Source organism: Vipera berus (assembly GCF_964194415.1).
Source record: "Vipera berus genome assembly, chromosome: 3".
Taxonomy (NCBI): Eukaryota; Metazoa; Chordata; class Lepidosauria; order Squamata; family Viperidae; genus Vipera; species Vipera berus.
In genome coordinates, this window is record NC_138204.1 from 116,589,911 (window position 1) to 116,734,089 (window position 144,179).

The following is a 144,179-nucleotide window of genomic DNA, read 5'->3' on the forward strand; positions in this document are numbered from 1 at the left end:
CAAAAGAAAGGGAAGATCATATTAATGATGCCAATAACTGCAGGCACAAAAATGGCAGGCGTTAGGAGAATGACTAAGCTGGCCCCATGGTTCAGGGACCCATGGAATGAGGGGAATGTGGGGAGAGCCTCCCCTCTCCCACCTAGGTTTGGTTTGTACCTACAGTAGTATTTTTTTTTTAAAAAAGGCCCTGAATACAGAATTCTTCCACAGGGGGTATGAATTATTAGAACAGTTCCATATTTTTCATAATTTTATAGCCTGAGACCTCTCCCATTCATGGAAATAGAAAATAGAGTTCTCCACTCAGGAACCCCAATCCCCTGGCTCTGCTTTGCTCTGTAGAATCCCATTACCAATTGTCCTTCCGTGGGGAGCATCCAATTTGGTCTCCCTTCATAATTTATCACAACTACAGCCTTTCTGCTTTCCACCCATCTTTTCCAAGAAAATTACCTCTGTGGGTCTAACTGTAATTAGCCGCCTAGCTTTTAACCATTAAAAAGGGTTGCTAATTACTACCATTGAATTATTAATTTAACAATGCAGATATTTACATGCAAGTCTTGGGGATCCTGAAAGAAGTGGGCATTTTACCTTCAGTTCCTATTAAAAGTTAACACAGCAGAATATTAAATGGCTTCAAAAAAGAATCTCGTAAAAGACCCATCAGTGTTGTGTAAAATCCAGATCTAAAAGATATATTGACACTGATTTCATTTGAGCACTGTCAGCTTCAGTTGCCTGGGGTGTGTGTGTGTGTGTGTGTGTAATAATGCTGAAAGAAAAGGCACAGCACTTCTGCCCTGAAAGGAAACTTGTCACAGACAGGAAAGAAAATATATTTTTACCTATGTGGTCTGGAGCAGTGGTCAGCCTGTGTAGCCAGTGAGTAAGGCAGAAGCAGTAATTTATGCAGAGAAACCTGGAAAGCTTTTTTTAAACTAGAGTTTTTTTTTTATTTCTTTAATTAGAATATACAATTCTGTCTATTGTGATACTGATTTAAAAAGTAGAGCATGATGGCCTAATTCTTCTTTCAGGATACTGAGTGTGAAGCAGTTCACTTCTGTTGCTAGGTAGGCACAGCAGAGGGGGAAAAATCTGTCCATTTCCAGTCTTTATTCCATTTCCATAGTTCTTTTCTTTCTTTTTTTTACCATAAAATCTACATTTAAAAAAAATCACTTGAAAACACTTCAGTAAGAATGAAAATGCTATGGCTCTGTGGTGCATTTGAATTCAACCTGTAAACCATGTTTTGAAGCGTGAAGGAACATGAATGTACTGCCAGAATATAACACCTTGAAGCAGCCTCATGTTTTCTTAATATCATGCTGCAGCTGCTTTAAAGTGCTACAGTCCGGTGCTGCATTCATACACCTGCACGTTCTGAATCACTGTAGTTTTTGTAAATCCTTGTTTTCCCTAAACAGTAAATTTAAAGTGTTAGGAACAGTACTGCAATTTGTGGAGTAAGCAGCATTTAGTGATATTGACATATAAGGTTGTATGTCATCATAATTTTCAAATTTTGTATTGCCAGAGAACTTTCCTGGGGCACTTATGGTTGTGTTATAAGTTTACTTGGAACATTATCCAGCTCATATGAGTAACACAAAATGATCATACATCCTATATATGTAAATAAATATAATTAATATTTCCTTGTGATAACATATTGTGCGGTAAATATTATGGAGAAACCAATGTAATATCTCATATCTATAGAATCTTGTAGATGATATTTGGAAACTCCCAAAATTAATGTAATCAATCGGATTCAAACTGACACAAGTGTGACTTTGAAACTTTTATTAATTTAGATTGGTACAATTAAAATATAGATTGGATTTAATGTATTTCCAGCTTTGCTTCAGCTTTTATATTCAATCATTTTTGGAGGAGTGTATTGTATTATTGAGAGGCAGTTTGGTGTAGTGGTTATAAGACATCACGCTAGAAAGCCAGAGACTATTAATTTTATCCTGCCTTAGGCACAAAGCTAGCTGGGTGACCTTGGGCCAGTCACACATTCTCAGCCATAGGAAAGAGGCAATGGCAAACCATTTCTGAGAAAACTTGCCAAAAGAAAACTGCAGGTAGCCTCTGAGATTCAGACATGATTGAATGGAAGTAAAAAAGGCCATATGATGCATTAAAAACATGAGTAGAAAAATGGAGCATCTGATCCTGATACCCTGATAAAAAAAGTATTTATACACAAGGTTTCCAACTCACACAATAAGGGCAGTTACAATGGAATTATCAGTAAACATAATTTATTCTCACTTTACAATGCAGAACTAAAATATTATATGATAAGTTTAAAGGTGGACGTAAGTATACTTAGATTTCAGAAAGGCATTTGACACAGTAGACCATAATCTACTGCTTGGTAAGCTAAAAAAAAGGTGGAATAGACAACATCACTACCAGATGGATTTGTAGCTGGCTGACAAACTGTACTCAACAAGTAGTCCTCAATGGTGCTACATCCACATGGAGAGAAGTAAGCAGTGGGGTACCACCAGGCTCTGTCTTAGGCCCAGTCCTCTTCAATATCTTCATTAATTACTTAGATGAGGGAATAGAAAGGGAACTCATCAGATTTGCAGATGACATTAAGCTGGCAGGAATAGCCAACATTCCAAAAGACAAGCTCAGAATTCAAAAAGATCTTGACAAACTTGAACAATGGGCCCTATCCAACCACATGAGTTTTAATGTGAAGAAAAGCAAAGTTTTACATTTAGGTAGGAAAAATCAAAGATATAAGGACAGATTAGCTAATACAATCCTGGGCTGTATAAACAAAGGCATAGAATCAAGATCACACAAAATATTAGTACCGCTTTATAAAACCCTGCTGAGACCATACCTGGAATAGTGCAACCAATTTTGGTCACCATACTACAAAAAAGATGTTGAAACCTTGGAAAAAGTTCAGAGAAGAGCAACTAAGATGATCCAAGGCCTGAAGACTAAAACATATGAAGAAGGGCTGCAGGACTTGGGTTTGCCTAGTCTAAAGAAAAGAAGAAATAGAGGAGACATGATAGCAGTATTCCAGTATTTGAGAGGCTGCCACAAAGAAGAGGGGGGTCAAATTATTATCCAAAGCACCAGAGGCCAGGACAAGAAATAATGGTTGGAAACTGAATAAAGAGAGAAGCAACCTGGAATTAAGAAGAAAGTTCCTAACAGTGAGGACAATTAAACAGTGGAACGGCTTGCCTTCAGAAATCATGGGTGCTCCATTACTGGAGATTTTTAAGAAGAGACTAGACAGTCACTTGTCTGAGATGGTATAGGTTCTCCTGCTTGAGCAGGGGGCTGGACTAAAAGACTCCCAAAGTCACTTCCTATTCTATTCTATTCTATTCTATTCTATTCTATTCTATTCTATTCTATTCTGTTCTGTTCTGTTCTGTTCTGTTCTGTTCTGTTCTGTTCTGTTCTGTTCTGTTCTGTTCTAATCAGTTTTGAAAATTGCTTGTTAACTGCTTTTCAGCTATTAGAAATATTTGGATCAACAAGTCTGAAAACACTGGGTGAGTTTCTTTCAATTCTTAGTGAAGGAATTTTAAGGATTAAAAAATTAATACAGCAAAAGGGTGATTACAATTTTGATTCTAGAATGTTACAAACTGAGATTATAAGACATAAATTTGATAATAATAATACAAATGGACTAAGGGTCCAGATGGATTTGAAATAAAATGTTGGAATTAATTATAAGAATCCTTCCAATGGAAAAATGCTTTTGTTTTGAATTCTTTTCCCCCTCTAAATGATAGGATTCAATGCTAAATGTTGAACACTAGAAGGAACTAGAAGAAACTAAGAATTAAAGAAGAACCATTTAATTTGATCTTACAAAATTGAACAAAATATTTCAAAATTGGACATATTAAAAAAATATTTTTGAACAGTGGACCAAGAAGTTAATTTTAAGAGCATCTGTCTTGATAGACAGACTTTTTTAAAAAAATGATATGGACAAGGAACAAGTTTTTTTTTTGAGTAAGACTGAGACTGATCTGAAAGTGGATTTAAAAATCATAGAATTATATGGAAAAGGATACTACACTGAACATAGAAAAGAAGCCAGGTGATATCTTAACAACCAGGGCTTTTTTTGTCATAGAACGCTCAGAACGGAGTTCCGGCACCTTTTTTGGATGGAACCTTGTAGGGTAGGCAAGACGGGTTGTATGACATGTGTGAGTTCTGGCACCTTTTTCTTTTACAAAAAAAGCACTGTTAACAACTAATAAAAAAGGTAAATTTTCCCCCACACATGCGTGCTAGTCGTTTCCAACTCTAGGGGCCGGTGCTCATCTCCGTTTCAAAGCCGAAGAACCAGTGCTTGTCCGAGGACATCTCCGTGGTCATGTGGCTGGCATGACTAGATGCCAAAGGTGCACGGAACGCTGCTACCTTCGCACCGTAGTGGTCCCTATTTTTCTACTTGCATTTTTACGTGCTTTCGAACTGCTAGGTTGGCAGAAGCTGGAACGAGTAACAGGCGCTCACTCTGTTATGCGGCACTAATAGGAATATGCAAAAAAACAAACCTAAAATGTGACCTGGATAATATTCCTATATTGGATTTACAAAAGAGGCTTGTTAAATCTTTGAAGAATTTGGGAAGAATGGACAAAGAAGAAATGAAAAGAAATGTGAGTTCTAGGACCTTATTTAAAAGGATTAAAGATTAAGATTTTTAGAAATAAAAGGAAGAAATATAAAGTTGCTTTATTTAATCAGGGTTAAAATAGATATGTTATCTTTGTTAAGCCTTAATGGACTGATCATGACTGAAATGGTGATTTCCTTTCTTTTTATTTATTCTTACTTTTTCTTTCTTTCCTATTTCTTTCCTATTGTCTTTTTTATAACTTCTATTTTTATCTGTATTCTTTTATTTTTAGTTTGTATTAGTTTTTTATTGTCATAAGTGTAATTTTTAATAAAATTACTTTGAGAAAACTGCAGGGATTGTTCCAGGTAGTCTCCAGGAGTCAACATTGACTTGAAGGTGTAATACATAGAATTTATTACGTGGATCCAGTAAGAGGGCTACAAACCTGAGGCTGTCATAATTTTGCTTTTATAAATCTGGGAGTGCAGTTCTACATGTGATTGTTAAAGAATAAATTTTAATAATTCAGTGGGATATTTCAACCTCTCACCAAATTAATAGCAAACAAAATTCCAGCAAGATAAATTCCAATAGTAAAGTCATGTACAGTCTTCCTTATATTCAATCTTTCTTCTTATTTTTTGTTTCATATGATATTCTCCAACATGTGATTTTTATCCAGGGCTGCCTTGATTTCCTAGAGAAAGTCAGACAACCATTGTCACTCAGGCTCAATGCTCCTAGCAACCACAGCTGAATTCCAAAGAACCAGGCTTCCAAATCAGCAAATATACTTCTGTATTTAGGTGCAATACCAGCCAAACTATAAATGTCAGTTGGAGGCAACCAAGAGGTTTCTGCATCTGTTGCTTTGTCGTCTCTGAACTTTCCTCCTCTAAGCATTCAGTACTAAGCTTCCATCTTATTATGAATTAGTTCTGACTGCTTCCCTAACTCTCATCCATTGAGTCTGCTCAAGCTGTAACAAAAGTTGTAAAAATCAAAGCAGAAAAAAAATCTTTTTAAAAAAATGGGATATAATTCTTATATAGATTCTTTGTTAGCAAGCCAAAAAATTTACACAAATATGAGCTGCCACTGCTGTGGCTACTGTCTGTAAATGGCCTTGGGCTAGGCTGAAACAGGAAATAAGATTTGTCCCGTGTTTGGGACTAAGCAAGTGTATTCTGAATGCTTAACAAACATTTAACATATATATACAGTGTTTCAGCCTAACCCAAGGCCATCAACAGGCTGTAGTCACACAGTGACAGCTCATATTTGTGTAAATCAGCCCAGGTTCGAATTTCAGAAGGGTGTGGCTGACTGATGAGAACAAATAAGTTTGAAATGGCTATATCAGTCTCCCTTTAATTCTTTGTTAGCAATCCAAAAAATTTACACACACACACACACACACACAGACACACACTCCTCCTGCTGGAATAAGAGGAATGGGAAGTTATAAATGGATTTCTTTGTGTATGTGTGTAACAAGGATTGTTCATTGCTGATTTCTTGATTTAGTGCTTACACACTAAAATTCAACATAAGCATATCAGACTTCTGAATTTGAAGTGCGTAGGAAGCTAGGAATTATTCAGAATAATTGCATGGGGAATAAAAAACATTTTGTATAATCTCAAAGATACATATCAGAATACATTATAATACAGTACTAATATATGTACTGTTTTTTTGTTTCCTAGATTTGTATCTTGGCTTTTCTCCAGAAGTGGAGGTGACATATACAACCACCTTTTTCCAATTTTCCCCACAAATTTCACCTTATGGGGTAGATTGGACTGAGTCACTCAAAAACTCACCCACAATTGAACCTGCCTGCTAAGTAACATATCAGCTCAGGCCAGAGGTGGGGAAAAAATCTCCTTTATGGAGTATGCATAATCTTGAAAAACAAAAATAATTAGCTTAAAAAAACTGATCGGGGCCTCACAGTTTTGACTGACTTGATTTTATGTCACTTTTACGCACGCACTTTAACTGTTGCATATTAAAACCTTAATGTTAACTTTAATTAAACATTTTAATTGTTGTGTATATGTGAGCGCCAGTTTGATTTAGTGGTTAAGGCACCAGGCTTGAAACTAGGAGATCATGAGTTCTAATCCTGCCTTAGTCCTGAAAGCTGTCTGGGTGATTTGGGACCAGTCACACTTTCTCCGCCCACAATGTCAGACTTGCATGACAAGTGGGTCAGTTAATTCATGTCACAACCAAATGGGTCAATGCTCATTTGATCTGAAAAAAAAAGCAGATCCTGCTGTTGTAGGGAAATGATAAGGAAAAAATAATAATTGTTTAAATGTTTTAAAATATGTTGGTTTAGTCTCATAGATAAACAGATAGATAAATAAAAAGGTTTGATAATTTGTTTGTTTGCTTAATACATTTTTATGACTGCCCAACACAAAACAACTCTGAACAGGCTAAAATTAACAAACAAATGGAACCAAGTTTTCAGATCCTTTTCAAAAACCAACCTGGTCAAGGCCAAGCATATATCCAAAGAGATAATGTGGGGAGGAGGAGGGGAAGGTAGTGATGTGTGCAAACATCTAGGAAATGTTGATCTTAACCTTTCCCCAAATTGTTCAAAGAATGCGATTGAGGTTTATCCATCCTTAAGCGCTTGTCATTAGAATTATCTGAGAATGGGTGATTTTTCCCACCTGAATTTTAGGGTGCTAACTGCTCTCTCTTCAGTGTTCCATGCCATTTTGCTCTCACTAAAGCAGTCCTACAGATCTAGCAGTCTTCCATGACAGCATCAGGCATCACCAACAGCTGTTCGTTAGGTGTCCCTAGTCTCAGCGTCAGCTCCCAGCCTTTATGGTTCAAACCGCCCTGGCCTCAAACTAAGAATGTGCAGGGGGCATGGAGTGCGGGAGGGAGAAGGGAAGCTGGCTAACTCCATTCCCCAAAAGCTGTAGTTGCAATCTTAGCCTGGCATTAGATTGGCACCTTTTTTCAGAGCTTACAGCCCCCTCTTTCTCCCTCTTTCTTTCCCAACTCATCACCACCCCAAGCTTCCCTCACTCTCTCTTTCCTTTCCCAGGCTGGGTTTAATTTGACACCTTGAGCCTCGGTAACGAGGTGAGGAGCAGAACAGCCACAGTGGATTTCATTAGGCTCAGCACTGCAGGCCCCACTCTCTGTGCGTTAATGACATCGGAGGATAGGGAAACGAGACAGCCACTGCGCCAGATGAAATAAACATGAGGGCTGTCAGCAGTGACAGCTGAAGCAAAGGGGACAAAAATAAGTCAGGTAGAGACCTTTCCCATTCTACACAATGCAAAGCGACACCTTGCAAAGGACTTTTGCTGCAATTCTCTTTTCTTGGGAGAAAAGGGGTGGGGCAATGGGCAGAGGAGATGAAGGAAAGGAAAGGCTATTAAATTAGCAGCATTTTACCATACAAATTACATTTATCAGTTTAAATGTCAGCAGGAACCAGGCCCCGTCTCCTCCCTTAGGGAAATACTACGAAGGAACAAGAATTCTTTTGCAAATCATTGAGAACTTTCTTCCAGAGTTAACTTCACAAATCCAGAACTGTGATCCATCCTGTTAAATAGTGGGTTCTTGGGTGCAGGAATGACGACGCGAGGCTGAGTATAGGATAACTCATACTTTTATTTCTTGCTGGAACTGTACTGAAGCAAGGGCTGCAACCAGCCGCAATATATAGTCTAGCTCCTAGGCGGCAGCCAATAGGTTTGAGCCTACCATTGCCGCCTGGGGCTAGCCAATTGCAGGACAGAAGACAGTTAGTCTGGGTTGCTGGAGAGCCATTAGCTGCTCCAGCAACCCACGTGGTGTAACACAAGAGCCCAGTACATAACACATCCAATGACAGGAAAGAGCAAAAAAAACATGTTTCCTTCTCCCCAGGCCAGTCACAGTGAAAGAATTGCAAAAGAAAAAGGTAACAGCAAGGAAGATGAAGGGATGATCCACTTGCTCCACTGGACTCTTCTTTGAAGGAAAGAAATCTGGACTCAGGCCTTTTGCGGAGAGGCTATGTGTAACTGTGGGTAGGGGAGGGGGATAAAGGCATGCTGGTGAAGAAACTCTCCATCTACATACCTCAAAGCCATTGTTCTCATTTTAACAACTTCTCAGGCACAGTGATATAATCAGCCCAAAGACAGAAAGAACTAAACTACAGCATACAGATGAACAAGGTGGATAACCTTCTAATTCTGTGTGCCTTTTTAATTTAGTCTGAGTTTAATTAGCATTCCTTTTTATGTAGCACTGTCTCTTTTGACTGGCAATGGTACTTCAAAATCTTGAATTTTCCCCAGGCCTGCTAAATTGCTGTTTTCAGTTGAAGATGTCAAGAATTAAAGCTATGATTTTTTTTTATGTATACAAAAAAAAAGGAAGTGGGGGAGGAGAGAGAGAGAGAGAAAAAAACAATCCACACATTCAACTACTGAGTATTTAAGGGCCATGTTTATTTATTTGCTTAAAGTATTGTAAGCCGCCCACAACCTGAATGGCTCAAGAAAGCGAACAAGCAGTGGAGGAGGCTCTGGACAACAGCAAAGCTCTGTTCCTGAAGTAGCCTTTTAGGTATTGTTTAAATAGATCTATCTCTGAGAAAACAAAACCACAATCACGACAGCTGGAAAGTGGGATTCCTCTTCCCTATCTAAAAGTAACCCATTTGGGAATCCAGATTTTGATAGGAAGACTGCGGTCTTAAGTGAAGCCATTATATAATTTGAGCAGAATTCTTTAACCCACAACTCCTCCATGTTTCAAACTATTCCTGATCCAAGAAAAGTAGGAAATGTATTATGCCTCCCAGGGAGTACAGTTTTAATTGGGGGCTTTTCTTAGATAAGCAACCTAAGTTTTGAGAATGTATACATCAGGCTGCTTTAAGCAATCCTATCAAATGAAAGTGTTTTTAAGCAATCTGCCATAAGCCAGCCTAATCATTACTAGAAGCATGGTACCTAAAAACAGCAAGGGCATTTTTAACAAGTCAGACATACTGTCATGGCAGAATTCAGAGACCTTCCAAGTGTTTTTTCCTCAGAAAATCATTGTTGCAAATTGAAAGGAAGGAGGAGAAGCTGTGCTGATACTATCTTCCCATCAGGATTGGCCCAAATAGGATTGCTAAACCATGGTCTAGAACAGAGCAGACAGAAATATATCAACTACTTAGAGCAGACCTAGTCAATCTGAAAGACAAATACTATCTGCCTGACCAAGAGGAACTACATTTTTTTTTCTTTTTCCAGATGAGGATATGTAACTATGGACTAAGGACAGAAAAGGGCGAGTTTTGTGAAGCAGAAACTGTCCTGCCGGAATTACAGAATGATTCTGGGGTATGAACTGGTGCTAGAGAGGAAAGGGGAAAGATACCTGGGCAGATATTTTCAAGTGCAGTGATAATATGCATAGTTAAAATGAGAGGAATTCTTTTTTGCTATGTAGTGTGAAAAGCTACAGAGCAAAGATTATGAAACCTGATGGTGTGGTAACCTGGTTAGAACTAGGGCCTGTTTTATGTTGCAAAAATAAATGCAGGTCTCATCAGCAAAATGCTCAGTTTGGCCATGAAGCAAGGGAAGAGTTTCATAATCCCAACAGAGACTGGAGCTCCAAGCCATTGTTATCTGAGAAAAATCTATGAGTTTGTCTGTGGAGGCATAGTGGTTAGAATGCAACATTTCAGGCTTAGTCTGTTGACTGCCAACAGTTCAATTCTCACTGGCTCAAGATTGACTGAAGCCTTCCAACCTTCGGAGGTCAGTAAAATGAGGTCCCAGATTGTTGGGGGCCCTATGCTGACTCTGTAAACCACCTAGAGAGGGCTATAAAGCACTGTGAAGTGATCTATTGCTATTGCTATTTTCACATAGCTTTGATTTTTTTTACGATTTCAACAAAAAGTGCCAAAGCAACTTCTTTGTGTATGCGAAGGTAAATTAAAAATTATCTTTGGAAGTTCCAAATTTCAGTATGCTACTGAAATATGCAAGCATGCATACAGAAGAAAAGTAGCAGAGATGAGTGAATGCTGACTACCAATGTATAAACACTATTTCTTGCTGGACACTAAGCAATCTGGGAGATCCACAACAGCATCCTATTCATTAGTTTCAGCAAGGAAGAGTTGAAAACTTAAATGCAAGCTATATAAAACTCTCAAGTTATCTTTGCTCAATCCCGTTTAGTTTTTTAAAAATCTACACATACCTCCAGTTTTTCACCTTATTTTTCATATGTGAAACATGGATAGATATATGTGAAAGAATCAAATGAAATGTGTAAAAATGCAGTAACCATTCAAAACAATTAATTAAGAACCTAGTCAAATCCACTAAAAGGAATTTTATTATAGAGTTTAATCTGCCCAGCTTAGACTCCAGAATAAGGGGGTAGATTTATGGATGACTTTAATAACATTTTCCAATGGTTATTTTTCACACAGTAGTTTATTTTGTAAATATTAAGATGCATTGGAACTTATTGTTAGATCTGAGGATCCCAATTCAGGGAGAAAACTTTTTTTCCTCTGATATCTCCTGTCCTAGCTTCTTGTTAGTCTGGTTCAGATCTGAAAACAAACATTGGAACACACTCTGATTTCCAAGGAAAATTGGGATAACTCTTAGCAGCATCCTATTATAGGATATAGAGAATGGTGGCAATAGCTCACAGAACAAAGCTATTGTCCTGTCTCTGGGTCTCATCGTCATATTTCAACTATAGCATGATGAAGTTGGTGGGTGGGTCATCCTTGGGGAAAACACTATTTCATCAAAGTTAAATTGTCACTGCAGATACAACTTCCTCACATTTGCTAATAACCAGTACATATGTGCAACTTGACAGGCTAAAGGGTTCATATCAAAAGGAACAAGATCTTTGACTGTTAACTGTTTCCTGCACATTGCTTGGCACCTTTTTGGCATGCAGGCAATGAAGAAAGAGGCATGCATACATGATATAAAAAAGATATTTATTGCTTTTTTGTCAGCTGTGCTACTGGGAAATATATGGGGCTTCCATTAACATGGCTACAGTCAAAACACAGTTCTAGTACCAGCTATCCCATTGTCCAGCCCTTGTTGACCCCAGTAGCATTCAGAGTCTGTTGTAGAATGGCTTGGACCCGTGGGCTTTATAAAGTCTGTTCGCTTTAGGGCTCCGCTGCCGTGTGCAAAAAAAAAAGGTTCAATCAATCAATTTCAACTTCTCGCGGGGAAAAAAAAGTTCTTGCAAAGTTGGAATTGATTGATTGAACTTTTTAGTCCCACCCAGTCTGCCGTTACCTCTGCAGCCACACCCACCCAATTGGCCACACCCACCCAAAGGGCTACGCCCACCCGGCACCTGATGATGCATAAGTGGGTTTTGGGTTGCAGTTTGGGCACTCGGTCTCTAAAAGGTTCGCCATCACTGGCTTGGACTGTCGAGTCAGGAGAAAACTCCCTGCGTAGTCTGTTTTTCATTAATGTTTCTCCACAGTTTTTCCGGCTGGATTATGATCTAGAAAATATTTCAGGGCTAAAGCATGCTTAAATATGACATAGTGATGCTAAACAGATGAGACCTCAGAATACTGGGTCTACTGTTTTCTTCTGATTTTTTTCCTTGTTCTAGGTGAGGATTGCTAATTATTCAGCTAATACTCCACTTCAAAAGAAGAGAGCATTGAGAGGTTATCAAAAATGCTGATTTTGTCTCTTTGCTCACATACTCCACCATCCACAGAGATAATAGCTTCAGAGTGAGTGTGGAAGCTTTGTATCAGGCACAGAACAGAGAATAAATCTAGTATATCTAATTTTATTTATAATTGTCTATGCTGCACAAGGATTAGGAAACAATTGCTCACAATCTGTCCCTCCTGCTCCTCCATTACTTTTTTCTTGCAGGATCTTCTTTTTTTATATTTAATCATCAGGGGTAAAACATCACTGATATGCAGCTTAACAGCCAACTGACCCTGGCAACTACTGACCCAAGGAAAAGGTTGCTTATTGAATCCTGTTGGGACGTGTGCTACCAATGGCGTCATTCAGTCCTCAACCCTGAGAAAACCAAATAAGAAAGGAAGGAGAGAGGGAGACAGAGAAACTTGCATCTCTGAGGCAAGAAAAAATATTTATCAGGAGCAGTTTTCTTATACCTATTGTTCTTCACTGGGGCTTTTAATAATTTCTGGATTTGTATTTCCGATAGCAGTATGTCAGACCACAGTCACTTCAGAGCAAAGGACAAAATACATTCCGTATCCTAGCTCTGATAAACTGCATCCAGAGAAGACAGAAAAAACCCTACAGTCCAAGAGATACAGACGTTTTCTTCCAGGGCATGATTTTATTTCTACTACTTCCCTTTTCTCCAATTTCTAGTACATTTGCAGCAGTAGAATCTTCCCTTGTTCCTACATGCCCTCTCCAGAAACATAATAAAAAGCTAGTGATAAACAAAATGCTTCTTCTATATTCTTTTTTCATAAAAGTTTTATTATTATTTTTTTAAAAAAATTATAGCCTTTAGTGCTTAGTAAACAACATGTTGTCTGAGTTCAAATATTTAACATTAACATTTTCAATATAAATCTGTTCAGTACTACACAATCCAGTATTTTTCCCCTGATCTTCTTTTCTTCTCCATATTTTTTTCCATTTTCCCTTCATTACATCATTACAATTTTTGGTACTGTTAATGTATACAAAGTTAGATATAAGTATCTTCATCATATTTTACTAATAACATACAAATAATAATATCAATTCATAAGTCAATAATGCCACTTCATTAATCAGTATCCTGTTTCTTGTACTCTTATTAAAGTTTGATTCTCCCATCAGTATTTGAAATATCTATCAATTACAGTATGATTTCAATATTAATTACACTTATATAGCTGAAAGCTTTATTCAAATCAATCCTCTTCTTGTCTTTATATTTCCCATATCAAAAAAGGGAAAAAATGCTATCTTAATTCTAAATCATATCTTTCAGTATAAAAGTATATCTAAAAGTCTTCTATTATTTTAATCTTATTCAAAAAAGTATTTTAAACATATAACGGCCCCTCTAGAAGGTCAAGTCTCCTGTTTTTTTAAATCTGACTCTCACTTTCTTTCTTTACCAAGTCACTTTCCAAGCTAGGGCAATTAGATTGCCCAGGAATTTTCTTTCTATTTTTGTGAAAATTGCTTGGCATGAGGAAAACAATTTGGGTAGGGTATTTTTTTTGGTGGTGGTGGTGGGGAGAATTCTTCCCATTTATATTCCTTAAACAATTCCCAGTTCCTTTTTCCTCCCATTTCTCTTTTCATTTCCTGTCACTCAAGTTGTGACATTTCCCTTAACAACTCTATATTCCCTTTTTAAAAATCTTTTTCTTTGTCATCAGATATATTTTGCAGACCTAAGGGGTAAAAGATCTTTTGCATTTTCATTGTTATAGCTAAGTCTTGAAGTTTTTTTTTTTAATCTCTTCCATCTCTAAATCCATTTCCTCTATTTTGTCTTCTGATTTCTGGATTATTTTCATACTTTGTGGTTGTTATCTGAGAGCTTTCTAATTGTAGATTTAATTTGGAGATTTGCTCATTTATATTGTCTAAATTGTTTTTAGTCTCATTATGATTTCTTTTTATATCCTGTTTGCATTCAACAATTCTTTGGTGGATTAGCTGTAGCATAGAATATATTTCTTTCTGGAAGGAAGATGTTTTTTCTTGAGACATCATTCCTGGAGATTGGTTTTCTGGTCTTTATATGTATCCTTTATAATCCAATATATTCCAAAACATAGATTCACTTCTGAAGGCAATATTTTATAATAATCCCTTGTCTCAAGTATCCCCAAAATTGTCAATCAGGCAAGGTTGTAATCCACAATATTCAGTGTTCAGAATGTTCAACCTCTCTGAAAACAGCTCAAAGGTCTCTCCCAGCCAGGCATATTCCAAGGTCAATTTTTTCTTTCTCTCCCACTAGCTCTTGAAGTTAAAAGTCCAAGCTCAGTAGGTATTTATAATCCAAGAAGGTCAGGATGGTAAGTATGCCAAAATATTTTCCTTTTTTGCCAGCTGTTCTCCCAGGGTAGGAATCACGAAGCAAATTATAGTGCTATACACAAATCCACCACTAGATGTCATTCAAAGTCCATTTTCCACTCTTAAAACAAAGGATTGATTTTTTAAAAATATTTCACCTCAGTGGTTTTTTTCCTTTTTTCAAAGAGAACATCTTAACAATTATCTCAGTTCTCAAATTTATCAAAATTGTAGCTTTATGTTTTGGTTGTAAAATAGTACAGAAAGAACCAATATGCTTACCCAGTTCCAGACATGCTGTTTACGATGTATTAAGTAGTGCTTTTTTCCTCTTTGGTTGTCAGCAGCTAATGGCCAGCCACAGGAATGTAGCCAGTCTTTCCCCTGCTGGTTTGGAGGGCTTTCCTTGGATTGAATGGAAAGACCACTGTCTTTCCATGATCAACTAAGCACCCCTCTTCATCATCATCTCTTTGGGGCAATTTTAGGCCCTTTTTAGGGCCCTCAGCAGGACGAAATCAGGCACAGAAGGCAGAGCCCTGCCTTCCTATGTCCCATCCCACCACGACACAAACCAGGAGAAGAGGGCATGGCCCCTGTGCTTCTTCTATATTCTTTACAATAGCATTTTTGTCATATATATTGACATCCATGTCCATATGCATTCCTAGCTTGGTAGTAGCAAAAAATACAGAAAGCATCAATTGGAAAAGTCTAATACAGGGGTCCCCAACCCCCGGTCCATGGACCAGTACCAGGCCACGGCATGCCAGCAACCGGTCCGTACAAATAATCAAAGTCTCATCCATGGGATGCAGGCAGTACACAAACCCATGCACTCTCCAGTCTGCGAAAAAACTTTTCTGCATGGAAACGGTCCCTAGTGCCCAAAAGGTTGGGGACCTCTGATCTAATACATACACAAAGTCAGAAACTACACTGTCACATTTTGGAAGAAGCATGTCAAAAACTATTTTTTTAGTTTAACCACAATTCTTTTGTTAACAATATTGTTGAATGCTTGGCTGACCTCTGTGGTTAGAAGCACATGCTACCACCTAAGGTATGTTAATCAAGAAAGATAGTTTGAACACATCATTAGTATTACTATTAGACAAACTGTCCTTTTGATGGATTTGGAAGCTACAGCTAGTGCAGAATATAGCACCTAGGTCACTGACTGAGGTGCCATTCTGCAGACATGTTAAACTATGTTACAAGGTATGCTCTGGCTGCTAGCATGCTACCAAGTTGGATTTAAGATGCTAGGATTAATGCAGTATACAAAGCTGAGGTGTGCTGAGGTGTTTCTGTGGTTGAATTTCACTCCATTCCATTGAGAATAAGTGTAAAGCCACTTTTTTAATATGTTAAAATTCATGCATGCTTTTTCCCTACTATGTCCTTATTTTTCACATTGCATCCCCTAATAAATCAATCTAAAATCAAGAACTCCAAACTTAAAAATATAATTGAAATCTGCATTCCGTTCTGATAACTGCATTATCAGGTAACTTTAAACTTTATTTAAAAATGAGATTAAAAGAACAGATTAAGTCTTGATTCAACCTATTAAATAATAAAGAACAGTAAAGGATCTACTATATTATGAATAACTGGCATTAGAAACCTATTCTGGTATACAGCAATTCTAATAACTTCTTTAATTCAGTAGAAAACTTTCATGGCACCTTATGATCTGCTGATTCCATTTCTCCAGCCAACTTCAAATTATGCAAATTGTACCACTTTAAAAAAATTGAAATCATCTTTTGGTGGCCATAAACCCGCTAGGCTTGCCTTTTTCTGCAATGGGCACAAACCATTCATACATTTTACTAGCTATATTCATATTTGCATTCACTGGCACTTTCTTCTGCCTGATTCTCTTCTAAACATCACACTCCAGATCTTATATCACATATGAGACTTTAAGTGATGCTGCTGTTCCATTTTTACATTCATTCTTACAGCTTCCCCATTTTTTTAACAATAATTGTATGAATTGCAGATTTGTTTCCAATTGGCAAGCAAGAAATAGAACAACTTGTCCAGCTCTTTGGGGCGTTTTTTTCCCCTTCCAAGATCATCACAATAATCAATACTTTTCACAGATCTCTTCCTTTCTAAAAAAATACTTGAGGGCCATCTTGATTTCAAGGGGGACTAGGCCACACAATTCTGAAAAGAAAAAACAACCTTGGATTTGGGGACTGCACAAGGCCAACTAATATAAGAAAATGTCCTATGGATGCCCAGTTTTATATAAAGTCAATTTATGTATGCTGAGGGTTATTGTATAAGTTCTTGAAGTATGAATAAGTTCACAAGACAAACAAATGTGTTCGCCATTCTTCCATTTAGGATCTACTTAAAAGCATATGGCAAACTCACAATATTCTCAAAGAAAGTCTGTCCTTTCAGACAATTTTCAAAAAGCTTAAAATGTTTCCTTTAAAAGCCATAGTCTTCCATTAGCAACACAAAATACAATGTTTAGTCTCTAAGCACATTCAGAAGCAGATGTCATATATACATACCATTGTGACCTAAGCAGATGGCTGAGCAGATTCAGCTCCTATTCATCCAGCTGCACCCTTTTTTGTTTGTGTAACTGCCCTTACTGGCTTCCTTTGATAAGATCAGACAAGTAATTCTTTTACTGTATTCTACAACTCCAATTCTAGTTTGTGGTCCATAGAAATTAGTTTTCAATTATGAGAACTTGAAACATATCATGATAAAGTAAACGTTCTCAGGGGACTGAGAATATTTCTGGTGTGGCTACCAGATTCTAATATTCTAAAATTGATTAAGTGGTTAATATTTTTCATTTTATTTGTATTTCAAAAAAAGCACTTACAACTCTTTTAGTCGCTGCCATCCTCTTTCAGCCACTAACAAAAAATTAAGACAGTTAATTTATCAGAGGGACTGCAGTCTCTACTAAATCAGATTTTCCCACTCTTACATTTTCTAATATCTATGCTTAAAACAAAACTCATCTCCCTACTACCAATTCATGTGGTAAGATCAGTTAATACACAAAACATACATTCTGTGTCATGGAATCCAACTTGTACTAAGGATGCCTTTGTAATCACTAGATCTGGATTAAAGTGATTTGATTGAGCCAATTTGGCCCTGAACAATAAAATAACAACAACAATAATAATAATAAAAAAAAAGATCTAGTTCTTAAAGGGAGAGGATTCAATAAATCTTTCCCTTAATCTTGCAGAATAAGTAGTGCATTTCTTGAGGAACCCAATTTGGCACACAGGGATGTTAACATACCCACAGATACTTCCCTTGACATCTGCTACCATCGAGTGTTTTTCCCCCCATTAAGTATCTGTTTATACTGTATATTTAAAATGGGAAGGTGGCATGCCTGCACAGCAAAGGTACAGTTTCCTGCATCATTTTTATTTCCAAAAACACTACAACTCCACCATAAAACTTCTTAGAAAATTGCAGCTCAGGGATTTCACGCTATGTCCAGCTCCCCAGAAACCTTCCTGGATTGAGAAGCCCCTTCTTATGGCCATGTCACCTTGGTCACCTCACAGCTAGACTACTGTAATGAGTTCTACACAAGATGCCCTTAAAAACTTTTGGAGGTACAGCTGGTACAGAATGCAATTGCACAAGTAGTGGTGTATATACCTATGCAACATCCCTGCTCCATGAGCAGCTCTGGATAAAAGTGGGCTTTCAAATACAATTTAAGATGCCAGTTGTCACCTTGAAAGGGCTATGTAGCACAGGACCTAGTTATTTGAAGGACTGCTTGCCTCTCCTGAATCATCTTTCCCCAAATACCTTCCCAAAGTAGCAACTATTTCTCCCTGTTTAGAATTCTTGATAGATGAGTGGGGAGGGGACAAAAGGAGCCTTATTTTTGTTGTTGTTAGCTGCGGAAGTCGTGTCCGACCCATCGCGACCCTATGGACAACATTCCTCCAGGCCTTCCTGTCCTCAGCCTTATTTTAGCCCGGCCTTTAATAGCATTTACAGGAAATACAATGTTTTCTCAAAATCATTTTATTCACTCTTCTACAATTACTAGTGATTCCTTTTTTGCTGTTAAGATAAAATCCTTGTTATTGTTTTACAAAATGCTGGTTATGGTAAGCAGTTTTAGATTTATATACTACCTTGAGCAAATCCTAACCAGGCATTACATGACAATTTAGAAACAACTTCACAGTCTTGTGAAAAACAATCGGTTTCTACCAAACCTTAACTTCAACAAGGAAATGTTTTGAAAAGTACTTTGATAACTTTTTTTAAAATTATACAACCGTTTTCTAGAAAATATGCTTAAATCAGCTTTCAATTTTAGTCAAATATATGACAATAAAAAGAACAAAAGTACAATGAAGAAAAGTCTCAAAAAATTACAGATAAGAGACTAAATGGCAGCAAAAGCATAGAGATAATTAAGAATGGTGTACAGGTCTGCTGGAAGTGATTGATTGATTGATTGATTGATTGATTGTGCAGAGCTAAGAAATGGTGGGTCTAACCTGATCTCCCTAACAAAGCTGGTGTAACTCTTGGGTGAAAAATATCTGTCACAATGCTTTCCCCTTCATTGTACTTCAGACAGAGGCAGCTAAAGCCGGGCCTTATAAGGGAAGGATGCACTTCTTGAAATATGCTGCAATTTATGTAGTAACAACCAGTTGGTCAATTGACACCAGTAATTTAATCACAAACTACTGCTATTCATGAGTAAATTTAAAAAAAAATGTAAGGGCACCTACAATAAACTAATAAAGATATTAGAAACTGCCAGAATGATCTAAGTCTTACCCTCTGGTGTACATTTTAAAAATGTCTATGGTTTCCTTTCTTTGTTTCTTTTTGTTTATCCATTCGTGTATCAGAGCTGTGCAGACCAGGTCCTGTTTAGATCATCAGGAGCTATCCACTCAGCAGCAGACCAAATTATTCATTTATTTATTAAATTTATATGCCTTTCTATATTTTTAAAACATATTATTTTAAGTATTCTAATTCTAACTTTAAAAACAAGCCTACCTATATACCTAAAAAGCAAGACCGATGGAAACATTCTTAGGAGAAAACAGCAACCAAGAGCAAAACCCCCTACTATCTTCCCTAGCCCACTCCAGGGAAGCCCTTCTGGAGCTGAACAATCGCTTTCATAGCCTCACAAAAGAGCATTCATTCGTCAACAGTTTCTAAAAAAGAGGCACAACCCATTTCTTCCTGCGACAGGACGAAAAGTATTCCAGACGACCCTAGGTGATAGGAGATTCAGTTCTTAGGGGAACAGAAACTATAGTCTGCAGACCAGTCAGTCAATCTAGGGAGGTATATAGTCTCCCTGGAGCAAAAATCAAAGATGTAACTTACAAAAATAATCAACCCCATGGATTACTACCCTTTTCTTTCTCCTACATGTGGGGACCAATGACACAACAATGAATCTGTAAACAATAACAAGAGATTACAAACAGCTAGGGAAGAAAGTTAAAGAATTAGGCCCAGAAGTGGTGTTTTTAGCTATACTTCCAACAAAAGGTCAACATCCAATGAGGGAGCAAAGGATTTGAGAAATGAACCACTGTCTTAAAAACTGGTGTCATCAACAGAACTTCGGCTTCCTAGACCTAGGTCTGCATTACATAGATGAAGGGCTACTGGCAAGGGATGGACTGCACCTCACAAGAACTGGAAAGAATATATTCAGAAAACAACTGACTCATCTTATCAAAATGGCTTTAAACAAAAAATGAGGGGGGAGGGGGGCCAAACTCCACGATCTGTAGAACCTAATTCCAAGCAAAAAACACTAGATAACCAATAATATACAGAGGAAGGGAGTAAAGAGAAAAAAAAGAAATAAAAAAGAAAAACACAATGAAATAGAGTGTGATGGAAAGGATGGAAATCCCAGTTATAAAGTAGAAGATACAAGAAACATACCCAAGACCAATAAAGAACTCAGATGCCTATATACTAATGCTCAAAGTTGAGGGAACAAACAGGGTGAACTTGAGTATTAGTACATGAAGGCAGATATGATATAGTCCCCATTACTGAAACCTGGTGGGATGAAACTTATGACTAGAATGTACTGATGGAAAGATACAAAATATTCAAAAGGAACACATCTAACAAAAGAGGATGTGGAATTACATTATAAACAATCACTACATCTCTACAGAAATACACAAAACTAAGGATGAAAACCTCCTAGAATCCATATGGGTCAATATAAAGGTAAAAAAAAAAATGACATTGCCATAGGCATATACTACAAGCCACCCAACCAAGCAAAAGAAATAGATGAACTCTTTGCTAATCAATTAACAAAAGCATGTGGGAAACATACCACGGTAGTAATGGGAGACTTTAACTACCCTGATATCAACTGGGAGACAAACTCTGCAGCAAGTGGAAGATCAAACAGATTCCTAACCAACTTAACTAACAACTTTGTCATCCAAAAGGTAGATGAGGGAACTAGAAGAAAAGCTATACTGGACCTAATTCTTACTAATACAGAAAAAGTGATAGAAGGAGTTGAAATTGCTGGAATCTTGGGTGAGAGTGACCACGTCATACTGGAATTCAATACAATGCAAACACAAGCAATAGAATATAATCCAACCAGTCACTTCAACTTTAAAAAAGCTGATTTTGAAAGAGCCTAAGCAAAATTTCATGGATAAAAATCCTAAAGGGGAAAACAACTCAGGTAGCATGGGAAATAATGAAAAATATAATCATAAAAGCCCAATCCAACACAATACCACTAAAAAAGAAAAACAAGACATCCAAGAAGAAACCAGCATGGTTGCAGAAAGATCTCTCTGATAAACTGAAAGACAAAAAGAATAAGTACAAAAAATGGAAAGAGGGACACATAACTAAGACAGAATATCAGCAGATAGCCCAAATCTGCAAAGATAAAGTCAGAAAAGCAAAGGCTCAGAATGAACAAAGACTTGCAACAAAAGTCAAAGATAATAAAAGAAGTTTCTTTCAACATACAAATAACAACAACAACAAAAAAGGCAGGGAAACAGTCAGTCACCCAAAGAGACAACTTGGAATTAAGGAGAAACTTCTTAACAGTGAGGACAATTAACCAGTAGAACAGCTTGCCTTCAGACATTGTGGGTGCTTCATCACTTGAGGTTTTTAAGAAGTGACTGGACAGTCACTTGCCTGAAATGATATAGGGTCTCTCCTGCTTGAGCAGGGGGCTGGACTAGAAGAACTCCAAGGTCCCTTACAGCTCTATTCTGATTGACTGAGTCTGGAGGAAGGCTGTACTGAGCAGGAGAATAAGGAACTAAAAATATTGAACAGTTGGCTCACAATTTTTTCCAATTATAAATTATGGCAAGTACAGAAGGCTGAACCAATCAACCCAGTTTTTTTTTTTAAAAAACTACATTGTATTGAATGGGCTATCAGTCTACTGTAAATCAATAAATATGGTGAAAACCTTTACCTTGAACTTCCACCCTAAGCTTCTCTTGTACAAGAGCCTTTGAAAATAATTTGGCTGTAAAAAGAGGCTGTTGAGCATCTCCCAGTTAGTTACAGCATTAGGTTCGGCAGCCCAAGGAAGAATCTAAGGCACGGTGCCTCCTGCTTAGCACAAAAGCCAACTTTTCAAGAGGAGGCTTGATGCAGTCCAAACCCTCCTATATAAGAGCTCTTCTCTTCAACATATAAGGATCTCTATATATCTATCCATATAAGGATCTATATATCTATATAAAGATCTCACCCTGCAAGCAGGGGATGAAAGAGAGGGAGAGAGCGGGAGAAAGCAAGTCTATTTGAAAGCAGCACATTCTAACCAAACCTAATGAGTTAATGCAGAAATCTTCCCATTGAGGCTGTCTATTGGAGACACTAGTCTCCCCTGAATCAAGAACTGCTATGTTGTAATATAATAGATGTAAATTAAAACAGAAAATCTATCATGCCTCTAATGTTGTCTGATAGCTGAGAGTCTGGATCCGTAAAAGGAGAGGCACAGCAAGAAAGGGTGATATATGGCAAGGCTGGATAGAGGGTGAAAAGCGTGGCGAGACAAGCGGGAGAATGCTGCAGCCTGCTCTCGCTCCTCAGACCCAAGGGCAAGAGAGGAATAAATGTTGATTAGTGTTGATTTTGTCCGACACGTGCTTGCCGAGTGACAGTTGGACTAAGCAGCTCTGATAGAGAACCATTAATCTTGGTCTGGTTTAAGTAGAGTATATTAATTTGTGTCATTTTTACTAAGTCGTACTGAGAAAGGCTCTTACTGCTTTGCATTTGACTGCTTTGGTGGTTCAGCCTCCTTTCTCTCTCCCCCACTTCACCCTTCCTTTTCTCTCCCCCCAAAACAGATCCTGCATTGAAGGCAGCAGCAGTAACACCATATTCAAATGACACAGCAGGAGACCAAGAGACCTAGAGCTCCTCACTTGGATTAAGAAAATAAACTCCCAGGGTGTTGGCATAGCAACAGCATTTCAGATGAACTGCTATATAGGCAATGATTAATAAATTAACATTTTTATCCTGTTTTTTTTTCTTCTTCCTCCTCCTCCTCTCCATGGAATCATAGAAAGCATTTGTTCACAACAGGGCAGGGAAGAACGGGAAGTTAGAGAAACGGGTGATGTTAGACCTACCTGGTAGGGCTTCAATTTCACACTGCTGAAAAAACATATCTAGCAAAATTCCACTCTGCAACTCTTTTGTTGAATTTTAACTGGTGCATACTGTTGGTTACCAAGATTGCTTGCTGCAGGAATCAAAGGCTCTCTCCCACTAAAGTATTCTAAAAACTAATGGTACAATACGTCTGCTTTTTACCATCAGCCAAATCTAGGATAGATGTAAAATATGATGGTGCTAGGGGTAGGAACCCAGGAGAATTGCCAGTTATTTCTAAGTCCTATTTTGAGTATGATAATGTATATAACATGTAGCATGTAGTCTAGATCACAGCCTCATATTTGTTAACTTAGTAGTTAGTGCAAGTAAAAAAATAGTCTCTGAACTTTTTGGCCTTGCAAACCTTAACTGTATCCTTATTTAAGCAGCTTCTTTAAAAAGAAACCCAAAACAGATAGTATTATAAAATAAAGAACATAACAGAGTGCTTTTTCACTTTTGGAAAACACTACCAAAGTAGACATTACCAGGAATTCTCTAATAATGCAGAAAAGCGCAAATTTATAAATAATTTAATCTTTGGAAATAAATAAAACAATGACTATAACTATAAAGAAAGAAATCTTGTATCCTAACAAAACAAGAGGCATAGCTACGAATTCACAAGTATTAGTTGGAGAGGGGGGGGGGAAATGATGACTAGAGTGGACAGGTGAAAACCAAAAAATTAGCCTTTCATAGCTTAATTTATAAAGGATATGGGAAATGTGTTCTATGAGATTTAAAACACCATTTCTGCACTATACAATATGTAGCAGCAATACATGAATCTTTTTTCACATTGAGGGATTTGCACAGCCATATTTAAGAGGGAAAAGAAAACAGAATTTCATTTTTTCTTGAAGACTGCCTTAACTATCCAAACATACTCACAGCAGCCCATAACCTTCCAGATCTTCAAGAATGCCTCCATATAGTTTCCTATAATAATCCGACTATGAGCAACCAAAGTGTGAATGATTGTAGCCAAATCTCATCAATTGTAGAACAGTCCCAACCAATGAACTAAAACATTTTTCAACAGTGCTTCTCGCCGCTCCTGCCACCTAGAGCAGGGCTTTCCAACCTTTTCACAGATTGTACCGTTTTTAGGACATGACAATATTTGAGTACCACCAGTGCTTAGCAAGGTGTCAAAGGATAAGGGGGTAAAACTAATTACATTTGTTTAAAGGGATTTAAACTTTGGACTCATTGCTAGCCTTTGTGAAACAGACTAAAATATCCCAATAACCAAAGCACACAAACCAAGCCTCTGAATTACCAAATGCTGTAAAAACTGTATAAAAATCCTTATGGTAATCCATTCAAGCTGCCAGTTGACCAGGAACCCACTGGCTTCTGAAATAAACCCACCTCCTTTCTGACATGCTCGTCTCCCAGCTTTTCATTTCATAAGTGCTGATTGCATTCTCCTGTCTGGAGAAAACGAACCAGGGGACCCTTTCTTCCAGCAACAGCTGCTTCTTCTTCCCTGTCTCTTTTTCCTCCCTGCTTGCTGAGCTCTTCTTCCACAGCTTCTTCTCCATCCCCTTCCCTTTCCATGTTGTCTTTTTTTCCCCTTTCTCCCCAAACCACCTCCTTTTATATCCTCTCCTCTCCCCCCGTTTTTTCTCCAGTTCACCTCCAGTTCCATGCTGCTTCTAGAAATGCCAATTAGTTGGAGCCAATCAGCTGGAGCCCTGCTGGTGCTCCTGGGGCTTCTGCCAAGCCCCAACAGTCCTGTAGCTCCAGCTGCCTCTCCCTCAGTCTGCAGCTCCAGCTGCCTCTCCCTCACTTCTCTAGGATGGTTGCGTACAACCTGCCACATGCCAAAGTACCACAGGTGGTATGTATACCACCGGTTGAAAAGCACTGACCTAGAGATCCAGAGATAGCTATTGGTCAATGATCACTTTGCAGATTGAAGAAATGCTTTTTCAGAATGAATACAACTCACCTAGACAATCTGAACTCTGGGTTCATTTCATTTCCTATCAACCAACATTGTCTCCTCTTACTGGGGTTTAACTTTGATTTCTTTTTCCATCATCCAGCCCATTATAAATGTAGGCAGTACTGAAGGGAATCAAATACTTCCTGGGACATAGATGGTAAGGAGAAGTGGATGCTTCCAGAATATTGGCAGCACTTCTTTACAAAGCCCAGAATACTTTACAGAGGTTTTATGCAAATATTGAAAAGGAGAGGGGGGAAGATGGAGACTTATTGGTTAACATAGACCAGCAGAGAAATATTCTCCTTTTTTTAATACTTTCTCACGAAATAGCGCAATCACTACAAAACAGTATTCTTGGGGGTTGTTCTATCAGGACGTTATTGAGAATGCCATATTCATAAGTATTAGAAACTGTCACCTTCAGACCACTGCTTCCCATGAGTCCATTTCCAAATGTAGACCATACCCAAACAAGATCAAAGTAGACTCATTACCATATCCTGAACAAAAACCAGAATAATCTTATGAAATCATCAATATGTTCTAGAGAAGTGCAAAGTTTTCCCCAGGAACCAATGGGACTCGCAACCTTCCCTAAACTACTCAGCAAGCCTCAGTCAACCTAAAGAGAATTTGAGATTTAAAAAGCAATATTGGACTAATATACTGTACTGACCTTTCATTATGTTATGTCAGAGACAGAAATGTGAAGCCCTCCAATAAGGAAGAGCCTAATCTGGGATAGAGATAATCTATAGAAGCATGAATGAAAATTGGATGACAGAAATTTTAGACGTGGATTTCATCTACAGAAAACCTTGAGCCATTTAGAACATTTAATATTTAATATTGACATTTAATATTTTTACATTATTTAAATATTCAATTTACTTTGCTTCATGCAAATGCTGGTGACATCCTATTAGAGATCTTGATTATTATGAGCTTCACGAAACATCAAGATTTGTCAGTACCTATTGTAATATTGATAGAAATTAACGTTCTGAGAATTTTTCTCACTTTGTGTATCTCTTGTAAGGTACATTTCATATGTCATTTGTCTTTTAAATAGTGAAAGACTGAATTAATACTTAATTCCTTTTTTTCTACATCAGCCGACTCCAGCCATGTGCTCACCAGATGTGGTTGGGTTTACAAGTCTCAGGATTTCCAGCCAATTATAGCTACTATGCATCTGGGCTCTACTGATCACAGAAGGTTGAATTCCTTGGTAATTCTCAAATGGATCAAGAAGGAAAATCAATGCCAAAATACAGATGTTGTAGGATCCCTACTCTTTTAAAAGCATGGTTGGTCACTAGAATATAAAAAAGATGCTAAGACTCTGGAAAGAGTACAGATAACAGCAACAAAGATGATTAGCAGGCTGGAGGCTAAAACACATGAAGATCAGTTGCAGTCTAGTGAAAAGAAGGACTGGGATGACAACCTGTAGTAGTACAGATAGTCTGCAACTTACAACCACAATTGAGTCCAAAATTTATGTTGTTAAGTGAAGCATTTATTAAGTGAGCTTTGCCCCATTTTATGACTTTTCTTGTCACAGTTGTTAACTGAATCACCGGTTAGTAACCCAGTTGCTAAGTAAATTTGGCTTCCCTATTGACTTTGCTTATGAGAAAGTTGCAAAAGGGGACAGCAATAGCAATAGCACTTAGGCTTATATACCGCTTCATAGTGCTTTACTAAGCAGTTTACAAAGTCAGCATATTGCTCCCAACAATCTGGGTTATCAGATTTACCAACCTCAGAAGGATGAAAAGCTCTGTCGAACTTAAGCCAATCAGGATCAACTGCTGGCAGTTGGCAGAATTAGCCTGCAATGCTGCATTCTAACCATTGCACCACCATGACTTTAGGTGACCTTGGGACAAAGCAAAGATCATAAATATGAACCAGCTGCCAAGCATTTGAATTTTGATCACATGATCATGGGGTTGCTGCAAAGGTCATAACTGTGAAAAATGGTCATAAGTCATATTTTTCAGTGCTGTTGTAACTTTGAATGGTCACTAAAAGAACTGTTGTAAGTTGAGGACTACCTGTATGACAATATTTGAGAGGCTACCACAAAGGAGAGGGGAACAACCCATTTTCCAAAGCACCAGAAGGCAGGACAAGAAGCAATCAATGGAAACTAAGCAAGGAGAGATCCAACCTTGTAATGACTTCCCCGGACACTTCCCCAGATACTTCTCCAGATGTCTGGATAATGATTTAAAGGCTAAACAACTTATGTAATAATGTAATGTAATATAAGGTAGATTATGCAATAATAGGAATGACTCAGCAGGTGTCTGTATTCCTTTAAGAGCCTGAGTATAAAAGGGAAGACTTTTGCTGCTGTGTTCTCTCTCATCTGTTTCCTGCTATAATTGCTGTGTGTTGGAGTTTGCAGAATCACCACATGTACGTATCTTGTTCCTGGTGATATTTGTAGATAGTGTAATATAAACCACCATTTAATACAGACCACTGTTTACTGTATTTACTCCTGGGTTATCCCAGAGCAATAAGACTGTGCATGCTCTGACATGTCAGCTTCAAGGAGGATGAACCAGTTCTGGGCACATCAGGAGGGGAGTTGGACAGTGGCTCCAAGCAGCGGTCTGAGAGTGATTTGGCTGAAGCACAGATATAGCAGGACAGCCTTGAGGCTTCAGATGGGGAAAGCATAAAGCTGCAGCCAGTCAACGATGAGGAAGAGGAACTGTCTTCTGCCCCTGATCCAAGAACAGGTAGGCCAGAAAAAAGGTAGGAGCAGCAAAAGTCAGTAAGATTACCCATGAGAAGGCAGCTTTGCCCCTCTTGATGGGCTGTACCAGAAGCTGTCTATTTAGGACAGCAGACAGATAGAGAGGATGCTGGGAACAATGTGTTTGTTTCCTTGCTGTGTGTTCTTGCCTTGAACTTCGGTTTGTGTCTCTTCAGCTATTGCCTTTGCCTTGCCTTGCCTTTGCCTGTGGACTGGCCTTTGTCTTGGAACTTGCCTTTCCCTTGGAAACTTGCTTTTGCCTGGTGGACTGGAGTTGCCTTTGCTTTGAGGACTAGTGTTGGTTTCATTTGAGTAACCTGTGGAATTCCTTGGGGTTGAGCTAATGCCAGCACAGGGAACTGTTGGGGAATACCAGTTCAGACTCGGAAGCCTGAATAAAGACTCCTTATACCATGGGTGTCAAACTCGATTGTGTCATGTGATGTATTGTGATGTATTGCACTGTTTTTTGCCTTTGTGGAGCTGGGATGGGCATGGTCTGTGCACGATGCACCTGGCCTGCGGGCCACCAGTTTGACACCCCTGCCTTACACTCTGTGTGTGTGTGTAAGAGAGAGAGAGAGAGAGAGAGAGAGAGAGAGAGAGAGAGAGAGAGAGAGAGAGAGAGAGAGAGAGAGAGAGAGAGAGAGAAGAAAGAAAGAAAGAAAGAAAGAAAGAAAGAAAGAAAGAAAGAAAGAAAGAAAGAAAGAAAGAAGGCAGCACAAACCTAAAACTAAGGAGAAATTTCCTAACAGTGAGAACAACTAACCAGAGGAACAGCTTGCCTTCAGAAGTTGTGGGTGCTCCATCACTGGAGGCTTTTACGAAGAAACTGGAAAGCCACTTGTCCTGAAGGGTATAGGGTCTCCAGCTTGAACAGAGGGTTGTATTAGAAGACCTCCAAGGTCACTTCCAAGTCTGTTATTCTGGTATATAAAATTAAAAAGTATATTTATTCCAATAATACAAATGTATTGATTCACTTTGCTTTCAAATGATTCAGTTTGAAACAAAAATAGAAACATCAGTTGTTGAAGTATAATTAATGTAGTAGCTCTTCATTTTTGTCTATGAAGTAGAAAAAAGTAAAATATTACAGCTGAAAATTGGAGAACCTGTCATAGTTGTAGTAAACAAAGAACAATGTGTTTTGGGCTATACAATGTTTAACAGAATTATTGCAGAATGCAATAATTAAAAAAACATGGGGAAAAATTGGAGCAACATCTAAATACATATTTTGCCACATGGGAATAAAGCCTAATCAATCTTACTTTCAGAATCTGGATTATTCAAAATAGTTTACTGGCAAGTTCTATTTTTATCCTTTATCATATTTATGAACTTCAAAAACTTGCCTTATTCATCTTTGCACATTCTTATTTATTTTCTGATTCAGTGTATTTCTTCCATATCTTAGCATGTGGAATTTAAAATGAAAACATTAGAAATAGTTCATCAAACATTTTTCTGTTTTTTCATATTTTTTTCCTTGATTTTCATAGTTCCAACTGCCATTTTTATCTTCTGCCAATATCCATAAGGTGTAGTGAGGCCAAGAGGCATTCTTGGAAATAAAAATTGTGCTAGAAACTAACATTTTCTATCATGCCTGCTTCCCATTTAATTTAATTTATTTTTTAAAAATTCCTTTTAAAAAGTAGATTTTGGAGAAAGATTGGCCATCGCCAAACCCAATGTCAGGAGATACATTTGAGTGCACAGACACTGCACTGAGGATTCAAACGCTATAAAGTTGGTAGCAATAGTAATAAAGGCTTAGCAATTATGAAGGCGCATGCCAAGCCCCTTCAGAGTGTAAGATATGATAAAATAAACATCCTGTACTGATCTGTCTGCCCCCCTTTTCCAAGCACCTCCCTCACTCTCCAGATGCTTTTTTCTCCTTGAAAAATTGGGGCCTTTCTCTATTTTAGGAAACACTGGTGACTTTATAACTTCAACAACCCTTATTTATTTGCATCTCGGTAGAGCAAAAACAAAGACTGTTTTGTTTGATATGCTCAGATATCCAAGACTGAAAAGTCAAGAATGAATGTGGACATCAGAAGTGAACAATAAAAAAATAATCTTTATTGTGACATAAATAAGCAGTAATATAGTATTTACAAAAACTCAAGCAGCTTAAGCAAATGTTGATTATCCATCAAGCTGCATTTCTGCACAAATAATTTCCATTACTTAATGCCATCTCAATAATATGCCTATAGAAATGGATTGCAGCTGAACAGAACACAAGGAAAGCACTAAAAGAAGCACTAAAGGAAATGCAGAGAAATGAGAAAGGAATTAAGAACATAAAATACAAATGGTGATAGAGGCTCAAACGATGGAGGAGGTACAGAAGCAGAGGAAAACAACCAGGAAGAAAGTGGGGATTGGCAATCATTCAACCATTTACCTCAGCTTTACAGTTATTCTTTAATTAGAGCTAGCCAACGTTCCTTAGAGGCAGAAAGATAACTTTATATCCATTGACTTATTATTTCAAATTCTAAGAAGCAATAAATAGAACCTAATATGCTCAAACTAGAATGCGCCCCTTTAAACTTGTAAGTTTCTTACTGGGAATCACATATATATCTCAGTACAGCAAGGCATTAAAACTACCTATTAATAATATTTCAATATCCTACCACTAATGAGATTGCTAATTAGTTAATAATACTAATAAGATAGTATAAAGCCAATATTTAGTAAATAGTTTTAGTAAGAAAAGATCAAAATGTTTCTGGGAACTTTAATGCAATGCAAAGGAAAATCGATAGAAAAAATTGTACAATCTTTTCAGCAGCCTGAATTTTAAAATTGTCAATTGATCTGTCTTTTTACCTAGCTAGTATTCCACATTGTAATCTACATTTTCTTTTAAAAAAACAACCCCACTCATATAAAAAAAAAGTATACGGGATTACGGTATTTCATTTTATTTTATTTTTAAAATTATTTTCCTGCTAAAATAATAAAACAGAAAAAAATTAGGATAACAATAATATGGAACAAAAGAATAACTACGGTAATACAAATTTTTTTTTAAAAAAAAAGTATAGAGAAAACTTTCTAGTAACATCCTTTCCATCCTTCTACGTAGCCACAGTATAAATTTTTATGCTTTTCACTGAACATTAATGATTGTTGTTGGTTTCTCCCTATGTCCAAGAAATTGTATTCCAAATGTGTAAATCTGCCTTGCTATGTGATATGTTGTTCATCAGGGAGTCGCTCCTATTTAAGCATGGTTACACTTCTATTCCCCTTCATGGATTACTGCCTTGTCGTGGCGAAGGGGCTTGCGTAATTCAATGAAGCTATGAGCTATGCCGTGCAGGGCCACCCAAGACGGACAGGTCATAGCAGAGAGTTCTGACAAAACGTGATCCACTGGAGAAGGAAATGGCAACCCACTCCAGTATCTTTGCCATGAAAACCCTATGGACAATACCAAAAGGCAAAACGATATGACGCTGGAAGATGAGCCCCTCAGGTCGGAAGGCGTCCAATATGCTACTGGGGAAGAGCAGAGGGCTAGTACTAGTAGCGCCAGAAAGAATGAAGCGACTGGGCCAAAGCCGAAAGGACGCTCAGCTGTGGATGTGTCTGGTGGTGAAAGGAAAGTCCAATGCTGTAAAGATTTTTTCTCCATAGGAACCTGGAATGTAAGATCCATGAATCAAGGAAAGCTGGACGTGGTCAAACAAGAGATGACAAGACTGAACATTGACATCTTAGGTATCAGCGAACTAAAATGGACAGGAATGGGTGAATTTAATTCAGATGACCATCAGGTATACTACTGTGGGCAAGAATCCTTCAGAAGAAATGGAGTAGCCTTCATAGTCAATAAAAGAGTAGGAAAAGCAATACTGGGATACAATCCTCAAAATGACAGAATGATCTCAGTTCGAACCCAAGGCAAACCATTCAATATCACAGTAGTCCAAGTCTATGCCCCAACCACCAGTGCTGAAGAGGATGAAATTGACCAGTTCTATGAAGCACTACAGCACCTTATAGAACTAACACCAAAAAATGATGTTCTTATCATCATGGGGGATTGGAATGCTAAAGTAGGAAGCCAAAAGATAACTGGAATAACAGGCAAGTTTGGCCTTGGAGTGCAAAATGAAGCAGGGCACAGGCTGATAGAATTCTGTCAAGAGAATGCGATGGTCATAGCAAACACTCTTTTCCAACAACCCAAGAGACGGCTCTACACATGGACATCACCAGATGGTCAACACAGAAATCAGATTGACTATATGCTCTGCAGCCAAAGATGGAGAAGCTCTATACAGTCAGTAAAAACAAGACCAGGAGCTGACTGTGGCTCAGACCATGAGCTTCTCCTTGCAAAGTTTAGGCTTAAACTGAAGAAAGTAGGGAAAAGCACTAGGCCACTCAGGTATGAATTAAATCATATCCCTGTTGAATATACAGTAGAGGTGACAAATAGATTTAAGGAATTAGATCTGATAGACAGAGTGCCTGAAGAACTATGGACAGAGGTTCGCGACATTGTACAAGAGGTAGCAACCAAAACCGTCCCAAAGAAAAATAAATGCAAGAAAGCAAAATGGCTGTCTGAGGAAGCTTTGCAAATAGCTGAGGAAAGGAGGGAAGCGAAAGGCAAGGGAGAAAAAGAAAGATACGCCCAATTGAATGCAGAATTCCAGAGAATAGCTAGAAGAGATAAGAATGCCTTCTTAAATGAACAGTGCAAAGAAATAGAAGAAAACAATAGAATAGGGAGGACCAGAGATCTTTTCAAGAAAATTGGAGAAATGAAGGGCACGTTTAATGCAAAAATGGGCATGATAAAGGACCAAAATGGCAGGGACCTAACAGAGGCAGAAGAGATTAAGAAGAGGTGGCAAAATTACACAGAAGAACTATACAAGAATGAGCTTAACGTCCCTGATAATCACAATGAGGTGGTCACTGACCTCGAGCCAGACATCCTAGAATGTGAAGTGAAGTGGGCCTTAGAAAAACTGAGCAACAACAAAGCTAGTGGAAGTGACAGTATTCCAGCTGAGCTATTCAAAATCTTAAAAGACAATGCAGTAAAAGTGCTACACTCAATTTGCCAGCAAATTTGGAAAACTCAACAGTGGCCACAGGATTGGAAAAGATCAGTTTACATTCCAATTCCAAAGAAAGGCAGTGCCAAAGAATGTTCAAACTATCGCACCATTGCACTCATTTCTCATGCTAGTAAAGTCATGCTTAAAATCCTACAAGCTAGACTTCAGCAGTATGTGGATCGAGAACTACCAGAAGTACAGGCAGGATTTCGAAGAGGCAGAGGAACTAGAGATCAAATTGCCAATATACGCTGGATCATGGAGAAAGCTAGGGAGTTCCAGAAAAACATCTACTTCTGCTTCATTGACTATGCTAAAGCCTTTGATTGTGTGGATCACAACAAACTGTGGCAAGTTCTTAAAGAGATGGGAGTACCAGACCATCTTATTTGTCTCTTGAGAAACCTATATGCGGGTCAAGAAGCAACAGTGAGAACTGGACACGGAACCACTGATTGGTTCAAAATTGGGAAAGGAGTCCGGCAAGGCTGTATACTGTCGCCCTGCCTATTTAACTTATATGCAGAGCACATCATGAGAAAGGCAGGGCTAGATGAATCAAAAGTTGGAATTAAGATTGCCGGAAGAAATATCAACAACCTAAGATACGCAGATGATACCACTCTAATGGCAGAAAGTGAAGAAGAACTAAAGAGCCTCTTGTTGCAGGTGAAGAAGGAGAGTGCAAAACTTGGGTTGAAACTTAACATTAAGAAAACCAAGATCATGGCATCTGGCCCTCTCAATTCCTGGCAAATAGATGGGGAAGAAATGGAGGTAGTGACAGATTTTATTTTCCTGGGCTCCAAGATCACTGCAGACGGGGACTGTAGCCAAGAAATTAAAAGACGCTTGCTCCTGGGGAGGAAAGCCATGGCAAATCTAGACAGCACACTAAAAAGCAGAGACATCACCCTGTCAACAAAAGTGCGTATAGTCAAGGCTATGGTCTTCCCAGTTGCAATGTATGGCAGTGAAAGTTGGACCATAAGAAAGGCTGAGCGCCAAAGAATTGAGGCCTTTGAACTGTGGTGCTGGAGAAGACTCCTGCGAGTCCCTTGGACTGCAAGGCGATCAAACCGGTCAGTCCTAGAGGAGATCAATCCTGACTGCTCTTTAGAAGGCCAGATTCTGAAGCTAAAACTCAAGTACTTTGGCCACCTAATGAGAAGGAAGGACTCACTGGAGAAGAGCCTAATGCTGGGAAAGATCGAGGGCAATAGAAGAAGGGGACGACAGAGAATGAGGTGGCTGGATGGAGTCACTGAAGCAGTAGGCGCGAGCTTAAATGGACTCCAGAAGATGGTAGAGGACAGGAAGGCCTGGAGGAATGTTGTCCATAGGGTCGCGATGGGTCGGACACGACTTCGCAGCTAACAACAACAACACACTTCTATTATGGACATACACTGTCAGTTTTGCTATTGCAGTATATTCTCTACTTTGGGTCTCCTGGTCTGAAACTGTTAGCATAGTTTCTTTTTTCAGAAATTGTGTCACATTTGTTACTGCTGCTTTTAGTGTAAACAGGGAATGCCACACAAATGTGGCATTTGTGCAGGGGCCATGGTAATCTTCTCTGTATCCTTCCAATTTTAATATACCTGCTGTCAAAGCAACATTTTATCTTCCCTTATGATAACATTAGGTGAATAGGTGAGGCTGAAAAACAGTGGGTAATTCAAGACCACGTTGTAAGCTTTATGACTGAGCAGGATGTGAATCCCACTCTCCCCAGTCCAGCAGTCTCTCCACCACATTGTTCTGCTCTTTCAGGTTCGGTTGTCAGAAGCAGAGAAGCAAAGTCAGGAACTTGCCTCTAACTTGGAACAAGAGTTCTGCTTAATTTCTTGCACTGATTAGAGAAATATCACTTTGCCCTCAGAAATACCCTCTTTGACCGCCCAGCAATTTGCCAATCACAGAAAAGCTTACCAGCCCAACTTGAAGCTGAAGCTACTCTGCTTCGACCAGTGGTTGTCTAATTTTGTTTTAAAAGTAGTAAAGAAAGAGGAAGACTTCCAGATCATGTTCGCTTTCAGAACCAACAAATGGAACACTGACTTCCCAAAATCCAGATGCTGACAAGCACTTTTCCAGGTTTTTTTTTAAAAAAAAATCTGTTTATTTCTAGGTAAAGGTAAAGAATTCCTCTCTCGAGGTGTGTCCGACTCTAGGGGATGGTGCCAAATTCCGTTTCTTAGCCAAAGGAGCCAGCGTTATCTGAAGACATTTCCATGTCACATGGCCAGCATGACTATAAACCAAGGTGCACAGAATGCTCTTACCTTCCCACCAAAGTGGTACTTATTTATCTACTCACATTTGCATGCTTTCAAACTGCTAGGTGGACATAAGCTGGGGCAAGTAATTGAAGCTCACCCTGTTGCGCAGCGCTCGAAAGTATTCCACAGTAGAAAAATGTCTTGCCCCCAATACTAATATTTTGTAAAATATTCCAGCTGATATCCACATCTTTAATATAAATTATTAAAAGGAATTAATTTCACATCTTTAAATGTTTGTGAATCTTCTCTTACTTTGACTAAACTAGTAGTTAGTACTTTAGTTGACAAAACTAGTGCCTAAACTAGTAGACCAGCAAAATGCTGTGCACGTAGTATACTTAGACTTCAGTAAGGCATTTGATAAAGTAGACCAAAACCTACTCCTTGGTAAGCAAGAAAAAGGTGGAAGAGACAACATCACCACCAGATGGATCCGTAACTGGCTGGCAAACCATACTCAATGAGTAGTCCTCAGTGGCACTACATCCACATGGAGAGAAATAAGCAGTGGGGTACCACAAGGCTCCATCTTAGGCCCAGTACTCTTCAATATCTTCATCAATGTCTTAGATGAGGGAATAGAAGGGGAACTCATCAAATTTTCAGATGACACTAAACTGGCAGGAATAGCCAACACCCCAGAAGACAAGCTCAGGATCCAAAAAGATCTTGACAAATTTGAACAATGGGCCCTATCCAACAAAATGAGTTTCAATGTGGAGAAAAGCAAAATCTTACATTCAGGCAGGAAAAAAATCAAAGGTACAAGTACACATTAGGCAAGACCTGGCTTAAAACAGTAACTGTGAGATGGACCTTGGAGTCCTAGTGGACAATCACTTGACTATGAGCCAGCAATGTGCAGCAGCTGCCAAAAGAGCTAATACAATCCTGGGTTGTATAAACAGAGACATAGAATCAAGGCATAGAATCAAGTCTTCTCCGAAGACTCAGGGCGGCTTACAAGCTTAGCAGTAGCCTTCATTCTATGTATATGCCTGTTTGTTAGGGCTTTCACACACACCCCCAAGCGGCATTATTACAAAGTCAGCTTATTGCCCCCAACAATCTGGGTCCTCATTTTACCTACCTTGGAAGGATGGAAGGCTGAGTCAACCTTGAGCCTGGTGGGATGCGAACCTGCACTAATTGCAGGAGGCATTAGCCCACTGCTCCACCAAGGCTTTAGAAGAACTTCAGAGAAGAGCAACTAAAGATGATCCTGCTGCAGGACTTGGGTTTGGCTAATCTAAAGAAAAGAAGAAATCGGGGAGACATGATAGCAGTATTCCAGTATTTGAGAAGCTGCCACAAAGAAGAGGGGGTCACGTTATTCTCCAAAGCACCAGAGGGCAGGACAAGAAACAATGGTTGGAAACTGATCAGAGGGAGAAGCAACCTGGAATTAAGGAGAAACTTCCTGACAATGAGGACAATTAACCAGTCTCCAGAAATTGTGGGGGCTCCATCACTGGAGATTTTCAAGAAGAGGCTAGACAGTCACTTGTCTGAGATGGTATAGGTTCTCCTGCTTGAGCAGGGGGCTGGACTAGAAGACCTCTGAGGTCCCTTCCAGCTCTGTTCTATTCTATTCTATTCTATTCTATTCTATTCTATTCTATTCTATTCTATTCTATTCTATTCTATTCTATTCTATTCTATTCTATTCTATTCTATTCTATTCTATTCTATTCTATTCTAAATTATATCAACCACATTTCTGTTGTACAATTCTATTTTTTTTGTTTCATTCTGTTGTGTACTGCTGCTACCTTGCATGTAGGGGTCTATTATTTTCAAACAGCTGCATTTTCAAATCAAGATTTAAAAGTGACATTAGAAATTGGGTAAGATCTATAATATACAGATACAAAAGAAATATTATGGTAATTATAATTTTGGAGAAAGTACACTGAGCAACTAAGTAAATTTAAGTAAATTTTCTCTTCTATTTCCCACACCCATTCACAAATCTGGAATAAGAATGCTATAAACAGATATTAAATCTTTCCATCACAAGATTTAAGATGTCCAATTAATTTTTTTTTCTCCAACAGGCAGCCAAATGTGGATGCAGAAGATTAAAAGCTAAGTGGTTTAATTAATATTAAATTTATTTGCTACTTTACTACTGAAAGCATCGTAAAATTGAAAACCCAGTTATTTTTATGATCATCATGCTCTGCTTTGATCTTTGATCCATGGAATAAAATTACACAGTGTAAAGGTTCTTCTGCTTTACTGTACTTGTTTAATACTGGGGTCGGGTTGTGGAAATATTTTGATATTAAAGTGTGGCACTGTCCAGATTTTCTGGAATGTCACTTCAAGAAGGTACAACGATAGCCACCAGTTATGATACTTGTTGTGATGTCTTTTCAGAACACAGTTGTCTCTTTTTCAAGAAGTTCTTTAATTTGTTAATTTACCAGATAAGCTCCAGCTCCCGCATACTTTTCCTTCAAGTTTTCCTCACATTATATATGTGAGAAGTCCATGTCAGTTTTGCTGATTCTGGTCCATATTGGACATATCTGACACTTCAATATCATGCTGGTATGATGTCAGAAAACACCGTTGCAAGCAATACATCTACAGCACCGGTTATTTTTTCTGTTTGAACACACACACAGTTAAGCAACCAAACCCTAATGGGTTTTTTTTTTCAAACATCAGGAAAATATTCTTTGTTTCAACACACTCAGTTTTACAACAGCAAAAATAAAGTGTGGGGAAAGGGAGGAAGGCAAATACAGCTTGCAAAGAAAAAAAAGGAAAGAACAGATTAAAGATATTTCTTACAAAACATGGGAATTCAAGGAGTTGCAGTCCTAAAAACTTTTAGCAGTGCTAAAACCTACACTGATCGATATTGTATATAAATTTAATACCATTTTTTAAAATTTCCAAATCCCACTTAAATGCTGAAAGCACATATTAATGTTCTTGATTTCCTGAATTCAGGGTTTCTTTCATTGCTTTCACCAGTTACTAGCGATGGCAAAGGTGGTAGCCCTAGTCAGATAATCCAGATGTAGGAAACTTTAGTAGGAATTGCAGTAATAAAAATATTCATAAACAAACTATTCCAGTAGCTGTTATTTTTTTTAAGACCATACATTGGAGCTAAATGGATCTTCATCAAAGATATCAATGATTAAAGCAATCAAAGAAGTATCGCATCTTGTGGGGGAGGAAATTCAGTCTTAGCATCATGTGAAATTCCTGTTCCTTGACCCACCTAGAAATATGAGTGGGTGTCCAAAATGTAGGAATTAAACACAAAAAAGGACACAAGATGAGGATGTGGAAAACTCACGGCAACTCTCCTATTCCCAAACATGCTTCTCTGCTGACATTGGCTTGAAGCCTTGCTCCCTTCTTTCCCAATGGTTAGAGTAAAAGACCTAACCTGAATAACTGGCTATCTGGGTATCACCAGGAAGCTCTGCAGGAGGTGTCAAGAATGGCTGGAGCTTCCTTGTGGCCCATGCATACCATATAGCAGTCTGGATTATACCTAAAACTATTAGGTATGTATGTGGAAAAAGGAAAGTGCATATTATCATTTATGTGAAAGGGAATTCTACTCAAATAAAATGTTCTAGTTGCAGTCAAATGTGTTCAGACTGCATGCATGTATACACACAGCACAGATCTCTCTCTCCTACCATCTCTGTCCAAACAGTTTCTGTTAATCCATTTTCAACAATGTTTATCTGAGGCCATATCCAACCAGATTTGTTAAGCCCCCTCCTAACAACTTGTTGTCACAGTCCATTACCAAATTGCATATAGTTATATATTCCACTAATTAGGCTTCTAAAATATCATTAACATGTCTCTTGATCATTAGCATAACGTATGAGGCATCCTCGTTAGGCACGACTCAAGTTTGTTAACGTGATAATGAAAAGGCACAGGGCTGGCATTATGGGAACTGAGCTGATAGGAGGCTAGGAACATCAAAAGCAATGAAGCTAAACAAAAATACGTGTGTGTGTGTGTGTGTGTGGGCGCGCACGTGCGTGTGTGTATGTGTGTGAATGAAAAATAGAATTCAGCATCTTTGAATTAGGGCCGTGTTCCAGTCTGAAGAAGCAGAAGTTAAGGGGAAATGCATAGGTATGTGCACTGGAGCACAGCTGTGGTTTTATAGAACTCAATCAATCAGCTCTTCCAGAATAAGGACCATTGAAATGGATGAAACTATACATTTCCTGCATAGTCCCTATGTGGGGGGTGGAGGGGGGACAACAAAACCTATAATCAACAAACAAAATATTTCTAGATGTAGGTGGAAAATAACAGAAAAGGGGGGGAAACTATTGTTTTACCTCAGCCTTCAGGAAATCATAAAATCACAGAGATTTTAAGAGCCCCTAGAGTCCCTATTGGGGTGTCAACAGTACCTCTTTTGTTGTCCAGCAGCCTTCCTCCCTCCCCTCCCCTTTTGGTTTATCATTGGCCAGTCCATCCAGTCAAGCCCCTCCCCATGGCAGACACACACACACACACACACACACACAGAATGTAGTTTAAGTCTTCTGCTCAATATAGTATAAACGGTGCTGAAGAGGAGTAACTGTAGCTGTTGTAGAAGTGAGAAGAATTAAATGAACATGCATGGGACATTTTTTTAAAAAAAAAAAAAAGAAAACCAGAGCCAAAGGGCCAGACTTGTACATAACAAGGAATCACAAACTCTCCTCTCTCACTTCCCAGGAATTTTTAAATGTATTATTTTCTCTTTACAAAACAGACAAGGGAAAAGAAACTTATGGCAAAGGGAATGGAGGATTTCACACAGGGACGCAGTTTAAGCCATAGTGTTTTCATTTAATTAGCTGTCAGATGGCATACGGTAAAGGCAGCAGTTAATCAAAAGAGGCATATCAGGTGCAAGGTGGTTTCATATTTCACCTAGGACACTCTCAAAGTCTACAGGGAGAAACAACAGTTTACCTTTATATTTGAATCTATATAAATTAGTACAGGGGTGTCAAACTGCCGACCTGTGGGCCGGATGCGTCACGTGGAAGCCACGCCCACCCCATTGCCGGCAATGGCAAAACAGTCAAAATACATCGTGCAATGTCACATGACGTCGCAAGTTTGACATGTCTGAATTAGTTCATTAATTTATTTAATCATCTATAGCAGTTGTAACCCACAGAATCAACCACAAACTTCAAGAAGAGTTGCCTTCTCTCCGCCATAGTGAGATGTAACTAAATGTAGATTTGGTCACATGAACATTATTATTTTTTTCCTTCTTCCCAACCCCAAAGAATGTTGGAAAGCAATTGTGAAAAGGGGCTTGGGGACTCAGGTTCTGCATATGGCAGAGGAAAGAAGAAAACGGGTTCAAACACAGAGATAAAAAATTGGTCAAATCCATCTGAAGGCTATTGGTCATCACTTCTGATCACATCTTCAGGCCATCAGTACAAAAAAGACACTGAGACTATGGAAAGTATGCAGAGAAGAGCAACAAGGATGATAGATGATACACGGTCTGGAAGTTAAATTGTATGATGAACAGTTGAAGGACCTAGGTATGTTGAATCCAATCTAAGAGAAGACTAGGGATGATAGGATAACTGTCTTCCAGTACTTGAGGGCCTGTCACAGAGAAGAGGGATCAGCCTATTTTCCAAAGCACCAGAAGACAGGACAAGAAACAATGGGTGGAAGTTTGTTAAAGAGAGGTCCAATTTGGAACTAAGGAAAGATTTCCTGACATAACAATTAATCAATAAAATAGCTTACCTCTCAGAGTTGTGGGCCCTCCATCACTGGAGGTTTTCAAAGATAGACCAAACAACCATTAGAATTGGGATGGTATAAAGCTCTGCCTTAAGCACTAGAAGATCTCCGAGGACTAGAAGATCTCCGAGGTCCTTTCCAGCTGTATGATTCTATGTTCTATACCAGACATGTCAAACACAAGGCCCAGGGGCTGGATCCAGCCCGCAAAGTGGTTTCATGTGACCCGCGAAGCCATCCTGGAAACAGTGAGGGAACGGCCCCCACTGCCTTGGCCCTGGCCCAGAGACCCTCCTTCTGCCAGAGACTCTCAGATCTGTCCCACTCCTGCCCGGGCCCTCATAGGCACCCTTGATGCGAACGATGTAGAGCTGGCCATGCCCACCCAGCAGGCCATACACACTCTAGCCACGCCCACCCAGTAGGCCACGCCCACCCTGGCCATACCCACCCGGCCCCCTGAGGGCAACCGCAATGCTGATGCGGCCCTCAATGAAATTGAGTTTGACACCCCTGTTCTATACTATGAAAAAACAACAACAACAGAACAATTCCTTCTGGACCTCCCCTATGGAGCATGTAGTTAGGAAAGGACTCCTCCATTCTAGTCTTTCTTCTTTTTTCCAGTCATGTGAATTCCAGAAGCCAAAATCTTCATGCTTCTTCTAATATGTTTTAAATAATCTTGCCCAAGATCATTAAAGAATTTGAAGGCTTCCACACTATTTGTCTTACCTTGAATAACCGTAATAAAAACATTGTTCTAATTTGGCCTTTGAATGTTTTCTAACAGTCAACATAGCTAATTTGCCTATCCTGCAGATGTTTATTTAAACTATGGTAGGGAACCTCTAATCTGTATAACTAATGTTGCCGGGGAAGAGATTTGGAAAGAAGAAGCACACATTTAAGAAAAAGATGAAAAACAAGACTGAAGAGTCAATCAAATGGATTTTTAGTGTTGTTCTATGTTGATGTAATCCTTTTTTTTAAAAAAAACTGAATCCTTTCTATGTCAAGCAGATTAAAATGAGGCATAACTCATAATTTATTATAAATGCCTTTTCTGTGAAGTAGCAAACAAGCACACTTTCAGAGAGCAAGTATAACAGGAGGGGTTGGCCTAAAGGCATATGATATATTACCAAGTCCCAAGAAAGAATTTGAGCAAGGCAATATGGATGATTTTGGTGGGATTCTAACCTGAGGCTGGCTTATTTTATGGAAGCTAAAATAAAAGCCACAAGGAGCAAGGGAGGGAGAAATTAACGGACAATCAGCAAGGGAACAGTGTATTGCCTCCGAGATTATTAAACTATTAAAAGCTCTCACTCGTTCATTCTGTCTCGTCCAAATAGGCTTTCCATAGGCAACAGTTGCGATGGCTGATTAACAAACATAGGATATAAAATACATTTCCCCAATTGTACACTGCAGAGACAATATTTCTAGTTCAGGCTATGGTGTGAAAGCCCCAAAACCAAATGTTGTGGAGTACCAGCAGCCAGGTTAAGTTAGGGTGGGTTATAATCATGGTACCTGCCATTCCAAAAGTTTGTCCTCCCATTCCCCGCCATCCCACAAAGTGTTTGAGGATTGCCTACCTTTGTGAAGAAGGACTTCATTTCAGTGTTGAAAACATACAAATCACAGTGACCCGGTGACTGTACCCTCCATGACGCCAAAGCACAACAGCAGGAGGGGGAGTGTAACATAAAACCATCAAAACACCAGGAACAGAGAAGAAAGGGAACCATAAAGCTATTCAGCCTAATCCCCAGTGCTGGCTCTAGAAGCCCTCCCCCAATTAATTCATACCTTATTCTTTCCTGAAATAAATGGTCCCAACTTTGGAGTCTTCTATAACACAAAATATAATCTTTCTGCAAAATTTCAGCAAGTTCAATGTTGACCGAAGATAACACAGTTTAAAAAAATGCAACTGGTAGGGTTAAGTTCTGGGGACGCATCATTTGTTTTTTAGAAGCCAGATTTTTCTTCTTGATGAGCAATCGTTTTAATGTTATATAGGTTTTACAGAAATAACTTGTACTCCACTTTTTCTTTTAATCAGTTCTGACTTTCCAAAAACCTGGGAAGGAGAATATGAACAATGTATGGTATGTATGATAAATAATTTGAATTTCCAGAATAGCTGGTATATGAATGTTTCCAGTATTTTTCTGCAACTGATCCTAATAGGAATGTGCAAGCCAATAACTACTAACAACATAAAGAGTTAACAAAAAAAGAAAGACACAGAAAAAAACAAAATCCTATTTTCGAGTTTTGTAAAGACTGAAGATAGGAGAATGGAAATACCTGTATTTTGGAAAGACTGCAGCAAAATAAAGCAGAGAAACTGAGTTTTGGCAATACAAGAGAAAGAGAAGGAAATACCTCCAAATTTATTGCTAGAGAAGTTTCAAATTAAAAACAAAGAGACACAATTCCAGCAGCAATAGGCAGACTGTAGCTCTGAACCTAACAACATACTTTGTTTTTTTCATTCAAATGATCTTGTTTTTATTCAAATAAAAACCAGACCAGTGTTGCACTAAAACAATTCAGGGGCTTTATCTCTGGATACTATTCTGATGAATCCAGGAACATCCATGTTGTCAAGTAACCTCAGAAGAAACAGTTCTATCATGAAGACTGTAATCAGAAAAAAATCAGCATCACCAATAGTATGCCACAGGGTAATTTATGAATCTAAGTTGAATTCTCATTCTATTTAGACTACTATAGCATCTGCAATCCTAAACGAAAGTAGCCAGGTCTTAATAGATCTCCTGACAAGAATCCTGCTAAATAGAGATGCAACAGCTTGAATGTAAAGCTTTCCACCTAAAAATCAAGCAATCTTAATCATATGGGACTACTACCCATATTTTAAATCTGCAATGTTATTTAAACTGGCCACACATCCCAAGATTGTTAGGAAATCATTATTTTCAAATAAGAAAATGGGCTTTGACTAAAGGTGACTTTTAACTGAAGCTTAGATTTACCACTTAGAGTTATGGATTTCAATTCACACAATACTCAAAGCTCTGATTTGTTCATTGCACTAAGATAAACTGGCCTGGTTTTCCCACAATAAAGTAAGTTGTAAAATGCCTACTCAGCAGTTTGAGTGCACTTTAGATTTTAACTTCCAGAATTCCTTGGCCAGCACATTGTTCAGAATGATGGAAGTTGAAGTCTACACACTGAGAGCACTAAGCCTGGAAAAAACTGCCACTGGTCAATATTTACATGGCTAGATCACTTCATGCAATATGCTAAACCCAAATCCATAGAAAAACAATACAACATGTGAATCCTATTATATTGGAACATATTGAATGTACTATATCTCATGATAAAAATCAGGTCTCCTCCTCCACCTAGCCTTGAAATCTATAGCGAGAGAAAGATTAAATGAACTAGACAACTCCTTTATGCTTGTTCTGCAAAAGTTGGAGAATACTAGTTAGCTGTTACCCAGCCCAGAAGATTATAACATGGTGGGAAAAGTGCAACATTTGGAGCGCATCTTATTACAACTGCCATGTTAACACAAAGGACAAGAAAGTAGGAAATGTTTAGGCAATCAGCTCTAACTAATATTTGCAACTAAACATCAGAAAGTGACATTACATCAAAAGAAAACAAATCTGCCAAAGATGCAAGAGAATTAAAACCTACCCCACACAATAGGGATTAGCCTCTCCTATCACATGAATAAAATGTTATCCATAATGTATTTTGTGTGAGTTTGCAATATGATCCTCCATAAGGGAAGGATAGGTATGAAATCTTTTCCCAACAAAACCTGGATGCAAAGTTTAGGACTCTGGAAAACAGCACCACCTAGTTGTGGCACATTAATTTGCTATCATTCTGTGAAGGTATTGATTTAACGGCTAACCAGTTTATGTAATTTAAGATCTAATGTAATGATGAGAATGACTCAGCAGGGTTTGTGTCTCTTTAAGAGCATTGTATAAAGGGAAGGCTCTGCTGATGTATTCTCTCTCTTCTGTTTCCTGCTGCAATTGTGGTTAGTTGGATCCTGTTGTATTAGCATGTGTATGTATATTGTTCCTGGTATATGATATTGTAGATAGTGTAAGATAAACCACCATTTAATACAAACCACTGTTTACTGTGTTTACTCCTGGATTATCTCAGCGCAATACGACTGTGCATGCTCTGACAGGTATGGACCCAGAGAGAGGAGAAACCCAGTGAGAGTTTGGCCCAGAGCCACAGAAATTAAGGCTTGTGGTTTGTAGTGGTTTGTGGTGGTAGCAGGCAACATGGACTCAGTCAGCGTAATGGGAGGAGGTTTCGTAGTATCTTGTCTGAATGCGATAAACTACTGGTGTCTGAAAATGGAGATGTACAGTACCTGAAAGGGAGGAGTTGTGGATGATAGTTACTGATCCACCTGCAGCCCTGTATGATGAGGATTGGAGAAAGAATGAGAAAGCATTGCCCAGCATAATCCTGAGTTTAGAAGACAACCAGCTGATACATGTGCAGGGTCTCCCAGAGTGCTGGGAAGCCTTGCACAGTGTGTACGTGAGAGAGACTGCAAACAGCAAAGTAATGCTGACAAGAAAGCTATATAAGGCCCAACTGAAACCGGGAGAGAGCATGTCTACATATTTGCAGTCCATGAGACATTCCTAGAATTAGAGGAAAGAGGGATGACTTTTACTGAGTCACATAAGGTGTATGTGGTGCTCAGTTCATTGGATACTTCATGGGATGTCCTAGTGACCAATTAGAATCCATGAAGGAGAAGGACTTAACCATGAGTTATACCATAACATCCATAGATGCCAGCAGGGCAGCCAAGAATGTTTGCATGGTGAAATACTGCTTCAAGTGTGGTTCTACAGAGCATCTCCAGAGACACTGCCCTGAGAGGAGAAACAGAGGAGCAGCGAGACAAGGTTGTTGAGCTACACAACCAACATTTTCCCTGGCAGCAACTTTAATGGAGAAAAACACTTGGTTGTTAGACAATGGGGTGAGTCAGCATATTACAAATGACCCACAAATGTTTTCAAACTTAAGACCAGCTAAGCAAACTTTTGTTAGTTTGGCTAATGGACAACAGCCTGCTGTTAAAGGGAAAAGTAAAGTTTATGTAACTGGTATTGGAGAAACATTGGACAATGTATTATATGTACCAGAGTTAGACCATAATTTACTCAGTATTTCGAACTTGGATGATATGGGGTATAAAATATGGTCAATACACCATGGGATGATTTGTGCACAAGGTGTTAAGCTGGATAATTTATACGTGTTAGGGAAGCAACAGGATGTTTGTGCACAAAAACTTACAAATACTCCCACACATGATAATTGCATGCATCTATTACACAGGAGGTTAGGTCATGCAACTTTTAGAGTGCTGCAAAGGATTTCAGACCTAGCTGAGGGACTTAACATTAAGCAATGCAACACATATTTTGATTGCGCTATTTGTAAGGAGTCAAAGTCCAGAGTGTATCCTGTATGTAAGAAAAGCTCAAGGCAAACAAACAGAGTTTTGCAGTTAGTGCACGCTGATTTAATTGGTCCTATGGTGTCCTCTCTAGGAGGAGTTAGGTATGTACTAGTCTTAGTAGATGACTACACCAGATATGGGTTTTGCTATTTATTAAAGAGCAAAACAGAAGTTCTACAACAGTTCAGGCAATGGGCGAACTTGTACAGTGTAGAGTGAAGATATGGCCATAATGTATGCCAGCTGCAAACAGACAGGGGACAGAGTTCATGTCTGACAATTTCCAAAAGTGGCTGAGAAACCTAGGCATAAGGAATAGACGTACGAATCCGTACTCGCCAGCAGAAAATGGGAGTTGCTGAAAGGAGGAATGGTGTATTGCAAACCATGAAAGACTCACTGCTGGCAAATGCAGGAATGAGTAAAACATACTGAGAGGGAGCCATGAAAATAGCTAACTATTTAGTAAACAGGGTATGGAGTGTTGCTATAAATGAAATGCCATATTACCTATTAAATGGAAGGAAACCTTCATTGGCTCACCTAAGGATATTTGGCAGTTATGCCTGGGTGCATATTCCCAGAAGTACCAGAAGGAAAGGACATAAAAAGGCCAGGAAACTTAGGTTTGTTGGATATGAGCCAGGTTCCAAAAAATATAGATTCACAGATGGAACAAAGAAGGTTGTGATTTCAAGGCCTGCTAGTTTTGCAGAACAAAACAATTGGGACAGGGTGCATGTTAACACTGAGGTGTTCATGCCAACATGTAGTGTTAGTTCTCAGGAATAAGAGGCTACATAAAGGCCAATGAAGAAAAAACAGGATAGCAGGTCAGAAATAGTAGGAATAGCAAGTGGGGTCAGAGCATATAGTCTAAGGTATAACCCCATAATTACCAGGATATGATGTCATTGCCTAAAGTAGAACAGGATAAATGGAAGGAGGCAATGGATAGAGAAATGGAATCTATGAATGTGCATCAGGTGTTTACCCTTATGAGATTACCAGACGGACAAAAGGCTATGGGATGTAAATGGGTATATAAAACGAAGCTGTGCCAATATTTCAGGACAATGTTGCATGTATAAAGATGGCAATGGGAGAACGTATCAGAAGCAGAAGCAAACATGTAGACTTAAAATATTGTAACATCAGGGAGGCTGTGAAGGATAATCTGGTAAAGTTACAACATTATTCCACTGACATCAATATAGCCAATATGTTGACTAAGCCTTTAAATGTAGGCAAGCATCAAGAGTATATAAAAGCATTTGGGTTAACAGCTTTAAATGGGAGGAGTGTCAAGGTATTGATTTAACAGCTAACCAGCTTATGTAATGTAAGATGTAAGATGTAGTGTAACGATGAGAATGACTCAGCAGGGTTTGTGTCTCTTTAAGAGCATTTGTATAAAGGGAAGGATCTGTTGATGTGTTCTCTCTCTTCTGTTTCCTGCTATAATTGTTTTTTTATCCTGCTGTATTAGCATGTGTATGTATATTGTTCCTGGTGTATAATATTGTCGATAGTGTAAGATAAACCAACATTTAATACAAACTATGGTTTAAAGTGTTTACTCCTGGATTATCTGAGAGAAATAAGACTGTGCACACTCTGACACAATCTAATAGATTGCTATCCTAACTGACAGGAGGAGGATTTAAATTACAGTGTTGGAGAGGGTATGTCCCAAGTTGACCTTCCCTTTCCCAAAGCTTTTTCTACCAAAATGGATGTTTTAACCTGACTCTAAAATGAATGCTGAGGGGAAAAACATTTCAAAATATCTATGTGGATGTCTATACACTGTATATATGCAGGAGAATACATGTATGCAGAAAAAATATTCAGCTAGCATCTTCTTCTCATCTAGATAATAGATTAAAATAGTATCCTTGGAGATTCTTGGAGAACCACAGCCTACTTCTTGGTTAGATAGAACAATGTGGGATAGACTGTACCATCATCAGGTGGATTCACAGTTGGCTGATCAACCGCACTCTGTGTGTAGTCCTCAATAGAACTACATCTACATGGAAGGAAGCACTGCAAGTTTCTGTCTTGGGCCCAGTGCTGTTCAACATCTTCTTAAATGACCTAGGTGAGAGGATATAAGGGGAACTCATCAAACTTGCAGATGACACCAATCTGGGGATATTGCTAATGACAGGCTCAAACACAGGCTAGAAGATAGATTCGAGATTCAGAAGGATCTCGACAGATTAGAGCACTGCTCTATCCAACAAAATGCAATTCGGTGGTGAGAAAAGTATGGTCCTGTACATAGGCAAGAAAAACCAAATGTACAGGTATAGAATAGGTGGTACCTGGTACAACAGTGGTAGCTGTGAGAGGGATCTAGGTATCCTAGTGGACCATCACTTAAGTATGAACCACCAGTGTCCTGCAGTAGCCAAAAAAGCCAATGCAGTCCTAGTGTCGGGTCCCCAAATCTTTATTGTCTCCCTTTCATATATACTTTTGTGCTTTGCTTTGAGGCCTGCCATTCTGCTGGGGGGAGGGGGTATATTGGTTTTGGCTTGAGATAACTTTTGCTTTCTGCTTTTCTTCTCCCACCTCTATCCACTTGAGAAAGGAATGTTTCTCCCTTATCTGGGAGATGGTTAGAGAGAAACAAAAGCTGGAGAAGACTTTGAGATGCATGCCAATTGTGCCACTAACCTGACATTGTGCCACCTGTGGATTGGCTGGATTTCAAATGGACATTATGACATTGGTGGGAGGAGGAATATTGCTGGTTTAACTATACCATTTGAGCGGGATTTTCCCCAGATCTCGCCTTGACTTCCCTACTGTCACTGACCCCTAATAAAAGTTTCCTTTTGAGACAATGCCTGTTTCAAGAGTTCTGCTTTCTTGGGTGGTTATCTGAGGAGGGTCCTTACATAAGGCAAGATCTGCACAGTACTCAACCCAAAGAAGCTTCTGCCCTTCTGGGGGACTCACAACTGATTTCTATGGAGGAGTTCCAGGAAGAGAAATAGGCCAGAGATCTCCTCTGTCTGAAAGCAAATGAAAGCCTCTCCAGGGACCTGGAAGAAGGCAGACCTTCTGGTGAAGAAGATCAGGCCAGATGTTCACTCAGGGTTGGTAAGAAAGAAGGATGGAAGGAAAAAGCCCCCAAAGTCACTCCTACCCAAGGCAGAGGAAAGAAAAAAGTAAAGAAGAAAAATCCAGAACTTGCCCCTCCCAGTAAAGGAGAAGAAAAAGAGGAATTGAAATTGGGGACGATGGAAGCTGTGATGGAATATGTGAAAAAAGCCCTCAACTAATTTAAGGTGCAACTGAAAGAAAGTCCTGAATTGGAGGAAGAGAAAGAAGGTGAATCGGAGAGAGAGGAATTGGAGGTGCGAGAGATGGCAGCAGCTGGAGCCCAGGAGGCAGACCTCGGCGAGGCCATCCATCTCAAGGAACCAGAGGCAGATCACCCCAACCCACCAAGGGGAAACCAATTCCAATTGGAGTGAAGTTTGATGGAGACCCAAAGTGACTGGGGTATTTCCTGGCACAAGTGTTCACCTACATGCCAATCTATGGAGAACACTGTCTACTGATGTTGAGAATGTCCTGCTCCTGGAAGGTGGAGCAGCTGACAGGATGGTGACCCTGTACAATTGCCACACACCCGAATTGCAGAATTTCAACCGATTTATGGCTGCCCTCCAGAGGCGTTTTGCAGACTGATTGGCAGACAAGAAAGCTTGGGAACGCATAAAAACAGTGAAGCAGGGAAGGAGACCAGTGGCTGAATATACTGAAAATTCAGAGAGCATCACCTGGTAAGCTGTTTCTAAGATGGGCTCAATGAAAAGCTATAATGCCTACGTAGCCCGTGGAGCCCTGGGATGGCTGTACGACTGGTGCCTGCTAGCCAAGGAAGTGGAAATTGATCGACGCAAGCACCTACACTGCCAGGTGAGACCAAGCTTCAAACTGCAGTCCAAGAAGCGAGGAGAAACCGTACAAGGTTCACCTACCCCAGCTCACAGCACCGCCTGCTTTGAATGTGGTAAAGAGGGACATTGAGCCGTGGATTGCTGCAGCAAGACACCTGCCAAGGGAGGGGATCATCTACCAGCTGGGAGACCTCACCGCACCCCAGGGAGACTGTGATGAGGTCCAAGGAAGTCGTAGAGCTCCCCTGGAATCACAACTGAGAGGGTTGAGGTCCGACTCCATGCTATGACGGCTCAGAAAGGGCAGAAGACAACTATGAGGACAACCCACTGGTGAGTGGGCCAATTGACCTAATAACAGTGCCCCTAGAACTTTCTATACCTGGCGCTGGGAAGATGAGCCACCTTGCTGGACTCAGGGTGTACCCGATGTATGATTAGCCCAGAAGTAGTGGGGAAAATGGGAATACCCCTCAGAAGGTTAAAAACCCAAATCACTTTCTGCCAATTGGATGAATTGGTTGCAGGGGGGGGGTGTACCCGCCAGCTTTGCCACCAGACCGTTATGCATTGACCTGGGGGACCACACAGAGACTAGCTTTTATTGTGGAACCAGGGATGGAGTGGCCATTAGTTTTGGCTCTGGCATGATTAAAGAAGTAGAACCGCATGATCAACTGGAGGGAAGGAAGTTAAAATCCCCATAGGGAAAAACGGCAGGAGATGTGGATTACATCGTGATTTTGCTTCTGCCCTCAGTGAGTCAGACTTGAAAGCCCTCCCAATGGAATACCAAGATTTGGCTGATGCCTTCAGCGAGCAGAGGGCAGATGAACTCCCCCCTCACCAACCCACAGACTGTGCTATTGAGATCATCCCAGGGGTGAAACTGCTAAAGCCAAAAATGTACTCTATGACTACCAGGGAATTAAACGAACTGGGAAAGTTAATCAAAAAGAAACTGGAGCAGGGTTTTATAGAGCCAGCTAGACCCTGGGTAGCCACCCTTGTATTATTCAGAGAAAAGAAAGATGGCTCTCTTCATCGGCGCGTGGATTATAGAAGTCTCAACGCTGTGTGCATGGAGAATATTTATCCACTACCTTTAATGAAAGACATGTTAGCGCACATATCAAAAGGGAATTTTTTTTCCAAACTAAACTTGAGAGAAGCTTGTTACTGCATACAAATAAAGAAAGGGGATGAACGGAAAACTGCTTTCAATTGCCCACTTGGTTGCTTCCAATTCAAAGTTCTACCATTTGAGCTGCAAGGAGCTCCTGCAATATTCATGCAGCTGATTAACGAAGTCCTACATGATCACGTGTATAAAGGGGTTTTGGTTTACCTGGATGATATCCTTATTTACACCGAAACCAAAGATGAACAAATCAAACTGGTTAGAGCAGTACTAAAAAAGCTGCGCTCTGCCAAACTGTCAAAATGTGAATTCCACAAAGATTGTATTGATTACTTGGGTTATCATATATATCCAACGAGGGGATAGAGATGGACCCAGAAAAAGTGAGAGGAGTCCTGGACTGGGCTCCTCCTAGAACCAGGAAACAGCTCCAAACTTTCCTAGGATTTGCAAACTTTTACAGACAATTCACCCCATCATTTGCACAGATTGCCCTCCCAATCACAAACTTGTTAAACACCCAGGGGAGGATAAACCAAAGCCTAGTCAACTGTTAAAATGGACAGGAGAGTGTCAAGTGACTTTTGAAAAACTTAAGAGACTTTTCTCTATGGAGCCAGTTCTGAAATATTCGGACCCAGAACACCCATTCATAATTCAAGTGGACGCTAGTGATGTGGCTGTGGGAGAAGTTTTATTGCAGAGAAATAAGGACGGATAATTACAACCTTCTGATTACACCTCTAGGAAATTATCAAAGACTGAGAAGAGGTGGGCAGCTTGAGAGAAGGAGGCCTATGTTGTATGATGGGGTCTCCTCACTTGGATGCATTTCCTGGAAGGGAGTAAAATACCGTTTCACGTATGGACTGATCATAAGAATCTTGAAGCCATGAAAACCCCCAGGAAGCTCTCCCCTAAACAGGCAAGATGGTCCCTGTTTGATTTCATTTTGATTTCACTAGCCACTACCTCCCTGGGGAAAAGAATTTTTTAGCTGATGCATTATCCAGGTTACCACAATATAACAGTAAGAAGGCAGAAGTGACTAAACCATTTTTGCATCCTTGTTAATTAGCAGCCCCAATAACTTCCAGAGCCCAGTCGAAGCCTGTGGTTCCTGTTGGAAAGACTTTGTTGCAGGACTTTAAAACTGCTTTATAAACTGATGAGTCGTTTCAAAACCACAATAACCTATGTGTGTTAAAAGATGGATTAGCATGGATTGGAGAAAAACTTTATGTCCCAGCAGCTTTAAAACTTAAAGTAATGCAAACAGGGCATGATTCAAAACTGCTGGACATTTTGGGTTTGTAAAAATCCTACATCTCATTAAAAGGCAATTTTGGTGGCCTGCATTGAAAAAGGATATAGAAAGCTATGTATCCAGCTGCCCCACATGTACAGTGGCCAAATGGAGGCAAGGGAAATCCCCAGGACTGCTACAACCAGTAGCCAGTCCATCAGCACCCTGGAGAGAGACCTCTATGGATTTTATTGTGGAGTTGCCTGAAAGTGTTGGGAACACTGTAATTTTGGTCATAACTAATTTGTTCTCTAGGCAAGTTCATTTCATTTCATGCCCCAAGATCCCCACTGCAAAAAATTTAGCTAACCTCTTTCAGACAGATATACTTTCAGACAGAGAGGTCCAATTCACCTCTGAGTTTTGGAAAGCTTTTCTAGATCTGATGGGTTCTAGTCAAGGGTTATCATCTTTGCATCATCCTCAAATGAATGGGGGGGGGAGAGAGAGAGACAGACTGAACTCAGTTCTAGAACAATACCTGAGATCTTTCATCATTTATCAGCAAGACAATTGGTCTGACCAATTGGTTACCATTTGCTGAGTGGCTTATAATAACACGATGCATTCCAGCACAGGTTTTACTTCATTTCAAGTAGCTAGTGATCAAACATTTGTAGCCATGCCTGAACTTCCCATCAAGGAGCCAGAAATCCCCTCCTTGCAAGAATGGATTAAATAGTTACAAAATACCTGGCCAGTAGTTAGGAAAGCTCTGGATGAAGCCAGAGAAGCCTATAAGACTCAGGCTGATAAATGGAGGGTGGGGCAAAAACTTTATAAAGTTGGAGACTGAGTATACCTCTCCATGAAGTATTTGCAGTCTTTACAATCATCTACGAAATTAGACCCTAAATTTGTAGGACCTTTCCCTATCAAATGCATCGTCAATCCTGTGATGGTTGAACTGGACTTGCCAAAGAACCTACTTAAAATCCACTGTTTTCCACTGCAGTTTACTCAAACCAGAGGTAACTTCTAACCTTAGACCTCCTGCGCCTCAGGCACCCACACCTATCATGGTTGAGGGTGAACAACATTTTGCGATTAAGGACATTTTGGACTCTCAAATTCACCATGGGGGTGATACAATACTTAGTAGCTTGGAAGAATCTCCCTTCTACCCAGAATGAGTGGGTGTACAAGAAACATGTTAGAGCCCTTAAACTTCTAAGATGTTTCCATTCTCAATATCCTGATAAGCCTAATTAATATGCCCGTATTGTTTGTTCCCCTCCCTGTTGTCTTTTAGGTAGATTTCCCATTCTTTTAGGGGGGGATATGTCAGGTCCCCAAATCCTTATTTTCTCCCTTTCATATATACTTTTGTGCTTTGCTCTGGGGCCTGCCATTCTGCTGGGGTGGGGAAGGGGAGATATTTGCTTTCATTTGGGATAACTTTCACTTTCTGCTTTTCTTCTCCCATCTCTATCCACTTCAGAAAGGAATGTTTCTCCCTTATCAGGGAGACAGTTGAAGAGAAACAAAAGCTGGAGAAGACCTTGAGATGTGCACCAACTGTGCCAGTTACCCGCACATTGTGCCACCTGTGGATTGGCTGGATTTCAAATGGACATTATGACATTGGTGGGAGGAGGAATATTGCTGGTTTAACTATACCGTTTGAACGGATTTTCCCCAGATCTTGCCTTGACTTCCCTACTGTCACTGACCCTAATAAATGTTTCCTTTTGAGATAATGCCTATTTCAAGAGTTCTGCTATTTTTGGGTGGTTAGCTGAGGTGGGTCCTTACACCTAGGCTGCATCAACAGAGGAATGGCATCAAGATCACAAGTGATAGTACTGCTCTATACTGCACTAGTGAGGTCACACTTGGAAAATTGTGTCCAATTTTGGTCATTATGATATAAAAAAAGATGCTGAGGCCCTAGAATGAGTGCAGAGAAGAGCAACTAAGATAATAAGAGGTCCGAAGGCTTAACTGTACAATGAATAGTTAAGGGAACAAGGAATGTCTAGCCTAACAAAGAGAAGGATTAAGAGTAACCTGACAACTGTCTACTAGTACTTTAGGGCCAGTCATAGGGAGGAGACAGTCAACTTATTTTCCAAAGCCCCTGAGGGTAGGACAAAAAGCAATGGGTAGAAGCTTGTAAAAGACAAAATCTGGAACTAAGGAGAAATTTCCTGACAGTGAGAAAAATTAATCAATGGAACAGCTTGTCTCCTGGAGTTCTGGGTGCTCCATCATTGGATGTCTTCAAGAAAAGATTGAATAGCTATTTGTCCATGATGAAATAAGATCTCTTGCCTTGGGCAGGGGGTGTGTGTGTGTTTGGATTAGAAGTCCTCCAAGATCGTTCTAGGCCTGTGATTCTATGAGATTTACAGCCACTGCAAATTAGATCTGTGGATCTTGTGTTTTTCCTTGTAACATTATCTGAACTTGTTTGTATGACAGCGCTTCCTAATTTGATCTCTTCAAATCATTTTGGGTGCATAACTCCCACAATTCCTAGTCCGAAGGATGCCATGCTGAGGCAAGCTGTTTCCATGAAAAAGATTCCCATGAAGAAACAGACAGCAAGACCTCCATATATTCTGTGTACTATATTTTCTAAAACAAGAAAGATCAAACATATGTCAAATCTCCTTGGTAATTGTGGAGCTGAACCCATTTTATTATTAAGTCCATGTGGTGGAAAAATGTAACCATCTGTTCAGGCATGTAACTGGGTTCAACTGCAGCCACCTTTGGAAAGAAGCTACGTACGACACTGTAAAAATTATCAAAGGGGCCACCTGAAAACTTCAGTGGGAATTTACTAGACCAAAATAGGGAGACTGACATTAGCTAAGATCTCAGCCACATTCTTGCAGAAGTGCCATCACTGAAAGTAACATCTGAGACTGTCTCACCTTATTCTCCCCAACAATAATGGCATTCTCCAAGTTTGGCATTGTTAGTTAATAGAGTTGGTACCAGCCTGAATAAGATGCAGCCAATGGTATAGGCCTGATTAGTCAACACAGCCAAGAGTGTCTTATAGTGGTGCAACTGGAGCAACAGTCCAAATGACCTGCATCCCCACCTCCAAAATGGATGGGACCACATGCTTTGATCTTCCTTCTATGGTAGGATAAGGGCTTGGGATTTTTTAAACTGTACATTAATCCAACTTTAGGGATTACAATAATGCTTTCATGTGTTTCTTTCCTCGAAAATGATTTTGGAGGCTATCTGAAGCATGGAATTGGGTTACTTAGTCAGTAAAGCTATTCTATTTGAAAGACTAGTCACTAATAATTCCTGTATGTGTTGTGCATATACAAGAGGGAGTTAGTAAAACAAGAGCTGAACACAAGTGAGGTAGCCAAGCACTGCATCTTGAAAAATGAGACTGCCTGCTTTTGTTTGTGTTGCTAGGAGTAAAACCATGTGCTTGCTTTTAAACTCGGTGTTGATTGGAAGGAAGGTTTTATTAGAAGTATTCATCTTATTTTGCATTGATCATAACCCCTGATGCAGAGTTCTCTAATTTTTCAGCTCTTTTTCCTTAATCTGGTTCTGAAGTATTGTCTGCAGATTGCAGGTAGCAAAGGAAGACAGACAAGGTTTCCCAATAACCCAGAGAAAGAAACCTGACACTCTTCAAATGTTGATAAACTACAACTCCCAGCTTACTTCATGACTGTTGGTGTGGGCCTCATTACTGCAATTACATTCCTTCTCTTATTTAGAAATAATTATAGCCTTTTAGGATTTCAGAAACATGCAACATAAATGACTGCCATGCCAGAACATGTTCTGCGTTAAAAAAAAATCTGAAATTATTATAATGACTCCTTGTATTTCATTATAGTGTTTATTTTGTTACTAAAAATGAGATGGAGCAGGTTAATAACCGAATAAATCCTTAACTATGCAGGGTAAGAGAAAATCAATGTCCCAAAGGTGCTATTTCAAAAGGCAACTGGACCTTCTTGTTTTTGCTGGAAGATGTTTAGCTCCTCATCCAAGAAGCTGAAGTGAACTGAAGAAGCTTCTTGGATGAGAAATGAAATGTCTTCAAGCAAAAACAAAGGAAGTCCAATTGCCTTTTGAAAAAGCATCTTTGGGACCACCATAACCTGGATGACTGAGAATCTCCACAGACATAAAATCAATATATTGTTACTACTTTGCACAACCAATATTATAGATTTAATATTTTCAGAGGATTAAGAATCAGAAAAAAAGAAATAGGATTAAATCAAAGTTGGACAGACTGCCCTAGAAGAATCACAAAAGAAAACACTTGAGAAGATGAAGCAGTCAATTCCTGAATCTAAAGAAACCTTTGGTTTCTAATCTTTTTCATAAAGTGTTAAGTAGCCATACTAATTCATTTAAAAATAAGACATTCCATCCTTACCCTTAGGGAGGACAACTGAAATTTTTAACTACTGGACTTTCAACATACAGAAAATACATGGACCAAATAAACACCTCTCACAAGTACAGTTGCAAACAAGCTTTCAGAACTTAAGATGCTGAGCCCTCCTTTGGAGGAGAGCCCGCAGTGCACTAAATCAGGGGTAGGCAACCTTGGCTCTTTTATGACTCGTGGACTTCAACTCCCAGAATTCCTAAGCCAGCATAGTTCCAAAGCTATGCTCCAAAGGACTAAGACAAGCTGAAGTTCTACTATGCCTGCAATCCCATCCAAGCTGTCATGGGACAGTTTGAGAATTCTGCAGAGGACAGCAGATGAAAGTGAATGATGGTGAAGCACAGAATGGTCTGGTCTGCAGCTTTCAGTAGCTTGTTTAAAGATACAAACAATGGAACAGCCTTCAGGCATAATTCATCCCCAGCTTAAGTTTTGCTTTCTAGAAAATGGGAGTTTCTTAATTTGTGAAACCCTTCCCACTGGCAGGAGGAGCCAAATTGAAGTGATAAAGACACATGCAATATCATGCTTGCTTAAGTTTAATCAGCTAGAGCTTAGACTAATTCTAGTTCATTGTAAAATGTGAACACCCTCACTATCGTGGGGCAAGGACCTGGCATTCCTAGTGCATAAACCAGTACTGATGATAAAACAAAAATACAGCATTCCTACTAATCAAGGTTGTAAATACTATTCTAAACAAGAACAGCCCAGCTCATTGTTCATTGCTTCTCTTCAGCACATTTCAGAATCACAACAAAATGCAGTAAAGGTAGGTTTTTAGTGCTACTGATGAGGCACATCCCCCACCCCATAATTCACTGCAAGACAACACTGAACACTATGTCTTAATTCTAAAGGAAGGGCAGTGCATACGCTAAATTTACTTCAGCAGGTGGGACATATTGTCATGTTTGTATGAAAAATAAAGCATGAAAAGGTAGATTTCTTCAAGGTGAAAAGGAAAATCTAGCCAGAACGCTGGAAAGTATACAATTAGACTAAAATTAAAATTAAGTGAACTGAGATTGTCACTTCTGTTTATGTCTTTAGAACTTTTTTATCTGCTTTATGAATTCAGGGACATTAATATGCATGCCTATTATTCATGTTTCATTTACTGTAACATGCTCTATGAGCTATGTATATCAACTTCTTCACCTGCTGCCTCACCACTAAACCATTTGAAGATTTACTCTAATCAGTAAATAATAGACTAATAATAATGACAGAAAGAAAAAGCACAAATGCCCATAGCAAACTATCCATTAATTACAGTAATTGAATTACTAATAATAATTTTTATGAGGTGTTTGGAATATTTTTAACAAAGTATATGAGTTTACATGATCATGGAATGTGTTTATTTAGTACATTAGCGACCATCTATTTTGCATCAATATTGGATTCACCAGTAGCAAAAGGAGAAGTAGTCCTGATTTCAGGCATCTCTTCATATTGCTTCCTCTAAACATGAGAGTACTGTAGACTTAGTTCTGGGTCCAAAACAAGCAAGCAGAAACTTAACACCTTCAAAGGCCAAACTCCAACTGGCTTCTTTTACCAGAGCAGCCAAACCTATACATGCCATCCTGGGAACTCATAATGGTTCCACTCACAGAACTTCATTAACTTTTTATACACTCAGCTACTCATTTATAATCATTAGTAGACAAGAGGCGACAATTACTTGAGCACTGAGCAAAAGAGGAACCGTTTACAGGAGAAGGGCGAGAGCACAGCCCTCACCTAAGGACCCACAATGGCACCTTCATTATCTATTGAAACATTTCTTTAAGAGGTTTGGAAATGTGGGTTTGATGCCCATGGAAGAGGTGGTTATGAATTGATATTATATGGAGAAAAATATTTGGTGAGCACTAATTGGTGGCCTTGGTGGAGCAGGGGGCTAATGCCTCCTTAAGTAACACCAGCTGCCTGCAATTAGTGCAGGTTCGCATCCCACCAGGCTCAAGGTTGACTCAGCCTTCCATCCTTCCGAGGTAGGTAAAATGAGGACCCAGATTGTTGGGGGCAATTAAGCTGACTTTGTAATAATGCCGCTTGGGGTGTGTGTGAAAGCCCTAATAAGCAGGCATATACATAGAATGAAGGCTACTGCTAAGCTTGTAAGCCGCCCTGAGTCTTCGGAGAAGGGCGGGATATAAATGGAATTAAAATAAAAAAAAATAAAAATAAATAATTAATTCCAGGCAAGCAGCATGGTTAAAAAGTACCACTGAGTCCAAAAACTGGGCATTGTACTCAGGTATCGCTTTTAGGAGCAGATTTTATTTTTTTAATCATATTTGGCGATTCATTCCGCATCTAACTAACACTTAAAAAAGTGAAACAAAGCCGTTAATGAAAATATATCAGTGAAGATATTCATTCCTTCAAGATCTTTTAAAGAAGGAAAAGACAGATACCCAGAGAGATATGGGGAGAGAGCTGCCAAGTAAATTAAGTATTGTTATTATTTTGCTACTTAGTATTGCATATACAATTCTATGGAAAAAGTATTCATCACCTTTTGTATTTTCCGAATTTTTGCTCTTTGCCACAATATTATTTGAGGCGTAACAAATAATAAAATGTTATACTTGTTTTTTCATTTACTTCCTAAGCAAAGTAATCTAATAAGTAGTATGCCAGTGTGAAAAATAATACCATTAATTCAGTAACATTTTCTACTGTGAGCTATATGTTTCAGGTCCTGTCGCAACTATGTCTTAATTCTAAAGGAAGGGCAGTGCATACGCTAAACTTTTTAATGGAACTTGGCCATCCCAAAGCGCTGAATGTATTCTCCTTTATCTGTTCCCTTGTTCAGTAGACTTACGTGAATGGTTGGCATCATTGTCTTGCTGTACTACACCTGTTCTTTAGTGGACAGTTAGCCTAATTTTCCCATGTAGAATGCTTAGCTACAAGAAAGAATCCATGCTGTCCTTTCAATGACAGCAAGTCATCCTGAGTAGTTTATCATCTCCAAAGCATGACACCACCACTTCCATGTTTGGATGGCATAAGATTCTTATTGCAGGACCCCATGTTTGATTTCTCCTAGATGTATCAACAGCATTAGGGCAGCTAAAATTTCATTTTCAGATCATAGGGCAATCCCCCAGAATTCCTTATTCCATTTCTTCCCTTCACATTTTAAAACAAAACTTCCCAAACACTACTATAATGACAAAGAAATACTGTAGCTGAGAAAAGCTGCCACTGTAATGCTTCAGATCCATTTATTTTTCTTCAATGGCTTTACACTATTATACATTTAAAGGTTTCTTATTTTTGTTCAGATTTGAAAAAGGGACCACTTTCAAAATGTGGCACCTGCCAATCAATCAGTGATGTGTATAGCTATAGAAACATGCAAAGCTTTTGGATTTTGGAGATCCTGTAGTTGGAATCAAATACAGCAGATTAAAATTTTTGCATATAATTACATATATATATATATATATATATATATATATATATATATATATATATATATATATATATATCCGGCATGACTAGACGCCAAAGGCGCACGGAACGCTGTTACCTTCCCACCGTAGTGGTCCCTATTTTTCTACTTGCATTTTTACATGCTTTCGAACTGCTAGGTTGGCAGAAGCTGGGACTAGTAACAGGCGCTCACTCTGCTACGCGGAACTTGGGATTCGACCCGCCAAACTGCCAACCTTCTGATCGACAAGCTCAGCATCCTAACCCACTGAGCCACCATGTGTGTGTATGTGTGTATGTGTGTGTGTGTGTGTGTGTGTGTGTGTGTGTATTTCATAATTATGACATGCATATTCTGTCATGGTTCAGACAGATGAATCCCTTCAAAAGCACTTCGAGGCATTGTTTTCCTTAAAGAATTTTTTATTCCAGAAACAAAGTATCAGCACTACATAGTAGAAGCCGAAAACTGAATTCCCCTCCCCTGGCACAAAGTAGCAAGGCACAATTCCCTCCTCCAATTAACAATCATAAATCATATTCCCCAATTAACTTGAAGCACCGGCTTTCTCCCCAGCTCTCCAGCCCGCCAAATCTCTATCAGCTCTGGACCTAATAACCTTGGGTTCCCACAGCTGAATTATTATTGTTATAACTAGTTGGACTCTCATCCACATCCCCCCTCCCAGCATCAACTAACTCTAAAAGCGACAGAGGAAAAATGGCTGCATTTCTACCTGTTGTCAAAGCAAGAACATCCGATGTTAGCAACATTGACATATTCACAATTTTCATAAAACAAACCCAGAAATGTCTTGATACACTTAGAACAAAAATAATTGTTTCTAATTTTTACAATCAACAATTGATATTTGTACAGGTACTCCTTGACATACAACCACAATTAGGATCAGAATTTCCATTGCTAATCACTGTGGTTGTTAAGAGAATCCAGCTACCCCCCCCCTCCCGCCTGACTTGGGTTGTCAGAAGCCACCTGGGAAAGTCGCAAATAGCGATTATGTGACCCTGGGACTCTGCAACCATCATAAATACACACTGGTTGCCAAGCATCTGAATTTTGATCACATGACTGTGGGGATGCTGGGACAGTCAGAAATGCAAGGGCTAGCCACAGGTCACTTTTTTCAGTGCCCTTATGACTCTGCATAGTCGCTAAACGAATGGTTGTAAGTCGAAGACTACCTGTAGTTATTTCATCCCCAATATTAACAAGAAAATACTGATTTTTCCTAAAGTCTAAACATTTTTATATATTGGGTCCATCCATATTTAACTGTTCGTTGCTAAGTATGTAAGCTTGAAGATTATACATTTTCTTTTCCCCTTTTTTTCCTATTTCCGCAAAGGCCAAAGAATTAATAATAGTTACAGTTATTAATAGTAACCTAATAATAATAGATTTTACAGTTAAACACCAACAATTACAAACTAAAAGAAACATGCATTTTAAAGCAGTCAAAGAATGATAAGTAAAATAGACATAAAATGTAAATCAGCCTAAGGGAAAACAAATTATCAAGAATGGTAGATAATTAAGCATCTAAAAGCAATGTCAACTGCATCAAATTTAGCAGCCCTACTAGAGATACTGGGGATCTATCAGATAAGACAAATCAAATAATCTCCCTTTCTGATCTTGCGTGGCTTGGTGTTAAGAAAACCATTATTAGTTCATTTTTCACATAAACGGAACATCACAACAAGAGATGGGAGACTGATTCTACTTCCTGTAACAGGTATGGACAAAATCATTCTTGCAGACAAACTTTGGCAACTCTTCCTTCTAACAGGGAAATGGCAAAACATATTAGATTAAGATAAAGGTTCTCCTACAGGGTAGGCAAAAGATGTCCACTAAGTACTGACTCAAAAAGAACTGCCTCCCAAACCAGTCAACTCCATATAAACACAAGAGATTAAGATCAGACTTCTGATTCACAACAGATAGAGGATCTAGGCTTGATTATTAGTTTATATTATTCAGGCATAATTAAAGGTGAATCGTATAATATCCTTTTTTGCACTCAGTGAAAATAAGGAGTGAAGGAATAAACATGAACATTCATGTTTACATGTGGCTAGCCATATACATAAGCCAAACTAATAGTCCGCCATTATGTCGCTACGCTGGTAGTGTATGCATTTCAAGAACAACATATTTTCAGAATAGGCCATCCTTTGCCACAATTGAAAACTATACCATGTAAAACATAAAAACAAAGATACACAAGAATCACCAACTTGCTTATCAGCATAACCTTACCACTATGTCAGCTGAACACTTCATGAAGAGTGAAGACAGGCGTAACGTAAAATGAGAGCTCCTACCGAATCCCTCTGCTACAACGTAAGCCCAGCTTCTTTCCAGCTTCACAATCGAAATGATTGGCAAGCATATAAGCCATACTGAATTTTAATTCAACGAAGGCATTTACTCCTTGCTTTGGTCTCTATTTATTTTATTTTGCTAAATTTTGCATTAAATGTCAATATTCATTAAATTAACTGTTAGCTTATCTATTCATTTTTCATTTACCTAATGTCTAGTGAAAAAAACTTTATAAAATCAAAACTGCTTTAGGAACGTGGAAAAAGTTCCTTCAGCCTATAAGCAACAGATACTTCAAATTTTAGAATAGAATAGAACAGAACAGAACAGAATAGAATAGAAGATGGAAGGGATCTTGGAGGTCTTCTAGTCCAGCCCCCTGCTAAAGGAGGAGAACTTATATCATCTCAGATAAGTGACTGTCTAACCTCTTCTTAAAAATCTCCACTGCTGGAGTGCCCATGGTTTCTGGAGGCAAGCTGTTCCACTGTTTAATTGTCCTCACTGTCAGGAAGTTTCTCCTTAATTCTAGGTTGCTTCTCTCTTTGATCAGTTTCCAAACATTGTTTCTAGTACTGCCCTCTGGTGCTTTGGAGAATAATGTGACCCCCGCTTTGTGGCAGCCCCTCAAAATACTGGAATACTGCTATCATGTCTCCCCTATTTCTTCATTTCTTTAGACTAGCCAAACCCAAGTCCTGCAGCCATTCTTCATATGTTTTAGTCTCCAGGCCTTTGATCATCTTAGTTGCTCTTCTCTGATTTTTTTCCAAACTCTCAATATCTTTTTTCTAATATGGTGACCAAAATTGGCAGCAGTATTCCTTGTGTGATCTTGATTGTATGCCTCTGTTTATACAACCCAGAATTGTATTAGCTTTTTTGCTTTTTGCTGCACACTGCTGGCTCACAGTCAAGTGATCATCCACTAGGACTCCAAGGTCCCTTTCACAGTTACTGTTTTTGAGCCAGATTTCACCTAATCTGTACTTATATCTTTGATTTTTCCTGCCTAAATGTAAAAGTTTGCTTTTCTCCACATTAAAACTCATTTGGTTGGATAGGGCCCTTTGTTCCAATTTGTCAAGATCTTTTTGGATCCTGAGTTTGTCCTCTGGGGTGTTGGCTACTCCTGTCAGTTTGGTGTCATCTGCAAATTTGATGAGTTGCCCAATTCTCTTATCTAAGTTGTTTATGAAGATATTGAAGAATACTGGGCCTAGGACAGAACCTTGTGGTACCCCACTGCTTACTTCTTTCCATGTGGAAGCAGTCCCGTTGAGGACTACTTGTTGAGTACAGTTTGCCAGCTACAGATCCATCTGGTGGTGATGTTGTCTATTCCACCTTTTTCCAGCTTACCAAGGAGTAGGTTGTGGTCTATTTTATCAAATACCTTACTGAAATCTAAGTATACTACATCCACAGGATTTTGCTGGTCTACTAGTTGAGTCACTTTATCAAAGAATGAAATAAAATTGGTTTGGCATGATCTATTTTTTAAAAACCCATGCTGTCTACTAGTTATAACTTTCTTTGCTTCTAGTTGCTCACAGATCTGTTTTTTTATTATTTTTCTAGGATCTTCCCAGGTATTGATGTTAAACTGAATGGTCTGTAGTTTCCTGGGTGCATTTCCCCCCCCCCCTTTCTTGAAGAAGGGAACCACATCAGCTCTTTTCCAATCCTCTGGTACTTCTCCGGTGCTCCAGGATTTTTGAAAGATGTGGTGCAATGGTTCTGAGATAACATCTGCCAGCTCCTTCAGAACTCTGGGATGTAATCTGTTGGGTTCTGGTGATTTATATTTGTCAAGATCCGATAGACGTTCTCTTACCATTTTCTTGCTTATTTTAATTTGTGTTTCTAGTTTCTCTTTTGCAGTGGTTTTTTTGGTATGTTGGACTGTAATTTCTTTTTGTGTGAAGACTGATGCAAAGAATGAGTTAAACAGCTCTGCTTTCTCCCTGTTGCCTGTTATTTCCTTGCCATCTTCTCTCTTTAGTGGACCTATAATTTCCTTGACTTTTTTCTTCTTGTTAATATGTTGGAAGAAACTTTTTTTTGTTATCCTTAATTTCTGATGCAAGTCTTTGTTCGTTCTGAGCCTTTGCCTTCCTGACTTCATCTTTGCATGTTCTGAGTAAAAACTAAAGCCAATAAACAAACCAATTTCAATAAAAATGTTTATTGATTGTGATCATCACATCCAAAAGGTAATTACAGACCCTGGCTTTCCTCTGGATGCTGCATGGTTTTTCAAGGGCCAAAGCTTAGAATATAGAAAGGTAGAAAATACATATATGTATATTGCAAGGTAACAGTGGAAACCTGCAAAGAACTGCCAACCCCACAATTGCCTCCTAAATAAATCATGTTTCTCTTAAATCACTTAACATAAAAAGGAGGATTGTGAATCTCTAATTATCCAGGGATTCTTTTCCTCAGTTCACAAAGCCTTTCTTTAACCTCAAATAGATGCACGTAGAAGCAAGTTAAAGTTTATGTCCCTCAAAAGTAAATATTTGTTATTTATTTTATTTATTAGTTTATTTATATCATGCCCTCTGTTTCTAGTCTGGGCGATTCCTTATAAATCAGTAAACTTGGTAACTAAAAGGGCTCCTACGTAGGCTTCAGTTTTTCTTTCAAAGTTAACAAGTCCTTTCCATTTTGTGATTTTAAAAAAAAAAAAAATCTTAAGGCCATCTTACCTCCATTCAAAATGGAAATGGAAACCATCAATATTTTGTCATGTTTTCCAGGGCCCTTCTCCCTCCCCTCCTCAGCAGGAGTATTTTTACCCACCAGTCATCTGTGCCAAATCTGCCAACCTCTGGTGGCGCTGGATTCCTGCCTTGCAAGGAGGGATGGGGACAAAGCGCAAGAAGTCAGGGGGGAAAAAAAAAGAGCCACTCCATGCACTGGTTAGAGAGGAACTTCGAACTTTCAATGAACTCGGTTGGGAAGGAGGAAGAGGGTGAAACTCACCAGGCTCAGCTTTCCAAAGGAAGGGAGGGGGCAGGGAGGAGAGGGGGAGAAGCAGAGGGGAGGGGCCCTCCTGCATCCCGTTCAGCACAACTGCCTTTAGAAGCAGCAAGACATCAGAGGGATATGCAAACGGCCTTCCCAGGGGGCACATTCAGTAACAGAGGATGCCAACACAGCTCGTTTCTCAAACAAATCCTTCAGCAGCAGAACTAGGGGGCCAGCTGATGGATTTGTAATCTGTAGGAACCAAATATTCATTATCCTTTTATTTTGAAAGTCACCATGGAGTCTGCAAAGAAAAAAAGAACTTTGAGGAGAGCACAATTGTGAACCGTTCCCCAGAAATTCACACAACAAAGAATACCAAAGAAGTCCTATAAAGCTTTTTTTAAAAAAGAGGAGGAGAAGGAAAGGCTTTGCAGCATCACGCTTCTCCAAACTCATGCATTCAATCTGCAGAAAGGAAAATTAGAGCTTTTCATTCATTGCCCCTATGGAAGCAGCAGAGGTTATCTAATTTGGAGTAATTAGGAGGAGTAATAAGGATTTTTCAACTTATTTTTAATCAACCTTGTTCCCTATAAGCACCCTCAAAATATAAGGACTTCACCTCCCAGAATTACTGATAAACATGATTGCAGAATTTTGAAAGCTGATGCACAGATACCCAGATTCTCCATCATCATCAAATGGACATACCAATCTTGATTTTCTTGGCTTTCAAGAAGGAAAACAGGCAATTCTAAAACAAGGATTATCTATTTTCTTATTCAGCTCCACAGCAAACTTTACAGAGATCAAGATCTGCAACTCATCCAGGAATCCCAATCAAAAAACTGTCTTGTCACATGTGTTAGACTAGACAGGTCCACAATCATTATGCCATCATGAAATTTCAGGCCACACATGACAAGGCAGCTAAGCATGCCTGTTCATTCTCTTCATATCATAAAACTTTTAAAATCCTCAAATCTACATCCAGGATTTTTGTTACAAAAACTGGACAATCAAACCATGTGTACTGTTCAGCTGGGTAACAGAAAGAAAATGAAACCCTTTTAGAATATAGTTAGCTATTCTCAAGATAGGATTGGTGCTTCATGTGGTAATTTGGTAGACATATGTCATGGAGATTAACCGTGTTTCCACTGTATCACCCAATCAGCCTGCTTTTCCTGGGCAGAATCATGGCAAGTCATCACTTTAGTTAACCCAGCATTTCCTATCAGTGTTATCTAAGCTTGTAGAGACTGCAATGAAATAATTAGAATTATTGTGGCTGCACATTATGCTGAAAAGGAAATAGTACAAAAACGTTTCTTCATCTGACTTTTATTTGAATTGGGGACTCTAACACTCCACAGGACTGGCCATGACATCCCTGCAGTGGCCCCTCTATTTCCTTGTCTCTTGGCTCAAAACCCAATAACCCCTAAATACACCCTTATAGTCAATGGACATACAGATGTATTCTATTTGCAAAGCCAACAATAAAAATGGAAAGGATCTCAAATTTCAGAATTGCAGAGAAATAGTATATAACAGCTTAATGACATTAAAAAGGACAAAGTCCACAAATCTAAATCTGCACCTCTTTTCCTGGAGAGCCTCCTACAGATTTACAATATGGACCTGACCCTTGCTTAACCCCAAATAGCTGTCCGCATTAGTCCCTAAGAAGTACCCCTGACCCCAGAAATACCTCTTTAAATCAGCGGGTGCTATACAGTATCCTGAAGGATTGAATCTCTTTCTGGCAATGCCATAGTCATACAAGACTCTTACTCCTTTGGGGGGAGGGGGGCACTCCTGGAATGATTTGGTAATTCTTACAAATGCTCAGAAAAATAATGAATTTCATTTTTAAAGCAACTCAAAGAAGATTTTTATAAAGCTTCTAATGGACAAAGACTAAAGGTATTTGTTTAAGAACCAGACATTTGCTTATTTTTTTCATGGATATCTCTTCCTCTTTCCATCTGATATACACAAACACACACACACACACCCAGACTATCATAAACTCACTAACATATCTACCTCTACACAATGTGTCCAGATTTAAGTTCCTACTTTGAACTATCAGATTATTGTATCCGATATTTTATAAGATCTTCTAATTATAATGTTGGGGTATTGATTCTCAAAATTCAAGAAAATTAAGGTAATACTTTACATCCAATCCCTCTCTTTTGTAACCAGAGAGGCAAGAACTGAGAAGCAGTCCTTCTTCTGGAGATGACTGTTTTCATAAACTGCACTAAGTCAATGTTTGGTTAATCATAATTTAATAACTGAGCCAGAATTCTCAAGCCAAAATTGCTGGCTTCCCATTAGCACACTAAACACAAAACTGAATACTGTAACCACTCCACAGCTTGGCATATCTTGTGAAAACCAGACCACAGCTTAGATGAAGTGGCCTTCAGCATGTCCTGTGAGAGCAAATTCTGCTCTGAAGTTTCATGATGAAAATATACTATTTTCTTTAAGTATCACACTTAGAATTTCAGCGCCTTCCTCCAAAATCTCTTAATCACCATTTCTAACACATTTTTACAGCTTTGTTTGGACATGGAAAGTATGGTCAGAAAAAACAACAACAGATAATTAAAGGTACCATCCAACAGCTTGGATTTTAATCAGAGTTGCCACAGTTTCCAATCCCAAGTGCCATTTCTCACCCATCAAAATGGCGGAGTTATATTTTGGGAGGAAGGAAAAGTAAAAAGAAGAGAGATTTTGGTTCTTTAGTGACGAGGGAAACACATGTGCTCAACTATCATTGCATTCTAATGCTTCACAGTAGAACTGGAAACAACAAGGATGAGGGCTAAACTGCGAACAAGACATCACTCCAGCCCCCAAGCCTAAGGTTGATTTTTAAAGCTTTTCAAAAAGCTAGAAAAGCCAACCACATTACCTCCAAGTGGATCCCTTTCTCAAACCTAATGGATGAGTGTATTGAGCTCCTAGCACAAGCACCAGAGAGTGTGGAGAAAAATGAAGGAGAGGCTTTGCTTATGAAAGATTGGTATAGTGGTATAGATTCAAGGTGCTGGTGATGACCTATAAAGCCCTAAATGGCATGGGTCCGGATTACCTTAGGGAGCACCTGCTGCCAGCATCAGCTTCCCATCGTCCTGTGCGCGCCCATAGGGAGGGCCTCCTTAGGGTTCCGCCGGTTAGAAATTGCCGGCGGGTGATTCCCAGGGGGAGGGCGTTCTCTGTGAGTGTGCCCGCCCTTTGGAATGAACTGCTGATGGAGCTTCGGACTGCCCCCGACCTTCGCTCGTTTCGCTGAGATTTAAAAACTTGGTTGTTTGAATTGTCTGGCCTGGACTGAGGGATTTTAAGTTATATTAATTAAATTAAATTAAATTAAATTAAATTAATTTTAAATTTTAATTTTTAATGTTATCTTAATTGTGGGCTGCATTAATTTAATTTAATTTTATTCTCTCTTTTGTATTGTTTTTAACTTGCCCTGTGAACCACCCTGAGTCCTTCGGGAATAGGGCGGTATATAAATTCAACTAATAAATAAATAAATAAATAGTAGTGAAAGTGTCAGGCTAGAAATCAGGAGGCTGTGAGTTCTAATCCCACTTTAGGCATGAAGCAGCTGGTTGACTTTGGGTCACTCTCTCTCACAGCCCTAGGAAGGCAAACCACTTCCAAACCCTTTGCAAGAAAGCTACAAGGAGTTGTCCAGGCAATGGTCAGGAGTCAACAATAACCTGAAGGCACACAAAACATTGCTTTTGAAAAGGAAAGAGCTTGGGGAATGTGCAAACAAAAAACATTTGTGAACATAGAAAGGAGGAGAAAAAACAATTTTGAGAAAAACAAAATGTTCTCTGGCTCTGGTTAGCTGATAAAAGTATGGGAAATAGGCAAGTATATTTTAAATATAACAACTTAATCAAAACTGTTTGAGCAAAGGATATTGCAATTCTCTGCTGAAGGACAGAAAACTTGGAGTGTCTTCAGCAGCACTCCTCATTATTCCGTTTAAGAATTCTCATCCATGTCATCCAGTCTCAACCTTGGACTGCTGTGAAGGTGCCTTCACAGTAAAACTCTTTGGCCAACAAGACAACTCCTTTGCAATTTCTCCAAAACAAGTCCCAAAGAAGAATCCCATTTCCCTTTTCCGTCTCAGGACTGATTTGCATCTCTACAGTTTGAGGCTCTCACAGGAAGTCTGAAAACCAAAATACCACATTTAAGATGTTCACTTTCTTCTTTCTCATACACATATAAAAATGGGGAACAGGATTTACCAGCAAAATTAAATTTGTCCAAGAAACAGGAGGAGGAAAACAAGGAACAACCAAACCAGAAAGAAACGAAGCCGGAAAAAAACAAGTTGCAAAGATAAAAATACCCAGACCTGAAAAAAAGCTTGCAGTTCCTGGATGTGTTTGGAAAAAAAGTGTGTGTGGGGGGGGGAAACAGGCGGAGGAAAAGCTCAAAGGCGGAGGGGGCACATGGGGGGCAGCAAGCAAAGGCAGTATAATTCTTAATTGTCTGGAATCTCCCATTTCCAGAAGAATTTGGCAAAACCTGCATTATAGGATTCAATATAAAAGGATCTCTCCCTCACTTGTAATCCCATCTGCTTCTATTCTAAATTGGTGAGCTGCCTTTTCTTTCAGGGAGGAAAAACTGACTCCTGCACAAGTATCGCAATACTGTTTGGGGAACTGGCAGCAGGATCTGATCATATCATTCAGAGAAGGACCTCTAGAACAGACATGTCAAACACAAGGCCTGGGGGCTGGATCCGGCCCGTGAAGTGGCTTCATGTGGCCCGCGAAGCCATCCTGGAAACAGTGAAGGAACGGCCCCCACTGCCTTGGCCCAGAGACCCTCCTTCTGCCAGAGACCCTCAGATCTGTCCCACTCCTGCCCAGGCCCCCATAGGCACCCTTGATGCGAACGATGTAGAGCTGGCCACGCCCACCCAGTAGGCCATACGCACTGTAGCCACGCCAACCCAGTAGGCCACGCCCACCCTCACCACACCCACCTGGACCCTTGAGGGCAACCGCAATGCTGATGTGGCCCTCAATGAAATTGAGTTTGACACCCCTGCTCTAGAAGAAGAAAAACCTTCAAAGAATTCCAGAGCTAGTTCTTTTACATATACTTGCTTTATCCAGAGAATTTCAACAACAATGCTGAAAACATTTCCAAGTTGTTTATTAATGCTCCAAATTCAGAAATGAAATCTGACTTTACCTTGGATTTACCCTCATTCTTGTGGAATACTCTTATCTTGACTATTTCCATAAATTGTAAGTTTATAGAAGCAGATTAAAGAACTCCTTACAGAAACCTGGAGCAGATTAGAATAGAATAGAGCTGGAAGGGACTTGTGAGGCCTTCTAGTCCACCCCCTTGCTCAAGCAGGAGGACCTATACCATCTCAGACAAGTGACTAGCCGCTTCTTAAAAATCTCCAGTGATGGAGCCCCCACGATTTCTGGAGGCAAGCTGTTCCACTGGTTTTATTGTCCTCACTCTTGGGAAGTTTCTCCTTAATTCCAGGTTGTTTCTCTCTTTGATCAGTTTCCAACCATTGTTTCTTGTCCTACCCTCTGGTGCTTTGGAGAATAACATGACCCCCACTTCTTTGTAGCAGCCCCTCAAATACTGGAATACTGCTATCATGTCTCCCCTATTTCTTCTTTTCTTTAGACTTCTTTAGACTAGCCAAACCCAAGTCCTGCAGCCGTTCTTCATATGTTTTAGACTCCAGGTCTTTGCTCTTCTCTGAATTTTTTCCAAACTCAACATCTTTTTTTGATATGGTGACCAAAATTGGCTGCAGTATTCCAGGTGTGGTCTTACTAGGGTTTTATAAAGCGGTACTAATGCCTCGCGTAATCTTAATTCTATGCCTTTCTTTATACAACCCAGGATTGTATTAGCTTTTTTGGCTACTGCTGCACATTGCTGGCTTATGGTTAAGTCAGGGGTGTCAAACTCAATTTCATTGAGGGCCGCATCAGCACTGCGGTTGCCCTCAAGGGGCCGGGTGGGTATGGCCAGGGTGGGCGTGGCTAGAGTGCGTATGGCCTACTGGGTGGGCGTGGCCAGCTCTACATTGTTCGCATCAAGGGTGCCTATGGGGGCCTGGGCAGGAGTGGGACAGATCTGGGGGTCTCTGGCAGAAGGAGGGTCTCTGGGCCAGGGCCAAGGCAGTGGGGGCTGTTCCCTCACTGTTTCCAGGATGGCTTCGCGGGCCGCATGAAACCACTTTGCGGGCCGGATCTGGCCCCCGGGCCTTGTGTTTGACATGTCTGGGTTAAGTGATTGTCCACTAGGACTCCAAGGTCCCTCTTACAGTTACTGTTTTTGAGCCAGGTCTTGCCCAATCTGTACTTGTACCTTTGATTTTTCCTACCTAAATGTAAAACTTTGCTTTTCTCCACATTGAAACTCATTTTGTTGGATAGGGCCCATTGTTCCAGTTTGTCAAGATCTTTTTGGATTCTGAATTTGTCTTCTGGGGTATTGGCTACTCCTGCCAGTTTGGTGTCATCTGCAAATTTGATGAGTTCCCCTTCAATTCTCTCATCTAAGTCATTTATGAAGATATTGAAGAGTACTGGGCCTAAGAGGGAACCTTGTGGTACCCCATTGCTTACTTCTCTCCATGTGGATGTAGTGCCATTGAGGACTATTTGCTGAGTATGGTCAACCAGCTACAAATCCATCTGGTTGTCTGTTCCACCTTTTTCTAGCTTACCAAGGAGTAGGTTGTGGTCTACTTTATCAAATGCCTTACTGAAGTCTAAGTATACTATGTCCACAGTATTCCGCTGGTCTATTAGTTTAGTCACTTTGTTGAAGAATGACAAAGTTCCTTTTTGTGTGAAGACTGATGCAAAGTATGAGTTAAGCAGCTCTGCTTTCTCCCTGTTGCCTGTTATTTCCTTGCCATCTTCTCTCTTTAGTGAACCTCCAATTTCCTTGACTTTTTTCTTGTTAATATGTTAGAGAAACTTTTTTATTATCCATGACTTCTGTTGCAAGTCTTTGTTCGTTGTGAGACTTTATTTGCTGACTTCATCTTTGCATGTCTGGCTGTCTGCTGATAATCGGCCTTAGTTATGTGCCTAAGTTATGTGCCTTAGTTATGGAGCAAGCAAGAATCTTATTATCCCTGTATATATATTTTTGGTAAACCAAGAGAATGATTCACAAACAGATTCACAATTCACATATATATAAAACAGCATATTGTACATTTAGAATAAGAAAAAATATTTTATGTACTGAATGTACTGAACACCCTGTTTGCAGCTTAATTCCAAGAGATAAACCCACAAAACAGTAACAAGCACCTCTATTTGTGATGAGCACTACAGAATTCAAGAAGGAAAAGAGCAAGCAAGTAGTAGACCTGTGCACAGACTAAATATTCTTCCTGTGATTTGTTTGTTCAAAGCTTTCTCAAAAGCTTTAAAACCGGAAAGGAGAGCTTATAGTGTCCAGTTGTCCATACCTATAAAAGTCAGTTCTTCCCATCATGACTAAGAAGAGGAAGAGATGGGGGGGCACTTCATTGCCTTGTGTGCAAAGATTAAGCTACTCCAGATGTGCAAATGTTAAAGAATGGACCAAATAGGCAGAAAGCAAATTCCAGCTACCTCGGGAAATATTGAGCAACATATAAATACAGGCTCTGCAAATAGCATGAGCCTGTGGAAAGTAGGGGGGAAAGCTTTGGCAGATATACCAGCCCTTAATCTTTCCAGGATACCTCAAGAGGGATATTTGCTCAAGAATTCAAAGCACATACCCACGCAAAAAGAATGGGCTGGAAATTAGTGGAGCCAAATATCAATTCACAACGGTATAGAGCACCCCATCTAAGAGAAAAAAGAGGCCGGAGACATTTGCTAGGAAATCATCCCATTCAGAATAACAGAATGGATTCTAGCATCTCTTTCTCCCTTGCTTTTAAATACATTATTGAGATTTATTGAGTCCCAATAAAAACTAAAGTAATTCCAATCAAATGCAGGCCAGAAGGAAATGGCTTCTCAGATATGCCCCAATCCTAAAATGATCATCAGTATGGTCATTCATTGTACCAATAATACTCTACACATCAGTCCTGAGGCTGCTAATTAGCAAAATGTCATGTTGCCATAGACTCACTGAAGTTCCATCATATTCTACCCAAAACTCCTCTTCATTTCAATGAAGCTTGTCATGGCTTCCCATTCTGCCGTTATTAATAATTTTGAAGCCTACCACTTCAGAAGGCCAAATCACCTTGCCTCATGACAAGGCTACCCTTGAATGCTTCTTCTGTGCTTGGCTTGCAAATGGCAACCAACTGGAAACTGCTGAGAACTCCATTATTCCCAGGCCAGCTGTTTCACTTAACTTCTTAATCTACATGAGCAGACAACTCAACATGACACACACTCAGACACATGTGCTCATAATTAAAAGGAGAAACAAACCCTTGAACTTGGTTTTTGTATGATTTTCTGAAACAAATCCTGGGGGTCCAGCAGCATTCTTCGCGACTGCCATAATCATGGTATTGACCTAAATTTGTGTTCAGTATGGTTCATTCTTCTGTTTGTCCATATGATTGCTCACACATATGACTAGGAACAGGATATTCACATGGAGAGGCAAATAACTGGGAGAACTGGGTATTGCTGTGTAATTCTCCTTGTTGTCTATTCCTTTGGGAGTATCTGATTAGGCTCATATTTTAGAATCTGAGTAATAATGTAAAAGGCAGACTGTCTAACCAAGCCTTATTCTTTACTGCAATTTTGTATCCAGTCTCAAACTGAATGCCTTACGGAGTTAAATAATTTGAGACAGCAGGCAGTATAAAGTATAAATTACAGAAAGCAATGGAGTAAAGAGATTGTATGCTGAATAAATTAAAGCTTTCAGTTGCGAGACCAGTAATGGGTGAGGAGAGGAATTAAGAGCCATGGAGGCAGTGGGACAATGGACTCATTTTTAACTCTGGTAGGAAACTGAGAGTACCTTTGGTGTTGAACTGAATTTACAGCCCAAAACTTATAACATGTTGGTGTTTATTTTCTGAGTTATTTGTTATTAACATTTAGTTAAACAGTATTATTAAAATGTGTTGACATGATTGTGCCCTGCCCATCAGTCCCATCCTTTCAAGTCCAAAAAAAGCAATCAATGGATTTTTCCCATAGAGAAATAAAATGATGGGATCCTAAGCAACAGGCTAAAGGGTTTAAAAAGCTTTGGTATTCTAGGGGGTACTTAACATTTGCAGGAGGGATACTGCCACAGTGACTGTGACAATCCTACCAAATTGACCATATCATAAATGTGGACAGGACAGAGATTGTTTAGCTTTTATTCATGGTTTGGAAGAGTTTTTTTTAAAAACTGTTTACTCGATTTTGTGACTGATATGAGTGATCTTTCTTTCCTCAAAATGGTGGGGAACGATGTCACTGCTTTTCAATAGTCATGGTTGAAGAAGATGCTTTGTCCTGCAAGCAAAAGGGAAGACTTGGGGCATTGGGGGAATGCAAGTTGCTCTCTATCGATGGCATGCAAGAAGGCAAATGCTATGGCAATGCAGAGACAGAAGTTGTCAGCTTCCAGCCAAGATATGGAACACATGTCTTAACATGTACAGATTAGGCTTGCTCTTTAGTTGTCCCATGTTGATTTATTGAAAATAGCTGGAGGGGGGATTGCTCGCCTCTCTGAAGAAAAGCTCAAGGTTCAAAATGATCTTGATAGGTTTGAACAGTGGGCTTTATTTAGCAAAATGCAGTTCAGTAGTCAGGGGTTTGCACTTAGGAAAAATCAGTGCACAGCTACAAGATAAGTAGTCTATTGCTCAGCAGTCTTGCTTGTGAGAATGAACAACAGATTAAGCATAAATCATTGTGTGTTACAACTGCCAAAAGAACTAATCCAATCTAGTCAATACTAGACCCAATCCGGCCCCTAGCAAATGACAGCATGTGAGTGAGTCAAGTCATTTCTGCCTTTCGACTGAAATTAAATAAAACCCAGTTCTTCTATTAAATCCTATGCCACCAGAGGGAACATTCAAAAGAGGAGAGATGAGCAGAAAGCATAAAGAAATACAGATAGTTAGTAAACTGTTAGTGACCTTGGCTGATCCCATAAAAGCTAAGCAGGATGGGATTTTGTTAATACTTGGATAGGAAGCCACCAGGAAATCCCTGGGCTGTGGACTGGACTAAGAAGTCACAATTGTGCCTATACTCTTGCCAATGTAATAATAGTCCAGGTAGTCAGCAGTAGTCAAACATGGTTCAAGTGAGACTTTATAATAAACTCTTTGCCTCACAGAGGTCATGAATCATCATCACAGGATGTGTTTGTATGTGTGATGGCAGTACTGTCTTAAAAACACCTCCCACTAATGGCAAATTCCCATTTCTGTCTACACAGCATCTATAAATTTAATAATCACTTAGCAGCTAACATGCATTAAGGCATGGGTATCAAACTCACGACGTCACCTGACATGTCACGACATATCACGACTTTTTCCCCACTGCTGGCAATGGGGTGGGCACGGTTTTGGCGTGACACATCCGGCCCGTGGGCTGGCAGTTTGACACCCGTGCATTAAGGGAATGGCACTACTATGACCAGCACCCATGCCCAGGTAGATATGATGCCAGTCTTGTCTAAGATAAAGATGGGAAAATAGCTATTGTTCAAATGGAAGGTTCATCCCATTAAAGTAATTGCTATACAGGAAAGAAGTCAGATCTCACTCATTTCTTTTAAGGAATCAAGGAATGGGAAGCAGCAAGGTTTAGCCAAGGTAAGGATTCTGCATCTCTTGCAGTTCATTTCAAGCTTGCTCAGCATCAATATCACATACACATCTATAAAATGAGGGTAATTCTCTTCCAAAGTCTTCTCTTTGGCATTTCAGAGTAAATATCTGAAGCAGAATGGCTGAATGCTTCTTAACAAAGGGACAAATGTATGGTAGGTTCATTCACTTTGTAGTGATTGCAGGCAAAGTGTTAGGCTTGCCTGCCTATTCTTTCTTTCATCTCAAGTTCAGCTCCAAATAAAGTAAGTAGATTTATTTCTCCCGAGGACAAAAGGAAAAGTGATGCTGATCTGAGGAAATCATTGGTATGTTTTGCCAATGATTTCCTCAGACCAGAGTTCTTCTTCCTTTTCTCCTTGGGAGAAGTAAATCTACTTACTTTTTTGCCACCAAAACCAGACAAAAGAAGAAGAAAGATTGCAGTTTATGATCAAGGCAGGCCCAAAACATTTTATCGCCCCAGAATCTATAACAGTTAAGCTAATTTATTAGCACTTCACTCTAAAATAAACAAATAAAAAATAAAGAACAAATAATGTACTGCATGACACCAAACATCTGCCTGCTCTGAGTATCGGTATCTGTGCTAGAGGTGTCTTTGTGACAGGAGCATGTAGGTACTGCTAAAGTTCCTCTCTCAATGAACAATAAGTCAAGGAACACTTTCTCAAGTAACTTCAGCTATTTCAAAGCTACATTTTCATCATACAAAGTTAAATCTCAGTCATAATACTCGAGTGCCTATGAACTTTCTCATCAGTGGTTGCTGTTGTCATTCACTATCATAGATTAAAACTTTAGTTTACTGCTTTTCTCATTTAAAGACTCTCCCCCCAAAAAGCAGTTTCTAGTAAAGTCGATTTTCTAGTTTTACAATAACATCACCTTTTAACATCACCTTTCAACCATTCAGATTCCAATGTAGTGTAGGATATACATAATAAATTACCAAAAACTAACACAATTCAATAAAACATTTGGCAGTCTAATAACATCTAGACAGACTGGGGGATGAAACCAATTAAAATGTCTGTAGAAATAGTTAAAATTTAAAATAGCATCTAAAATATTGCAATGTAGACAGGCTTTCTTCTTCTGAAACCATTGGTGAAAAAGCCTACTTTTGAAGAATGCTAGAAAATTCAGTTGGAGCAAAACTAACTCTAAATTTAAATCCTGGGCATCAATTGTTCATTTTTATTTCCCAATGTAATTGAAGATGTTGGTTTTAACCTTTAAAACTTAAATCTCAACTATCTATGGGACCGCTTCACTCCTTATGAATCAATCAAGTTATTAGACTCTGCATGTCAAGCTACTGTTATTTCCAGCATTGGATAATGGCTTAATATATATTTCATTTTTTGTGATGTTACTGTTTTATATTTTTTAAAAAAATGTTTGTCATTCTTGCAGGATGTACATTTAAGCCAGTTCGAGGAACTCACTCATGGGAACATTCCTACTTGTATGGTGTAGTAACAACAACTTGCACCTAAACATTGGCAAGATGAAAGAGATGGTGTTAGACCCCTGCCCCACTTTACATCGGGGAGGACTGTGTGGAGAGAGTTTCCTCCTTTAAATTTCTGGGAGTCTACCTCTGTGAAGATCTGACCTGGAAAGTTAACACAACCCAGGTGGCTAGAAAGGCCCAACAGAGGCTTCACTTTCTTAGGGTCTTGCGGAAGAACAGGGTAGAACAACGGCTAATGACCCTCTTTTACCAGTCTACTTATAGAGAGCGTCCTCTCGTATGGTATTGTGGTTTGGTATGCTGGTCTGACAGCCGCAGAAAGGAAAGTATTACAGAGGGTGGTGAGCACAGCACAAGACATTGTGGGCTGTTCCCTGACACCACTGGATGACATCGCCAGGGCTCGTTGCCTTGGAAGAGTGAGGAAGATTCCTCAGGGATGACTCACACCCTGGATGGTATCTCTTTACTCTCCTACCATCCTGTAGGAAATATAGGAATATAGCCAGCTGTACCAACAGGCTGAAAAATAGCTTTTATCTGTGGGCTGTTAGGCTTTTAAATGGGACATAATCTTATGCAGAATTGACTTGGGAGGCCGGTGTGTGGTGTAGTTGGTTCACATGGTGTGGTAGGATGGAGGGTTTGTTGTCACTGTGTGTTGGGGGGAGAGAGCACGGGGGGGGGGAGGCTCAGCTAATCTCAATGTACACATGTTGTACTTTGACAATAAAGGTTTATTACATTACATTTTGGAATACAAAATGATACACTCAAAAACTTTCACAGGAAAGAATGAAAGATGTCATGCAATCAAGCTAGCAATCCACCACCAACCTATTTTCCCTCTACGGTTGCCCTCAATTTACAACCACAAATGAGCCTTAAATTTCTGTTGCTAAGCGAGACAGTTAAGTGCCCCATTTTATGACCCTTTTTGCCACAGCTGTTAAACAAATCACTGTAGTTTGGTGAATCGTGTGGTTGTTAAGCGAATCGGTTCCCCCCCCATTGTCAGAAGCTGACTGGAAAGGTGGCAAAGGGTGATCACGTGACCCTGGGTCACTGTAACCATCATAAATACCTGCCAGTTGCCAAGCGCTTGAATTTTGATCATGTGACCATCGGGATGCTGCAATGGTTGTAAGTGAAAACTAGTCAGAAGTCACTGTGTTTTCAGTGCTGTTGTACTCCAGACAGTCACTAAACAAATCGTTGTTAAGTAAAGGAAAGGCTGCTGCTGAAAGAATGATGCCTTTTAATCCCCAATATTTCTCATTCGGGAGCGGGCGGGGGGGGGGGGGAGACATCAGACTCTCCTTTTCAGGCACTCTGATCCTGCAGGCAAGAACTTCAACAGCTTTCTTTTTCTTACAGACCATACAGTACAACTTATCATGCTTCCCATAACAACTCCTATGTTAAAATTCAAGCAATTGTGAAATCTATTACATTTATCTTACTCAATAGTAAAATATGAACCAATCAATTAATCATTACTTTCTCCCTGCCCATGAAGTGCATGCCGCATCTAGACAAATACAAAGATGCAATATAATTCCCCTCGTGATACATCAATATTAAATCTTGTCTTTTATCATTTTTGAAGAAAAACAAACAAACATGTTAAGTTTTCATACAACTCACAGCATTATACATCAATGATTCATGACAACCAAGCTTATATAAAAAGTATCCATAACTCCTTTAAAATAAATTGAAATGACAGCAGGTAAGGGAAAATTTTGGCCAATAAAGACAATCTGCTCTGTAAAAACTTTATAGACACTTTGAGTTTATCCTAGCAATGTTAACACCATGAAATATTAGTTGCACTGTTACAAGGAATGGTGGTATAACTTTCGGCATACTCTAGAGTCATCTAAAAATAGCAATAGAGCGAATACCAATTCGGTATATTGGAACTCCAGGGTTGAAAATAGATACAGAAAAAAAATACAAACCATATTAACAAGGTGATATTTTCATCTACTGTGATAAAAATAATGATATTTTTATGTGCTGGTTGCAGTATTCCCCTGTACTGGCCTGGGTATTTATTCCTATTCTATCTCAAAAAAATCAAATCTATTTCTCTTAATTCCTGGGCAATTTAAATTGAACTTATCATAAATCTTAGCCAGAAATATTCTAATAGCACAGACATATTACATGAAGGAAAATAAAAGGGTGTGCTAAAAATAAATTTGCTAAAAACTAAACAGGTTGGAAATGGCAGGTGCTCACCTAATTTTTGCTCATGGCCAGAATACTGAAAGTTAGAAGATAGGTTTTCAATTACTGTATGTAACGGTAGAAAGCATATGGGACAAAAATAATGTATCCGCCCAAAATACTCCTGGGACCTGTACTGCACCCAAAATCCCAGTTCCTCAGATCAGTGAAAATGCTCAGGAATAGAGGCAGTCCTACCTTACAGTTTGCCGTTTTGGAAATCACCATTATGTCTGCATGTTAGCATGCAAATTGATTGCAAAGGCAAGACCAGAAGACAAAAAAAGTACACAAATAGGAGCAGTAAGATAAAAATATGCACATATATGCTTTTGTATATGCAGTCCTTCATATTATACTGCGGCACGTGGGTAGACAATTTACAACAACACTTTCATAGAGACAGGATTTTAATAATTGTTTATTACAATTCCCTCTCCCAAACTTCCTGTCTCCACATTTCAACAAGTAATACTTTTGAATATGATAAAATAAGCAGAAAAATATCACAAAACAGATTTTTTTTTGGGAAAAAAGCAACCAAACTCTTTTTTGTTTGCAGGATCAAATAGTTCCACCTTTTGTCAGGTCAAATAGAAGTTACAATATGCAAATAACATGCACTGAGTGGGTAACAATGCAATGGAATGAACCAGTGGTAGGACAATGCAAGTTTTCTCATCTCACCCCAACTATTAAACTTCTGAGAGAAGAGGAAGAAATTTAAAGAAGTTGTATTCTCACCAATCACAACTTTGAACCATGTCAATTTCCATTCAGGACACAAATCAATTAAAGACTATGACAAAGAAGAGATAAAAAATAGAGTCCCGGAAAATGAATAATACTAAAGCTTAAAACCACAAACCCAAATTAGGTTTGTTCAGTTTTTTTCAAGAAAAGACAGGAAAGACTAACAGTAAAAGAAAATGTAACCTGGTAAGGGTCAGCTGTTGTTCTTCCTAGACTTACATATTCAAGCTGCATTACATCCCATTAAGAGAGACTGTAGGTGCCCCTTTACATTACATTATAGGAGACACATAATGAATGGCTCTCCTCAAGAAGGTCAGCCTTCAGCTCTGCAGCCTTAAGGGCTTCAGAGGCCTGAATGCCAATGTTAGGTGCTTTGTCTAGGTTACTAGTAGCACAAATAAGATTTAACAAAGGATCTCCTTAGTCATCGTATACGGATTGCTGGAGTCAAATAATCCTATTTCATTTAGCTGTTCACAGGATGCAGAACACACACATAGAATTTCAGGGGCACAAGGAATTCAGTTTTTTAAAATGCACTCTTTTCTTTTATGCATCCCTTTTCAATGTATATCAAGTGAGTTTACAATCATATTTGTTGTCACTTTCATTCATGTCAGACCTTGTCCTTATTTGATCTGAGATATTGACTGTTACATGCTCATTGAAAAATGAGGAGGAAAAAAGGGAAAGAACAGGAGACAACACTCCACAACTGCACATCTAATCCAAGAGCTGAAACTCAGCAATAGCTCACACTCTGGCTTTTTCCTCTGAGCTAAGGCAGAAGACAAATCTCTCTTTTCCATAAAGAAAAACATTTGGAAGTTGAAATAAATAAGTACCGGATGTCACTGAACATTGTTCACTGAGCATCTGCTGTTTAAGATCACCCTTGATTGATGACAGCTATTTTTAATTGTTGCTTTTAAAATTTAAATGCCCCCCTGAGACATGTTATAAGTGTATTAGCACATGGCAGGAGGCCTGTGAGGTGGGAAACACAGAACGGGTATTTTCATGTCATTAACACTTGAAACCAAGAAATACAATGTAAAATAAGATAACCCTGAGAAACAATAGTCAAAAAGGCTAATTCCCAATAGATATTTGCATGTTTGCCTTGACATAGGTTTTTCCTGGTCTTGGTATATGCCAAAATGAACCATTTGCAATTATTCATGCATTTTTCAATGAATTTATAAAGCACTGTGTAAAAAAAGAAAAATATTTATGTTTGAGTAGATTATAAATTACAGTATTGTAGGCACTTCTGGACTCTTTTAAATTAATGTAAATTTTAGAAAAGGTGTTAAGATAAAAGTGACACAAGAAATGTTCCCCTCTTTGTTTTTCCTCATACATAGGAACAATATCACATAAATCACATTCTATTTGCACCATTTAAAATATGCTCATTATAACAATTGCAATGCTAAAGGTGAAAATCTGTTCCTTTTCATTTTTTTTGAATGAAATAGGTCTGCAGAAATATGCATTAAAAAGAGGGTAAAAAATGCAAGATGCAAATAATAAAATTTCTCCTTACCTGTTTTTTCTTTAATTTCACACAAAACATTAAAAAGTGCAGGTTTCATTCTGTGACAGTTTAGAGCATGTTTTCTGCAAGGAAATCAGAAGGTTAGGTTTGAACTGAGCCACAGAAACGTGAATATCTTTAGAAATAGATTACAGAGGATCCCTTATTACAAAAAAGTATTATTAAAGGTTAGAGCTCAGTGGAAATTTTGCCCTAGTGAAAAACAGCTTTCAATTTTATACAGAATAGGATATCAGTTTGGTGACTGTAAATGCTACCAAACAGGCAACTATTTGACACCGCTATTCCAGCAGCATCCATAAACTATACTTGCTGGCCAGGCTATTAACCGATCAATGCCAGGAGCATGTAGAAGCCTTTCCAGTGTTTAATGATGATCTTATTCAGCCATGTAGGGAACTTTTGTATCGTTCTCTTCCTTGTTTCCCCTCTATTCATCTATGTCTTACAATTCTTTGTGTTGAAGCAGCTCTACTGGAAAGGTTTGAAAGCCCTTTAAGAAAACCTGAAGTACAGAATAGCCATTTTTAAGTAAAATGTAGAACTATGGTGCCAAAGAGAGAGACAGAGAAAAAAAAAACATTGAATAAGGCAGGATGGAAGTGGAAAAAATAATTACTTTCATGTTCCTCATATCTTACTGGCTTCCTTGAAGAAGTAAAAACCATACAGTTAAAAAAATAAAAAAATAATATTAATCAGGGTAACAAATCACCATCATGTTGCTATTCTAGTATGCAAAAAAAAAAAGAGAGAGAGGGAGGGAGAAATTATATGGGTCATTTCCTGCCCCACTTCCTTGTGCCAAAATGGGCCAGTTCTTTTTTTGTTTATTAGGTTGATTAGTTTCATGTCCCAGCAGATGCCCATACAAGAAAAGAAAGAATCTAACATTGCTGTAACAATTACTATTTCTTTGACAAGTGATCTCTTCTGAAGATGTGCTGCTACAATATGCAAGAAGTCTAATCTCATTGGGCATCAAAGAATGGGTTTGAGAATCAAAATTACATCTCATCAGAACATGAACATTTGGGTGCCTCAGGCAGAAAAATTGAAGAACCTTCTCATTCCAATGATTTACATGGAATGCAATCCATTAGGCAGGTCTCTTTTGCCAGCGGGCCCCCTTGTTTCTAGTGGGGGGGGAAGGGCTTGTGCAAGAGAACATCCCACTAGTGTGTACACAATGTGTTGAAACTGCTTGCTTTCCATTCCTAACAGCACCCAAAATCCATGGCTCTGTGGCTCGCACCTGGCACATTAGCATAGACTATATTTGGATTTCCCAAATATCAGAACTATAAAAAAAAATAGTGCGAGTAAAATGAAAGTTTGCTGCCACATACGTAAAAAATATCTTTGATATTGGGTTACACAAAGCAGAAAAATAATGAAATACACATTTCCTTTTAGGAACCTGATCTGCTTTTTAAAAGTCTGTAAGCAGAGCTGCGTAGACAGGTATGTAAAGAGTAACAGGCGATAAAAAGCATCTGTACCCTTGGTATTGATTTTCAATTAGATTAGCACATTTAATAGTATCTATACACATTAAGTATTTAAACCAAACATCAACTCTTGCAACTTTTAGAAACAACATCTTTCCTCTGCTTTGTCTTATAGCAATACTGGGAAGCAACATTCAGCAGAAGCTATTATTCATCAAATCCAAGTGTTCTATCAAAACAAGGTTATGAACCCTGCACTTCTCAGCTCAGTGATGCTTTATGCTATATGCCTTATAGTAACAAGAGTCAGTAACGAGCTACTGAAATCCATGGTACTTACTTGTAAGTAATCACTTAAAAGAATTCCACTGTTAGCTAGTGCTATATATCAATACCACCACCTCGGTGAATATTAGGTGTTACAAACCAAGTAAGATACGCAATATACCATTGACACATAAAGACTAGCAGTCTATCCCAGGCGATTGTGGAAAAGATTATAGACCCAAAGTGGAAATCAAATGCTAATAGCTTTTTCTCATGTAAGATTATTCTATTAACTATTGTCCTTTATTTTCCAATTTTATTTCTCTTTTATTTTCCAATTCTCTGTTCTGAATTTTTTTTTCATTTTAACTTTAGAGATTTGCAGAAATGTTCTAGGAGAATGCTATACACTTAGTTATATATATTGGTGTGTGTAAATGTGTTTAAGAAGCTCCATTTTTAAAATGCACAGAGGCACTAAAAGTGTAAGACTATACTTACTACCTACATTGAAGTTTTACAAAATACTTCTAAGGGAGATAGATAGATAGATAGATAGATAGATAGATAGATAGATAGATAGATAGATATATTTCTTTCTCAAAATTCAGTTTGAAGAGAAACAAACATGGTGACTTGTGAAAATCACAATGCTAAAGATAAAAGTATTGTACAAATTGTCAAATGCTTCAGTGCACATTAGTAATAGGCACATACAACTTGCCTTAGATTACGATCTGCTGTTTCATATGGAGAATTCATGTGGTTTCATATGTGGAAGTACATCCTGGAATGGATATCTAGTTGGGAAAGTAGCAACATTTACAGGGTGTATTCTACTATCTTCTAGGCTTCTTAAAAGGCTCAACTCCTTATGGTAGAAATATATATATCCTTTTGAATATCACACATAGGGAAAAAACTGAGTTCCTACTGCAGCATTAATACTTGCTATCACAAGAGGAGCAGAAATTATTCTGTTTGTACAAAGAAACCACCAAAGGGAACAAGCATTAAATGATATTAAGCTTATTGATTTTCCATGGGATTAAGTGTGATTAAGGTTTGGTTTTTTTTCTTCTGTACCTAAAGAGCTATAGGGACTGAGCTTTCAACCATGGCCTTCAAATGGCTTTGCTTTTTTGCTATTTCAAAAACAGAAAACACCAGCCTTTTTATAGCCACTCTATTTGCATATTTCTTTTAAAAGGTAAAACCCACTCAAAATATTTTTTGGAATAATGGCTGATACCATAATCTATTTGCCTCCTCTGTTAATAAGCAGATGCAGTCTGATATTTTACTCCCAAAGTTCAATCTTTCAGATATTACAGCTAAGAAAATGACAATGATTCAACTTCTTTTTTCCGATCAAATACAAATTAACTTGGCTATTTGAGACTTTCCGTTCACGAACTACTACAAACAAAAGCACATGGGAAGAAGCTGCAGCTCCTTCCAACTCAAACCATCCAGTCAATTTAGCCTTGTCTAACTTAACTAAAGTCAGTCACAAGAATAACATCCATTCCTTGGAACCTCTTTTTTCTGTGAAAACCTAGTAAAAACGCAATTTTGGGTTGCAACGGTCGTCCAGTGAAAAATCTTATTTTTCTTCGGGATTACTTTGTTTCCGGAAAGGCTAACGAAACTACAGAAAGCACAAGTAATTTGTCTGGGTCAGATCTCTTCGAGTTAAATACGCGTATCATCTTCATCGCCGTCGTCATCACCCAAGGACTCACCTGGCCTGCGCTTCATCCAAACTCTGGTCGGTGATGGTCATGATCTGCTGTAAAATGTCCCCGATGTCTTGTTTTCGTCCCCCCTCGCTTTCAGTGCCGGCAGCTCCGTCCGGCATATGCTGGGACAGGCCCGGATGGCCAGCCATCCCCACTCCGGCGTGGGAATGCATCAACCTGGGCTGATCATCCATCCCCAAGGCTAGGCGCGGACGGGAGCCTCTTCTTTTACCACCCACCCCCCCTTCTCGAGCTTTTCCGGGAGCGCGCTTCTTGGAAGAGAGGAATCAACTGCCGGGCTCGCCTTCCTTCCTTCCTTCCTTCCTTCCTTCCTTCCTTCCTTCCTCCCCTTTCTTCTTTGGGTTTTCAAAAAAAGAACGACGTTATCCCTCAACGAACCTTAAACCTCCCGAGAGAAAGGGTGGGAAGGAGGGTGGGAGGGAAGGAGGGAAGGAGGGAAGAAACACTCTCGGAATTCTTGCGAGGAGGCTGTCGGCTCCAGCAGGCAAGGAAACCCCCTTCTCCGCGGCGCACTGGAGCAGGATCAATGCGAGAAGCCGGATCGGGCTAGTTTTGTTTTTTGCTGCTCTTTTTTTTTTCCTCCCCGTCCCAGCCAGGTCCTCGCTTTTCGCAGTTGAGCGGGCTGACCGAGCAGCACCGGAGGCGGTCGGAGGTCGGCGGTCGGCAAGCTAGCGTTTAATCCTTCCTCGGGCAAAAAGCCGCCTCGATCTGAAAGGCGAGGGAAAGAGCCGAGCAAACTTTCCCTGCCCGCCCGCCCGCCCGCCCGCCCGCCCCGCTCGGGAGCCAGATGCTCTCCTCGAAAGGAGCTTCGCGCTAGGCAGAGCTGACGCCTCGGCCGAGGCAGGCAGCCTTCCCCCTCAGTTCGGCGTCTCGGCGAACTCCGGAGAGCCCCTTCCCAGCCTCCTGCTTTGTTTCAGGCTCGAGCTCAGGACTCCCGAAACTGACACAGAAAAAGGCACAGCCAGGAAGGAAGGAAGGAGGGAGGGAGGGAGGGAGGGAGAGGAGGCGAGCAGATGGGTGGTGCTGATGAGAGAGCCGAGAGGGCGCCTCGCCCTCCTGATTGGCCGCCGCTCGCCGCCGATAACTCCTCCCCGCTTTCGCCATCACCGATTCCCCCTCCCCCCCGCGGGCGGCTGTCTGTCAGTCAACGGGTTCAGAGGTGCGCAGCGCTGGAGGCTCCAGGCCTTAAAGAGGCAAGCTGGAGTTGGAAGGGAAAAGGGGCTCCTGCCTCCGACTTAGTGGAACAAGCCGCTGCTGGTTCATGTTATTGTATTAATTGTATTGAATTGGGCTGTAATATTTAATATTTTTTAATTTTTGTATGTTGTATTTTATTGTATTGCCCTGGACACCGCCCTGAGTCCTTCGGGAGAAGGGCAGTATAGAAATTAAATTATTATTATTATTATTATTATTATTATTATTATTATTATTATTATTATTATTATTATTATTATTATTATTGTTATTGTTATTATTATTATTATTATTATATAGTGCCTGCAGAAAAGGCCGTCTTCAAGTCAAAAGGCGGTTTTTCACTCGAACCCGGGAATCTGATAGAAAAGAAATGCAACTGACTCATTTAGTTGCTGTTGTAAGTAGCAGACTTGAGTAGAGCCTGCAAATCCTGCGTACAGTAATAAACTTCGAGTTAGTCATTAGTATTATTTTGGCTGGGACAATCATTTGTTGCTTCTTTTTGTTGAAGCAAAATGAAATGAAACTGGGAGCCACCCATCCTTCCCGATCTGCTGCAGATCAGCCAGAGATCCACAGTAGATGAGATTTATTTCCTGCCCATCCTTCCAATAATGTAGGCAGCCCAGCTAATTCAGGGGGGAATAAAATATCCTAGTCGGGCCACCCAATTCTATCTGCACACATTTGATTATGAGATGCATGATAGTAATGAGAAATAATATAAAAGGCATTTGGAGATTAGAAGAAATGATAAAAAATAACCAGCCTGGGTAGTGTAGCCCCCTCATAGTGGCACTAGAGAATAGTACTTGGCTAACTGGGTGACTCAGTAACATTTCTACACACAATCAACCTTCAAAGATTCTCAACCTTTTTTTTTCTTTTTGCTCAAGGGCCCCTTCTGAGCTTCTGTAGCTTTGTGACCCTGCCTCCCTCAATAGTTGCTGTTAGCTGGGAAAGGGGTACTTTTTGGGGTGCTATTGACTCCTGGTGACTGCCCGAACATGTCACTGCAGTTCTCTTGGCAAGATTTCATATGTTTCCTGCTTCCTAGGGCTGAGAAAGAGTGACTGGCCCAGGGTCACTGAGTTGGCTTCATGCCCAAGGTGGAAGTTCTCCCAGTTTCTAGTCTAGTGGTTTTGCACCCAACTTGTTGTTGTTGTTAGCTGCGAAGTCGTGTCCGACCCATCGCGACCCTATGGACAACATTCCTCCAGGCCTTCCTGTCCTCTACCATCTTCTGGAGTCCATTTAAGCTCACGCCTACTGCTTCAGTGACTCCATCCAGCCACCTCATTCTTTGTCGTCCCCTTCTTCTATTGCCCTCGATCTTTCCCAGCATTAGGCTCTTCTCCAGTGAGTCCTTCCTTCTCATTAGGTGGCCAAAGTATTTGAGTTTTAGCTTCAGGATCTGGCCTTCTAAAGAGCAGTCAGGATTGATCTCCTCTAGGACTGACCGGTTTGATCGCCTTGTAGTCCAAGGGACTCGCAGGAGTCTTCTCCAGCACCATAGTTCAAAGGCCTCAATTCTTTGGCGCTCAGCCTTTCTTATGGTCCAACTTTCACTGCCATACATTGCAACTGGGAAGACCATAGCCTTGACTATACGCACTTTTGTTGACAGGGTGATGTCTCTGCTTTTTAGTGTGCTGTCTAGATTTGCCATGGCTTTCCTCCCCAGGAGCAAGCGTCTTTTAATTTCTTGGCTACAGTCCCCATCTGCAGTGATCTTGGAGCCCAGGAAAATAAAATCTGTCACTACCTCCATTTCTTCCCCATCTATTTGCCAGGAATTGAGAGGGCCAGATGCCATGATCTTGGTTTTCTTAATGTTAAGTTTCAACCCAACTTTTGCACTCTCCTTCTTCACCCGCAACAAGAGGCTCTTTAGTTCTTCTTCACTTTCTGCCATTAGAGTGGTATCATCTGCGTATCTTAGGTTGTTGATATTTCTTCCGGCAATCTTAATTCCAACTTTTGATTCATCTAGCCCTGCCTTTCTCATGATGTGCTCTGCATATAAGTTAAATAGGCAGGGCGACAGTATACAGCCTTGCCTGACTCCTTTCCCAATTTTGAACCAATCAGTGGTTCCGTGTCCAGTTCTCACTGTTGCTTCTTGACCCGCATATAGGTTTCTCAAGAGACAAATAAGATGGTCTGGTACTCCCATCTCTTTAAGAACTTGCCACAGTTTGTTATGATCCACACAATCAAAGGCTTTGGCATAGTCAATGAAGCAGAAGTAGATGTTTTTCTGGAACTCCCTAGCTTTCTCCATGATCCAGCGTATGTTGGCAATTTGATCTCTAGTTCCTCTGCCTCTTCGAAATCCTGCCTGTACTTCTGGTAGTTCTCGATCCACATACTGCTGAAGTCTAGCTTGTAGGATTTTAAGCATGACTTTACTAGCATGAGAAATGAGTGCAATGGTGCGATAGTTTGAACATTCTTTGGCACTGCCTTTCTTTGGAATTGGAATGTAAACTGATCTTTTCCAATCCTGTGGCCACTGTTGAGTTTTCCAAATTTGCTGGCAAATTGAGTGTAGCACTTTTACTGCACTGTCTTTTAAGATTTTGAATAGCTCAGCTGGAATACTGTCACCTCCACTAGCTTTGTTGTTGCTCAGCTTTTCTAAGGCCCACTTCACTTCACATTCTAGGATGTCTGGCTCGAGGTCAGTGACCACCTCATTGTGATTATCAGGGACGTTAAGCTCATTCTTGTATAGTTCTTCTGTGTAATTTTGCCACCTCTTCTTAATCTCTTCTGCCTCTGTTAGGTCCCTGCCATTTTGGTCCTTTATCATGCCCATTTTTGCATGAAACGTTCCTTTCATCTCTCCAATTTTCTTGAAAAGATCTCTGGTCCTCCCTATTCTATTGTTTTCTTCTATTTCTTTGCATTTTTCATTTAAGAAGGCATTCTTATCTCTTCTAGCGACCCTATGGACAAGGTTAATGCTGTATGGAATGAAACTATGGCTGAATTTGGAAGTTCTGCTACGGATACCACGAAGCCTCCTCCCAGAAGGTAACAAGGAAAACAGGTTGTGAAGAGGATGAGTAGTGTCCCAGATAATCTTACAGACCCTGTTCAAACAACGCTTCTGTGCTATGTCCTGGATGGAAGGGAGGGAACTGGAACCATTTTGGTCCTTTATCATGCCCATTTTTGCATTAAACGTTCCCTTCATCTCTCCAATTTTCTTGAAAAGATCTCTGGTCCTCCCTATTCTATTGTTTTCTTCTATTTCTTTGCACTGTTCATTTAAGAAGGCATTCTTATCTCTTCTAGCTATTCTCTGGAATTCTGCATTCAATTGGGCATATCTATGTTTTTCTCCCTTGCCTTTCGCTTCCCTCCTTTCCTTAGCTATTTGCAAAGCTTCCTCAGACAGCCATTTTGCTTTCTTGCATTTCTTTTTCTTTGGGATGGTTTTGGTTGCTACCTGTTGTACAATGTCACGAACCTCTGTCCATAGTTCTTCAGGCACTCTGTCTATCAAATCTAATTCCTTAAATCTATTTGTCACCTCTACTGTATATTCAACAGGGATATGATTTAATTCATACCTGAGTGGCCTAGTGCTTTTCCCTACTTTCTTCAGTTTAAGCTTAAACTTTGCAAGGAGAAGCTCATGGTCTGAGCCACAGTCAGCTCCTGGTCTTGTTTTTACTGACTGTATAGAGCTTCTCCATCTTTGGCTGCAGAGCATATAGTCAATCTGATTTCTGTGTTGACCGTCTGGTGATGTCCATGTGTAGAGCCGTCTCTTGGGTTGTTGGAAAAGAGTGTTTGCTATGACCATTGTATTCTCTTGACAAAATTCTATCAGCCTGTGCCCTGCTTCATTTTGTACTCCAAGGCCAAACTTGCCTGCTCTCTTTTTTCTAATGAGTTAAAATTCCATTTATTATAGATTTCTTTTATTAAGATATTTATTATAAACTGTAGTAATTTTCAGCATGTATGATGCTGAAATTAGTACAGATGAGATATGAGGTTTATGACAAATTGATCATTCAACTTTGAAGTTAAGTCAATGGTTTGTGATGAAGGAAATGGGCCTTTATATGCTTTTTATATTATGTATGTATGTATGTATTTAACTTATATGCATACCCATCTCAGTCAATGACTATGGGTGGCTTACAATTAAAAAAAATATTTAAAAATATTAAAACATTTTAAAACAGTAAAACCAACAAAAACACCAAAACATCCAATTAAATATACAAATTAAATATATTGTTGTTTATTGATGGTTATTTTTTATTGCATTTTTATGAGCTTTCAGCTACCCAGAGTTGCATCTTATGAGATGAGTGGCCATATAAATTAAATAAATGAAATGAAATAATTCTAACTATTTCAAGCTCCTGAAGAAAAAGAGAGGCAAATATTGAATTCATATCATATTGTCTACTGGCTGGCTATTTCTAGATCCTGCCAGCCACAATCACTGCCAGCACTAGTCAAGGATGGCACTAGCTTATTATCAGTTGATCTGTCATCCTTCATCCTGTTCCCCATCTCCATGCCAGAAACCCACCTGTAGGGCTATTCTTTTTAACGTCGGTTTAGCACTTCTTCAGAAAAGCACTAGATCCATATTCAGAAATAATGACTTAAATATTATTACATACAGTCAATGTGCACACGGTTGAGAATAAGCCTAGTTGAATTTAGTGGATGTATAAACCTGCAGTGGATCAAAGAACATCTTGCTGGAATTGCAAAATGTGTATATACCATGTTTCTCCGAAAGTAAGCCCTCTCGCAAAACTTAAGCACCAGCTGATTTTGGGGGGTGGGCCTAATATAAGCCCTCCCTCCAAAAGTAAGCCCTACCTAAGAGCCTGCACAGATGGCCGGCTGTTGATTCCACCAAAGACACGAGGTAAGGGGGGGAGCTGCCAGTGCCTCTGCAATGAGGTGAAGTGAATGGGGGAGGGGGAATCTGACCATTTGCCGCCAGCTGCAGCCGTTTGCCGCCAGCCATGGCTGTTTGCCACCAGAATGCCAACTGCCATGAGTCCTAATGGGCCAAGTACTGGTGTGGGCAGGTCGCATGCCCTTCCCGTGCCAGGCCAGCCCCTGCAGCCCTGGGGCGGCCGTGCTGGGTGGCGGGAAGGGCGTCAGGGTGTGGGTGGCCAGGCCGATGCTCCTTCTGCTGGAGCAGGGGACCTTTGCCCCAGGGAGGCCCCCTTCCTGGCCTGCATGGGTCCACCTGAGAGGTGAGCAGAGAGGTGGCAGCCTAGGATCAAAGCAGCAGGTGAGTTCCAGAGCCTTGGGGAGGGAGGGTGCTGAAGTGTGCGGGAGTCCTGCCATGAGTACCCATGCCGGCTGCCCCTTCCCCATGGAGCTGGAGAGCTTGCCACACCAATGCCCAGATACCCTTGCTTCTCCCAGGAATTGCATGTCTTTGCTTACCTGACTTCCAGCCCCGTCCCATTTCTCCTTCATGATCCTCCGCTGCTTCATGCAGGGAAACAAAAGTTTGTGGGGGTGGAAAAAATCAATCAATTCCAACTTCACGAGATCTTTTTTTTTGCGAGAAGTTGCAAAGTTACTTCAGAGCCTAAAAGAAAGTAAGACCAGGTGTTACTTTTGGGGAAACACAGGTAGATGATTATAGTTTCAGTTCCAAAGTGATTACTAGGGATAAGAGAGGTATCTATTAGGATTGTGCAGAGCTTTTCATTCAAAAGGTCCTTCTCGAACAATCATACATTCTGGAAAAAGGTGTTCCAGATCTAGTTCAAAACAATTTCCGTGGTTAGTATAATCACTACTGCCTAGATAAAAAAAAAATAATATGAGCATTAGTATACCAGCACTTCTTTTTTCCTTAATTTTCCTCTTCCCACCATTTTGCTGATTAAACCTGCAAAATGGTGGGCTATAATAATTTATTTTTATAATTCAGTTAAACCATTGTTTTATTTACCTTTAAAAATGAATCATAATAACTACAGCATTTGATATTTCCTAAAGAAATGTGTATTGTAGCAATCCAGTATTTATTTACTGAGAGCAGTAAGGATGGCTGAGCACAGAATTTGTCTCAAGTAAAATCTGCACAGCAACAACTGTGTGCAACTGTTGTGCAATTTCCACTATACAGTAGGCAATGTTTTATTATGATGACAGGCAAAATACAACTGATAATAAATCTGATTGCCCAAATGCTGTTACTATTCTCATACAACTAACAGCAATGTGAAGACACAGGGATACAACACTTTCCACACTCTACTGTTTGCAACTTTTGGCACTCTGGCCATCCTTTCATCTGATTGGTTGTCCAATTGCCCTTGGTTAATAATATAGCCCCCCCCCCACCTCCCTTCCCCCACAGCATTTCAAGTGGATTAATTCTCTCTGCTCCAGACTTTCCCATGGTGCCCTAATTTTTCCTCACCATTACATAAGGACCCACTTCAGCTAACCAACCAAGAAAGCAGAACTGTTGAAAAAGGCATTGTCTCAAAAGGAACTTTTATTAGGGGCTAGTGACAGTAGGAAAGTCAAGGCAAGATCTGGGGAAAATCCCACTCAAAGGGTATAACTAGCAATCTCCCTCCTCCCACCAAAGTCATAATGTCCATTTGAAATCCAGCTAATCCACAGGTGGCACGATGTTTGGGCAACTGGCACAAGTTGGCGCGCATCTCAAGGTCTTCTCCAGTTTCGTTTCTCCGTAACTGTCTCCCTGATAACGGAGACATAGCCTTCTCTCGTTAAGATAGTGGCAGGAGAGGAAAAGTGGAAAGTGAAAGTTCTCCAAAGCAACAATAATCCCCCCCCCCGGTCCCAGCAGAATGGCAGGCCCCAAACGGGAATACATATGCAAAGAAGCAAGAAGGGTTTGGGAATCTGACAATAAAAGTGTATTTTTCCAACTTTTCATGCAGAAGGAAGAGGGAGAACTGACAGCTCTGTCTGCTGGGCTGGTAATTCTGTTTTATTGTCTCTTAAGTGTTTTCTTTGTTTTGAAATAGAGGTACAGAATGACAGTATAACAGAACTGGAAAGGACCTTGGAAGTCTTCTAGTCCACCCCACTGCTCAAGCAGGAGACACTATACCATTCCAGACAAATGGCTATCTAGTCTCTTCTTAAATGCCTCTAGTGATGGGCACCCACAACTTCTGAAGGCAAGCCGTTCCACTGGTTTATTGTTCTCACTGTTAAGAAATTTCTCCTAAATTGTAGGCTGCTTCTTTCCTTGATTAGTTGCCATTCATTGTTTCTTGTCTTTTCTTCTGGCACTTTGGAAAATAGATTGACTCCCTCTTATTTGTGGTAGCCCCTCAAATATTGGAACAGTGCTATCATACCACCCCTAGCCTTTTTCTTTCACTAGACTAGACAAACCCAATTCCTACAACCTTTCTTCATATGTTTTAGCCTCCAGTCCCCTAATCATTTCTGTTGCTTTTTTTTCTGCACTCTTTCCAGAGTCTCTTCATCTTTTTATAACATGGTAACCTATTCCAAGTGTGATCTTACTAGGGTTTTTTAAAGCAGTTGTCAAGGTCCCGACTTAGACATTTAGGAAACAAAGACCCTCGACTCTATTTCTTTGAAGTGAAAGAAATCAAAAAAGTCAAATGGTAACAGCGAAATTAAAGCTAGATCTGAGTATTTCCCATGCAAAGTTTGCACTTTTCCCTTTCCCTGGCCTTCCCTCCTTTACCAGTCCATCAGGGTCCAATAATATTCATTTTTGATGTTTTGAAAATGGATTTGGAGTGTAAGGTCCTGCCTCAGCTAGTGCTCCCAAGAAAGCACAACTCTTGAAACAGGAATTGCTTCAAACAGGAACTTTTATTGAGAGTCAGTGAAAGCAGAAAGGCAAGGCAAGATCTAAAGACTTCCAGCGCAAAATGCTACATTAAAACATCCCTTTTCAAACCCCTTCCTAGACCCCAACTGTCCAGTTCATTTCCAGCCAATCCACAGGTGCGAAGTTGTTATGGGAACCTGAGCAATAAGGGACGGTTCCCAGGCATAGCCTCATCTTTACAACTGAGTGGAGATAAGGCAGATGGCCCCTGGCACATTCCTCCCCCTTCCTCACACCAAAAGGGATAGATTAAAGATGGAGAGAACAAAGTAAAGGAAATACATCTGCTATCGCTAATGCCCTCCCAAACGAGTGAAACCTCCCTCGTGCCACCAGAATGGCAGAGCCCTGAAAAGGTGAAATAGAGGGAATTTGACATTGAGATTTGGCACCTGTTTGCATTCTGTTCTTAGGCTGTGTGTCTTTGGTGGCCTGTTTATTCTGGTTTCTGGTTCCCATAGCTTGTCTCCCCTTCCCCTTTTCTTCCCCATTCCTATACCTAACCTTTACTTCCCCAATTTCTTTCCCCCTCCCTTGCATTTTATGGATGTCAGCAAAGCAAAGAAGCTGATGAGGGCAGGCTTGACAGCAGTACTAATACTTTACATGTTCTTGATTCTATGCCTCTGTTTATACAAACCAGGATTGTATTAGCTTTTTTGGCTGCTGCTGCACACTGCTGGCTCATAGTCAAATGATTGTCCACTAGAGCTCCAAGATCCCTCTCACAGTTACTGCTATTGAGCTAGGTTTCACCTAATCTGTACCTGTGCATTTAATATTTCCTCCCTAAGCGTAAAACCTTTACATTTGCTGTAAAGCTTCAGTGAAACACTCAGAGATTAAAACTTTGTTACCAATTGTTATTTTTAATGTGACAGAAAAAATAATAATTATGCCTTATTTTCATCTACTGTATTTTGGAATGCAGTCCTGACACCTATTAAAAAGCCAAGTGTGATCCTTAGCCTAGAGAAAGTTACATACCCCTGTTTTACAATATCGCTGACTCAGTGGAAGGGAAAAAAGTACATGGTTAAGTGTCCATTTTTATTCTTACAAGTCAATTTTGGAAAGAATAACTTCCAAACTTGAACGGGACTGAATTTGGTGTAAAAGGAGAAGCTAGCAAAAAATTTTTTTTAAAAAAATGTTGGACTTCAAAAATGGCCCAGTGGACAAAAATCCCTTTAGGATCAAGGGTAGCAACTGAGATAGCGAATACCTGCTTCCTCCCTTCAAAGCCCACTTCCCACCTCCCTCCTGGTCATGTGATTAAGCTAATTTTAAAGAATTGGAAGGAATTCCACCAACACTTACTCTGCATGTTTTCTTAGTCTTTGTTTTCAGCTGTTCTTCTCTATAGAACATTCTTCTCCAACTCTGTGCTATCTAAAGGTCTGAACCTCCTGAACATAATGCAACTTGAAGAATAACAGCTAAAATGTACAATATTGAAGGAGGCTGGTCTAAAACCTGAATCCTTAATGTGGAAGGCACTGGGACCTATGCCATCTTTCTTACTCCCATCTTGCTCTGAACCACCTTTATTATTTTTAATAGTTTTTTTTTAAAAACCTTAGTTTTGAAAAAAAATAAATAAAATGGAAGCTAGCGTATTATAGAGAAAAGTGTGTTGATATTGTTGAAGTTCTTGGAAGTTAAGTATTTAAAATGAAATTGCAGGTACTGAGTGAAGTTACATATATAATTTCAGATATCTTCTGACTCAGTTGAGTAAAGTGATTTTGTAGGACATCCAACTTGTATTCTGAATTTTTGGCACAATGAATGTAACGCCCAGCATCGTCTTTATTTCCACATTGGTCCCAAAGTTATTCTTAGAAGCAGAAAAATAATGGTTTCTTGAGTATGGTTTATTTTTTCAGAATGGTGAAAAAAGATAAAGGTAACCACATCTGGTCCAACTTCCTGGGGAGAGGGGGGACCTGGATGGGTTGCAGACGAACAAACTTTCCAATTTACACTCTGATAAATGGATTTTTGTGATTAGCCCTGCAATGACAACCATTTTGTGAAGATTCCCATCACATATCCTCAGAACTCCCAATGTGTCAGCTGCTTAAGCTTATATTTATTTATATTGATACAACTTTATATTGTTCTTGAATAAAAACGTATCAGAAAATGACAGAAGTAACAATTAGCTACTTTAGATTTTTTTTTCTTTTTTGAACCGCGCTTTGTTCTTATATAGCTCCTTCTGTGATCTCAATTGGTATAACTCAAACATTTGCTTATTTACTCCCTGTTGCTTCCAGGCTCATTTCTTTGGAAGGTTGAGGTTCCTCCCTGTCGTTTGGTGTCTACAAAAAGCAGAAGAGTAATTATTTTACCAGATCTCCTGCCAGACCATGTATTGTTCTGTATTCCAAATTCTCAACCTTGGCAGGTAGCCAGTTTAAGCCTTTCCTATAGGTTGGGGTGAGATTCTTTGCATGTTGTTTGGGTAGCATAAAAAATAATTTTTCCCATCCCATATCTGGACAGAAATGCAGCTAGATGTTCAGAGAATGATATGTCAATTATTACTCTACAGGTTATCCTCAGGTTATAACCATTCATTCAGCAACTGTTGAAAGTTACAAGGGCGCTGAACAAGGGGGGGGGGAAGGCTTATGACAGGTCCTCATAGTTTTGGCCACCATAACATCCCTAAGGTCATGTGATTGCAATTTCCTATGTTCCCAACTAGCTTCTCACAAGTAAAGTTGATGGAGAAACCAGCAGGAAGTCAAAAATTGCAATCAGGTGACCTCACTTAATGAACTGTTAGGTCCTCACTTAACAATGGCAACTGGGACTGCCAAAAATGCCATTGGTAAGTAATGCAATCATGTGACATCACACTTTACAATAGTAGCCATGAACTATAAGTCATTAATCCAAGTATATCCATGGGGGGAGTCAATGCTGTTTCCTCTACATCCCTTTCAGTTCATATAATTATAATATAAATTAATATTTACATGAATATAAATACAGTATTCCGTATCAGAGAATTAACTCCAAAGCATAATCTGTTTGGGTACTTTAAACATATCTGAAACCTTCACAGAATATGCAAAGATGAAGTCAGGAAAGCAAAGGCTCAGAACGAACAATGACTTGCAACAGAAATCAAGGACAATAAAAAAAGTTTCTTTCAACACATTAACAACAAGAAAAAAATCAAGGAAACTGTAGGCCCACTAAAGAGACAAGACAGCAAGGACATTACAGGTAATAGAGCTGCTTAACTCATACTTTGTGTCAGTATTCACAGAAAAAGAAACTATAGGCCAACACATTAAAAAAAACACTGTAAAAGACATACCAGAAACAAAAATTAAAATAAGCAAGAAAATGGTAAGAGAACACCTATCCAACCTTGATGAATTTAAATCACTGGGGCCTAACAGATTACATCCAGAGTTCTGAAGGAGCAGGCAGATGTTATCTCAGAACCACTGCACCACATATTTCAAAAATCCTGGAACACTGGGGAAGTACCTGAGGATTGGAAAAGGGCTGATGTAGTCCCCATCTTCAAGCAAGGAAAAAAAAACGGACCCAGGAAACTACAGACCAATCAGTTTAACATCAATACCTGGGAAGAAAAGATAATAAAAAACCAGATCTGCGAACAACTAGAAACAAACAAAGTCATGACTAGTAGCCAATACGGGCTTGTTAAAAACAGATCATGCCAAACCAATCTCATCTCATTCTTCAATAAAGTGACTAAACTAATAGATCAGTGAAACACAGTGGATGTAGAATACTTAGATTTCAGTAAGGCATTCAACAAGGTAGACCACAACCTACTCCTTGGTACGCTAGGAAAAGGTGGAATAGACAATATCATCACCAGATGGATCTGTAGCTGGCTAACAAACCATACTCAATGAGTAGTCTTCAATGGCACTACATCCACATAGAGAGAAGTAAGTAGTGGGGATACCACAAGGTTCCGTTTTAGGCCCAGTACTCTTCAATATCTTCATAAATGACTTAGATGAGGGAATTGAAGGGGAACTCATTAAATTTGCAGATGACACCAAGCTGGCAGGAGTAGCCAACACCCCAGAAGACAAACTCAGGATCTAAAAAGATCTTGACAAACTTGAACAATGGGCCCTATCCAACAAAATGAGTTTCAATGTGGAGAAAAGCAAAGTCTTACACTTAGGCAGGAAAAATTAAATGCACATGTACAGATTAGGTGAAATCTAGTTCACTAGCAATAACTGTGAGAGGGATCTTGGAGTCCTAGTGGACAATCACTTGACTATGAGCTAGCAGTATGCAGCAGCAACCAAAAAAGCTAATACAATTCTGGCTTGTATAAATAGAGGCATAGAATTAAGATCACACGAAGTTTTATTACCGCTTTATAAAACCCTAGTAAGACCATACCTGGAATACTACAGCCACATATCACAAAAAAGATGTTGAGAGTTTGGCAAAAATTCAGAGAAGAGCAACTAAGATGATCAAAGGCCTGGAGACTAAAACATACTAAGAATGGCTATGGGACTTGATTTGGCTAGTCCCATAGCCATTCTTAGTATGAAATAGGGGAAACATGATAGCACTGTTGCAGTATCTGAGGGGCTGCCGCAAGGCAGAGGGGGCCAGGTTGTTCACTAAAGCACCAGAGGGAAGGATGAGAAACAATGGTTGGAAACTGATCAAAGAGAAAAGCAACCTGGAACTAAGCAGAAACTTCCTGACAGTGAGGACAATCAACCAGTGGAACAGCTTATCCCAAAAATTGTGGGCACTCCATCACTGGAGATTTTTAAGAGGAGACTGGACATTCACCTGTCTGACACAGTGTAGGTTCTCCTGCTTGAGCAAGGGGGTGGACTAGAAGGCCTCCAAGGTCCCTTCCAGCTCTATCCTATCCTATCCTACCCTACCCTACCCTACCCTACCCTACCCTACCCTACCCTACCCTACCTTATCCTATCCTATCCTATCCTATCCTATCCTATCCTATCCTATCCTATCCTATCCTATCCTATCCTATCCTATCCTATCCTATCCTATTCTAGTCTAGTCTAGTCTAGTCTAGTCTAGTCTAGTCTATTCTGCTCCAGATTTCTGTAAGGAGTTCTTTCATCTACTTCTATAAACTGACAAATTATGGAAATAGTCAACATAAGAGTTCTATTCTATTCTACTTCCTACTGTTAGGGCGGGATCTTTAACATGTTCTATGTTTATATGCACTGAGTGGGCACATTGTATCTTAAAACAACTGTCTTGAAGATACCTAGCCTCCAAGCCATAGCAGGGCTTTAAAGATGATGGCCAATATCTTGAATTGCATTTGAAAACAGTCTGGTAAGCAGTGCAGCTCACCTGCTAACAGTGCAATATGGTTCTGATATATATCATATGGGCATCTTTCTTCTGTACTTTGTTCTGAAATGCACAGGTAATCTTCAAGGCCAATGAAAACAGAAATGCAATATACAGTACCTATGAAAAGGCAATAAAGACTGCACATAGTGCTTCCTAATCCAAGAAAGGCTGTAACTGGTGCTCTAGCCAGAACTGAGCAAAGTCCCTCCTGACCACAGCTTCCTCTGATAATTCCAGCAGCAGCTGTGACTCCAGAAAGACCTGTAGATTGCAAATCTGCTTTTTCAGAGTAGTAGAGTCACATATAGCTCTAGTACGACATAGAAAATAAGCAGGCCTCCAAAAAAAAAATATCCCTTATATTTTGCTTCGAGTACATCTAAGCCTGTTTCTCTCTTTTTAATGTAGGGAACATGGCAGTCTGAAACAGTCTGAAAACACAGAACCTGTACTGAATTTCACCCCTTCAGCCTGGAATATTGATATATAACTAATTATTATCAGTTTACTGATGATTCCTCATCCTGAACATATGTAATGGGCTGAAGAAATAATGTTGAGGAGCAGGAAGAAAGAGCCGCAACCAAGACAATGGCCAGATGAAATAAATTTTGAGTCCAGGCTAGATCTGTAATCTGAATAAGTGTTGGTTCAAGACCCCTTCCTAGTTCCCAGAAACGTGAATGGAGGGAGGGGGAAAGTGCAATCAGATTGCAAGGCTGTTACTATAACTTTATAATAAAAATAGCAATTTGCATGCTCTTGATTTCCAAATCTGTCCACCTTGGAGATATATACCTTGACAACTGACAAATCATCTCACCCAGCAGCTTTATGTAAAAGCTGGTGAGAAGCTTGAGTCTTGGGACACTCCATACATGGGCTCTTCCCTGTAACCATCATCTTGGAGTGCCCACATAGGAAAAAGAAGAATCCTTCCTAAGGGAATAAGATTGATTTTTATCCTCAAATTGATGCCCCCCCCAGCCAACTTCCAATCCTCAGAGGCTGCACACCATGGCCGACCTTATTGAAGATTGTTGAGAGCTTCAGCAGGACTTGCAGGGTCACGTTCCCTATATCCATATCCTGCCATAGATCATCAATGAGAGCAACCAGGCCTGAATCCAGGTGGCCAAAGGTCCAAATGATCCTTTTCCTCCAGAGTTCTTTGAATTGCTATTGCATTACCTTCTGCACAACGTCCCTAAAAAGAGACAGTTGGAGATAGGGTGACAGATAACCAGACCCTCTTTCAAGGCTACCAGAATCCCCATCTTCCACAATGAGGCCTTGACTCAAGACCCAGTTCATTATTCTCTTCCTAGTAACCTGAACCATCCAGGAGGAGCAAGGATTAATCCTGTCAGTGATAAAATGATCATCATGAAGAACCCTGGCTGCTTCTCCAAGATTAACGACTTAAAAAAAATATCCCAAATGATCTTGCAAGATATTATTCTTGTCCTCTCTTTGCATTCTGGCTGTGAAGCCTCCAGCTTGAAATAAATATGGGCAAATTTCCTTTCACCAGGATTTTAATTAATTGATGTTGGTAGTGGCTTTAATATCTTTCCAAATTTTTATGTATTTGTTTACTTACTTTTGTCATTTGACTTTGATTCAGTGTTAGGGGCATTTCGTGCTTAAACTTGTAGAAGGGAAGGATAATCCTCATTATCATAGCTCCAGTCCCCCTTCTGCACTAGTGATGAACCTCTTCAGACAAAAGCAGCAAAGTCCCCTCTTTGGGGATTTGAACATACACATTTCACCACAACTTTAATTTTAATCACATTCATTGCACTCCAAGTGGGCCTAGTTTGTTTTATAAATAGGACAGATACTAAATAGACTGGTATAGAAGGAGAGACCGTAATAAAGATTGCAAGCAAATCTTTGTTTTCTATAGATTAAAGTAATTAGGCATAGACAGTATATATATATATATATATATATATATATATATATATATATATATATATATATATATATATATATATATATATATATATATATATATATATATATATATATATATATATATATATATATGTTTTCGTAGATTGATAGAGAAACGAATTTCAGCAAATAAGAATTTAAAAAACCAACAAACAACCCCAAATGCCACCAGCCCCAGCAAGACTCATCCACACCCAGAACAAAAACTCTCCCACACAGAAGACAGAACAAGTCAAGCAAAAGGGCCATCACCCAAGCAGAATAACGCACACACGAACCTGACTGACCCATACCAGAGATACATAGCAGGTCCTCGAACTCGGAGCCAAACCAAAGCTCTGGAGGCCACTACACAGCCCACTCCTCAGGACACCAAATCACAACACTCAGGATATTACAACACAACAAAGAACCCCACCCATTCGGAACACACCCCACCCAGTCGGAGGACGGCCACGCCTCCAACCAATCAGGGGACAGCCACGCATCCACCCAATCAGAAGACAGCCACGCCTCCACTCAATCAGAAGACAACCACGCCTCCACCCAGCCGGAGGACACCCCCACCCAATCAGAAAGCAGCCACGCCTCCTCCCAGTCAGAACACAGCCCCACCGGCAGTTGGAAAGAAAGGAACAGCCAGACCATGCATTGCTCCTGGTAGCAGCAGGAGAAACACTCCGGCCTGATGATGACGGATGGGATTTCGTCGAAACGTCGCCACAACTTTCTGAAGATGAAAGGAACGCGGGAAGAAACCCGAGACTCTAGATCTACACATACAGACACCCGCGAGAATCTACGAAAACAAATATCATACCTCTACGGGGAGGACATCTACCAACTAACCAGGACTTACGAAAAGGCAGAAGTACGAAGAGCAAGAATACTAAGTGACATACCTTTCCTATGCCAATGTCGAGACCAAAATATAAGACCAAATTGTTTCAAATTGAAATTCCACATCAACACCACTTCAACCAAACGCATTCTAAGAAGAACAGAAATGGCATTACTAAGAAATGAACTCCACAATAAAAGATTTCAATTAGACCAAACAAACAAGGACCTACTAACATTACATCTCAAACTCAGCAACACTATTCACCCGATACTATGGGACAAAGTGAAACAACTGGCGGTTTGGAGAGCAGAAACAGAAACCATCTATAAAAACAACAGACATTCAAAGAAACTCAAACAATTAGAGAACTACAACAACCAAACAACCACATCACAACAACATCTACAACAAGTAGTGCATAACATCTCCCACAGAAGACTAACAACAGCAGAGGACTTCCGGTGGCGGCGCGGCGCCGGAGACAGCCCTTTCGGGCTGCCTGCGGCTCAGCTGTGTTATTTCCACCCGAAACAGCGCCGATCAGCTGTTCGGGTGGATTTGAAGCCCCCTCCTCGGGAGAAGAGGAGGGGGTGAGCCCCCAGGTAGGGGTTGAGTTCTCCGGGGCCGCCTGAGCTTAAAGCTTGGGTGGCTGAAGGATCGAACTTCCCCGTAGCCTGGGCTGCTCCCAGCTGGTCAGCGTCTCTGCTCCGTGATTTCTGGAGCGGAGCCAGGCGTTTGCGACCACTCCTGCCAGAAGGAAAGACTATGGAATAAAAGGAGCAGGCAGAGCGGTACAGGAGGAAAAGGTGAAGAGGATTTTCATTGCTGCTTTCTAGCTTAATGGATTTTATAAATTTAAAAGTGAAAGTGCGTAGTAAGTGAAAGTAAAGATGGCGGCTAAATCTCTCCCAAAAGCTCTTTGGAGTGCTGGAACTTCTCCGGTGCAGCATTCATCATTGCAAGCGTTGTTTCTTCCTGATGTATTGACACCGAAGGATTTACAAGATGCTCTTGGAAAATTTGCCCAGGTAATTCTGGAAGCAATGGGTGATAAATTTGCAAAGATGGAGGAGAAGTTGGAGAAATTGGAGGAGAGAATAGAAGAGAGGATGGAAGAGAAGTACAGAGTGATGAAGGTAGACATTTTGTCTTCAGTGTATAGAGTGGCTGAATATGTGGAAGATTTGGATGAAAAAGTGGAAGATTTGACTCAAAAAAATGCCATATTAGAAGCAAAAGTACTGGAAAATGAAGATTTAAGAGACAAAATGGACAAAGAATTGAGTCTTGCTCAATATTACCAGATGCAGTACGCTGTTAGAATCAGAGGTTTAAAAGAGAATATTAAGGAAGATCTAAAGCAGCTGATTTCTGAGGCTTTGGAAGTAGTATTGAGGCAGCCAGCATCTGAAATAAAGGGAGGCATGGATAAAGTGTTTCATGTGAATTCATGGATTGCCAGACAGAGAAAGCTACCTAGAGATGTGGTGGTTTATTTTGCAAAGAGGGAAATTAGAGACGAAGTTATTCAAGCTGCTTATGGTACTAAAGTCGTGATTGCTGATCAAGAAGTTTTGGTTCTAAAAGAAATTCCTCCAAAGATTTTAAGGAGAAGGAAGGATTTTACATTTGTAGTGCAAGAGCTCAAGCAACGAGATATAAGGTTCAGATGGGAGATTCCAGTTGGGTTGATGGTGATGCATGAAGGTAAAAGGTACCGTTTGGCTACTGTGATGCAGGCGCGTGATTTTTACAATAACGTTTTAAAAGCAACCCCATTATCACTTTTGGAAGTTGCAAAGGGATCTGGAGAAGGAGAACACCAAGAGGCTGAAGATGGACAGACAGAGGAGAATGGTGCTGGAGGAGACCAAGCTACAACTTCTTTGGATGATTCTAGAGAGCAGAGGGAGACGCGTGCTGCTTTAAAACGATCAAAAAAAAATAAAAGAATAAGATCAGCAGAAGTCTATGGAATTTCTAAAATGTATTTACAGCCAAGTAGTGGGAGGAGCATGGCCTAAAAAAGATAGTCCTATTTAAGCAAAAGATGCTTTTAGTTGGATTATATGCTCCTAATCAACAACAAGTTGACTTTTTTAGTTTATTTCATACAAAGTTTACCTAGTTGGATTATAAAATTTTTATTTTTATGGGGGATTGGAATGGTGTTTTGGATGTACAGATGGACAAGGCTGGAGCTTTTAAGCACGGCCCAAGTCATGCTAGACTGTCTAAATCCTATTTTGAAATGAAGGATGACTTGGAACTGCGAGATATTTGGCGTGAAAGACATTCGCATGAAAAGGATCATACTTTTTTTTCTGACAGACATCAATCTTTTTTCAGGATCGATTTTATTTTGTTGACTAATGACTTTTTTTTTAAGGATTAAGAAGGTGAAGATATGGGCAAGAACTATTTCTGATCATAGCCCAGTTTGGTTAGAGATTTATAAGGAGAATAGAGATAGGCGCTCGTGGCGCATAAATGAGAATTTGTTTAGAAACCAGAGAAATGTGGAAGAATGTAAACAGCGGATGAGGGGTTTGTTTTTTTGAAATTTATATGAATAAGGGCACCTCTATGGATATGGTTTGGGATGCTAGCAAGGCCTATTTGAGAGGGGTGTTGATATATATGAACAATAAACATAGATGTGCTGTGGAAGCTAGGAGGGAAGAATTGGAGAATGAAATAAAGGAAAAAGAAAAGGCTTTGATTTTGAATTTAGAGGTTGTGAAGTCTAAGGAGGCTATTAAACTGTTAAGAGGAATGGATTGAGTATATCCAGAACAAATATGGGACTAAGAAGTTTCATGTAGTATTTGAATAAGTCTTCCTTTCTTTTTTTTTCTGTTTTTTTTTATATATTCTATATTAATAGTGTTTGTAGTTATCCTATGTGAGCTAGAGAGTGATAGATTTTAGAGTCTATGGTTGTTAGCATATGGTTGTTTATGATTCTTTCTTTGTTTTTTATACCTTGTACTCAGCTCTGGGAAGTCGGGGTGGGGGGGTGGGGAGGGGGGGAGGGGTAAGGAGGGAGGGATAGGGGAGGGGTAGGGGGGACTGTCAAAGATAAAATGTATGATAAAACTTTTCAATAAAAAAAAAGACTAACAACAGCAGAAACAAACGTCCTAGCAAAAGGTTTCAACTTCGCTGTTGCACCAAAGAAAATTCCCACAGAAACCATCATATGTGGAGTTGAAACCAGCTTAACTAAACTCAATGCAGATGAAGCAGACCAAGTCAGACATGAAATCACCCACATCCTATGCACAAGCAAACCACCCAAAAGCAACCTAACAAAAGAAGAACAAGTAGCATTGCAAAACCTAAGAAAAGACAACAGCATAATCATACTACCAGCAGATAAAGGCAATGCTACAGTGGTAATGGACACATCAGACTATGAAGAGAAACTGTCCAACTTACTCAAAGAAACTACATACAAACCTATATATACAGATCCCACAACCTATCTAGAAAAGACCACCAAGAAAAAGATAAAATCAACTTCTATAAGCCAAGAAACCCAACAAACAATCATTCCTAGGGAGAAGTCATCCAGATGCCCAAAACTATATGGCCTCCCCAAAATACACAAAGATGGAATCCCACTAAGACCCATAGTAAGTTCTATAGGCTCACCACTACAAAACTTAGCTAAATACCTAGCAAAACAATTACAACCTCATGCAGAAATGGCAGCTTCATATGTACAAAACTCATACCACTTTATAGAATTAGTGAAAAATCTACAGATAGACCAAAAAGACTTGCTAGTCAGCTTCGATGTGGTATCACTATTCACCCAGGTGCCAGTCCAAGAAGCTCTATCAACAATAAGAAGCAAATACCAACCACCAAACCATATTATAGAACTAGCAGAACACTGCTTATCAAACACATACTTCATACACAGAGGCCAGAGATACAAACAAATAGAAGGCGCACCAATGGGGTCCCCTCTATCACCAGTTATCGCCAACCTTTTCATGGAAGAATTTGAAACTAACGCTCTGGAAAAGACTACAAACAAACCAAAACTGTGGCTCAGATATGTGGATGACACCTTCGTGATCTGGCCCCACGGAAGAAAAGAGCTAGAAAACTTCTTAACACACCTGAACAGCCTACATCCCAAAATAAAATTCACCATGGAGATTGAAACAAACAACCAGTTACCTTTCCTGGATGTACTTATATATAAAAAACAAAACGGCACCCTAGGACACACAGTCTACCGAAAGAAAACACACACCAACCGTTACCTCAATGCGCAATCACATCATCACCCAGCACAAATAAATTCAGTAGCCAAAACACTAATAACAAGAACCAGACGCCTTGCAGATGAAACACATATACAAACAGAACTACACACCCTGACAGACATACTGACAGCAAACAAGTTCCAAAAAAACCAAATCACCAACATGATTCAGCAGGGGACTCAGAAACAGAAAAACATCCAAGAAGAAGAACAGAACAACGGACGAGCCATCTTGCCCTACATAAAAGGAACAACTGACAGAATCAGTAAAGTACTACGCAAACATAACATCAAAACCGCATTTAACACTGACAGAAAGATATCAACCATCCTGAGAAATCCCAAAGACAAAATAGAACTGGAAAACCAGGGCATATACCAAATCCCATGCGCTTCCTGTCCAGCAACATACATCGGACAGACTAACAGAAGAATAGAGGTACGTGTAGAAGAACATAAGAACTCGGTACAGAAGAAAGATCGCACATCCTCACTAGTACAACACATAAACACTACGGGACACAACATCAATTTTGAAGGTACAAAAACAATCGCCAAAATAGAACATCTCAATAGCAGAATAATCAGAGAAGCCATTGAAATAGAAAAACACCCAGACAGTATGAACAAGCGAGACGACACCTCCCGCCTACATGCCATTTGGAAACCAGCATTGATAGAGAAACGAATTTCAGCAAATAAGAATTTAAAAAACCAACAAACAACCCCAAATGCCACCAGCCCCAGCAAGACTCATCCACACCCAGAACAAAAACTCTCCCACACAGAAGACAGAACAAGTCAAGCAAAAGGGCCATCACCCAAGCAGAATAACGCACACACGAACCTGACTGACCCATACCAGAGATACATAGCAGGTCCTCGAACTCGGAGCCAAACAAAGCTCTGGAGGCCACTACACAGCCCACTCCTCAGGACACCAAATCACAACACTCAGGATATTACAACGCAACAAAGAACCCCACCCATTCGGAACACACCCCACCTAGTCGGAGGACGGCCACGCCTCCAACCAATCAGGGGACAGCCACGCATCCACCCAATCAGAAGACAGCCACGCCTCCACTCAATCAGAAGACAACCACGCCTCCACCCAGCCGGAGGACACCCCCACCCAAGCAGAAAGCAGCCACGCCTCCTCCCAGTCAGAACACAGCCCCACCGGCAGTTGGAAAGAAAGGAACAGCCAGACCACGCATTGCTCCTGGTAGCAGCAGGAGAAACACTCCGGCCTGATGATGACGGATGGGATTTCGTCGAAACGTCGCCACAACTTTCTGAAGATGAAAGGAACGCGGGAAGAAACCCGAGACTCTAGATCTACATATATATATCCTCCACTGTCCAATGAATGAATGAATGAATGAATAAAATAAAAGCAGGAATTACCTCCAAACTATAGAAGTACAGAAGCTATTTTCCTACAATTAAAAAAAAGAACCAGCAATTTATTTATTTCTTTTTTTATTAAAAAGTTTTAAAGTGCATTTTTAAACGTAAACACCATCCCCCCTACCCCTACCCCATACCCTAACCCACCCAATACTCCTACCTCCCCCTGCCCCCCCTGACTTCCCAAAGCAGAATACAGGGTATTATTTTCACAATCTTAATCTAAAATATACTAACTAACCATAATTACACTTTAAATCCAGTCGTGCTTTAACTCTCCTTAAACATCATAATATATCCCCATTACAAATATTCTTCACATATTCCAAATTCTACCATTTCTATCTAATTCAAAACTTTCAAAATCCATTCTTCTATAATAAATAAATCAACCTTCTTCCAATATAACAGTACCAAAAATTCTACTATAATTATTAATTATAAATATCTTTTTCTTAAAGATCTTACATATTCCACTAAATTACGTTAACTTTTAAAATTGTAATCTTTTATAATTCAACCATGCATAATAATACATTGCATCATCACAACCACATCTTCAAGATTTAGACTAACAATTTAAATACATACATACTAATTTTTAAGATCTACTGTAAATACCATCCCCAAATATCCACCATTATTAGAACTTAATTATCCTACAATCTTTAACAAGTTCCATTTCTAAATCTTATTTCTATCAAAGTCCTCCATTAATCTCTACTGTTATTATTATTATTCCTTAAATCTAAATGCGACCCGTGTCCTTCTTTGAATCTTAAGATCTTTAAATAAAACCAAGGATTGCACAGCTTCCGAAACTATTTCTTGTTACTGTTGCTCTTCTTCTTCCTTTCCTTTTTGACTTCTGAGGATGATGGTAAGCCTGCTTTCAATACATTAGAATAAAAATCATGTCCCTTCCCTACTGTATTAAGACAATATCTTTTTCCAGAATAATTCACCACAATCCCCACTGGTATCTCCCACCTAAACCGAAGCTGTTGTTTCTTTAATTCATCTGTCAGAAAGAAAAAATCTTTCCTTTTTCTCAATATTCTTGGAGGAATCTCTTTCAGAATCAAAACCTCCTGATTAGCCACTTTAAGTCTTTTATTATAAGAGATTTGAATGATCTCATTTCTAATCTTTCTCTTTGTAAAATACACAACCACATCCCTTGGCAGTTTCCTTTGTTTAGCAATCCAAGAATTAACACAAAATACTTTATCTTCTCAAAAAAATCCTCAAGTTGAAACCCCAAAATAGGCACCAGGGCATCCACCAACATCTCTTCCAGATTCTCCTACGGATTTTCTTTCAAACCTCTGATCCTCAGGGTGAATTCCATATCTCTCTATTGCATCATCATCATTTCATCTTCAGGTTTTTCCATTTTATTCTCCACTTCACCCATTTTAGCCTCCAGCATCAGATTATTTTGTTTCACTTCTTCCACACATTCATCCAGATTCTCAATACAGCCTGAAAACACTTGAAGTGCCATCAAAGTATCCTCCCTTATTTTCTTGCTCTCCTTTCCAATAAATTCTGCCACCTTCTCAAATATTTTTTCAGACTGAATTTTTAAGGCATCGTTTAGAGCATATTGTAAATCTTTTAAAGTCAATACAGATGCAGCAGCTTTGGGGGGTAACTTCAAAGGCTGCGTTCCAGATTGCTGAACAAACAATGCCTCCGCACTTTTAAAAACGGGTCTATGTGGTTTGGGAGCCATTTTTGCAACTAATGACTTTCAATACACACTTTCACTTTCTAGTACTTTGTAGTTAAACTGTGAAATAACCAAATTTGGAAAATAACTTTTTAGCACCTCCAAATTATAAATAGCTCTTTTAAGGTTTAAAAGTCCATTTTACATATTCCAACTCAGTTCAAACAGTCACTTTACTTTAAAGAAAAACACTTTCGCTTCTTGTTAAAAAGAAAAAAAATCAGTCAGGCGCCATCTTCCCCTTCTTTCAAAACGATCGTTGGAGCAGGAAGAGAGTTTGAGTTTCAGAGTTAAAGCTTTGTACTTGATATTTATACTGCTCCTGCATCGACTCTGCTGCTACCGTCACTCAAGATGTCAATCAGATCCGGTAGGAGTGGATTCAGCGTCTTGTTCTGCTACAGCAGAAGAGTCCTTCGTCCAGAGCATTTCCAGGCTTCTGTGGGGCTCTCACCCTTCATGCCCCAGAACAAATGTTCTGGGGCTCTAGGGGAGCTCAACCCCTACCTGGAAGCTACCCCTCCCCTCTTTGCCCGAGGAGAAGGGTTTTCGAGCAGCGGAACAGCTGATTGTCGGCTATTCCACCGCTTCAACAGGATCGAAGGGCCGGCGGTCGAATCTGACCATCCTCGCCGCTGAAGCGCCACCCGGAAGTCCAATTTATTTATTTCTTTAAGTTCATCAATTTAAATGTGTTTATTGGCCAGCATTATTACACAACTGTTTCCCAAGCTTTTATAAAGCACTTTTAAATAAATTCAGAATATTTCCTAGTGTTCTTAAAATTTTCAGATATGTGCTGATATTCATCTTTGAACATACAATTTACTATTCTGAAGCTTACAGGAAACTATTCTTGGTGTCTGTCAAGCTGGCCAACACCTGAGGAATTTTTGAGCTTGACTATAGGCCCTGCTCCCTCAGCCCAGTAAACTGGATTATAAGTGAACCAAGAACCATTATAAGTGTGATGATTCTTTGAAAAGCAAATGGAAAGTTTCCGAAGAGATATGAAATAGTTATGAGGGGAGATTTTAATTATCCCATCATCTTCTGGGAAACAAACCCTGCCTGGCATGCACCTTTTAGAAAATTTCTAAGATGTCTTATTGATAATGATTTATCCAGAGAATGGATGAACATATAAGATAACTGCTATCCTTAATACTACAAGTTGGGAAGACTTAATTGAGGACATTTATTTTCCAGGAAAATCACTCTGCAGTGTTGGAGTTCTTGAATTTAAGAAAATTCAAGAGGCATAAACATGAGTGTGGCAAACAGTATCTTGAGCTTCAGAAATTAGAGCTTTCATAAATGGAGAGCAACAATAAATGGGTTTTCACAGCAGTCTAAGCTAATGAGAGAAGGAACTCTGGAATGCATGGTGGTTCTTCAAAAATCAGATATGAACCTGCAATTGCAAACTGCAATGGAAAAAAAAATGGAAGAGGGAAAAAGAAGTCAATATGTCTGCACAAAAAGCTTAGTGAAGAACTGAAAACAAATAAAAAGACACACTGTAGAAAAATACAGGCAAATAACCAGAAACTGATAGAGAGTTAGGATGTTTAAAAACTCAGAATGATTTGAATTTGGAAAGGATGTTAAAAAGTTTATTTAAATAGCTTCTTAAACTTGTATCATGACAAACCTACATTACAGAAACTTTTCTGGGCAATTTATTGGAGATGAGAATGAAGAAAGTTCACTTGTAAATAATGCATACACTGGGAAATTGAGTTCTGTGTGAAATATGTTACACCTACAAAGCTATGGGGAGAGAAACATGTATTGCAATATGTACCGTATTTTCCGGCGTATAAGACGACCCGGCGTATAAGATGACCCCCTACTTTTTCTGTTAAATTATAGGGTTTGGGCTAATAACTCAATATGTCACTTCCTGGCACACAATCTGCATATTAACAACTCGTTTAGCGTTAGTACCCTTTTTTTATAAGTGCCACGATGTTGCTAAAATAAGAGGTAAACTTCGTGACCCTCCCAGCCCGTGCATAAAACAGAAATGAAAAGTCTTAAGCCTTTCCGTTCCCAAATACCAAGGTTTCCCCCGAGTTTTGCGCGGTTAAACAAACTGCATTTGCGTATTAATGTTTCTCCACAGAGCACAAAATCCGCCCGAATTAAGGAAAGTGGGGAGCTAAAGAATTTGGGGCTACATGGAATACCTCTGGCACGACAGGCAACCCTGGGAAACACAAGGACTGTAGCGGCACCCTCAGTTCACACAATCCAATCCAGAAAGCGCCCGGAGGCTCCTTCGTTACTTCTAACAGAACGTCTCCACGTCCCGCCCGCCTCGCCTTTTAAATCCCACCCCCTTTTCCCATGTAACGTTTCCCTGCTCTGCGTGCTCTGTGATTTGCCCAGCTTTGCTCCTTCCCCGCCAAATGGGCGCCTCGCCTTCTTTCCTCTGAGCTCTCTCGCTTGGTGCGCTGCTGCTCTCAGTTCCGCACTCCGTGACCGGGCAAGCGATTCTTCTGGTCGGCGCAGGTCAGGCGGTGCCTCGGCGGGAGCAAAGGTGCTCCCTTCCTACTGTTGAGCGGCGCGCCTCTGGGGACCGCCTGCCCCTCCTCTCGGCGGGGACCTGACAGCCAGCATTGGAAGCGCCAGCATGGCCAGTCCTAGAGAGAGCAATGGTGGCAGCTGCAGCAGCTGCCCCATGATCTGATGAGAGTTTGCCCTCCATCACCCATTCGCTGTTGGCCGCTTAACCACGGGTCGTCATCACCTACCTCCATTCACCCAGCGATCCCGCCGTCCAGCACAAAAGATCAGAGAGGTGAATAGTATTTTCCGGCGTATAAGACGACTTGGCGTATAAGACAACCCCCAACTTTTGAGAAGATTTTCATGGGTTAAAAAGTCGACTTATATGCTGGAAATACGGTAGGTATGCATGTATTTACAGGACTCCAGTAGGAATCAATTTTCAGCAACATACAATTCCTCCTGCATAAGTCAGGATAAAAACAAGGTGGATATATCTACTGAAGTGTCAGGGTCACATTACATTGTGATGTTTTGAGACTGGACAACCATTTGTCAGAAATAGTATAGGATCTCCTGCTTGAGCAGGGATTTGAATTAGAAGGCCTCCAAGCTCCCTTCCAACTCTGTTATTCTGTTAATAAAGCCTACAAAGGAGAACTCCTCAACATATGACAACACCGATGACATCATGAATTTCAATGGGAAAACCAGCATTTCCTTGTTTGGAAAAATGCAGCAGAGAGAGGAAACTGCACATATAAAATTTATATTTACATATATAAGTTTCCTGTATCATTAGTAGGAACAATTTGTTGGTGGACTAAAAAGGTGTCAGAATTTTTTCATATCTAATCCTTAAGGCAGATGTTGTGAGTCTTTGTAATTCTGGGAAAATATTTTGTATCTTTAGTCATAGACAAAAGCTGAAAACTCTTACAGAATTCAAAATACTCTATTAACCATTTTGATAGATTATAGCAATTTATCCAAAATCCAAAAATAATTTTTAGTACCGATAGATATAAATGTATAACTTAACAAAAGAAATACAAATATCAAAACTTTAGTCTTCAGTGCAAAAAGCTTATCCATTCCTAAAACTGTTTTGGCATTTGAGGAATTATGGCAAATAGATGTCATAAAGAGAATTAAAATATAGCTCCAGAGGGAATGATGTTTAGAATAATTCCAACAGTAATAAATTGTGTCTCTTTCAGTATATAGGGTATGCGGTCGGGGTTGCTTCAGAAGTGAAGAAGCTGCCTTTCCATACAGGCTGATTGGAACACAATAGCTAGGATGAGCTGTGGAAAGCGAGGTTTGCTTCGCTTCTCTCAGTGGCATCATCTTATAGCCAGAAGTATGTATCATAATGTCATCATGTCTGCCAACATTTTATTTCTGTACTGAAGATATTTTCTATGTTAACATTATTATTTTTACAGCAGGTCATATCACAATAAAAGCAATAGAGTGGGAAAGTCAATACTAAAATAGCACCACAACATGAAAAATACAGTGAAGATCTAAAAGACTGGAAAAATTAAAAGACCTTTGTATAGTGACTGCTCCTATAAATATAGGAGCCAGACAAGCCTCTTGGGGGAAGAAAATTCTACCAGTGGAGGAGCATGACTGGCTGAAGGAGTTCTACACCTCCAATAAAAAGGTAAAGGTAAAGGTTCCCCCGCACATGCGTGCTAGTCATTTCCGACTCTAGGGGCCGGTGCTCATCTCCGTTTCAAAGCCGAAGAGCCAGCGCTTGTCCGAGGACGTCTCCGTGGTCATGTGGCCAGCATGACTAGACGCCAAAGGCGCACGGAACGCTGTTACCTTCCCACCGTAGTGGTCCCTATTTTTCTACTTGCATTTTTACGTGCTTTCGAACTGCTAGGTTGGCAGAAGCTGGGATGAGTAACAGGTGCTCACTCTGCTACGCGGCACTCGGGATTCGACCCGCCAAACTGCCGACCTTCCGATCGACAAGTTCAGCGTCCCAACCCACTGAGCCACCGTGTCCCTACACCTCCAATACCACCCGACATATTTTTAAAGACGCAAAAGATGGTGTAAGGTTGCAACAGGAGAAAACAAGAGAGGAACTGAAGAAGCTGCATTTTAAAAAGCTTTCTTAGAAATAATTCTAATTTAACAGAGTTCTAATTTTGGCCTATAAATTACGTAGTCAAACAGCTAGCAGGACCCATTAAGTCACTCTTTGGTTTAGATTAATAATAGCATTAATAAGTCTTACTGTATACATGAGAGAGAAGGAAGTATTTGCTTTACTTAACAGTAACCAAAACAAACCGCTATCACAAAAAGCCTCTAGAAGGAAGACGTACCATGAGCTCCAAAGACAGGTTGGCCAGGTCTCAGGTTTGGAAATCAGTAATTTAAGGATCAGGAGGTGAAGTAGTCAGTTCTGAGACTGAAGGGTCAGAACAGATAGGTGGTTTTTATTTCATTTAAAATTCTGCCCCATAACAGCTAATTCACCCAGCATGGACACCATTTTGTGTGAAATTCAGAACATCTACTTCAGAAGTTTTCAGGATTGGCCCTTTTGGGTGGAAAGTCATTCAAATTGGGGACAACATTATTTAACCATATGCACCATCAAAAAGGAGGTGGCAAAAATCTAAAGCATGAGCAGGTGATAAATGTGAGGCAACAGATATTGGATAAGTCCAAGAATTGAACAGATCAGGGTGCAAACTTGGATTAAGTACCCTTTCCTCAGATTTTCAAGGTTTTATGTTTTTATTGTTAGCCGCCTTCAGTGCCTTATGGACAAAATCAAATCAGTAAAATAATTGCCAGAAAACACAGGGGAATCAATGTTCGTCATTGTTTTTTCTGATCCAATTTTGTTGCTCCCAGGTGCCTAGAGGTTGTTTTTCAAAGAAACATTTGTGTATTGGTTAGTGTCATTGTGAGCTGACCGTCTGGCACCAAACCCTCTGTTCTTGCACTTCCTGCTTGATTTCAAGGACAGATGGCTCCCTTCAACTACCCATCTGCAAAGCCCATTCATCAAGCTTTAAGTGTGAAGGGCACTGAGCATCAAAAGCAATTTTTCCTAAACTCTGGGACCTCTTGCTGCATATGCAGAGACAGATAAAAAGCCATTTTTACAGTTCTCTGATTGGTCAGACTATCTGCCTTTGAAATATAGAGCACTCAAAGCACTGCAATAAGATGATCTAGGACTGTTCCAAGTACAGCAAGACATGAAATGGACATAACTAGTGAGTCAGTCAAGGAACTCTTGTAACAGAACTTCAGTGTTCAGTGTTACTAGTGGTACAATCCTCATGAGAGAAGGCCAGAAAGTATAAGTTCAAGGACAGCCTAAAGGGTGAAAAGTGAGAAGAATAATGATGACATTGCAACACCAAGCCAATTACTGCAATTGCTACAAAAGATTTTACATGTAATCTAGAATTTATCCCAGTATGATTTCTAGATGTAAAACAGTTTATAGTCTAAGAAAATTGTATTAAACAAAGAATATCTTACTTACAAAGTGCACAAAAATCAAAAACATTATCAGCAATGGGTATTGTTTTAACGAATAGAAACATTTCATCAAATGAAATATTTCATCAAATGTGATGCCCTTGCTCAAGTACATCACAAACAGCAATTTATAGAGTCCATATTGTCATGTCATTCAGTTGCTATCAATGGGAAACCCAAAAGATGATTCATTCATTTCCAAGTAAAATTGCCTGGCTTAATAAGATGTTGGTATATTTGCCTATTTGTGTTGAACTATCTGACCACTTTACGAGTATTTTGAGCTAATGCCAAATCTTATTAGTGGATGCGGTACTTTATTACTGTATGTTTACATTTTCCATTTGCAGCAATGTCTAAACAAAAAACTGAAATGGGGGAAAAAGGGATTTTCTGTCATATAGGACACACAGATATTTTCTACTGCTTTCACAAGTTAATGTTCTTTATAGTCTAAATATCCTAATCCTGAAGGAGGTAGTATTACTTTGAATTTCACTGTTCTATGTGGCCCCCTGCTTCAAATGATTCCTCTTGCAATCAGATTGACCCCTGTGAGAGAAGCGCCTCTTCTACCTCCATTCCCTGCACTACACATAGTTGGCTGGCATCAGCTACTGATCACTTTGAAAAGAAGTGGGTATTTGCATATTCCCGCTCAGTAGTCTTCTAGTCTTCACAAACCGTCACAGTCCATGTCAGGTGGAGCTACAATGAAAACCTTTCAGAGGAGCTTCCCTCAAAATTGCTTGATGGACATGTTTAGGTTCCCTTGAACTTGCCCTATTAAGTCATAGAGGAATTATTGCCACACTTCCCAAATCACTTTTCTTTCTCCTTTATATGTTTTGTTTGGGATCATCTCTTATCTGCCTGTATCATCAAAATGTCATTCTTATAGGAGAAAAATAAATATCACAGCAAACATCTGGGATGAAATCAAGTCATTTCGCAAGCATTGCTATTCTACCTGATAAACCAGCATCTTATTCCTTTTCTTACCCAGAAGTCAAAGAAGCAAAGTTTTTAGGAGGGTGGAAAAATGCTATAATGCTAGATTCAATCCTGTGCTGCATCATGTGGAAAGTGAAATCAGTTGGGTGATGTAACTTTAAAAGTCAGAGAAGAGCACAGTGCAGCCGCAGCCCTTGAAGTCAATAGTAATTTCCCCATGTGGATCGATACCCTGTGATGGCTGCATAGCTGACTGCAAAGATCATTCCACATACATTCTGTAAGGAAGGGCTGGGGAAGAAAAGGGAGTCGGTTTAATGATTACAGAATTCAAAGGGCTTCATTCTTGTTGGCTTGCATTAAGAAGAAGAAGCCAATCTTTATAACGGCAATTTGCAAGTGTCATCATCGTGAGGCCAGTTTCCCTGCAGACAGGGTTCAGAAGAACAGTTTGGAAAAGCAGTGAATGACATCTCCATTGTAACAGTTACTCTAATGATCTAATAATTCCAGATCAGGTCTAGAGAAAAAAAAATAATCAACCGAATATCACATATGGTTTATTATGATTGATTCTAGAGAAATATGCAAAGACCTAATCAAATACCCCAAATAGTTAATTATAACCATACTTTAAGGAAACACACACATTATAGTAAATAACTATCTAGAACTATCTGCAAGGAGGCCTTGTCTTTCATTCCCCTCTACCAGAGTTGCATGTTCTTTTGGCTACCACCAAAACCACAAAACAGTGGTATAGAAAAATGCAGCCATAAATGTCTAGATAATTCCCACTATTTCAGGGCAGTAGGCTAGACCAGAAAGTTGAAAATCCATGCCAGAAGAAGAAGAAGACAGTGGTAAACCACTCTGGTATTGCTGTTGCCAAGAAAACTACATAGATGTGTGACTATGAAGTCATCAAGAATTGAACTTGACTTGAAAGAGATTTTATTTTACTGAGGAATATTATTCACCAGAGAAAATAAGATTTTTCTATGCCATTACTAATCTGTTCTTTCAGAAAGGAACTGCGCTGGATTGAAACCAGAATATTAGCAAAGTCATGTCTCATCAATTTTCCTTCATATTTTCCAGGTATGCTATGCCTTAAATACAGCAGACATACTCAAAAGAAGTCAGGGAAAATGGTGATTTATGCTGATGGGAAGAAACAGTCTGGGCAGCATTACATATCCCAAGCACTGGAGATGAAGTCAGGTTTTGGACATATTATAGCTGATATTTTTCCTGTCTCACTGTGAATCACTTCATACGTTTCTCCATAATACAACTATGAAGAACAGCCAGGTCTGGCTCCTGAGAAAGCATTTTCAATCCATGATTAAGTTACATTCATCATATACCACCCTAGATAAACACAAATGTATACAATTCCTACACTGTACATGCATACAGGCCCTATATACTAGTAGTCTGCCTTTTTCCTCCTGCCTTTACCCCTTTGTGGAAAGCTATAAGAGGGAGCAACTCTTTGAAGTCTGTTGATCTTTTCCAACAATACACTTTCCACCGTTTCCACATCCTTCCCATGGAAAGTGTGTGGGGGGGAGGGTGCAGAGTAGAAAAGCAATTTGTTTCCATTTAAATTCATTTTGAGAGAAAAGGAGAAGGGAATAAAGTAATCAAGATTACTCACTACTGACATGGTTCTTAAAGGCCAGAAATAGGACATGATATTACTGACCAGGAAATTGAAATCTGGCGTAAACTATACTGTATAGCTGAAGACCTGTTCCCTGGAAGAGAGTCAAACTGCTCAGTCCCAATACGAGACCAAGAGTGGGGCCCATGCTCCTCAGGGTCACGTATTGAAATGAGATTACCTCCCCACACATAGTAGCTGTGAGCATCTTGACCTACATTCTGAAAAGCCCTAATGCCAGCATTTCTGAACTGGGGTGCTGCCGGTGATTCTCAAGTATACCTATTGAATAAATGTCTCTGTTCCACAGATTAGAAGACGTGGGTTCTGTTCAACTGAGCAAAGCCTACATTACAATTCTTGCACTCACAACACAGTTAGTATACCCAATCCCCTAAAAAGAGACCATGATAGTGTTAGCACCCTGATTTCTACCCATTTAAGCCAAGAAGAATAAGTTCTTGGAGAAGCCATGCACTCTATTTAGAACTACCTGTCCTTGCTCATGGTATATATGATTGGGAAGAAATCGTTTCACACGTATCCCTTGCCTTCTTTTGGTTTTGTCCTGCACAATGTCATTGAAAAAAACAATGAATACAGTGTGCTTCTCTATGGATTACAAGAGTGCTTAGTTTTCTGGGCCGCACATGGATTTCCTTTCTGTTATGATTGCCAATGAACTAGGAATAAACTGTCCCAGCACTAGGCAGTGGGTGGTTGCCAAGAATTTATTGTGTAGAAGCGAGAAATTTGGCTGTTGATTCTGTTACTTCTCAGCAGAGCCAGAATGTTTTTGAATGAAAACCAGCAGCAGCATTTTCTTCACCATGTGTGCTTGAACAGAATCGCCTACTCATGTTTTCCAAAGCCCAAATTAAAGAACCAGGCCATAGCAGGATCAATTCATGTGTGTGAGACTGAAGCATACAAATGGGTGGTTTCCCCTGCAGCTTCTCTCTGTGGTATCTGCTGAGTTGAGGGAGGCTGAGTAGTACAAAACAGCAAGAAAGGGAGGTGTGGGTGGCAACCCAAACAATACAGTAGCTGTGGCAGCAACCTTGGAGTTAACTTTTAATATTGCTTCCCTGTAGAACTGCTTCATCTTCTTTGTTAAAATGCAAGGTTAGATTGGTTCTGAGTTGCTCCTCTACCAGCTGCAGATGCAGGCAGCATAGAATCATAGGGCTGGAAGGGACCTTGGAGGACTTCTAGTCCAATCTCCTGCCCCTGGGCAGGAGACCCTATACCATCCCAGACAAATGGCTGTCCAATCTCTTCTTGAAAATCTCCAGCGATGGAACGCCCATAATTCTGGGAGTCGAGCTGTTCCATGGGTTAATTGTTCTCACTGTGAGGAAATTTCTCCTTAGGACCAGGTTGGATCTCTCTTTAATGATCCTGGTGATTTCTTCTGATCCATCTCTGTTTGCTGGCTCTACCTAAGCCCTATCCGGGCATCAGAAATGGTGGAAATCAAACCATGGTTGTACTTTTTTTGAAAAAAAAATCCTTTAAAAGGATTAATCTTGAAGGAACCTTTAGCAATTATTCACCACATCTAAACTATCAATTAGTATAATCTATACTATGCTGATGATAATTATTCATCATTGGATTTAAGATATACACAGAAACAACTAAAATAGCACCTCTATAGATGGACACAATCAGATCACATGTATAGAAATCAAGAGGAGAAGGCTGCTGAGAACATGGTGGACAGTCAAGAAACAAACCAATGGATCATCAAACAAAATCCAGAGTCCTTGCTTGAGGCACAAATGGCCAGGCTCAAATTATCCTATCTCAGAGACATTATGCAAAGACCTAGCTCTGTGGAGAAGCTCAAGCTGAAAGGAGTGAAAGAAAAGAGAAATGGATGACCAGCAACCAATTGAATGGACTTGGTTTCAGTGGCCATAAATGCAACACTGGAACCCCTGAAAGACCAGGTTAGGCACATATTGTCATGAAGAATAATGTAAGGATGTTATCACTTTCAAATGTTTTGCTGCTGCCAAGAAAGCTTCAGATTCCTAGACCATGGTCTGCATTACCTACGTGAAGGGCTTCTGGCAAGGGATGGGCTGCACCTCACAAGAACTGGGAAGAATGTATTCAGAAAATGACTGGCTCAACTTATCAGAAGGGCTTTAAACTGAAATTGAGAGGGAGGGGGGGGTCAATCTTTATGACCTTTAAGTTTAAGTTTAAGTTTAAGTTTATTATATTTGTATACCGCCCTTCTCCCGAAGGACTCAGGGCAGTGAACAGGGCACATATAAAATACAAAGTACAAAAATTAAAAAGAGAATTAAATACAGAGCCCGAGCTAAAACAATAAATAATAATGTAAAACCACAATAAAAAACCCCAACACATCCCCCATCAGGCCAGGCCGGCTTGTTCAAATAAATAGGTCTTCAGATCGCGTCGGAAGGAGCGAAGGTCAGGCGCCGTCCGGAGCTCAACCGGCAACTGATTCCATAAGTCCGGGGCGCCCACAGAGAAGGCCCTCCCCCTGGGGGCCACCAGACGACATTCTCTGACCGGTGGCACCCTGAGGAGGCCCTCTCTGTGGGAACGCACAGGGCGGAGGGAAGTTGACGCCGGCAGCAGGTGATCCCCGAGGTACTCCGGACCCATGCCATGTAGGGCCTTGAAAACCATTACCAAAACCTTGAATCTCACTCGGAAGACAACTGGCAGCCAATGCAGCTCACGGAGCAGAGGTGTAACATGGGAGTATCGGGAGACTCCCAACACAAGCTAATTCCAAGCAAAAGCCAATAGATAACCAATCACATACGGAGGAAGGGAGTGAAGAGAAAGAAAAAAATTGAAAAAGAAAAGCATAATGAAGTACAGAGTGATGGAAAGGATGAAAATCCCAATTACAAAGTAGGAGATATAAGAAACATACCCAAGACCGATAAAAGACTCAAATGCCTATATATAGTAATGCTCAAAGTTTAGGGAACAAGCAGGATGAATTTGAAGTATTAGCACATGAAGGCAGATATAATATAGTTCTCAATACTGAAACGTGGGATGAAAGTCATGACTGGAATGTATTGAAGGAAGGATAGAAACTATTCAAAAGAAACAGACCTAACAAAAGAGGATGTGGAGTTACATTATAAGCAATCACTATATATCTACAGAAATACACAAAACCAAGGATGAAAACCTCCTAGAATCCATATGGGACAATATAAAAGGGGAAAAAATAACATTACTATAGGGGTACACTCAATCAAACAGAAGAAATAGATTAACTCATTGCTAATCAATTAACAAATATATGCAGGATCCAATTTTCCAAAGATATGTACCATATTTTCAAAAATCCTGGAGCACCAGGGAACTACCATAGGATTGGAAAAGAGCTGATATGGTTCCCATCATCAAAAAAAGGGGGGAAAAACAGACCCAGGAAACTACAGACCAGTCAGCCTAACATCAATACCTGGGAAGATACTGGAAAAATAATAAAAACAGATCTGTGGACATCTAGAAACAAATAAAGTTATAACTAGTAGCTAGCACAGATTTGTTAAAAACAGATCATACCAAACCAATTTTATTTCATTGTTTGACAGAGTGACCAGAGAAATGCTGTGGACATAATATACTTCAGCAAGGCATTCAACAAAGTAGACCACAATCTAATTCTTGGTAAGCTAGAAAAATGTGGAATAAACAGCATCACCGTCAGATGGATTTGTAATTGGCTAACAACCCATACTCAATGAGTAGTCCTTAATGGTACTACATCTACATGGAGGGAAGTAAGCAGTGGAGTGCCACAAGGTTCTTAGCCCAGTACTCTTCAATATCTTTATAAATAACTTAGATGAGGGAATAGAAGGGGAACTCATCAAATTTGGAGATGACACTAAGTTAGCAGGAATAGCCAACACCCCTGAAGACAAGCTCAGGATCCAAAACCATCTTGATAGACTTGAACAATAGGCCTATCCAACAACATGAAATTAAATGTGGAGAAAAGCAAGGTTTTATACCTAGACAGGAAAAACCAAAGACACAAGTACAGATTAGGCAAAACCTGGCTCGAAAATAGTAACTGTGAGAGGGACCTTGGAGTCCTAATGAACAATCACTTAAACATGAGGCAGCAGTGTGCAGCAGCAGCAAAAAAGCTAATACAATCCTTGGTTGTATAAACGGAGTCATAGAATCAAAATCACATGAAGTATTAGTACCATTTTATAAATTATTAGCAAGACCACACCTGGAATACTGTATCCAATTTTGGTTTCCACATTACAAAAAAAAAATATTGAGACTTTGGAAAAAGTGCAAAGAAGAGCAACTAAGATGATCAAAGGCCTGGAGACAAAAACATGTGAAGAACAGTTGCAGGATTTGTGTTTGGCTAATCTAGAGAAAAGAAGAACTAGGGGTGTTATGATAGCAGTATTCCAATATTTTAGGGGCTGCCACAAAGAAGAGGGGGTCAACTTATTTTCAAAAGCACCAGAAGCGAAGAGAAGAAACAATGGATGGAAACTACTCAAGGAGAGAAGCAACTTGGAATTAAGGAGAAACTTCCTAAAAATGAGGACAAATAACCAGTGGAACAGCTTGTCTTCAGAAGTTGTAGGTGCTGGACAGTCACTTGTCTGAAATGGTATAGGGTCTCCTGCTTGAGCAGGGGAGGGGGTCGAACTAGAAGACCTTCAAGGTCCCTTCCAGCTCTATTTTTATTGATTCAAGAAACCAGCATGGTTACACAAAGAACTGTGTAATAAACTGAAAGACAAAAAGGATAAGTAGAAAAAAATGGAAAGAGGGATGCATAACTGAGGCAGAATACTAACAAATAGCCCAAACTTGCAAAGATGAAGTCAGAAAAGCTAAAGCTCAGAATGGACTAAGACAGGCATGTCAAACTCGTGATGTCACATGACGTCACACGACGTATCGCAACTTTTTTCCCATTGCTGGCAATGGGGAGGGTGCAGTTTCGTCGTGATGCATCTGGCCCGCGGGCTGACAGTTTGACATGCCTGGACTAAGACTTGCTACAAATGTCCAAAATAATAAAACAATTTTCTTTCAACATATAAAAAACAAGTTTTTTGTTGCATCTGTCTTCACGGAAAAAAATAATACAACCCAACCTACCAAAAATATAATCATAAAATGCAGACTTGGAATACAAATTAAAATAAGCAAAAATGGTCTGCTCTAGATGAGTTAAAATCACAGGGACCTGATGGATTACATCCCAGAGTTCTGAAGGAGCCAGCAGACGTGATCTTGGAACTATTGAACCATATCTTTCATAGATTCTGGAGTACCAGAGAACTGGAAAAGAGCTGATGTGGTTCCCATCTTCAAAAGAGGGGAACAAAAGCAGATCCAAGAAATTACAAACCAATCAGTCTGACATCAATACCTGGGAAGATCCTGGAAAAGATAATCAAGCAACAGATCTGCGAACACTTAGAAGTGAGCAAAGTTATAACCAGAACCCAACATGAGTTTGTCAAAAACAGATCATGTCAAACAGATCTCATTTCATTCTTTGACAAAGTGACTAAATTAGTAAATCAGTGAAATGTAATGGACATAATTTACTTGGATTTTAGTAAAGCATTTGACAAAGTAGACCACAACCTGCTTCTTGGTAAGCTAAAAAAATGTGAGATGGATAGCATGACCACCACCAGGGGGATTTGTATCTGGCTGAAAAACTGCGCTCAATGTGTAGTCCTTAATGGAAGTACATATACTTGGAGGGAAATAAGCAGTGCGGTATCCCAAGTTCCCATTTTAGGCCAGTACTCTTCTTAATAAACCTTTATTGTCAAAGTACAACATGTGTACATTGAGATTAGCTGAGCCTCCCTGCCCCCCGTGCTCTCTCCCCCCAACACACAGTGACAACAAACCCTCCATCCTACCACACCATCAACATAAATGATTTATGTGAGTGAATAGAAGGGAAAATCATCAAATTTGCAGATGATACTAAACTGGCAGGAATAGCCCACTGCCCAGAAGATAGGCTCGAAATTCAGATGGATCTCAACAGACTTAGTCTGCCCTATCTAGCAAAATGTAATTCATTGTGGACAAAGGTAAGCTTTTACACTCAGGCAAGAAAAACCAAATGTGCAGGTAGAGATTAAATTTTGTAAGGTCACGCAGAACTAGAAATGAGAAGCACAAATTCAGCAAAATTTGAACATGTTAAAGTGGAAATGAAGCATATAAATGGAAGTCATAGGAAAAAAATGAGTTAAGAATTACAGGAAGATATCAATGGGCTAAACAAAATAATGCAGGGCATAGAACTTATCTGATTACTGCCAGTAAGCAACAAAAATTCAGACAGTACTCTTGGACATCAGAATACGCACAACATTGGAATCAAACTGATTGTATAATAAATAGGAGAAAATGGAGAAGTGCAATCCAGTTGGCCAGGATCCTTCCAGGTGCATATTGAAGAACAGATCATTTATTATATATAGTGGTTAAATTTAGAAAATTAAAATAGGTGTGATTTAGCAGATTTAGATCTGGAAGGCACAGCTGAAAGTAAGATCATTTTAGTCATTGATATGTTTGGTTCTTGATCTTGCCTATCTTGAAGAACTGACAATAATATAGTGACAGAAACATTTGCAGATGGAGAATATTCAAAAATTAATTTCACTTGAAAGAAAGATACAACAGGCAAAAGACCAGCTGCTGAATAGGAAAGTATTAATGATCCCAATTAAACTGTTTAAATCTACAAGAACAGAGGCATATATGCGTGTGTGTGTGTGTGCGCGCACACACACACACACACACACACATATATTCTGTGTTCTAATGATTGTGATCATTGCCTTCTTCTGTAGATTTAATCAGTTTCTTACTTCTCTAATATATTTTCCATCTTCTATTCTTGAATCCAGATTAAATCTACAAAAGAAGACAATGATAAAAAGACACAATAATTAGAACATAGAATCATAGAGATGGAAGAAACTGTGGAGCTTTAGCCCAGGGAGCCCCAAGCCCTGATCCATGGAACAGTACCAGTCCATGGCATGCCAGCAACCGGTCCACACAAACAAGCAAAGCCCCATCCATGAGATGCAGGCAGCATACAAAACATGCACGCTTCGGTCCATGGAAAAACCTCTCTCCATGGAACCGGTCCCTGGTGCCCAAAAGGTTGGGGACCTCTGGTCTAGCCCTTTCTCAGGGCAGGAGCACTGGAAGTGGGACCATTTTGAACAATGAATCAACCAGAGGAAAAAAAATAATAAGAAACCCATGGCATGGCTGCATTTCAATAAATAGAGAAAAATGGGACAATATTTGGGTCTTATCTTATAACTCTGCCATGAGCAAAATAAATCTTGATTGAAGTTCTACTTTATTCATTTTCCTCTGGTGGAGAAGCACAATGGAAAGGACTATATTTCTGCCTGTTCTATAGTCACCGTGAAGGGCAATGAATGATATTCTCAAAAGGAGCAGTAATGGTTGCTTGGTTGGCTGGAACTGGGCTATACTCCACTGAGAACTGCTACAAAACTTTGTGGCCTGGCAAATGCATGCAGTGAGCAGTTTGGTCAACCATAGTCATATTTTGTCAGCACTGTTAAAAATGGAAGTGTAAATCACCTCCTTCCTGATAAACACATGCTATTGGCATGCACCAAGTCCCACCTGAAGCCACTCAAAGGTTATGGCAACATTCTTGTCAAAAGATCCAGCAGATTACCATTTGCCCAGGTTGCAAGGGAAGAGGTAATATTAGATTTCTGGGCGTACAAGGTCAGTTTTCCTTCCATTCTTTTTTAAGTGTTTCTGATTTTGTTCACTGATAAATTGATATATTGAGGTTATGTCATGGCAGAAATGAATAAGTCTTAGGACTTCATTACTTCATTAGGAGAGACACTTACTAGAACAAAGGTTTGCAGACAAAAGAATCTTGTAAATTGGTGCCTGAGAAAGAGAAAGCTAAGGGGGGTTGCAAATACTTATTAAGGAATAGAATAGAATAGAATAGAATAGAATAGAATAGAATAGAATAGAATAGAATAGAATAGAATAGAATAGAATAGAATAGAATAGAATAGAATAGAATAGAATAGAATAGAATAGAATAGAATAGAATAGAATAGAAGGCATCTTGGAGGTCCTCTAGTCCACCCCCCTGCTCAAGCAGGAGAACCTATACCTTTTCAGACAAGTGACCATCTAGTTCTTCTTAAAAACCTCCAGTGATGGAGCACCCATGATTTCTGAATGCAAGCTGTTCCACTGGTTAATTGTCCACTGTCTCACTGTCAGGAAGTTTCTCCTTAATTCCAGGTTGTTTCTCTGTTTGGTCAGTTTCCAACCATTGTTTCTTATCCTGCCCTCTGGTGCTTTGGAGAATAATTTGACCCCCTTTTATTTGAGACAGCCCCTCAAATACTGGAATACTGCTATCTTGTCATCCCTGTTTCTTCTTTTCTTTAGACTAGCCCAGGGGTGTCAAACTGCTGTCCCCCAGGCCAGTTGCATCATACGAAGACTGTGCCCACTCCAGCTCCAGCAATGCAAAAATGTTGTGATACATCATGACATGCCACGTGACATGACGTGTTTGACACCTATGGACTAGCCAAACCCAAGTCCTGCAGCTGTTCGTCATATGTTTGAGCCTCCAGGCCTTTGATCATTTTAGTTGCTCTTCTCTGAAGTTTTTCCAAGGTCTCAACATCTTTTTTGTAGCATGGTGACCAAAATTGGCTGCAGTATTCCAGGGGTGATCTTACTAGGGTTTTATAAAGTGATACTAATACTTTGCATGATCTTGATTCTATGCCTCTGTTTATACAACCCAGGACTGTATTAGCTTTTTTGGCTGCTGCTGCACACTGCTGGCTCATATTCAAGTGATCGTCCACTAGGATTCCAAGGTCCCTCTCACAGTTACTGTTTTTGAACCGGTTTCTCACCTAATCTGTACTTATATACTAGGAAACTATAGATATGGTTATAGACATGGTAGACATTATAGACATGGTAAGAAACTATCAGTGAGGCAGAGTTCATTGGACTATGTTACTGCTGAGACATAAACAATAAAGAACTAAAAGTAGCGAGGCCTGATAGGAAAAGAGCTCTATATTTCTGTGAGATCCAGTCAAATAGAATATGAACATGTAAATGTCAAGGGAACAGAATCCCTGGAGTGCAAAGCCTGAGTGAAATGGAAAGGCCGAACAACCTGGAGGAATAAATATAGACTGGGGGATGGAACAAATGAAATGTGTGGAGGAGGCGGTGAGGCCATTAAAGTTGTAGCAGCCAATGGGAATTATTTCTAAGAATTTCATTCTTTTGGTTTAAAGTTGTTATGTAAAATAGAGTAAATGAAGATAGGAAATAAGGCAAGATAAAAGCAGAGGAAAGCCAGCAGGTTCACAGCCACACATATTCTCAGAAACACACTCTGTCTTGTGAGTTTCCATCCAGTTTGCAGTATTACAATTAGTATCCTGTTCATTTCAAAAATATTTCAAAAATACCTCCAAGGTCCTTCCAGCCCTATCATTCTATGAAAATCTTCCTTCATTTGCTTTTGCAACAGAAACAAATAATAATAATAATAATAATAATAATAATAATAATAATAACAACAACAACAACAACAACAACAACAACAACAACAACAACCTGTGGCTGGGCCTGGACAGCTATCGGGTGCGGTCCCTATGGTTATGGGATTACCGGTCTTCTGATTGGTAGTGGTTTAGCCACCATGAACCCAGGCACCTCCCATCACCAATGATGAGAAGAAATAAAAAAAAATCCATACTGGATCGGTCATCGCCCGGGTCAACAAGGACCACATCAGATGCTATGGCTCCTGGACATCTGTTGAAAAATGGGCCACAGGGCTCAGTTGATACTGCTGGGGAACCAAAGCGTACAACTGTAAAGCGACTGGAACAAAAGTGCAAAACCTGGACAACCGAAGAAAATCGAGAAATCATCCAATGCTACTACCAGGCAGAACCAACAGCCAGGGGATTTCAAAAAAGATTGATGCAACTGTGGAAGGAAAAGCATCTGGAAAGTGACGTAACCGAACAACGATTAATGGATCAAAGACGTTTCATCATCCGTAATAAAGTTTTTACAGATGTGGAAATTCAACATGTAGGAACATTGGCTAAAAAGAAAACAACAAGCAATGATGAAGAACAGGCTGAAGAAATTGTTCCAATACTTGAACAAACTGACCAACAAACTGACCAACCAGGGGAAGAAGGCACCACACAGGATGAAGATTCCCCTGTGCAACAACTCGAAAGTGTAGAACTAAGTAATCTAGCAAAAATGCTGAAAGAAAAGATTGAAAAGCACATCAAAGAAAACACAGAAAGAAAAAGACTGCCTGCCATCCGTGAAGTGCATAGCAAACGAGTGAAAGATTAGCTGTGAACAACATTTTAACTTCCATCCCATCCAGCACACTGTATGAAACAAACCAACTAATGTACAGTACAGCCGCCATTATAACTGCAGAATTGGGTTATAAAATGCCAAAAAAGAAACCCACTGGAACACCAAAGTGGAAAATTCGACTTGAAAATAAAACAAAAAAACTACGAGGAGATGTCAGCAAATTGAAATACTTGAAAGAAGGAAAACTAAAGAACGAAAAGCTGAAAAATAGTTTATACAAAAAAAATATAATCTGGAGGAAACAACAATAACAGAAATCATGGAAAACCTAAAGCAGCGTGTAATAGCAACAGCAAAGAAAATTGAAAGATATGAAGGACAAATAAAACAATATCGTGAAAACGTCCAGTTCAGAAGAAACCAGCACCTCTTCTATCGGTCACTTGATGAAAATAAAGTCCAAACTACTGTTCTACCATGTAAAGAAAAAACCTTAAACTTTTGGAAAAAACTGTGGGAAAACCCAGTGGAACATAATAAAACTGCCTCCTGGATCAAAGATATCCAAAAACAAGCAACACAAAACAAAATGGAGAATATTGTAATAACCATTGATATGGTTGCAAAACAAGTAAAGAAGGTCAAGAACTGGAGTGCACCTGGCCTGGATGAGCTGCATGGATACTGGTTAAAACACCTCACCAGCCTCCATCACCGCAGGGCCACTCAGTTTGATGAAATGCTTCAAAATGTCACAAATGAAGAATGGTTAACAGCTGGTCGAACATACTTGATAATGAAAGACCCTGAAAAGAGCACAGAACCAAGCAACTACCGCCCAATTACTTGTCTGCCAACAACGTTCAAACTTTTTACAAGAATACTGGCAAATTCAGTATTCAATCATCTGATGGAAAACAATCTGTATCCAGCAGAACAAAAAGGAAATTATAAAAAATCAAGAGGAACAAAAGATCAGCTGCTCACTGACAAAATGGTACTTAAAAATGCAAAACAACAACAACAAAAAATTAAATATGGTGTGGATTGATTACAAGAAAGCATTTGACTCATTACCCCACAGTTGGATTAATGCATGTCTGGAAAACTTTGGAATCAGCCAAAACATCTGTACGTTTTTGAAAGCAAATATGCAAAAATGGAACACAGTTCTAACAGCAAATGGGGAGAACACTGGTGAAATCAACATCAGACGAGGAATCTTCCAAGGGGACTCACTTTCACCACTACTGTTCAATATCGCATTAATTCCATTGACAATAATATTACAGAACACAAAACTGGGATACCACATCTCAAGCCAGCATGGCAAGATAAACTATCTACTATACATGGATGACTTAAAACTGTATGCGAAAAGCCACACTGAACTTGAATCAATACTCAACGCAGTTCAACTATTTAGCAGTGACATCAGAATGGACTTTGGACTTGAAAAATGTGCTATATTATCCATGCAACGAGGAAAAGTGGGAAAAATAGAAGGAATAGAACTGGGAAACAGAAGTATTATGAAAGCACTAGCAAAGGATGATGGTTACAAATACTTAGGCATATTGGAAGCAGATAACATCTTGAATGGAAAAGTCAAAGAGTCAACACAAAAGGAATACATCAGAAGACTCCGCAAAATACTAAAATCAAAGCTGAATGGTGGAAATATAATTAAAGCCATTAATACATGGGCAGTCCCAGTGTTATGCTACCCAGTTGGAATTATCAACTGGACATTGGCCGAATTGGAACACCTAGACCGGAAAATGCGTAAACTTTTGAACATGCACCATGCTCTACATCCACGAAGTGACATCGACAGATTGTACCTGCCAAGAAGAAGAGGAGGCAGAGGGCTACTGCAAATCCACCAAACTGTAGAAGAAGAAAAATGAAGTTTGAATGACTATGTGAATCAAAGTACAGAAAAATTGCTGCAGGCTGTGAAAACAGAGAGCATTATCAAAATAATAGAAACAAAGGCAGAATATAAGAAAAAACGGCTGGATGATAGATTAAATAGATGGAAAACCAAAGCTTTGCGTGGACAGCATTTGAAAAACATTGAAGGAAAATGTGATAACAACTTGACATGGGCAAGACTTAAGATTTTATTTATTTTATTTTTATTAGATTTATATACCGCCCTTTCCTGAAGGACTCAGGGCGGTTTACAGGGTATTTAAAACAAGGAATACAAAAGTTAAAAACAATTTAAAAAAAATTACATCAATCCCTGAAAAAATAAAAACCCCAATTAAAATTAAAAATAAAATTCTCAGCCTGGGCCAGAGAGCTCGAAGAGCCAGGTCTTCAGGTCCTGGCGAAATGAACGGAGGTCGGGTGCAGTCCTAAGTTCCACGGGTAGCTGGTTCCAGAGGGCAGGTGCACCCACTGAGAAGGCCCTCCCCTTGGGTGTTATCCACCGGCAATCTTTTACCGGCGGCACCCTGAGAAGACCCTCCCTGTGGGAGCGCACTGGACGAAGGGAACTTGATGCTGGCAGCAGGTGTTCCCTCAGATATCCCGGACCCAAGCCATTTAGGGCTTTATAGGTCATCACCAGGACCTTGAATCTCACCTGGAGGGCAACCGGGAGCCAATGCAGCTCGCGGAGTAGAGGTGTTACATGGGAGTATCGGGAAACCCCCATCACAACTCGTGCGGCCGCATTCTGGACCAGCTGAAGCCTCCGAGTGGTCCTCAAGGGCAGCCCCATGTAGAGAGCGTTGCAGTAGTCTAAACGGGAGATGGGAACCATCAAGAAAGAAACAGAAGGCTTAATATTGGCTGCTCAAGAACAAGCACTACAAACTAATGACATGAAAGCAAAGATACAAAAATCTACTGACAATCCAAATTGCCGACTTTGCAACAACAAAGCTGAAATTGTTTCACATTTAATATGTGAGTGCAGCAAAATCACGCAAACTGATTACAAAGCTAGAAATGACCGAGTTGGTAAACTAATCCACTGGGCATTGTGTAAAAAATATGACTTGCCTGTGTCCGAAAAGCCATGGGAACATAGGGTGGAAAAAGTTGTCGAGAATGAGAAGGTGAAGATCTTGTGGGACTTCTGAATACAGACAGATCACCATTTGGAACACAACACGCCAGATATCACAGTTGTAGAGAACCGAAGCGTACAGCTGATTGATATCGCTGAACCAGGAGATGCCAGATTCGAAGAAAAAGAACTGGAAGAACTGTTTTATGAATAAAAGTTTTAATAATAATAATAATAATAATAATAATAATAATAATAATAATAAATAATAATAATAATAATAATAATAATAATAATAATAATAATAATAATAATAATAATAATAATAATAATAATTAATAATAATAATAATAATTAATAATAATAATAATAATAATAATAATAATAATAATAATAATAATAATAATAATAATAATAATAATAATAATAATAATAATAATAATAATGGATTACGAAAAGACTTTTTGGGAAGAGCTTGAAACTGAAGGGGTTTCATCACAAATGGTTTCTCCACATTATAATTCCCTGTAAAGCTTTACTTTTGGAGAAGCTGATTTTATTTAAGCTGTACAAGAGAGGGAGGTAGATGGAGAGATACAGCCCCCACCCCCACCCCATATCTATTGCACCTGACTGCATTCAGTATGGTGTTTGGTTATGCTGAAAGGATGCTCAGTAAGAGTTTCATGGATTCTAGCTGTGGTAATTTCTTTCTTCAAATAATTTCAGTGAAGTAGGTTATCTAAGGAGAGCAAGAACAATTTTATCATTAGATTGTAAAATTGTTCATGTTGTTTTATAAATTTTATTAAACATTTTCAAGAGAAAATAAAAATTAACAGAAACTAGTACAGATTGTGAGCATGATGTAAAAAAGATATTGAGACTCTAGAAAGAGTACAGAGAAGAGCTACAAAGATGATTAGGGGACTGGAGGCTAAAACATATAAGGAACGGCTGCTGGAATTGAATATGTCTAGTTTAAGGAAGAGAAGGACTAGGAGTGACAGGAGAACAAGTCAGTGGTGGGATTCAAATATGTGAACAACCGGTTCTCTGTGTGGATGCCGCTTCCGGAAGTCCATTCTGAGCCTGGGCAACAAAAAATTAGATACCGGTTCTGCCGAAGTGGTGCAAACAGGCTGAATCCCACCACTGGAGCAAGTATTCCAATATCTCAGGGGCTGCCACATAGAAGAGGGATTCAAGCTATTCTCCAAAGCGCCTGAAGGCAGGACAAGAAGCAATGGATGGAAACTAATCAAAGAGAGAAACAATGTAGAACTAAGGTGAAAATTCCTAACAGAAAAATTAATCAGTGGAACATCCTGCCTCCAGGAGTTGTGAATGCTCCAACACTGGAAGTTTTTAAGAAGAGACTGGACAGCCATTTGTCTGAAATGGTATAGGGTTTCCTGCCTGAGCAGGGGGTTGGACTAGAAGACCTCCAAGGTCCCTTCCAACTTCATCATTATTCAACTTCATTCATTATTGTCGTTGTTGTTGTTAAAAACAAAGAGGGAGAGGATGAAAAAGAAAACAAAGAGAGGGAGAGGGGGAAAAGTGTGGAAAGAAAGCATAATTAGAAATAGAAAGAAACTTCCATTTTCTGTTGCAGGAAATATAAGCATAATGACAGAGTTATCTCTTACTCTGTGATTCTTAAAAAATGCTCATTTTTTCCAATATCCATTTTTCCCTAATATCATAAGCACATTTTTTTTCTTTTATGCAAAAAGTCTGTAAGGTGTTTTCAGCCATAAGTGTAGATTTTGTCTTTACTCTAATCAAAGGCATACAACATCTTGCATATTTCAAGCAACTAAACTTTAAGTACAGGTAGTCTCAGCTTGTGCCCAGTCATTTAATGACCATACAAAGTTATGACAGACTCAAAAAATGATTCTTATGTCTGGTCTTTGAAATTATGATTTCTGCACTACCCCCACAGTTATATGATTGCATTTCAGGCACTTGGAAACTGGCTCACATTTATGATCAGTGTCCCATGGTTACATAATTGGATTTTGCAACAATTTTTGACATTTTCCGGCAAAACCAAGCAAAAAACTCCCATTCAATAAGCTGGATTCATAATTACAATCATAGCTCATCAATGGTTCTGCAATGTCCTGGAAGAGAATATTAAGTCCAAGGCTCCAGCCTTTACTCATTGTTATTCAACATCTTCAAAAACTACTTAGAGAAAAGAATTGAATGACTTATGAGTTTTGGATGACCTCAAATAAGAGAAAGTAATTTATGCCTTAGAGGACAAACTCCCAACTCAAAATATGCTCAATAGGCTTGACATTGGACCAAATCCAATGCTGTTCAACTGAGAGAAGAATAAGCTAGAGAAAATGAAATGCATTGATATGGGACAGGGTAAACCTGGCTTGTCAGCATTGAGCACCTATGAGTACCAATGGATTATTATCTAACTAGACTAGAGCAAGCAATGTGATGCAGCAACTGAAAAAGTCCAGTGCAATCTTGGATGGCATTAACAGAACCATTGCCTACAGTTTATAGGAGATAATAATTCCATTATATTCTGCTCCACTTGGACCACACTTGGAATATTGTGTTCAGTCTGGGCATCACACTTTAAATGAAACAAGAAGAAATTGGTGCTGGTGAAAAGGAGAGACACTAAGAGATAAGCATCTGGAAAACAAGCCCTTCGAAGAATGGTTAAAGAATGCCTCTTATTTAAGAGGCAGTTTGGTATAGGGACTTGGAAATGGGACGTGGTGAGTTCTACTTCTCCTTTAGACATGAAAGTCACTGAGCGATTTTAGCCAAGTCATGCTCTCTTAGTCCAAGCCACCTCTCAGAAGATTGTTGTTTTGGAGGCAGGAGCATTAGCTATGCTGCCTTGAATTGTATAAAATAAAGGAATGATGATGGTGATGATGATGATGATGATGAGGAGGAGGAGGAGGAGGAGGAGGAGGATTCACTTGCACAAGAGAAGAATAAAAATGATAGCAGTCTACACATACCAAAAAAGCTGTTAAGATTCACACTGAACAACAGGGAGAGATGTCCTGAAGGAGTTAGTCCGACCTTAGTGGAGGTTTTCATACAGGGCTCTATGGCCATTTGTTGGGGATATTTTAGCGTGATGCTGCAAAGAGAGAGGGGTAGTGCTCAGTTATATTTAAGGCCTCTTTCAAATCCTAGTTTCTGTGTGTCCAGCTTTAGACAACAAGGACATTGCAAAATGAATCTTTATGTTACATACTGACATTCTCCCGGCCGCAGAAGAACAGGAAAACTCCTCACGGCCGCACTTGACAGTTGACAGCTGTCAAAAGGCCACCAGAACCAAACACGCTTGCGCGCCAGCAGCCGCTGACACTGACAGCTGTCAGAAGGCTGAGCAGGCGCATTACCCAACAGACTGACAGCCGCGAGCTGTCAGAATGCCGGCCGGGGATGCACACGCTACTCAGCTGGTGCGCCAGCCAGCTGATGGATTCCCCCCGGCCGAGCTGCGCGTGCGCTATCACCAGGGAGCTGTCAAAGCTGCCAGCTGGCCATTGGACGCGGGTCTTGCGGAGGGAGAATACAAGTTCCTGATTTGTTTTTGACGTTTACAGTTTACTATATAAAGGCATGTCTTGCCGCTTGTCAGTTTGTCCAGAGCTGAAGTGAATAAATCGTTGAACCCAAGCCGGCTCTCTCTCTCTGATTATTGTCTGAGACATTGCACTTTATATGTAATCTTGTATTGGCATGACTTAGATAAGGGCATGACTGAAAACATTCAAGATCTTTTGCATGCTGTTGCTCTTTCAGCAGCAAAGACTAGACCACAGGTCTGCAACCCGCGGCTCTGGAGCCGCATGCGGCTCTTTCAGCCGTCTCCTGCGGCTCCCAGTCCTCTGCCATGTGCAGTCCAAAAAAAAAAGTGGGACTAAAAAAGTTCAACCAATCAATTCAAATATGCAGGGTAGGTGCATATCTCGCCTTGGCTCCACTCTTCAGTCAAACCCTGTTCAGTGCATGCGTGCATGTACGTGCATGCGCACATATTTTTTGCGGCTCCCAGTTTTTCCTTTTGTGAGGGAACCGGTTCTGAGTGGCTCTTTCACTTTTTCAGGTTGCTGACCCCTGGACTAGACATTTCTAGCTTCTGGTCCAACTCTAGACAGCATTCAGTATCATTTACTGTATGTGGCACAGATCCAAATCCATACTAGAAATATATACCATGTATAATGCTGCATCTAAATCCATGCCTATTTTTACACTATTAGTAAAAAAAAAAGGAAAGTAGACTGTATATTAGACTAGTTCAAAATCTGCAGCAGAATGTCAGATTCTATTAGCAATAGGTATATATGTGTCTGTTGTTCATAAATGGCAATATTTGGGCAAATGAAATTGTCTTCATGCTGGTGTACTAGAGACAGAGAATCGATGCAAATTAAATTTGAAATCTTGTGTTGGCTTCTGTGACTACATGAGGCAGAAGCCAGAATGCCCATTGAAACAACAATGCATGTTTACATGGAAAAATATATACAATATGTAAAATTATTAAGCCACGCAGAGCATGTGAATCTATCCATATTCTCAGTGATGACTATATTAGATTAAAGATTTCTCTTCATCTTGCTCTCAAAGACTAATCCTTCCTGTTGCCTTGCCCAATGCAAAAGGACAAGCAGGTGGTTGGTAGAGTATTGCATTGAGACGTTCAGCAGAAAATCAGGCAAGAGAGTACAGAGTCAAGGTGTCTGGTGCTTCTGAGAGCAATCCTGTATACTCCATTTCTCCAAAGGGCAATGAGATCCTCTTGTGTCTGCGCTGTAGGCACTGTAGTCCTTATCCTCCTCCTTCCAAAACCTTGTTCTGTTCCAGCCTACTACCGGCCCTGCAGAAAAGGCAGAGACAACCCCTTTACAAAGGCAAAAGGCTGGAACTAAGCCTGCCAAATTTATTGACACAAAACAGAGCAAACTGAACAAAACACGAACCACAAAACAGGAGCTATTCAAACGGTTGCCTTCAGCAAAACAGCCCTCCCACACATTCCCCTTTTAAACAGTTCAAGGCGTGGCTTCTCTCTGCCTCCTTCCGAGGTGCCCCATTGCCTTCCTTTGTTTACTCCTGATTGACTGCCTCCTGCATCAGGCGTCCTTGAACAGGGCCAGCTGTGGGTTATCTTCATCCACACTGTCAGGCTCACACAGCTGGGTCTGCGTAGTAACCAGATGAGAGGGGCCTGGCTGAGAGCTCTGCAAAGCCTCAGAACTGTCCTCTTCAGGCTCTCCAAAACCCCCCTCCTCCTCCTCCTCTGAATCATCCGACCCAACTGCCGAACCCACAGGCTGACCCTGAATCACAACAAACCTGAAGAAGATAAGTAAAAGGAAGAGAGTGGAGAAGCTCCTCCTTTCTCTTGCATAACCTGCCCAGGCCTAGATGTGGTAACATGCAGAAGAGGAGATGTTGCAGGAAGAGTCCCTCCCCCTCATCCACACACAGAAAGACAAAACAAACATTTATCTGAAGATGAGAACAGGGAAGAGCATACTGTATGTGTAGGAGTAGAGATTTGCTGGTTGTTGGTAGGAGGTTTTTAAGAGATTGGGCAGTCATTTGTTTGAAATGGTATAGGCCAGGGGTAGGCAACCTCGGCTCTTTTATGAATTCTGGAAGTTGAAGTCCATGAGTCATAAAAGAGCCGAGGTTGCCTACCCCTGGTATAGGCTCTCTTGCTTGAGCAGGGAGTTGGGCTAGAAGACCTCCAAGGTACCTTTCAATTCCCTGTAGGGGTGTTTGCCTCTCTTCACCTTATGGCAGTTTCATCTTCAATACAAAAATTGCACTGTTACAAACCTTTTCTCAAATGCTCATTTATTTTACTTTATATTAAACTAGACATCAAGAAACCGATCCTGAAGCAACAGTTAGGTTAGATGAACCAGGGCCTTCTTGGATCCCGAGCTCAGAACAGGGATTGGTCTAAGGTTTATGCCCTCAGTGGAGCTGTGAATTCCATTTCCTTCATTACCATCCCAGCCATCCAGGTGCACAGGGGCAAGATCTGTCAAATCATCGTTTCCTTGCTAGAAGTAAAAAAAAAAAAGACATTCAATCACTGTGAATTTGGGTGACAGAGAAAATCAGCTGCTTGGAGAACTTTATTTTCTTCTGTGAAAAGGTAACATCAGCCCAATAAGTTGCAGTATCATCTTTGCTCATTTTTCAGAGCAGAGATGTAACTAAGAAGATCAGGCCAATATCTCCCTCTGCCTGCAAAATGCCCAGATAGCACATCAGCATCCTTGCACAAATAAAACAATACTTCAAGTTATGTTGAATTGCAATGGTTAGTTTACACAGTAGTAAACCTATAGCTAGATTGTAGCATTTTCTGCAGGTGAGCCTGAAAAGGTTCCATACAAAAAGCTGGTAATTTCGTTTTAATGTGACTTTGTGCATTTCAAAATGTTATAGACTAGTACAGGACCAATATCAGCAAGCACTTTCTATCTAGTGAAGATGTTTATGATTGGCTGTCATTCTTTTGCTCACGTACAGTATTCCAACTCTGGGTTCTTCTTAGTTTAGAATAGAATAGAGCTGGAAGGGACCTTGGAGGTCTTCTAGTCCAGCGCCCTGCTCAAGCAGGAGACTCTACACCATTTCAGACAAGTGACTGTCCAGTCTCTTCTTAAAAACTCCAGTGATGAAGCATCCACAACTTCTGAAGACAAACTGTTCCACTGGTTAATCGTTCTTACTGTTAGGAGGTTTCTCTTCAATTCCAGGTTGCTTCTCTCCTTGATTAGTTTCCAACCATTGTTTCTTGTCCTGCCCTCTGGTGCTTTTGAAAATAAGTTGATCCACTTCTTTGTGGCAGCCCCTCAAATATTGGGATACTGCTATCATGTCACCCCTAGTTCTTTTTTTCTCTAGACTAGCCAAACCCAAATCCTGCAACCGTTCTTCATGTTTTAGTCTCTAGGCCAGGGGTGTCAAACTGCTGGCCCATGGGCCGGACAAGTCATTGGGAAACCATGCCCACCCCATTGCCAGCAATGGCAAAAAAACTCTGATACGTTTGATTATTTGATCTTTGCTTATTCTGAGCCTTTGCTTCCCTGACTTAATCTTTGCAGATTCTGGCTATCTGGTGATATTCTGCCTTAGGTATGTGTTCCTCTTTCCATTTTTTGTACTTGTCCTTTTTATTTATCAGAGAGATCTTTGTGTAACCATGCTGTTCTCCATGAACTTGATTACCCAGGTAGATTATCAGGTTCTCCATGAACTTGATTACCCAGGTAGATTATCAGGTTCTCCATGAACTTGATTACCAAGATAGACTTTCAGTGAGAGTTAGAATTGCAAGGCAGGTACTGTTTAGGAAAATTTGTTTTAAAAATAGAGGGGAGATGTGTGTTTTAGAAAGTAGTTACTCAAGCAATGTACTCCCTTTTCTGGAAATTCAAGATGTCAGTTCTTTGTGGAAAGTAGCCTGGCAGACAAGGAAGTCAAGGCTACCAAGTTTCCCGTTAACAGTTCCTGCATTACTTGCTCTTCCTGCCCTTAAAAACCATCCTTCGAATAACTGCCCAGTTTTTCCTAGGTTTTAAATGTCCTTGTGGGATTCCATCCTGGCCAACACAGATTTAAGGATGCCACAGAATACAGAAGTGCAAAGGAAAGTTCTGAAAGACACTGCAAGTGGAAGAGGAAGACATCCTGTGCAGTCATTCCTTGGAGAGAGAAATGCCTTATGGATTGTGGAGGAAGAAGAAGGAGAAGGAGAAGAAGGAGAAGGAGAAGGAGAAGGAGAAGAAGGAGAAGGAGAAGGAGAATCATTCCATGTACTGAATAGTCAAAGAAGATTTGTAAACATTGAGAGCTGAAACAAATGTGACACAGAAGCCCTGTGATTAGATTTACTGTCACTATTCTATTTTACTGTGCAGACTTTACAGTTTAACTATAGCAGACATACCGTGGCAACGGGACATTTAACCCTTTCTTTCCTATAAGTTCTTGTATATAAATGTCCCTGCTCCCCAAAATTTGCTACTGAAGGATGACGGTGGCAAAATGGTATCATTCTCATATCTGGATCAAATGGCAAGTGATAAAGTCTAAGATGGAATACATTCTAAAAATCCCTGGTAATATTTATTTCAATATTTCAGCTGATCTATGAATTTTGCTAAATCAAGATGGTATGTTTACCCTACGTTAAACCTCCTTTTAAGCTCTGCTAGATGCCTTGTTCCAAATACTTTCCTTAATTGAAGAAAGTGGTGGGAAGATGGGGCTGGGGAGCTGTTTTAACTGGTGGGCCTGATAGCATTGGAATCAAATATTATCCAGAAAAAAAACTACCAAGCAATTCCAGTCAGAGAGTCTGGGCATAGATATTTTGGGCTGGGTGGTGTTGAGCTGTCTCTCAATTGTTCAGGAGTTTTATTCTCACACATGTGCACTACACAATAAATAGGCAAATGCATTTATTTTGGGATGTATAAGGTGCACCCCCAAAATTCCCTGCCCAATTGCTCCTATATACACTGCCCAACCAATGCAGCAATCCTTGCATTGTTTTGTCATGGTTCATTGAGAAGTGAACAGATTTACCAAGAAGGGGCAAAAGTATGATAGGACTGAAACTGCATTTTCACATAGGAACTGTAGGAATAAAATTATATATATATAATTTAATCAAGTTGTAAAAACACCCACCAATTCACAAGAATTGCAAATTGAATATTGAAATACAGTATTTGATGTATCCCAATTTGATGAGAAAAATAATTAACCATCTAGTAATAAATGATATTTAACTCATACGACAGTTCTTCATATTTAAAATTAATTTATTTAAGAGAAATACTTTTTGGAGGGCCTCTTCATTAAAGGTTTACACTATGTAGATTTATTCAAACATTATAATTATGGGTTCAAATATAGGAAATGAGCATGCAGATGGTTACAGATGTCTGTTCTTGCAGATGTTGCTATGGCAGCAATGTAAATTATGTAGTCAAAAATACTATTTTCATCCTGTCAAATGAAAAAGTATCTCTAACTTGGTGAATATTGCTGATCGACAGTGTCTTGCACCACTGGCCAAATTCTTCTGATGCCACAGAATGTAAACATATATGACTACATCCCACATTCCCAATAGCCATGTGAATTGCTTTAAACACTTTTGAAAGTGGCTGATCTAGATATATTTTAAATCTATGGAACTAAAATAGCTTTGATCACTTTGTGGAATACCACCACTACAATAATAGAAATGTAATCCTTACAATTTTCTTGGATCTCTTAGTGATTACAAATACTATTGATCATTGAATGCTTCTCCTTAAGTTAAGAAGGGAATTCGACACATTACTTTTAATAATTTGATTTCTACTTTGATAGGTATTTTTATAAGGGAGTAGTGGAGGAAATTTGATAGTTTGTTAATTTATTGAACTGTAATACAGGCTGAGGATTATCCACTACTGTATACTGCTTAAGACTTCCAGAGAAAAAAGGAGGAACCTGCCCCACTTTACATTGGGGAGGACTGTGTAGAGAGAGTTTCCTCCTTTAAATTTCTGGGAGTCTACCTCTGTGAAGATCTGACCTGGAAAGTTAACACAACCCAGGTGGCTAGAAAGGCCCAACAGAGGCTTCACTTTCTTAGGGTCTTGCGGAAGAACAGGGTAGAACAACGGCTAATGACCCTCTTTTACCAGTCTACTTATAGAGAGCATCCTCTCGTATGGTATTGTGGTTTGGTATGCTGGTCTGACAGCCGCGGACAGGAAAGTATTACAGAGGGTAGTGAGCACAGCACAAGACATTGTGGGCTGTTCCCTGACACCACTGGATGACATCGCCAGGGCTCGTTGCCTTGGAAGAGTGAGGAAGATTCTCAGGGATGACTCACACCCTGGACAGTATCTCTTTACTCTCCTACCATCCGGTAGGAGATATAGGAATATAGCCAGTCGTACCAACAGGCTGAAAAATAGCTTTTATCTGTGGGCTGTTAGGCTTTTAAATGGGACATAATCTCTGTGAACGTATGCAGAATTGACTTGGGAGGCCGGTGTGTGGTGTAGTTGGTTCACATGGTGTGGTAGGATGGAGGGTTTGTTGTCACTGTGTGTTTGGGGGAGAGAGCACGGGGGGAGGCTCAGCTAATCTCAATGTACACATGTTTTACTTTGACAATAAAGGTCTATTATTATTTATTATTATGGATCTGCTGTGTGAAAATAAGTCAGAGGTATGGATAGAAATATAATCAAAATGGAGCTTACTCCATCTCTCACTCCTTTTTTCATTATGTCCACTATAGATAATGGATATTCTGAATCAATGTCTAGATGCTGGACTGGTTGAGGACAGAAGAATATAGCTCAAACCAAGATGGAATTATTATTACCATTAGTTGTCCAACTGAGTTGCTCTACTGTAGACCAGGAATAGGCAACCTTGGCTCTTTTATGACCCGTGGACTACAACTCCCAGAATTCTGAGCCAGCCATGCTGGTTCAGGAATTCTGGGAATTGAAGTCCATGAGTCATAAAAGAGCCAACGTTGCCTACCCC

At 39.7% G+C, this 144,179-nt stretch overlaps 1 protein-coding gene and 1 long non-coding RNA gene across 3 annotated transcripts; one reads left to right on the top strand and one right to left on the bottom strand.

Annotated features, from left to right (window-relative positions):
• Positions 1–5,008: 5,008 nt before the first annotated feature.
• Positions 5,009–87,519, bottom strand: LOC308665782 (pre-B-cell leukemia transcription factor 1-like). The gene is made up of 3 exons (XM_081324003.1): positions 86,757–87,519; positions 83,282–83,355; positions 5,009–5,345 (listed from the first exon to the last, which is right to left on the bottom strand). Exons 1-3 carry the CDS (start codon positions 86,945–86,947, stop codon positions 5,323–5,325), a joined length of 288 nt encoding a protein of 95 aa, XP_081180129.1. The 5' UTR covers positions 86,948–87,519; the 3' UTR covers positions 5,009–5,322.
• LOC308664865 lies at positions 40,988–49,875 on the top strand. 2 transcript variants are annotated; one of them, XR_014025770.1, is made up of 5 exons: positions 40,988–41,111; positions 43,397–43,442; positions 46,155–46,348; positions 48,711–48,938; positions 49,434–49,875. It is a non-coding gene; the product is annotated as an uncharacterized lncRNA (long non-coding RNA). The 2 variants fall into 2 exon arrangements; XR_014025769.1 differs by having other exon boundaries at positions 48,711–49,875.
• Positions 87,520–144,179: the final 56,660 nt, after the last annotated feature.

Bases quoted from the DNA above. Each gene is read 5' to 3' on its own strand.
- LOC308665782 (XM_081324003.1), bottom strand. From the start codon at position 86,947: ATGGATGATCAGCCCAGGTTGATGCATTCCCACGCCGGAGTGGGGATG. The intron at 83,356-86,756 runs GTGAGTCCTTGG...ATTTCCTTGCAG, and splicing joins TTGGATGAAGCGCAGGCCAG to AAAACATGCTCTAAACTGTC. The intron at 5,346-83,281 runs GTAAGGAGAAAT...GACTTTCTCTAG, and splicing joins TGAAATTAAAGAAAAAACAG to GAAATCAAGGCAGCCCTGGA.